Raw genomic sequence first — 144,179 nt, 5'->3', positions numbered from 1 at the left:
AAAGTCTTAATGAAGCCTGACTAAGCCGAGGGGAAACACACACACACATTAACTAAAACCAACCCCACACCAGCAGCAGCTCGTTACAGTGATTTACAGCTAATTACACTGATTAACAACAACACACACCACGGTACAGCCCAGAGTCCAGCCCATAATATAGCCCAGAGTACAGCCCTGAGTCCAGCCCCGAGCCCAGAACTCGGGCTTACTCAGGTACGGGGAACCCCTCTGCTGGGATGTCTGAAACGACATCCTGGAACACTCATTCTCTCTCTCTCTCTAGGTGTGTGAGAAGAGTGTGTGTGTGTGCTGAGTGTGTGTATATGTGTGTGAGTGTGTAATCCACGGAGGGCCCAAACTGCTGAATCTCCGCTAAGCTGGAGATGTTTGGTAGCTTCGGGAGCTGCTGGTGTCTTTGAACAGCTCTTCATATGCTAATGAGTTTGCTTTAATCAGGGCGTCTCGTTAAGACCTCGTTAAGGCCTCGTTAGGGCTCCCTGCAGGAGCTTATTAAGGTAAACCTGTTTTAGGACGGCCGCAGGATTACAGCTAATTAACAAACTCCAAATCAAGAGGAAAAGTGACCAGAACTAAAGATGAGGCGTGTCTGTCTGTGTCTCTTTGTGTGTGTGTGTGTGTGTGTGTGTGTGTGTGTGTGTGGAGTTGAGCTCCATCCTCTGGGACTGTGTGTTTGTTTTATGTCTGCCGCATTACAACAGCAGGACTGTCCCACTGTCACTTTATGAGTGTTTGTGTATTTTTAAATATAATCATTCACAAAAAAAAAAAAAAAAAAAAAAATATATATATATATATATATATATATATATATATATTTACAAAATTGGCATGCATGCATGCAGGCAGGAATGTAGATAATTGCAGGTGTTTTCTGACTGTGGGTTTCGCCATAAAAGAGAGCATAAAAGTGCTACTTCCGCTGCCCTTAAAAAGGTAACTTTTGGGTAAAACTTTTCTACAGTAAAAAAAATTGAATCTATATCTAAAATCCTGTATCATTCATGTGACACATCACCAGAATGATGATCAGCAACATCCTCGCTGTTAGCAGAAAGGACATTTTTGCAATGCATAAATTTTGACAGATTAAAATACATAAACTAGAAAGTGCATTTTCTAAAAGAAATGAAGGATGGTTGCGCAGCTAAAATGGCTCGTTACTAAGGTTTTGCTAAGTGGTTGCTAGATGGTGGTTGCTAAGGTGTTGCTATAGTGCCTGTGAGGGTTGCTATGCTTCTCAAATATTATTGTGTTCATCTGATATGAACTAAAATTGCTGATCTGAACAACCAGAGACAAATGTGCCTTTTTTTTCCTCGGAAACGGAAAACACAGAGTGTATCCTTCACAGCCTACAGTATCCCAAGATTCATTGCGTGCCGGCTTATTTCAGCAAAAAAAGGGCGGTGTCAGCAGAGGAGTCGGCTGTATTATGTAGTATACAGTGCCCTCCATAATTATTGGCACCCCTGGTTAAGATGTGTTCTTTAGCTTCTCATAAATTGAGTTTTGTTCAAAATAATATAGGACCACGATGGAAAAAAAAAGTAAAGTCCAACCTTTAACTCAAGTAAATTTTAAGGGGGAAATAAAATCCCTGACTAAGAAATAATTATTCTTCATAAAATCACCTGTTCCACAATTATTGGCACCCCTAACAATTCTTAGGAAATAAATTTAATAAAAGTATTTCTGTCACTTCTACAGTAGTTTACGAAGTTGATCAGAGTATGTAGGAACATTTAATTAGTAATTCACAACTTCCTGTTTCCCTGGGGTATAAATATGACGTGACACAGAGGCCATTTATCTTCAACATGGGAAAGACAAAGGAACATAGCATTCAAGTGAGGCAGATGTGTGTTGACCTTCACAAGTCAGGCAATGGCTACAAGAAAATCGCTATTCGCCTACACCTGTCCATATCTACTGTCAGAGGAATTATTAAGAAGTTTAAAACAACTGGAACAGTGGTAAACAAGCCTGGACGAGGACGTCCAGTTTATTTTGCCACCACGCACAGTGAGGAGGATGATAAGAGAAATAAAAAGTTCTCCAAAGCTCACTGTTACAGAATTGCAACAAATGGTAGCTTCTTGGGGTCACAAAGTCTCCAAAACAACCATCAGGCGCTATCTACATGCCAACAAGCTGTTTGGGAGGCATGCACGAAGAAACCATTTCTCACTCACAATCATAAACGCAAACGTTTGGAGTTTGCTAAGCGGTACTATGACTTCAACTGGGACCGTGTGCTTTGGTCAGATGATACAAAGATAGAGCTTTTTGGCAACAAATGCTCTAAGTGGGTCTGGCGTAACACAAGAGCTGAGTATGCAGAAAAGCACCTCATGCCCACTGTGAAATACGGCAGGGGATCAGTGATGCTGTGGGCCTGTTTCTCTTCTAAAGGCCCTGGGAACCTTGTTAGGGTGCATGGCATCATGAATGCTCTAAAATACCAGGACATTTTAAAACAAAATCTGGTGGCTTCTGCCCGAAAGCTGAAGATGGGTCGTCACTGGGTCTTTCAGCAAGATAATGACCCTAAACATGTGGCCAAATCTACACAGAAATGGTTCACCGCACACAGAATCAAGCTCCTCCCATGGCCATCTCAGTCCCCAGACCTCAACCCCATTGAAAACCTGTGGGGTGAGCTGAAGAGGAGAGTGCAGAGGAGAGGACCCAGGTCGTTGGATGATTTAGAGAGAATGTGCAAAGAGGAATGGTCAAAGATCCCTCTTTCTGTATTCTCCCATCTTGTGAAACATTACAGGAGAAGATTAGGTGCTGTTTTGTTGGCAAAAGGGGGTTGTACAAAGTATTAACATCAGGGGTGCTAATAATTGTGGCACACATGATTTGATGTTAAATAATTATTTCTTAATGTGGGATTTTTTTCCTACTGAATAAATTCACTTGAGTTAAAGGTTGTATTTTACTCTTTTTTTGCATCGTGGTCCTATATTATTTTGAACAAAACTCAATTTATGAGAAGCTAAAGAACACATCTTAACCAGGGGTGCCAATAATTATGGAGGGCACTGTATGTAGTATTATGTAGTTTATAAATATATAAATACTTAAATATTATGTATATATTATTTAGTTTATATATGTAGTATCATGTTTATGTTGTTATATGTTGTAGTTTATAGATCTTTACATAAACTAAATAATCTATATATATATATATATATATATATATATATATATATATATATATATATATATATATATACATATATATATATATATCACAGGACATGTATCACAGCAGTGCCAATATTACAGGCAATAGCACGAACCTCGAGTTTATTATTGCTTAATTCTACAGTGTTATTTTAGTGTGTTGTTTTGAGGCTTTGGAAAATTTACCCAACATATTTATTCCAACCACACTGTCAGGTTCGGTGGTGAGTGGTGTAGATTGCAAGTTTCCTGACAGCTTCGTGAGGGAAGGTTAATATAGGGCATGTTTGTCATTGGTTGCAATGGTTCCACATGTCCTTCCAGTTGACAACAATAAGCACTGGCTGTTATGTTTTCATTCACACTAGGAGTCCACACTTGGTTTTGTTATGAGCATATCCAAGAAACTTTTCCCCATCAGTTGGTTGGTATCTCCAAATGGAGTGTCAAACCCCAATAACTGTTCTGGACTGAGTGACGTTCACACTGAGGATGATCAGTGCCAAATTCCTGTTGCTTGCCATAATGGTGACAGTTCTCGATCTGCCTTCTGGGCTCGTCTCAACCGACGGGCAGGTTGTCAGAGATAGAAATAGTTGGGACATCTCTGAGGGAGTGTGCCTCAGGCTGAGCTGGAAGACTTCTGGATAAGGCATCAGGCACCATATTACCTCTCTTAGCGGTATCCAACAGTGAATTCTGACCACTGTAGCCTGGTTTCCTATCTGGTTAACCATGATGAAGATGGAGATGGTTACAAATCCAGCTGAGAGCTGAGTGGTGATTTTTTATGTCCTGGAAAAAATGCAAATACTCTACTTTTCTACCACATTCTTCTAGATTGGAACAGCATGCGACTGTGTCCTATGTCACCAGTTCCGTCTCTTCACCTTCATCTCAAACCTGGATTTGCTACCTGTGAAAAAGGCCAGGAATGTAGAGCTTCCCACTACAGCTGCTTTTCTCTATCACTACATCATAAAAGACTGTTCAAAACTAAAGGGCTCATTGTATATTTAAAGCAAAAACTGGAACTGAAACTGGTGCAACGCAAAGCCTCAGTTCATTACAATAAATTAAAATTTATTTACTTTAAAAGGTCAAAAGACAAAGTGGTCCTCGGATTAAGGCGCTGCCAATATGATCAGGAGATCACTGGTTTGAATCCAGGTCATGCAGCTTGCCATCAGCAGCTGGAGCCCCGAGAGTGCACAAGAACACAATGAGTCGCTCGTGTCACCCCGCATTTGTCACTTGTGGGCGTGTCAAAGCTCAACGCTCAACTTCTGACAAGAAAAAAGGCACAAAAAATTGTAGTGCCTCAATGGCTACAAAAAAAAAAAAAAAATGTATTAAATGTGTGTTTGTATTAACCCTTGTGTGGTGTTCGGGTCTGTGGGACCTGTGTTCATTTTTCATCAAATGATACTAAAAAAAATAATTTTTTCTAACTCAAACTCATTGGCATTGGCTCATTTTTTGTGAAAAACATATATCAAAACACATTTTCGATAAACACACACTGTACACCCCCCCCCCCCCCCCCTACACATTTATATTACATACAGTATGTTTGGCCAAGGGCTAATAAACATTGCTTCATTTGTAAATTCGAAACTAAACAAATTTTCTACTCATATCTTGAGTTAAATTCATTTTCTTTTACATTTTATTAAAAAACTAATAAAAAAAAGAGTAGCACTTTTTGAAAGAAATGTAACATAAGAAAGGTAAAGGGCAAATATTAACCATGTAAGCTGTTTATATTGCTTGCAATTTAGGTGAAGCGAGCATGTGTAAAGCATTTTAATGTAGAATTGCTTAATTTTGCTGATATAAATACAAGTAACAAAGTGAACGAGTAACAAAAGTATGAACACCACACAAGGGTTAAATATGTATTTGTTAACTAAATTAAGACCACTAAAATGGTTAAAAATAAGCTTTGTCGCTTGTCGCCTCTCGTGTGTTGCGGCGACAAATCACACCCTGCCATAGAAAATGAATGGTCATCTGTCGCTTTCCAGTGTGAACACAGGGTTAGAAGGCGATGTGGATCAGCACATCTGTGAGCTGATGTATCGGAATTAAGTTGCAGAGGTTTTCTCCGAGCGCACTGTGATGCTACTTGGCAATGGGGTCTTACTGAGGACCTGTCCTACCACTTTAGCCTATAGCCAGATACAGTTCTATTAATGTAAACTGCATTACGCAACACCTGCAAAGCAACTACGTAGCACCACCTTAGCAAGCAACCCAGTACCATAGTAACCCCTTAGAAACACTTTAACCACCAACATCTATACCAGAGCAACACCATAGCAACCACTTAGCAGCAATGTAGCCACCACCAAGCAACAAATAGCAACCAACCATTTTGTTTTCATCTCAAAAGCTTAGCAACCACCTACAGTAGATCCACCTTAGCAACAAACACCTATACCACAGCAATAATTTAGCAACCACCTTAGCAACCATGACCTGTATAACAGCATTGGTGCTGATGTGCCATCACATTCACAGTTTCTGCAGGAAACCGTCAATGTGTGTGTGTGTGTGTGTGTGTGTGTGTGTGTGTGTGTGTGTGTGTGTGTGTGTGTGTGTGTGTGTGATAACTGTATTTGGAAAAAAAAAGACAGAAATAAAGTCTGCTAATGTTTATTTTTACAATATGTACTTTTTATAGTGTGTGTGTGTGTGTGTGTGAGTAAGTGTGTGTGTGTGTGTGTTATAATCTCTCTGCTGAATGAAGTGTTTAATTTTGACTGATGTTCCTCCGCCGCTCTCTAATGTTATTAATTTAGAAGAGCTAATTAAACTCTCATCAGCATTATTTACTGCTACTGCACTAAGCCTGTGTGTGCGTTTGTGTGTGTGTGTGAGTGCGTGAGTGTGTGTGTGTGTGTGTGTATACGTGTGTGTGTGTGTGTGGGGGGGGGGTAGTCATTCATATTTCTATCACATACTGATGTATTTCTGTAATTTATGTATTCAGGCCTGATCAATAAACAATGCCATGAAGAGTTTATTATCAGTCTGAAGATCTTCAGCGTTTCACTTCCTCTGTGCAGATCACCTGATATCACCTCACAACATCCACCAAGCATAGTACAGACCTCAATCAGACCTACACTTACACTACATGTCAAAATGTTTGTAGACACCCCTTCTAATTCATTCATCCAGTTACATTAAAGGACCAATATGCTAAAATGCTAGTATGAATAAATGCCACGTGAGACGTTTTTTGTGAGAAAAAAAAGTGCTCAGGTGTTTCTATTTAGCCTTGTATTTGCTTTAGATCACTGAATTAGATGTCTCTGAAAATAAGACAGGTTTTGGCTCTTGCTAATTAATATTCATACATGCAAGTATGTCACCTCTGATTGGCTAACAGCTTTACGGCAGAGAAAGCCTATCTGGCTTCCTCCACAGTCAATTTTACAGCTCTAAAACCCAAAGGACAAAATGTTTTCAGATATACAGCTTTAGTTATAAAGATATAGTACTGAGTGCTGGGTAAAATTAACCCTTAACGTTTACTTAACGTCAGACTCGAGCGACCCCATGATGGAAAAAAATAATCAGCGCCACAAGCCAAGAGCCCAGACTGATCGCGTCGACGACTCAACTCGTATTTCAGATCAACTCGTATTTCTGAGGATTTTCTTTTACTAGCTACTGCAGACAGTGAAGGCTGGTAAACAGTTTTATATGCAGCATCATATACAACTCAAATAGACCTATAGTATGTCACAGAGAACAAGAAAACGTGGATTTCAGCGGAAACATGCTGAGTTAAAGAACTGGCAGCTCTTGTCAGCAGGGCTTCAGCCAGTACATTCCTAAAGTATTTGGCCTGTGAAGTGCAGTGATTGTACCTTTAAGTTGTATTTATTCCTGACTCACATGTACACATAAATGCACACACACACTTTTGGGTTGTCTAGTCCCTTGTAGAGAAGAAGTAATGTCAGAAGAATATCTGAAGACTTTCTGGAGGACTTTAACATGACCCCATCCACCCATTCCCCCATCACCTGGCCCAGTATTGAGCTGTGGAGCAGTAAAACTGTGTTCTCTGGAATGATGGTGCTCCATCCTCTACTCCAGTACTATCCAGGAGGGGATAAGTTGGGGAGTAGGGGATGAGGTGGGGTGGTGATCATCCAACATCCTGACCTACCTTCCTCCTCCTGCTGCTGCTGCTGAATGCAGTCCAATCCTTCAGGCAGTAGGGATTGTGTGTAAGCTGAGTGTGTGAGGTATTGTAAGGCTCATTTCTGTCAGCAGCTCAAAAGTCTTTGAATCTGAGGCCTATCAGCACCAGCTTCAGATACTCAGAGTAAATGATTTAACGCTTCTATAAGTCTCTCTGGATAAAGGCTCATTCGTGCTCAATGTAAAATATTGATGCAGATGGAGACAGATCTATCAGTCCGTACTCTGTGTTCATTTAATCCACACTGGTACATTTTTGTACCATTTACAGCCATTTATAGCCATTTATACTGTAGTTTAAGGTAATTTACATTAATTAATGTATAATCTTTACAGCTATTTACTGCCATTTATAGCCCTTTATAACCATTAACGGCATCGTTTGCAGCCATTAACAGCCATTAGCTTTTTTCATGTCGGCCACAATTTTCTGCAGGAGTGGAACAGCAAGTTCAGTATAGTATATTTGGGCATATTTAAGATTCAGAAAAATGTTAAAGAACCAAGGTTTCAAGAGAGATATATTAATAGTTAACAATAATTAACACACTAGCTAGCATCAGGCTAGCAGAATTAGCACCGCTGTTGATCGGGCTTGTTGAGTTGGACTAGCAGCATTAGCAACACACTGGCTAGCATCAGGCTAGAGGAATTAGCAGCGCTATTGATCGGGCTTGTTGAGTCGGACTAGCAGCATTAGCAACACACTAGCTAGCATCAGGCTAGCAGAATTAGCACCGCTGTTGATCAGGCTTGTTGAGTTGGACTAGCAGCATTAGCAACACACTAGCCAGCATCAGGCTAGAGGAATTAGCAGCGCTATTGATCCGGCTTGTTGAGTCGGGCTAGCAGCATTAGCAACACACTAGCCAGCATCAGGCTAGAGGAATTAGCAGCGCTATTGATCGGGCTTGTTGAGTCGGACTAGCAGCATTAGCAACACACTAGCCAGCATCAGGCTAGAGGAATTAGCAGCGCTATTGATCCGGCTTGTTGAGTCGGGCTAGCAGCATTAGTGACACACTAGTTTTTAGCACTATTTTTGGGCTGTGAATGTGCATTAAGCTCATATAACTAAGTCGAGACAGAGAATATGTAGTTTTAATATAAAGCTATGTGTAGGTCGGCGGGTGGGGTGGGGGGGAGGGGGTGTTGCCGAAGGGGAACCCACTTCTTTAAGTGCATGCCACTGCCAACATCCATACCAAAGCAAAGGACATAAAGAAGTATGTGGGCTGAGATTATTAAAGTGTTAAAAAAACAGGCATGTTTTTTAACACTTTTTCAGTATTACTACGCCTACAGTTGTTCTCTATTTTAGAAGAAAACAGCATAAGACACTACGACCAAATCCAAACCCACAAAACACACAGATTAGCTGCTACTGCACACTAACTGCATATTAACTACACCTCTCTCTCTTTCTCTCTCTTTCTCTCTCTTTCTCTGACCACACGTTTCTCTTTTGATGTCTTTTTGGTTCAGCGTAATTACTATCTTATCTACTTAATTACAAATCACAATAAACATCAACACACAGATACACACACACATCTACTGACCACCACACACACACACACAGTGCTGAGGGTAATTGTGTGTTATTATGGACATCTGGCTCTCCATGGTGGTTTGTCCATCTTTCAGAATCAGAATTTATGAGAGTCGGGTTGGTCTGGGTGTCTGGGATTTCTCTCCGCTCCACAGCTTCACAAAACCTGCTTTCACCTCATCATCTTCCCAAAGTCACGACCCTCTGAAACAGAGCTCGGTGTAAGTGTGTGTGTGTGTGTGTGTGTGTGTGTAAAAGCTGTCTTTTCCGCGGCACCTGAGGACACTCAGTAAGAACCGTCTTTACAGCTTTGTTCCACCACTAAGGGTCCAGAACGCTCCTCTGAAGGGGTATCCCATCATGCTCTTTGGACTGAGGCAGATGATTTGGGCTGAGGGGCAAACACAAAACTCACTGTCCTCAGAGCAGCAGAGCAGGAAGGGGTCAGAACACCAGCAGACTGGACCACTGAGGACAAATCCACTTTACAGAGCCAGTTTAGCTGAGTTGGGGTCAGAACGTAAAGGCGGAAAAAACAGTTTGCAACTTAGTAAAACAACACAGAGTTTTCAGGAACAGCATAATCCACTCTTTCACTTATTTTGAAGTGCTAAATGTATTGGTCATGAAGAACTGTAGAATTACTCGCTCTGGATTTCATGTATTGATAGGTGGCATCAAATATTAAAGGTCTCATTCCATCATTTTAAAACGCAATTTTTAAATGATGAATTCATTTAATTTTTGTTTGAAGTGAAAAAAACTATCCAAACCAATCTAACCATTTGTAAAAAAAAAAAAAGTGTTTGCCCCTCCATAAATTAACTGTGATTAATCACACTTTTTGGAAAGTGTTCAAATTCACGAATAACCACACCCAAACCTGATTACTGCCAGACCTGTAGAAGCAAGAAATCACTTAAATAGATCCTGTCTGACAACATGAAGCAGATAAAAGATCTCAAAAAGCAGCACATTATGCCCCGATTTGAAGAAATTCAAAAACAGATTTAGAAACAAATTCATTAATCATCTATCAGTCTTTGGTACTCCAGCAGAACACAGTAAGAGCTAATATTCACAAATAGAGAAAACATGGAACACTTAAATTTCTCCAAAGGGCATGGACAACTCATCCAGGAGGTCACAAAAGAACCCAAAAAACTTGCTCTATTTAAGTAACTGTTAAAATTCAATAATACGAAAGGCAAAAAACATTGCTGACCAAAAAAAATACAAAGGCCCATCTAACATTTGTTAAAAAAAACATCTTGATGATCCCCAGAACTCTGGGTAAATATTCTTTGTTCCAGATCTTTTTTGGAAGAAATAAACGCTATGTTCTCCAGATCAAAGATGAAATGGACCGTCCTCACTGACCATCAGCAATGACTCTATAAGACAGGGCCTGTTGTGGTACAGGGTTGTGTCTGTACACTACTGTGTTGGCATCATTAATTCAGAAAAGTACATGAGGTTTTAGAGCAAATATGCTGCCTTTAAGACCGCATCTTTTCCAGGGACATTCATGCATTTTTCAACGAAACCTCACATGGACTTGATGGAACAGTGAGGCAGACTGGATACATGTGTGATTACATCTCCACAGCAGGGTGGGACAAGCAAGCAGAACCTCAGATGCTTCCACAGAAATATCATTTAATCATTTAATCAAAAACTAGAAAACAACGCACAAACACAGAACTAAACTGCGATAATAGCTCATAAACTATTGGATCACAATTGCACCACTTTGGTCAGAGTGGGCATTTGGCCAACAGGGTGCTGGATAGATGATGAGGGGATATTACTCTAAACCATTGAGAATTAAGATTTGGCACAAAGCAAAGAGAAAACCAACCAAAGCAAACCAACAGTGACCAATATCAGTCAGACAGTCGAGCAGCCAGAAAGCAGGAGATTATCTCATGACCTAATACTGAAGGTCCTGATTGGGTAACTAATAGTGCTGATGAGAGTAAGTGATGATGGGGTGCTTGAAATGTAAACTTTCTAATGTAAACAGCTCTCAGAACCTCTCTTCTCAGACCCAATCTACATCCCATTAGCCCCCCTTATCAGCACCTACATCAGTAGCCCATCAGCACTACTATCAACACCCCATCACTACCCCTATACGGACCTCCATTTGCACTCCCACTGACAAACCCTATCAGCATCCCTTTCATCCAATCAGAAACCCTATCAGCATCCCTATCAGAAACCCTATCACCCAACCAGAACCCCTACCAGAATCACTATCAGAATCCCCATCAGCAGCCCTATCACCCAATCAGAACCTGTATCAGAATCCCCATCAGAAACCCTATCAGCATCCCTATTACTCAATCATACCCCTTTCAGAATCACCACTGGAAACCCTACAAGTATTCCTATCACCCAATCAGAACACCTATCAGCCTTCCCATCAGAATCCTCATCAGCACCCCTATCACCCAATCAGAACCCCTATCAGAATCACCACCTGAAACCCTATGAGCATCCCTATCACCCAATGAGAACCCTTATCAAAATCACCATCAGCACCCCATCAGAATCCCTATATGCATCCCTATTACACAATCAGAACCCCTATCAGAATCAGCATCACCATCAGAATCCCTATCAGCATCCCTACCATCCAATCACAACCCCTTTCAGAATCAAAACCCCATTAGAAACCCCATCTGAAACTCAATCAACCAGTCAGAACCCCTACCAGACCCCCTATTAAAATCCCCATCAAAAACATTATCTGCATCCCCATCATCATCATCTCTATCAGCATTCCTATCACCCAATCTGAACCCCTATCAGAACCCCCATCTCCCAATCAGAATCCATTTTAGCATCCCCATCAGAACCTCTACCAGCATCCCTATCATCCAATCAGAATCCCTAATAGCAATCTACACCCACTTACATCTGACCCAGAACCACAGCACTTCTCATCAATATCTCTATATCTGCTGTTCTGCTGTTAATAATACTATTCTAGACTTGATAGTAAAAGTTCTAGATCGTGTGTGATTGGAGCAATGGGGAATGACTAATTGCTGTGTATTATCATCAGTTTAACAATAACAGAACCGGTCCGTTCCTCGAGTACCTAAAGAGAACCTGACTGAAGATACACATCAGCAGCACCTCCATCACCATGAGTTCAGTAATGGATACAGAGTGTGTTGTGGTGTGTGTGTGTGTGTGTGTGTGTGTGACTGTGTGTGTCCATTACTGAACTCATCATGATGGAGGGCAGAGGTGTAACCTCTTAAAAGCTGTGAGAAAAGGATGGAAAGAGAAGGAGACAGTGTATGTGTGTTTGTGTGTGAGATGGACAGAACATGAGTGTGTGTGTGTGTGGTGTGTGTATGTGTGTGTAATGAGTTTGGCGTGTGTCCAGTCTCAGAGCTGTTGTATCCTGTTAAAACTCTCAGAGAGGGAGATTTTCAGGTGTGGGTGTGTGTGTGTGTGTGTGTGTGTATATGTGTGTGTGTATGTCTGTGTGCGTATGTGAGTGTGTATGTGTGTGTGTGAGGGGTCCGGGGGTCTAATCTCATCTCTGAATTACAGCAGCGCTCCTCTCATCCCATCTCCTCTCTCTTTTTTTTATTTTCACCCCACTTTCCTGAGACAATCACTCTCTCTCTCTCTCGCTCTCTCTCTCTCACCCACTCCACACCTGAGCTTTCACTCAGCCTTCACAGCACTGATTGCTTGCAGTTTTATCGCACAGACACACACAGACACACACACACACACACACACACTGCCATCCAAAAGTTGCAGGACTTTGCTTATTTTAAGGTTTTCTGAGTAATCTCAGATTTTCACATTTATTTATCTTTCCTGAACCAAGAAAAATATTCCTCAAATGGATTCACAGAATTTATTACAGCAATATTTCAGAGAAATGTACAATCAAATGCACAAACCCCACCTACATACACTCCCAAGCTCCCATAGATTCTCCACACCCTTAATATCTGATAACATACCTCTCACATCCTCCCCAATTTCCCTTATACCTAACCTTACATCCCCATACCCTTCAACCCCTCTACCCTGCTCTACCTCATTATACACTCCCTATACCTTTCTATAACCGCTGTACCCTGCTCTACCCCATTATCCACTCTATATAACCCTACCCCATACCCTTCTTCAACACCTGTACAATGTTCTTCCTCATTATCCACTCCATATAACCCTACCCCATACCTTTTTCTGCTGTACCCCATTATATACTCCCTATACCTTTCTATAACCCCCACACCCTGCTCTACTCAGTTATCCACCCTTTATAATTACACCCCATATATTTCTATAACCACCATACCATGCTCTACCCCATTATCCACTCCTTATAACCCCACCCCTACTTCTCTATAACCCCCATACCCTGATGTACCCCATTATCCACTCCATATAACCCCAGCCCATACCCTCCTACAACACCTGTGCCTTGCTGTACCCCATTATACACTCCCTATACCCTTCTATAACCCCATCCCTGCTATACCTCATTATCCACTCTCTATAACCCCACCCCATACTTTTTTAGAATCCCTGTACCATGCTGTACCACATTATGTATTCCCTATAACCACACCCTATACTCTTGTTCATCCCCTGCCCTCTGCTGTACCCCATTATCCACTCTGTATAACCCCACCCCGTACCTTTATATAACCCCCATACCCTGCTTTACCTCACTATCCACTCTGTATAACCCCACCCCATACCTCTCTATAACCCCTATCCCATGCTCTACCCCATTATCCCTCCATATACCCTTCTAAAACACTGCACCCTATACCCTGCTATAACCCCATACCCTGTTGTACTCCATTATACACTTCCTATAACCCCACCCCATACCCTTCTTTAACCCCTATAGCCTGCTCTACCTCATTATCCACTCCCTATAACCCCACCCCATACCGTTCTTCAACCCCTGTACTTTGCTCTACCTCATTATACGCTTTATACAACCCAACCTCATACGATTCTACAACCCTTGTACTTTGCTGTACCCCATTATACACTCCCTATACCTTTCTATAACCCCCATACCTTGCTATACCTCACTATCCAGTCCTTTTAACCACATCCATACCTTTTTATAAAACCCATACCCTGCTGTACCCCATTATCGACTCCCCATAACCCCACCCCATACCTTTCTATAACCCCCTATCCACTGCTGTACCCCACTATCCACTCCCTATAACCCCACCTTATACCTTTCTCTAACCCCCATACCCTGCTCTACCCCATGCACTCCCTATAACCCCACCCCATACCTTTCTATAACCCCCTATCCACTGCTGTACCCCACTATCCACTCCCTATAACCCCACCTAATACCTTTCTCTAACCCCCATACCCTGCTCTACCCCATTATGCACTCCCTATAACCCCACCCCATACCTTTCTATAACCCCCTATCCACTGCTGTACCCCACTATCCACTCCCTATAACCCCACCTAATACCTTTCTCTAACCCCCATACCCTGCTCTACCCCATTATGCACTCCCTATAACTCCACCCCATACTCTACCCATAACAACCTTACCTTAACAACCATATTCCCCTCAATACTCTCCTCAACCACCATACCCTGTTGAACCCCATTATACACATAACCCCATAACACTCCCAAACCTCAATATTCCACTCCATACCTCACCCTTTCCAGTACTCTGTAGAACCCATTATTGTTGGGAATAGAACATTTTAGTAAAGGACACAGCGGACACAGTCTCTCGGTTCCTAAACGCAGAGTGAACGTTCTGCAGCCGTCAGCACATGTTCTTATCTGTGTTCTGAGTCATTCAGCTATCACACCTGTCCATCAGCGATCTGCTGTGTGTGAGTGTTTGGGAAGCTGATTAGCAAAGCTTTAGTTTTAGAGGGAATCTCCTTGGGATTGGGGAGGTTCCGTGGCGGAGCTGAGCTTCATTCTCCATATGCGCAGAAATATGGAGCTGAACTTTAGAGCGTTACTGTGATTATAGATGAGGGATTGGATCCTGAAACACCCTCATCCCTCAGGTTCTGCTGCCTGAAACACTTTTACACTCGGCTGAACTCAGACCCTCGCTCTGCCTGTTTACCTTTACATTAAAATCCAATTTAATTTTGTTTATATTCATACATATAATAATAATATATTCAGTATAAATTAATCACTTCAACCCTCACACATTCATTTATCAATCAGAATCAGAGTGCAGTAAAGGGCGAGTGTGTCTCTGGGGTGTGTTTTAGGCCCAATTACATTTTAATTACATTTTCCAACAGGTACACAGAACTGCATTAATTACCATAATACTATTATATAGATAAAAAATATATATTTTTGATATTTCTGACTGTGTGTGTGTGTGTGTGTGTGTGTGCGTGCGTGTTTTCAGTTTGTCAGTCTGTCTGTCTGCATGCTGACACTCTAACCTCAACACTGCCTCAAAGCAACAACACACACTGGGGACCACCAGCCAACCTGCACTGCTGCAGGGCAGAGATGGAGTACAGCCTGGCCATCCCACCCCCACACACAGACAGACAGACACACACACAGACAGACAGACAGACACACAGAGGCAGACACACACACACACACACATGTTTAGAGAAAGGTCTAGCCCTCAGTCGGCTCAGCCTGTTTGGACATTTGCATGCGATACATCTGAGAGCGTAGAGTTTTCTGTAAAGTGTGTGTGTGGTGTGTGTGTGTGTGTGTGTGTGTGTGTGTGTGTGTTCAGTCCCTCCAGGCTGTAAATGAGCTTCACTCTTAATGAGAAAAATCTGCATTCACCAATCTCTCGTTTTATCAGAGAGAAAAAGAGAGAGAGAGAGAGAGGGAAGAAAAAACAGAGTGAGACAGAGAGGGTGAGAGAGAGACAAAAATAAAAGAGAGAGAGACTGGTGGATGTGCATTAATATGTATTTACCAGGATGGACAGAAGAGAGAAAGTTTCACTCTTTCTCTCACTCTCTTCACCATCTCTCTGACTCTTTTAAGTTATCTCTCTGTCTCTCTCTTTTTGACACTCTCTCCCTCTCTACTTCTTTCTCTCTTTCTCTATGTTGACACTCTCTGAATGACACCCAGCGTCGTCTTCAGTGTGTTCTTTTTACTTTACCTTCGCAACACCGTGCCAGCGAGAGAGAGAGATAGAGAAAGAGATAGAAAGAAAAAAAGGACAAAGAGGTAAACAGAGAGAGAGAGTGAGAGAAAGAGAGCAATCAGAGCAAACACTGTCTTTTTCTCCCCTTTCTGTCTCATTCTCTTTTTTGTCTCTCTCCCTCTCTCATTCTCTCTCTCTCTCTCTACCGTGTGTCTTACTTTCTTTTCTCTCTCTCTTTCTCTATCTCTCACTTCCTTTGCTTTCTTCCATTCTCTCTCACCCTCTCTGTATCGATCTTTTTTGTCTCTCTCTCCCTCTCTCATTCTCATTCCCATTCTCGTTTGCCTTACTTCCTTCTCTCTCTCTCTCTCTCTTTTTCTCTCGCTATTGTTTTCTCTCTCACCCTCTCTGTATCGATCTTTTTTGTCTCTCTCTCCCTCTCTCATTCTCATTCCCATTCTCGTTTGCCTTACTTCCTTCTCTCTCTCTCTCTTTTTCTCTCGCTATTGTTTTCTTTCTCTCCCTCTCTCGTTTTCTCTCACCTTCACCCTTTCTGTCTGGTTCTCTTTTTTTGTTTCTCTCTCCCTCTCTCATTCTCTTTCTACCATTTGCCTTACTTTCCTCTCTCTCTCTCTCTTTCTCTCTCTCTTCCTTGTTTTCTTTCTCTCGCTCTTATTCTCTCTCAACCTCTCTGTCTCAATTTCTTTTTTGTCTCTGTCCCTCTCCTGTTCTCTTTCTCTACTGTTTCTGTGTCTCTTGTTTCTCTCTCTCTCTCTCTCTCTCTCTTACCTCTCTCTCTCTCTCTCTCTCACCTTCTCTGTATCATTTTGTCTCTCTCCCTCATTCTCTTTCTCTCTCTACAGTTTCTTCTCTCTCTCTCTCTGGCATAAAGGGTAAAATAAAGAAGAAGACACTGAAGAAGAGCTGGAGTGTCATTCAGCTCTAATCCTCCCTCCTGTCAGACTGACACCACTACACACTGTTCAGGGTGGGGTGGGAGTGGTGCGGCACATATACATATAAAACAGAAAGTTCTTGAAGCTTGAACTAAAGGGAACTCAGGAGCAAGAAAAATCAATTCTTATAAAATGTTGCTTCAACTGACATTCATAGACAAAAATATATATTTCTGTCATATAGTCCCTCTAATCATACAGCGTTCCAATAATCATACAGCAGTCAAAATACCATTCAGTGTACCTCTAATCATAAAACAGTCAATTAATCATACAACCGTCCACTAATCATACAGCAATACAGCTATAGTGGTGTGACACATTTTGGGCACCCCTGATCATTTTTTTTAAATAATTTTCCTTTATAAATGATTGTTTGTTTAGATTAGCAATTTCAAGTAAAATGAAGTTTATAGGATTTACAAAAAGTGTGCAATAACTCTTTAAACTAAATTAGGCAGGTGCATAAATTTGAGCACCACAACAGAAAAATTACATCAATATTTAGTAGATCCTCCTTTTGCAGAATTAACAGCCTCTAAACTCTTATAATACAGCAGACCACTAATCGTACAACAGTCAACAAATCAAACAACAGTCCTTTAATCATACAGCAGTCCACTAATTATACAGTAGTAAGCTAATCACACATCATACAGTCTTCTAATCGTACAGCAGTTGAGTGATCATACAGCAGTCTGGTAATCGTACAGCAGTCAACTAATCATACAACAGTCAACTATTCTTACAGCAGTCCTCTAATCATACAGCAGTCCACTAATTATACAGTAGTAAGCTAATCATACAGCATGCAGGCTTCTAATCGTACAGCAGTTGAGTGATCATACAGCAGTCTGGTTATCGTACAGCATACAGTCTTCTAATCATACAGGAGTTTATTAATCATACAGCAGTCCTCTAAGCATATAACAGTTAGCTAATCATACAGCAGTCTGCTAATCATACAACAGTCAACTAATCATACAACAGTCAACTATTCTTACAGCAGTCCTCTAATCATACAGCAGTCCACTAATTATACAGTAGTAAGCTAATCATACAGCATGCAGGCTTCTAATCGTACAGCAGTTGAGTGATCATACAGCAGTCTGGTTATCGTACAGCATACAGTCTTCTAATCATACAGGAGTTTATTAATCATACAGCAGTCCTCTAAAAATATAACAGTTGGCTAATCATACAGCAGTCATCTAATCATATAACAGTTAGCTAATCATACAGCAGTCTGCTAATCATACAACAGTCAACTAATCATACAACAGTCAACTATTCTTACAGCAGTCCTCTAATCATACAGCAGTCCACTAATTATACAGTAGTAAGCTAATCATACAGCATGCAGGCTTCTAATCGTACAGCAGTTGAGTGATCATACAGCAGTCTGGTTATCGTACAGCATACAGTCTTCTAATCATACAGGAGTTTATTAATCATACAGCAGTCCTCTAAAAATATAACAGTTGGCTAATCATACAGCAGTCATCTAATCATATAACAGTTAGCTAATCATACAGCAGTCTGCTAATCATACAACTGTCAACTAATCAAACAACAGTCAACTATTCTTACAGCAGTCCTCTAATCATACAGCAGTCCACTAATTATACAGTAGTAAGCTAATCATACAGCATGCAGGCTTCTAATCGTACAGCAGTTGAGTGATCATACAGCAGTCTGGTTATCGTACAGCATACAGTCTTCTAATCATACAGGAGTTTATTAATCATACAGCAGTCCTCTAAAATATAACAGTTAGCTAATCATACAGCAGTCTGCTAATCATACAACTGTCAACTAATCAAACAACAGTCAACTATTCTTACAGCAGTCCTCTAATCATACAGCAGTCCACTAATTATACAGTAGTAAGCTAATCATACAGCAGTCTTCTAATCATACAGCAGTCTTCTAATCATACAGCAGTCCAAAGATCATACAGCAGTAAACTAATCATACAGCAGTCAGCTAATCTTACAGCTAGTCTGTTTCCGTAAATCCAATGGTTTTATTTTTTTTTTTACCTTCAAATGTTTCTTTCTGTTTGAGTGGAGTCTTTTGAAGCTGAGATAATATTTATTGCTGGAAGGTCTAATTTACTCTGGATAGTGATATTATTTTCCTTTTTTTTAATTCTTTTGAAATTTTTATTCAGGTTTATTGCACTCTATTAAGAAACTGCACTTTCAAGCTCAAGTCTGTAAGTCTGCTATGGAATATTTGCTAAAAATCACTCTAATTTTAATATATATATATTTTTTTATACATATATTTTTCAGTGTAATTTTAACAGATACTACAGATACTGCACCTGTTTAATGGGCCTCAATGAAACAGCTAAATTTAGTGTCTGAGGGAGGTCTTTCTTTACTTTTTCCACTGTGGTGTATTTTCTCGACTTACTGAATGTGTTTAGGACTGAAGGTTCAGGATTCTTACTCACACTGGGACACTGCACCAGCAGGCATACTAAACACTCATCCAGGTGAGAGTCGAGTGACAGAAGGTCATCCGGACGTTGACCACGCCTGCTGAAGATCTTCACCGACCTGCTTTATTTCCAAAAGCTTTCTGACAGGTCTGGTCCCTTTCCCACTCCCCCAAACACACAGGGAACTCCAGCTGACAGATCTTAATAAAACTGTAACGCTGCAGCTCAGAACCTTCAGAACCGTAGCGGAGGAGCACAGATTAAACCCAGTGATTAAAGCCAGGATCTTGGATTTAGTCAGAGACTCACTCTGGAAGAAGTTCAGCTGATGAGCGAACCTCATCACAGTCCATTTTCTGCTAAAAGTCGATCTGATCTGGTTTTTAATCAGAATCCGCTGTAAACCCTTTGAACACAGCCTTCAGACGTCTGACTTACTCTGCATTTATTGGAACATCCACCTGCATTACGCAGAAACGTACACGAGCGAAAGAGAGGGAATCCAGGTCAGGATAAAATATAATCATCCTGGAATCAGCTGGGGATGAAGAAGACGGAGTTGGTTGGCAGTTGGTCTGCTTTTAGAAAAGTCTGGAAAACAGTGAATGCTGTCCATAAACTACACGACTTTAAAAAGACTCTGAAAATACTTTTTTACAGACTGAAGACAAGACTCTAGGCACAGATTTTTTATGTACAGACTAAGATTTTGCAAAGACTGGGAATCCTGCAGGATTACTATTTGCAAGCTAGACTATTTCTGAGATTATTTTCAATCATGCTTTTAGTGGAGTTTACATACAATACATATTATATATTAAGTTACAAATAATGTGTATATCAATACTGTGATTTATATTCAGAGACTCACAACGTTTGTCCCCGTCATCAGTTTATTTTTCTGCCACACTGTTAGTTCTTAATATTTTTTAATAGAATACTTTTTGTGTTCAACTCTGCCTATAAGCTCTCCCCTCCCTTTTTCACAGTTTCAGATGCTGTACATTTTTCTTGGTTTTAAATAGAATTATTGCAAAAAAGAACATAATTCTTGAAATCATAAAATGTGTATTTCTAAAACTTGTTTGTATCAAAAACACTGCACAATAAGATAGTAAGCAGTGCAACATAAAATAACTTTAAAAATGATGACTTTAAAGTGTAACCTGTGTTTAAAAAACAAAAATCTATTTTGGAAAATTTAAGTGTAATGGGATAGAGTGCTGCAGAGTAGTAGGTCTCCTCTTGCATCCACAGTTAATCCTGTTGGATGTGGTTGGTCCTTCTTGGTGGTATGCTGACATTACCCTGGATACCGTGGCTCTTGATGCATCACAAAGACTTGCTGTCTTGGTCACAGATGCTCCAGCAAGACGTGCACCAACAATTTGTCCTCATTTGAAGAGGACACTCCTATTGGTTGTTGACATTGTTCACGTCTCTATCAGCATAAGTCTCAACACACATTACAGCTCAGTCTTCTCTGGTCCTCCACTGGCTTATTTATTTGTCTGAAATGTGCAGAACCTTCAACTTCCTCAAAGAGGAGTAAAAGCATCTTCTTTCACTGTCACCCCTAATCCATCCACACTGGACTTCAGTGATCTCTCAGAGCCTCCTACTGACATAAAAACACATGAACACAACCGCGTGAAAAGCTCCACAGACTCCACGGATTACAGAACGCTGGGGTGTAACAGAGGTGTCCCTCAGGGGAGAGCTTTGCTCCCAGCAGCATTTAAATGAGATCTCAGCAGTAATGCTGTAGAGTATTGATGAAATTAATAAAGCCAATAAACACAATCTGCCATTTAATTCAATTCAGCTTTAGCTGTACACTGATTTCTACAGCAGCTGCTGCCCCTAACCGATTCCTAGAAAGATGTAGGTGAAGCTCTCTAATGACGGATGGGGTTCGGTTGGGAATTTTTTGCTGTACAGTGATGCTGTTTTGTGGAAAATTATGGTGTTTGGTAAAGAGTGATAGTGTTTGTTGGAGAGTGGTTGTGTTTAGTGTAGAGTGATGGTGTTTAGTGTAGAATGATAGAGTTTGTTGAAAAGTGGTTGTGTTTGGTGTAGAATTATCGTGTTAGAGAATGGTTATGTGTGGTGGAGAGTGGTTTGTTTGAAAAAGAGTGATTATGGTTGGTGGAGAATGATTGTGTTTAGTGGAGAATGATTGTGTTTAGTGGAGAGTGGTTGTGTTTGGTTAAGAATTATTGTGTGTTAGAGAATGATTGTGTTTAGTGGAGAGTGGTTGTGTTTGGTTTAGAATTATTGTGTGTTAGAGAATGATTGTGTTTGAATGATGCTTAGTGGAGAGTGATAGAGTTTGGTGCAGAGTGGCGGTGTTTAGATAATAATTTTATGTTTGGTGTTCATCATGGTGTTTTCTGAGTTTGGAGTTGAGCCTCTGTATAGTGTTTAGTTATGAGGATGAGGGGGTGTGAGGGTGTGCGGTTTAGGGAATAAATTATTTCTCTTTAGCTTTTTTATTCATCAAACCCTCGATCATCTATTCCTCTGCCTCTGTTCTCCCCTCACATCTACACTTACTACCACAGGGGTTCTCCAACCAAGTGTGTGTGTGTGTGTGTGTGTGTGGCTCTGATCACAACAAATTTTTTAAAAACTAAAGAAGAGTGAAGTGTGAAAATGAGAACACACACACACACACACACACACACACGGAGAGTGCTGTCTTCTCTGCCGGAGGACGTGACGGTTCTGCTCGTGGTTTATGAGCTAACCTTGAGCTCCACTCGACAGCAGAGTGTCAGAAATTACCTTCAGCTTTAGAGCTTTAAGACTGCAGCACTGACACACACACACACACACACACACTTCTGCAGTCCTGTTTTTAGCAGCACAGTTTAAATGATGTGATAAAAGTCTCAGTAAACTCATTAATGTTGCTCAGACTGAGTCTGCAGGAGCTTCTCAGCAGAACTGAGTCCTATTGGTCAGTCTGGGTTTATGCTACAAGTTCCTGTTCCTGTTTGGTTTATTGTTTATTTGTTTGTTTGTGTAATAAATATTACTTGTGTGTGCGTCCGTGCAGCTCTGTTGTGATTTATAATGTCATGAATTGTAGTGGTTTGAAATGTTTTTTTTTATTCTACAATTTTTCTGTAAATTTAGGAAATGAAACAGAAACAGAATTAAGTTCTACTGTAAAACTCTCTCTCTCCTCTGCTTTTTCTGCCATTTCTATCAATTTGTTTTTTCTCCTTTCTCTCTCTCTCGAATCCTCTAAGGCCTCTGGAGGCTTAATCAGTGTCAGACAGGCCTTCACTGCATCCTCCGGCGTGGACATATTAGCTCACTCACACACACACACACACACACACACACACACACACACACACACACACACACCTTTTGTCTCATTGTTGGGGCGGCGAGTGGTCAAACTGCTGTTCCCAGAATAAGACTTTTCATTTTCAGCCGGAAATGGAGCGCTGTCACACATGCACACACACACACACACACAAGGAAAGAGAGACAGAAATATATATATATATATATATATATATATATATATAGAGAGAGAGAGAGAGAGAGAGAGAGAGAGAGAGAAATATAGAGAAAAAAAAATATATATATATACAGCTCTGGAAAAAAAAGAAGTTAAGATTAAAAAATTAAGAGGCCTCTTCAGTTTCTAAAATCAGCTTTTCTGATTTTGCTAGGTATAGGTTTATGTTTGAGTAAAATCAACATTGTTGTTTTGTTCTATAAACTACAGACAACATTTCTCCCAAATTCCAAATAAAAATATTGTCATTTAGAGCATTTATTTGCAGAAAATGAGAAATGACTGAAATAACTAAAAAGATGCAGAACTTTCAGACCTCAAATAATGCAAAGAAAACAAGTTCATATTCATAAAGTTTTAAGAGTTTAAACATCAATATTTTTAGTGGAATAATCTGGTTTTTAATCACAGTTTTCATGCATATTGGCATCATGTTCTCCTCCACCAGTCTTACACACTGCTTTTGGATAACTTTATGCTGCTTTACTCCTGGTGCAAAAATTCAAGCAGTTCAGTTTGGTTTGATGGCTTGTGATCATCCATCTTCCTCTTAATTATATTCCAGATTCTTTTTTTATTTGGTAAAATCAAAGAAACTCATCATTTTAAGTGGTCTCTTATTTTTTCCCAAAGATGTGTACACACACATTTGTTTCACCTAATGAATGAATTAATTAATGCATGAATTAATTAGTGGCAACACTGTAGTTTGCTATGGCCATGCCAATAAAGCTTCTTTGAATTACATTGAGAGAAAGAAAGGGGGAGAGAGAGAGAAAGAAAGGGAAGAGATGGAGGGACAGAGAGAGAGAGGGAGACACGGCTGTGTTAACCCCTTCTATTATGTTCATTTTTCAGGAACAGCAATATTGTTCCAGGGTCAATTTTACCCAGTTCATGTTTAATTATCCAATAGATGTCTGAAACCCCCCAAAAAATCTTAACAAGCTGTGTAAATATTTAATTAATAACTCAATTACCAATTATTCTCTCAATATTTAGTGCAATGGTGTTCCTTACCTCAAACACATAAGGGTTCAATTAGGATTATTCACTCTTTTTTTATATTCAAACTTTTTTAATGTTTTACTACTTTATTACTTTTGAAAGACCAACATATAAAACATAATAGTTTTACATAACATTAAAACATAACATTGCAATTTTGTTTGGAGTTGGAGGTACATTTTTTATACGCCCTAAAGCTGCATTTTCTATTATCTGGTCTAATTGAAATAGTGAAAAGTGGAAAGCTACTCAAAAGTATGGATTTTTCACAGCATCTGAAACTCTTACTCTGGGCAAGTTCCATCAATTATTTTTTATCCTATTCTTTCACGTTTGGAAAAACAACCAAATATCCATGGCTGACTGGGTGGCTACAAAAGGTATACACACACACACACACACACACACACACACACACACACACACACACACACACAGGACTCATCAGGAGTGGCACATAACGTCACACAACAACAGAATAAAGAGTACTGTTTCATTTTGTGTGCGTGTGTGTTGGTGCTCAGCAGAGAGAAAGTAGATTATAATCTGCACGGTTTGGGGGAGAGTGCTGTATCTTCATTCTTAAAATTGTGACTAATTATCTACTTTCTAAGATTTTTTTTTATCTTATCAGAGACACAATTCTGATAGGAAGATAAGAAGATAAATCTGTTGGAGGCACATTTTTGCATATTTTTAAAAATAAAAAAGATTCAAGATTCAAGATTCAAAGAGTTTATTGTCATATGTACAGTACAGAAACGGGTTTCAGTGTACAATGAAATTCTTTCTTTGCTCTTCGCCAAGAATGCCAAATAGAAGATAGAAAAAGTGCAAAAAGAAAATACAATAAGGTTATAAATATTAAACTAATTGTCAAAGACATAAAAAAATAAAAGTTACTTAAGCAAAGAAATGTATAAAAAAAGTGCAAGTGCGAAATAATGCAGTTATGGACATTAACTATATATATTAAAAAAAGATTAACAGTAAAGTGACGGCTGCAATGTAAACATGTTGAAGTAAACTGCAGGGTTATTCCTGAGTTGTGTTCAAGAGTCTGATCGCAGGGTTATACCTGAGGTGTGTTTAGAGTCTGAAGGCAGGGTCATTCCTTAGGTGTGTTCAAGAGTCTGATGGCCGTGGGGAAGAAACTGTTCTTTAACCTGGTGGTCTTGCATTTTACACTTCTGTACCTCCGGCCTGAGGGCAGAAGTGTGAACAGTCCATGCTGGGGATGGGTGGAGTCTTTGAGGATGGATGCAGCTCTCCTGTGGACTCTGTGGTGGTAGATGCTCTGCAGGGAGGGCAGTGGAGTCCTGATGATCTGATGATACCTCCTAAAGCTGCATTTTCTATTATCTGGTCTAATTTAAAAAGTGAAAACTAGAAAGCTACTCAAAAGTATGGATTTTTCAGTGCATCTGATCAGCCTACACTGGGTACAGGATACAGGATTACCAGCCTCAGAAACCACAAGTTAACAGCTCCACAGATAAGAGCATTTTGAGTACTTTGGTTTGTTTAAAACTTAGAAGTTACTACATGATACTTTATGTGTTCCTTCACAGTCTGGATGGCTCAGAAAATGATGCGGTCTTAGTACTCCTGCAGTGTACCTGTATATTTCAGTGAGAGCACACTCCTGCAGATCACACTGCTGCTCACTAACAGTAAAATATGCATGGGCTGCTTCTTCCCTCTAGTGGTGAAACCCACATAGTACACTGGGTGCAGCTTATTCACACAGTCCACTAAAGGGACAAAAATACTGGGATACATGGACAATTCCACCGAATGGGTGCAATTTGCTTGTTGTAACTCCTAATTAAACTTATTTTTTTATATATTTAACTATTCAAAACATGTACCAGTCAATCTCAGGCAGCTTTACTTAATTTTTCTAAGCAGAAGAATCAAGTCCACTAATTCCTTTGATTTTCCCTCAAGAAAGTTTTTTTAAAGAAATGTTTCACTGCATGTTCAAATAATTCATATTATATATATATATATATATATATATATATATATATATATATATATATATATATATATATATATATATTATGTATGTATATGTATACACCGTTACAAAAAGATCAAATATACAGAAAAACTAATGAAGGAACTTAATTTTTGTCTTCCCAAAATCTTCAGGAGAACCAGCTGATGTAGCTTCCTGTTGTAGATGTGACTTCCTGTTGTAGATGTGACTTGTAGAATGTTCCAGATGTTTCAGATAGGGTAATGTGTTACTGTAACAGGACTGAGTGAAACTCAGTGACACAACTAAAATGTGTATTTTAACTTAAATATTATGGATTTATTATGAAAAAATATTTTTTAAGCATAGATGGGATGTGGAGTCACACAATAAGGCATATATATATATATATATCTTGGAAGGATTTTAATAATTATATTTCATAGTAAAGTTTATAGTTAGAGAGTAAAGACAGCTAACAATTTTTTTTTTAGTGTTCTAGGTCATTTTTAGTAATGTTTCTAATTACATGTTTTACTTAGTTTTACTTTTACTTTACCAAGGCACTTTTGCGTAAGACAAATAAAATTATGATGATAATTAAATAATTGATGAAAACCAGTCACACTTTTAACAGATTGTTATTTTATTACTTAAATGAGCAGTTAGTCAGATAATGTAAGTGTCCAGCCTGTCCAATCAAATAATAAGGTTTTTCCTATTGAACAGTACATACATTATCTGCCTAACTGTAACTGTAACATATCGCTAATGATAAACATGTTTATATAGCGTACAAGAATTTAAAATATCTGTGACAATAACATCACATCATCAACTCTAAATCAAATACATGCAAATAAACATGACACACATAATGTATTACAGTCTGTTAGAATGAGAGTGTGAATCCTTTGAGCTTTACAGAGTATTACAAAGCATTATATAGCATTTTATTGCGCCCCTCATGCTTTATTTAGTGTATTACCATCTGTCAGAATGAGAGTGTGGATAATATGAACATTATAGAGCATTATAGAGCGCCCTCTATGCTTCCTTTAGTGTATTACAGTCTGTCAGAATGAGAGTGTGGAACATATGAACACTAACAAGCATAATAGAGCGCCCCCTATGCTCCCTGTAGTGTATTACAGTCTGTCAAATTGAGAGTGTGGATCATATAAACATTCTAAAGCATTATAGAGCACCCCATAGACTTCCTATAGTGTATTACTATAATACTATTACCACTGAGAGTGTAGATCATATGAAAAATATAGGGATTTTTAGTCATGCTATACTTCATATTTCATATTGTAGTTTGTCGCCCTGCATTGAGATTTGTGAAGCTAAAACTACAACCTGGTAGGGCAGGTCAGATCACATCAAGGTTATTAAACAGCTAACATTAGCTAAATTCAGGTAAGCTAAGATCTAACATGCCCACCCTCCTTAGTATTTGCCCCCCTGTTTAATTAAACATTCTGTCCGTTTTTCAGATGATCAAACTAATTTTATTATCAGACAAAGATAACCTGAGTAAATAAAAACTGTTTTAAAACGACAATTTCATTTATTAAGGGAAAAGAATATATCCAAATCAACCTGGCCATATGTGAAAAATAAATCAGGACAGAGACGTTTTCAGGAGAGAAATCTGTGTAGATTAAAACGTTTTTTTTTTTTTTTTGCATTTTACATTTCTTACACTTATTCTTTTATTTACATTTAAATATCCAATTTAAAAACTTAAAAACTGTGATAAATCTGTTTTTTTATTGATTGACATTACTATTTCAATTTACTGCTTTTTGTATTTACTCAGGTTATCTTGGGCTGATATAACATTTTGTTTGATAAAAAAAACTAAAGAAAACAAAAAAAAGGTTAAAAAAACAAAAGAAATCTTTAAGGGGCAAATACTTTTTACATGGCACTGTATATATATATATATACACCACAGATACACCACCCTTTTATAAACATTAAGCTGATAATGCACAATAATATGTAAAATAAAAAATAAAAATAAAATAAAAATTGGTGACTTTTTCCTATTACACCCACTGCATCATTTTGCATTAAGCTCTCCTCACTTCTCCCTCTATGTCTTCTTCTCCAAGAAGTTGGAGGGCACCCAGCCCCGCCGCGTGTGAAGAGAGTCGAGGGTGCGGCAGTACCACCAACCATTAGTGTTCTTCTCGAGAACCTCCAGCCTCGTTCCTGCTGGGAATCCCATGGACTCCGTGTTGCCGCTGTAATCGGCCACCGTGACGTACTCCTCTCTCAGGTTGTTGTGGATGAGATGGGGTTTGGGCTTCACCATGGACACAGGGATGGATCGTGCAGAACCGGACTGGTCACGACGGGTCATCTGTGGACCTGGAGACTCATTCTTCCAACGAGGGCCTGGGTTCTCGTTAGCAATCGTGTTTTTGTCCTTGGTAACACTGGCATAGTCAACTGCGACACTGGCATTGTCCTTACTGTTACTGTTTCCTTCCTGGAGTCTCACTGTGCCCCCTATGGTTCCTCTGTTATTAGAACCAGTCTGCTCGGCCTTCTCTCTGTCAGATTCTCCGTTCCGTACACCCGCAATGAGTGTGTGTGTAATGGGCTCCAGAAAATAGGTGGGGACCCAGCCCTCTTGTGCTCCCCAGCGGACAAACCACCAACCACTTTGCTGCTTCTCCAGCACCTCCACGATCACACCAGCTGGCAGGCTGAGCTCACCAGGAGCGCTGTGCTGGAACTGTGCAGTGCTGCGATAAAGCTGGAGGGGCGTGGCCTCAGTCTCAGTCCTGGTGTGAAGCCGAGGGGGCGTGACTTCGGCCTTGGCACTGACAGACAGCTGAGAGGCCATGACCTCACCCTCAGCACTGACTGATAAACAGGGGCGCGTGACCTCGGCCTCTGTGTTGACTGACAGCTTAAATGTATGGGAGTCACCTAGAGAGGAGGCGGAGTCAGACAGAGACAAACCTGACGCCCGTGAGGATCTCGATTGGTTCTGGTTCTGCTGGTTTGTCGGTTTGAGGCTCTGTCTGAGGGAGCTAAAGTCTGGGTTTGAGGGTTTGGGCCGGAGGATGGGCTTAGGTTTAGATCCTTCGTCCTGCTCTTCCTGGGAAAAGGACACTGAACTGAACTCGATTGTGGGGGCGTCATACTCAGGAGGATCCCACACCGGCCTCTGGCGCCCCCTGTTGGACGAATGTGAGATTCCAGAGGTGTTGCTGTCATAGATAAACTGCTCTTCCCTACCTGGTACCTCGGCTCCCAGCCAGTAGGGGGAGGAGTGTGGGGCTTTAGCGTCTGCAGGAAGGAACGCATGCTCAGGCTCCAAACCCACTGCTGGAACATCATACTCCGGCTCCTCATACACGCAGATCTTATCGAGGGTCATGACATCAGACTCCATGCAGGGCAGTGAGGTCTGCTTTTTAATGGGCGGGGCAGGGGGCGGGACTTTTGGCCGTGTGAGGGTGCTGGTCTTTCGGCTTAGGCTGGGTTTCTTTCGCTTGTCCATGTAGGAGCACGGAGCCCAGCCTTCTTTGTCCCCAATTTGTACATACCACCAACCTCCAGAGTTCTTCTTTATGACCTACACACATATACACACATACACAAACACACACAAACTCACAATCTGTGTGATAATTATTATATCAGTATACACAGAACAGCTCTTTTTATGGTTATTTTTGAGTGGTGGTCCTGCCCTGACAGTACAGATGTGATATGACAGCTGGGATTTACAGCTGTAGGTACAGGATAAATGATAACGGTCAAATGGTACAGATAGGGTGGTATAGGTAGAAAGGCACAGGTGGGATGTATGGGACAAATGGGATGTTTAGATGGGATTCACAGGTGGGATGTACAGGTAAGACGAAACAGTTGGAATGTACAGGTAAGATGGATTAGGTGGGATGTACAGGCAAGATGTATCAGGTGGGATGTACAGGTTGGATGTACAGGTGGGATGTATGGGACAAATTGGATGTTTAGATGGGATTTACAGGTGTGTTGATACAGGTAAGATGAAACAGGTGGGATGTAAAGGTAAGAGGCATAGGGTGGGATGTACAGGTGGGATGTACAGGTAAGATGAAACAGGTGGGATGTACAGGTAAGATGAAACAGGTGGGATGTACAGGTGGGATTTACAGGTAAGACGAAACAGTTGGGATGTACAGGTAAAAGGGATCAGGTGGGATGTACAGGTGGGATGTACAGGTAAGATGAAACAGGTGGGATGTACAGGTAAGATGAAACAGGTGGAATGTACAGGTGGGATTTACAGGTAAGACGAAACAGTTGAGATGTACAGGTAAGACGAAACAGTTGGGATGTACAGGAAAGACGAAACAGTTGGGATGTACAGGTAAGAGGGATCAGGTGGGATGTACAGGTGGGACGTAAATGTTGAATGTGCAGGTAGGGTTGGGCAGGTGGGATGTGCAGGTAAGATGGAACATGTGGGATGTACAGGTGGGATGTAAAGGTGAGATGGTACAGGTGCGTTACCTCAGCTTTCTCTCCTCCACCAAAGCTGATGCCGTCACTCAGACATGAATGGAATTCAGCGATGGTGTAATACTCCACATCAACACTAGGGGCATCAGGAGGTTGTGGCAGCTGAAACCCCTGAAAAAACACAAACAATGGTTACTTCAGCCTTACAGAGAGAGACTGTATTAAATCTGATTTAAATTAAACTGAACAATACTGAATTAAACAATATTAAGCTGAACTAGACAAACTAAACAAAACTGATTTAAACTAAACTGAACTAACCAGGCTGTTTTCTCTGCGGGGCAAAGGCTTGTCTCTGATAGATGACGAACCTGAAAAAGAAAGATTATAACCATCATCACTTTCTCATTTATCACATGACCATTATTATTATAACCATCAGCGTCATCTGTACCACTACCATTGCCATTATTACCCTTACCGTCACCACAAACACCATCACCTTCACATCACCATCATCACCATTATCACTATCATCATCGTCATTACCATCTCCACCATCACCATGGTTTTGAGGTATTATTATTATTATCACCATCACCATAAGCACCAACACCATCATATCAAAAATCATCATATCAAAAATCACCATCTACCATTGACACCATTATCACATCACCCTCATCATTACCATCATCTATATCATCCCATATCTATCATCACCACATCACTATATTTATTATCACCCTCAACACCATTAGCATCGTCACCATCATCATCACTATTACCACCATCACATCATCCTGTCATCATCATCTTCATTACATCCATCATAATCACTGTTACTACCACCACTATTATTGTTATAATCATTATCATTACCATCACCATAATCATCAACATTATCACCATCACTACCACCATCACCATTATCTCACCATTTTCCACGCTGTGGAATCTCTGTGGTGTAACTCGGGCGATGGCAGGGGTGTGTGTCTTCTGCACGGCGGAGCACACACTCATCTCTGGGACAGACACACACACAGTCGTGTCCGGAGCCTCAGAAGCTGTGGTGTGTGTGTGCTGTCCCGAGCTGGAGTCGGCGTCTCTGTCGGAGTGTGTGTGTGTGCTGGTGCGGTCCACTCCAGCGTTTAGGTCATCAGTGTGTGTGTCGATGACGGCATGTGTGTTATTGATGGTGTTGTGTGTGTCATTGATAGTGATGTGTGAGATGTCCACACTGGTGTACAGCTCTTCTGTGCTCTCAGCACTAAAGTGTGAGTCGCTGTTCGTGTCACACTCTGAGTATGAGTGTGTGTCGTCTGCAGAGTATGTGTCACTGGCTGGTCTCCGGTTCAGCAGGTTGCTGATCTCCATTAGGTTTCCGATGATCTCCACCGGACCGATGGCTGACTCTTCTCCGGTCTCCACTGAGGCGGTCTGGTTACCGGGGGCAACGTCTTCCTCCACCTTCCTCAGGTAGGAAGCTGGAGCCCAGCCCTCCCTCCCCTCAGACCTGAGAGACAAGAGCAGCAGATCAGAGCAGCAGAACCGAGCGAGAAACTACTTTGGAGAGACCCTCAACATTCAAATGAAACCACCAGGATCTGTACAGATCAGGAGAACAGTATTTACCGTATGAACCACCAGCCCTCCTGATTCTTCTGGATGACCTCCACAGTGACCCCGCGCTCAAACCCCAGCTCATCCCGACCCGAACTGCTGTAGGCCTGGACTGTCACATAGCGACCTGCACCTACGACCATACGAGAGAGTTAGAGGGTGTTGTTTTGAGTGTGTTTGTGTGTTAGTGTGGTTTTAGGTGTGTTTCTAAGTGTGTTTCTGGGTTGTGACTGTGTTTGTAAGTTGTTGTGGTTGTGGGTTGTTGTGGGTTTGTTTAGGATGTGGTTGTTGTTTGTGTGGTTTTGGGTGTGGTTATAAGTGCGTTTGTAGTTGTGGGTGTGTTTTAAGGTGTGGTTGTTGTTGGTGTGGATTTGGGTGTGCTTCTTAGTGTGTTTGTGAGTTGTTGTGATTATGAGTGCGGTTATGAGTGTGGCTGTGGGCATGTTTTTGGGTGTTTTTCCAAGTGTGATTGTGAGTTGTTGTTGATGTGGTTTTGGGTGTGTTTCTAAGTGTGTTTGTGGGCTGTTGTGGTTGTGTTTTAGTGTGTGGTTCTTGTTGGTGTGGTTTTGGTTGTGTTTCTAAGTGGGTGGGTGTGGTTTAGAGTGTGGTGGTTGTTGTTGTGGTTTTGAGTGTGTTTCTAAGTGTGTTAGTGGGTGTTGGGGTTGTGTTTTAGTGTGTGGTTCTTCTAAGTGTGGTTTTGGGTGTTTGTGGGTTGTTGTGCTTCTAAGTGTGGTTTTTGGTGTGTTTTGGGGTGTAGTTGTTGTTGGTGTGGTTTTGGGTGTGCTTCTAAGTGTGTTTTGGGGTGTGCTTGTGGGTTGTTGTGGTTGTGGGTGTAGCTGTGGTGTGTTTTAGGTGTGGTTGCTGTTGGTGTAGTTTTGGGTGTGCTTCTAAGTGTGTTTTGGGGTGTGGTTGTTGGGATTTTGGGTGTGTTTCTAAGTGTGTTTGTGGGTGTGTTTTAAGGGTGTGGTTGTTAGGATTTTGGGTGTGCTTCTAAGTGTGTTTGTGGGTGTGTTTTGGGGTGTGGTTGTTGGGATTTTGGGTGTGTTTCTAAGTGTATTTGTGGGTGTGTTTTAGGGTGTGGTTGTTGGGATTTTGGGTGTGTTTCTAAGTGTGTTTGTGGGTGTGTTTTAGGGTGTGGTTGTTGGGATTTTGGGTGTGTTTCTAAGTGTGTTTGTGGGTGTGTTTTAGGGTGTGGTTGTTGTTGGTGTGCTTCTAAGTGTGTTTGTGGGTGTGTTTTTTGGGGTGTGGTTGTTGGGATTTTGGGTGTGTTTCTAAGTGTGTTTGTGAGTTGTTGTGGGTGTGGTTCTATGTATGATTGTGAGTTAGTTTGTGGTGTTGGGGCATCACTAGTGATGGGGGATAAACAGCTGAGAAGAAGCTGAATGAGTGGGACAATTGGTAGTCCCAAGATAACTTGGTATAAAAAATGCTGATAACATAGTAATTACACAGCACTTCAATAGGTCATCCATTCTTGTGAGTTCAGTTCAGGTAAGTTCAGGTAGGTTCAGGAAAGTTTAGCTGTATTTAGCTTTGTGGTTTTGGATTATTTGCCAACAGAGCGCTCTAATCATGCCGTCCTGCAACTTAATAGTTCCTCATGGAACGTTTTAGACTTACTAGGTCAGAGAAGTCCAGCAGGAGAGCGGGGAGATCATGTGATCAGAGTTTTCTGCTGAGGAGGTGAAGAGATGCAAAACTCAACTGTTCCACACACTCAGCACAACGTTTTCTCTCTCTCTCTCTCTCTCTCTTTCTCTCCCTCTCTCTCTTTCTCTCTCCAGTTTATGTAAGTAGTAGAGGTGGTCTGGCGCAAGAGCTGGAAAAATCAGAGACTTCTGCCTAAAACATAAAAACAGTTTAACAGCCCAGCGCCTGAGTGCCTGCTGTGTGTGTGTGTGTGTGTGTGTGTGGGTGTGTGTGTGTATTCCATGGCTGAAATTGATCTGCTTGCACAGTTGTTTATTAAGCTGAATAGTAAAAAATAAACAGTTTATAAGATAACTGATCTCTGATCATCCTTACTGTTTCCTTTTTTTGTTCTGCGTTCTTTTTGTTCTGCAAGAGAGATGAGGTACGTAGCTGGAACCCAGCCTTGTTCTTCTGCCGTACTCACAAACCACCATCCTGCAGATCAGAGAAAACAACAAGCCCATTAAAGAAAAGTGGTGTACTCAATGGTGTTACAAAGCTGAAAGTGCAGGGTGTTACAGTGCTGGGTGAAGGCGGTTACAATACTTAGTAAAAGTTGATATATGCTTATAGAGGGGAAGTTACAGTGATGATAGTGCAGGGTGTTACAGAAAGGATATTGGGGGTTACAGTGTTGAGTGAAACGTGTTACAAAATTGAGTTAAGGTTATATAGTGCTAATAATGCAGGGTGTTACAGAGCTAAGTGATATTAGATGTTACAGTGCTGAATAAAAGGTTATATAATGCTGATATTGGAGGGTGTTGCAGAGCTGATATTGGGTGTTACAGTGCTGATTAAAGAGTTATATAGTGCTAATAGTGCAGGGTGTTACAGAGCTGACATTGGGTGTTACAGTGCTGAGTAAAGGGTTGTATAGTGCTGATCGTGGAGGGTGTTACAGAGCTGACATTGGGTGTTACAGTACTGAGTGATATTGAACGTTACAGTGCTGAGTAAAAAGTTATATAATGCTGATATTGGAGGGTGTTACAGAGCTGAGTGATACTGGATGTTACAGTGCTGAGTAAAAGGTTATATAATGCTGATATTGGAGGGGGTTATAGAGCTGATATTGGATGTTACAGTGCTGAGTAAAAGGTTATATAATGCTGATAGTGGACAGGGTTACAGAGCTGATATTGGATGTTACAGTGCTGAGTGATATATGATGTTACAGTGCTGAGTAAAAGGTTTTATAATGCTGATATTGAAGGGTGTTACAGAGCTGATATTGGATGTTACAGTGCTGAATAAAAGGTTATATCATTCTGATAATGGAGGGTGTTACAGAGCTGATATTGGGTGTTACAATGCTGAGTAAAAGGTTATATAATGCTAATACTGGAGGGGGTTATAGAGCTGATATTGGGTGTTACAGTGCTGATTGAGATGTGTTACAGTGCTGAGAGAAGGGTGATAAAAAGGTGAGTGATATTAATCATGTCAGCAAATAGCAAATTGAATTGAACTGAGAGAGAAAGCGATAGAGAGATCATGAAAGAGGGGAGAGAGGGAGGTGAACAGTTGGGGTTTATAATGACGCTCAGCATTCCTCTACTGATGGGTTTACCATTTGCTCAGCCATTACTCCTGCCTTCACCCCAGAAAACCCAATACCTACCCAGTTCTGCACCACTACTGTACTCTACTATACTAAACTCTACAGTACTCTTCTGCATACCGCTGTTCTATATTATACTTACCCATGTGTGGACAAAATTGTTGGTACTCCTCGTTTAATTAAAGAAAAACCCACAATGATCACAGAAATAACTTGAATCTGACAAAAGTAATAATAAATATATTTTTATGAAAATGAACAAATGAAAGTCAGCCATTGCTTTTTTTAACCATGCTTCAACAGAACTATTTTAAAAAATAAACTCATAAAACAGGCCTGAACAGAAATGATGGTACCATTTACTTAATATTTTGTTGTGGGTTTGAAGGGTGCCTTGTCCAGACGGCATGTTACAGCTCTTTCCAAAGATGCTCAATAGGATTCAGGTCAGGGCTCGTTGAAGTCTACTTCAGAATAGTTCATAGTTTTCCTCTTAGACATTCTTGGGTGTTTAAGCTGTGTTTTTTGGGTCATTGTCCTGTTGCAAGACCCGTAACCTGTGACTGCTGTTTGAGTTGTATGGGACTTTGGGGAGCTTCAGGGCGATGATCATTGATGTCATTAATGTTATGGTTGATTCCCTCCACTCTCCTCCCATCTATGTGTTTTTTTTTTCTCAAGCGCATTATTTTGTTTTTGTTAGGACATTACCTGTTAAGTACATTCAGTGAAGGTTAATGAGAGTCAGCAAAGATCAGTGGTGGCAAGTAAAAATCAGTGAGGGCCACTGAGTGCTACTGTGAGTTAGTGAGAGCCACTATGTGTCAATAAGGGCCACTGAGGTCTACTGAGCGTCAGTGAGGACCACTGTGGGCTACTGGGGGTCAGTAAGAGCCACACAGAACTACTGAGTGTCAATGAGGGGTACTGTCAGTGAGGGCCACTGAAGGCTATTGCCAGTGAGGACCATGGAAGAATAATGGAGAGCCACTAAGGGCTACTGAGGGTCATTTAAGATCATTAAGGGTCTTCTCTTGGTCAGTGAGAGCTACTGTGGGTCAGTGATGGCTATTGTGGGTCAGTGAGGGCTACTGAGGGTCATTGAGGGCCACTAAGGACCACAGAGGGTCAGTAAAGTCCTTTCAGGGGCTACTGTGTGTCAGTGAGGGCTACTATGTATCTGTGAAGGCCATTTAGGTCAGTGAGCTACAAAGGGGTACTTTCAGTGAGGGCCACTGAAGGCTGTTGTCATTGAGGGCAATAGAAGAATACTGGAAGTCAGTGAGGGCCACTGAAGGCAACGTAGGGTCATTTAAAATCATTAAGGGTCTACTGTGGGTATGTGAGGGTCACTGTAGATCACTGAGAGCCACTCAGGTCTACCAACTATCAGTAAGGGCCATTAAGAGCCACTAAGGGGCCAGTAAAGGCCAACTGAGGTCTACTGTGGTTCAGTGCCAGCCACTAAAGGACACTGAGGTTCAGAAAAGGCCATTAAGGCCTTCTGAGGGCCGGGGAGGGTCCTTTGGGGGCCACTAATGGCCGGTTATGGTCCAGGACTCACCTGTGTCGTTCTTCTCGATCACCTCAACCCTCTCTCCTGCTCGCAGGCTGATCTCTGTGTTCTCCTGCCGCTGATAATCTGCTGCCACCACAAACACACACAAACATTCGTCTCCGCTCATGGCGTCCCCGCACTCCACCCCTGAGGATGATGGGAAAAAACAGGCCGTGAACCAGCTGCCCCCCCGTCCACGACCCCCCACACCACGGCGTGCCATTTGTGGATGCTAGCAGAGTCGCAGCCAATCAGGGCACAGCGTGAGGTCAGTTCATCATCTTGATCTACAAAGGTCGCAATCCCAAAGGTATCTATCTGAAGATGCTCTCCTGTACGAGCTAAGAGGTCCAATCACAGCGCCTGCAGGTAAGATCCGTCCTGCCTGAAGCAGCACTAAGAGTTTAGATCCTTTAGGTCCAACCAGCAAACTCCTCCAAGAAACTGCAGGACCTTCTCTTCCACGTAAAGCGAGAGAAAGAGAGTAGGAATGAAAGAGGGGAGTAGAAGTCTGGAGAGAATGAGTGCAGAATGGAGAGAAAGAGGGGGTAGAGATAGAGAGAGTGTGTGAGAGAGTGATAGAGAGAGAGAGAAAGAGAGAGAGAGAGAGAGAGAGCAGTGCAGTGTTAGCAGAAACTCTCCTCTGGAAAATAAACGAAACAGCAAAAGTTAAGGGGGCTGGGCAGAGAAAGAGAGAGAGAGAGTATCTGCCAATCAAGCTTGACTCCACCCCTTTAACTAAACCTAAACAAAAACATATGTGCAGCATGAAAATGAACAAACATTCACATTCTCTCTCTCTCTCTCTCTTTCTCTGTCTCTCTCACACACACACACACACACACACACACACACGCCGCACACACACTGCAGATGGGCGAGTGTTTGGAAACTTTAATTCTCCATCTCAAATTTCTCCTCTTTCTCTCTCTCTCTTTCTTTCTTTTGCGCTCTATCCCTCTCTTTCTCTTTTTCTCTCCCTCTCTCTCATCACACTGAACCCATTTCCTTTCTGCCACGTCAGCGGCCCCCAAACGCAACCCCCCCCACCCCCCCACCCCCAAAACACACACACACACACACACACACACACACAGAGTTCTGCTATTCTTCTGAATTAAAGCCCAGACTGGGGTTTAACCCTTGAACTGCAGGTTATTAATCAGTTACAAATATTGACATTAATACTACTGATTGATCAGTTTCTTCACTGAAGATAATCATTAAAGAGGTTCTTCTCTTTACCTTTTTAATGTTTAATGTTCCACCTTTAAATCAGCTGCAGTTACATTCACACAGTATCATTCTTTAATTCTGAGGCTCCAGAATGTAAACATCCATATAAAACCAACACCACCCCAACCACAACCTCACCAGGTGGGGTAGTTGGGGCAAATCCAGTCCCTGACTGTATAAATCCACCCTAAGCAGCTGGATGAGCCCCCTCTGCAGTGTGGGGAGCTCTGATGGTTTGGCTGAACTCTCGCTGCAATGGGTTTAATGGGTTAATCCTGGTATGTGCAGATCTCTCCTGTGGCTTTTACAAGGAAACTTCTACTGCTGTAAAACCAGCATGTTTAACACACTCACACACACATGCACAGTAAAGTAGGCCAGTGTAGTATCTGAGGCAGCATTAAGCAGAGTTAGATAAAAGGTTCTACATTATTCAGAAAAAAAATATTTTAATGTAAGCATCCAAATGGTTCATTGAGGCTTAATGGTTCTCCATCATGCAGAACGAGATCAGATACACTTAATCTGATACTGCAGTAAAAACAAGCCCCACTTCTAGTCCAAAAAAAAAATAGTTGCACCAAGAGGGAAGTGTTGGAGTGCAGTGCTATTTGGAAGAAAGATAAAATTTAACAGGAACAATAAATGATATGGACAGTATTTATTGAACTAAACATATAGAAGTAGTGTCTCCAGAGACCTTTTTTAATCATGAGACCGGTCATTGTCCACTGTATGGATGAGATTTCTGGTAACATTTATAATTTTGCCCGTTAAAGGCAGTCGTCGTAATGGTCTTTTAGCCGTCTGCCCATGGTGCTGGCACTAATGCTGGCATGACTCATGGAGAGCATCACTGCTCACTAAATGTCTGCAATTACAGTGGTATGAAAAAGTTTGGGAACCCCCTGATAACTTTTCTTATGTTCCTTAATAAATCATTGGTTGTTCAGATCAGCAATTTCAGTTAAATACTGTATATCATATAGCAGATGAACACAGTGATATTTGAGATGTGAAATAAAGTTTATAGGATTTACAGAACATATGCACTAATTGATTAAACTAAATTAGGCAGAAATAACAGCCTCTAAACACTTATAGCTTCCAATATGAGTTTGGCTTTTCTGGTTGAAGTTATTTTGGATCATTCTTCTTTAAAAAAACTGAGCACGAACAGCCGGCTTTAAATCACACCACAGATTTACAATAATATTCAGGTCTGGGGACTGAGATGATCTGAGATGATCATTCCAGAACGTTATTCTTGTTCCTCTGCATGATTTAATACTTAGTAGATTTTGAGCAGAGTTTAGTGTTTATGGTCATTGTCTTGTTGAAGTATCCAGCCCCGGTGCTTTAACTTCAACTTTCTCACTGATTCTTCAAACACTGTTCTCAAGAATCCAGTACAAGATTCCAGTACCTGCACTGATCACACAGCCCCACAGCATGATGGAACCACCACCAAATTTTACTGTGTGGAGGAGTAAAGTGTTTATCTTGGAATGCTGTTTTCTTTTCCCTCCATGCATAAATAACCTCCCTCCAAATAACTAAATTTTATCAGTTTCATCAGTCCACAGAATCTTATTCCAAAGTGAAGCTGGTTTGTTCAAATGTGCTTTAGCTTTAGCATACCTCAAGCGACTCTGTTTGTGGCGTGTGCTCAGAAAAGGCTTTTTCTGCATTACTCTCCCATACAGCCTCTCCTTGTGTAAAGTGTGCTGAATAGTGAATAGTGAACGATGCACAGTGACTCCATCTGCAGTAAGATGATGATGATGATGGGTTGACTATGACTGTTCTCACCATCCTTCTCCTCTGCTTATCTAAGATTTTACTTGTTCTGCCGCTTCAGGTCTTATCTAGAACTGTGTCTGTGGTTCTTCCATTTCCTCACTCTGTTCCTCACAGTGGAAACTGCAGCTGAAATCTCTGAGAAAGCTTTTTCTATCCTTCCTCTAAACCATGATGTTGAACAATCTTTGTTTTTTGGTCATTTGAGAGTTTTGTGTTTTGAGGCTCTCATGTTACCGCTCTTCAGAGAAGATGCAAAGAGAAGAAAAAACTTGCAGTTGGCCACCTTAACTCATAATTGAATTCAGCTGTGTATGTAGGTCAAGGGTCAATGAGCTTACCAAACTAATTTTGTGTATCAGTATTTAGTGGCAAAGGTATTTAAATCAATAAAACGAGAAGGGTGCCCAAATGTATGCACGTCTAATTTAGTTTAAAACATCATTGCACACTTTCTGTAAATCCTATAAACTTAATTTCACTTATCTGCTATATGATATTTTTTTATATTTATATTTATTATATTTATGATATATATATTGCTGATCTGAACAACCAATAATTTCTAAAGGAAAATCATGAAAATTATCATGGATGCCCAAACTTTTTATACCACTGTTTGGCTGTTCTGGTCACTGTTCTGGTCACTCAGCACATGTGGTTTGCATGTTGTTCCAACTGCTCAGATTGCTTTTAAACCTTTCCCTTATTTAGTCAGACAGTAATAGCAATAACGCCTGTCCATGTCACATACAAGGCTAAATCTTAAATCTACCCATTTGTATAGTATTAAACTTGTTGTGTGAAGTGTGTGTGTGTGTGTGTGTATGTGTGTGTTACCTGGTGTGAGGAATGAGGAGTCCCTGTTAAAACGTGAACAAACACACACATACACACTGGTTACACAATAGCACATTGCCACCTAGGGGTACATAATAGATAATGCATTTGTGTCAGAATCTGTGTATTAGGTGGGTTCCAGGTGGGCATGTGCTTGTGCTTTCCAAATGGGCCCAATCATTGCAAACCAAGTTAATCTAACATGAATCCCATCTAGACCTCATATACAGTGTAGGACCCAAATGTGACCCTTGTTTAACCCCTCCTGTTCCCATTTCTGACCCTGGTGGGCATCCATATGTGGGGCAGCAAAAGCTTTCTGGCTCCAGTTAGGCTACCCTTACAGAGCCAATGGGTGTGTGTTATCTGGGTAGAGTATGTGTGTGTGTCTTACTCTTTTGGGGGGTTGAGATCTTCTGGTTTGGGCTCAAAAAACTTCAGCACCTCTTCACTCTGAGAGATACGAGGAGGCAATCTCACCAAAGCCTGAGAGAGAGAGAGAGAGAGAGAGAGAGAGAGAGAGAGAGAGAGAGAAAGAGAGAGAGAGAGAGAGAGATTGAGAGCATTCCTCCGTGTTGTACTGTTGGACAGCATTAGCGCTAACCATGGCTAGTCTTAGTGGAAATCTACAAATATAATCTTTCTGTAAATAAATAGAAGCACTTTACTCCCAAATAAACAATTTTCAGAAATCTGAAATCTGTGTAGATTAACATCCAGCGCTTTTTTAAGAATTACAGTTTTGTTTATTTAGATTTACAGGTCTTGCCACCTAGCTGTGAGACCTGCTGAATTAGAAGGAAAACATGGCGACACCCCTGTTCCTTACTAGTGTTGCTTAATGTGCATTATAATTCAGTTTGCCTTATTGTGTGGTGTGTGTGTGTGTGTTTTCTGTGTGTGTTTGTGTGTTACCTGGCAGTAATTATCCAGGTGTTTGAGTCGCCTCACTGCTACATCTCTGACCTGACTGCGGCCAAACACAACTTTACCTGAAACACAAACACACACACACACACACACACATAATCACACTTGCTGGATACAATAGATTAAATGTTTGTGTGTGTGTGTGTGTGTGTGTGTACCTGGTAATAAGGGTATGATTCTGTGTTTGGGGTCTCTCTCTCCCCCCTCCTCTGGAAACAAATCCAGTAGCTTCATCTGTATCACAACAAACACTGTAACACACATACACACCCACATGCAAATCCACACACATACAAACACACAAACACAAATACACACTGTGTACCTGTAGGTTGAAGAAGTGATTGTATCTCCTGTAGAGCAGCTGTGAGCTGGAATCTGAATACAGCACTGAGATGATAAACACCTGCACAGGTAAACAACCACATAAATACCTGCACAGGTAAACAACAACATAAATACCTGCACAGGTAAACAACAACATAAACACCTATACAAGTAAACAGGCACAATGTAAACACAATGTAAGCATGAGTTAACAATACCTATACATGTAAATACTACATAAATACCTTGACAGGTAAAGACAGCATAAACATTTACACAGGTAAATAACATAAACACCTACGCAGAGGCATGTTTTGTTAAAGCATCGTTGTAAACTATGAAGCTGCAGATATACACTGCATGAACAAAAAAGGTCACTACCTGGATTTAACTAAGCAAATAGGTAAGATAATTACTGCATGGGTCATTATGTTTCATCTGGCAACAAGTTATTTAAGTTATTTACACCTGCACAGGTAAATAGCAACATAAGCATTAACGCCTACACAGGTAAACAGCAACATAAGCATAAACACCTGCACATATAAACATCAACATAAGCATAACCACCTGCAAAGGTAAATAGCAACAGAAGCATAAACACCTGCACAGGTAAATAGCAACAGAAGCAAAAACACCTACACAGGTAAACATCAACATAAGCATAACCACCTGCACAGGTAAATAGCAACAGAAGCATAAAAACCTGCACAGGTAAACACCTGCACAAGTAAACAAAAACATATACACATGCACAGATAAACAACAACATAAACATCTAAATAATAACAACAACAACAACAACAAAAACACCCACATGCGCACACCCGTGCTCTCTCTGCCCCCTGCTGACAGCTCAGTGGTGCTGCAGGTCGGTGTGAGGCTGGGTTTGATCTGTGTTTAAACTCTTTTATATAATAAACACTGATAATGTTATTAATATTATTATTAAAACAGAAATGTTGTTTACTGATCAATACTGCAGTCAGAGAAGACGTCTGCAGATAATCTGCCCATAAAAGATCAGGAAGTTATTCAGTCTGAGGGGGGGTTTAGGGGTTCCCTCGTTCCTCGACTGGTCTACAAGCTGAGAATATGGAACAGTTACTCACGTAGTGTTTGGAAGGGTTTCTTCTTTTCTGAACGTCCACCACACTGACCGCCGCCACGCTCCGAGGCTGCATGCTGGCAGAGTGGGAAGGGCAGGTCAGGTGAGCACAGGCCTGGAGCTCAGCTGGGTCTGAAGGGTTCTCTCTGTGTTATGAGGAACAGCGCTGGACGCAGATCTCCTCGCTCTGGAGTGTGTGTGTGTGTGTGTGTGTGCTTTGTTTCCAGAGGCGGTGCTGCAGACTGGAAGAACTCCAGCTACAACAGCTGGACACCAGAAAGGGTGTGGATGGAGGAGTGTAGAGTGTCTGAACCTCTATTAGAAGTTCTGTTTCAGAAAGACAGAAACAGTAGATAATAAAAATGCTTCCTACATCTTTGTTCAGACTGTCTGGAGGTTTCTGCATGTTCTAGTGCTCATGATTATGGCTTCAGAAAATTTGAATCCTATATACAGTAAGACCAATTGGTACCCTTGGAAGTGTCCTGCTGGAAAATGAAATTCGCATCTACATGAAAGTTGTCAGCAGACAACTGTCCTCATTTCTCATGCTCAATCCTAACTCTCTAACTTCTACTGTCCTCATTTCTCACTCTCAATCCTCACTAACTTCTACACTCCTCACTCCCTCACATTCACTTCTCACTCTTTCACTCCTTCTTTAGTCCCTCGCTCACAGTCCTCACTTTCTGACTTCTGCACCCCTTCTCTCTCTCACTCCTCAGTCTCTTATTTCTCACTGCCTTACTCTCTCACTCTTCTGTCACTTCCTTACTGTTTACCGGTTCTCCTCACTCTCTTACTCTTTACCGTCTCATTCCCTCATGTGTCACATCTCACCCTTTCACTTCTTATTCCCTTAACCCATCACTCACCACTCCTTCACTTTATTACTCCCCCACCCTCATATTTCTCACTTTCTCACTCTTTACTTGCTCACTTTCTTACTCCTTACTTTCTCTCACTCCTTGGGTGTCACTCTTTACGCTCTGAATCCTCACTCATCTCTTACTTCCTCATTCAGTCACTTCTCACTCTCTTTCTCCTGACTTTCTCACTCCTTACTCTCTCTCACTCCTTGGGTGTCACTCTTTACCCTCTGAATCCTCACTCTTCTCTTACTTCCTCACTCAGTGATTTCTCACTCTCTTTCTCCTCGCTTTCTCACTCTTTACTCTTTCTCACTCCTTGGGTGCATTTTTCCCTACCTCCTCTTCTCTGTGACCTGGAAACAGTTTCTGTGACTCCATCTGGCCGCCTGTCTGAATACTGGAGGAAATGAAAGAAGATGCTTACTCCTTAAAATTTTCTTTGGATGTGGTTTTCATTGGACGATAAACAAGAGTATACAACACTGGAATTATTTCAGGATTCTGGATTGGTACTGTAAGCTTACCAACTAAACCTAGTAAATGAAAAAAACAATGTGTTTTTTTTAGCAAAAAGCTAAAAACATAGAACGAAAAAAACATGGCATTAATTAATGAACAGCTGTATTAATATATTATATGTGCTGGCTCTGTGCAGCAGCTGTGATTGGTTGAGCAGTGTTATATGGTGCTGAAAGTAAGTGTTGTGATTGGCTCAGTTTATTAGCAGTATTAGCAGTTTTATATCTGAAAAAGGTTAGTTGTCTCATTTCTACTCTATTTTATTCCTACTACTCCTTTCCTTCTCCATTCTTCCACCATCTACTGGGGGAGGAGAGCAGCAGCAGCAGAATAAGTTTCTGATCCACCCCTGAACTCCTCCCTTCTTAATGAATCGATGAGTAAATAACCCCGCCTGTTTTGGGGGTGTGTTGTGACGCACTTCCTGTTTACATGATTTAGTCCGCGTGGTGCTGCCTCACACAAGCACGCGCGAGTGACAGGAGAGAAGGAGAGCTGGAGCAGTGAGGACACAGAGAGAGAGGGTAAGATCAGTAATCTATATATCTGATTATTAATCATTATCTAATAAGAGGGTTTATACTGTATTACTGTACTTAATAGATTGTGTTTATGAGTGATATACGAGTGATTTTTGAGTAATAAAAAAGTATATTATCACATTTGTATTGTCAAAACACAATAGAACTGATTTTTTAAAACTGATTTAAAATATATTAATATATAAAAATAATATATAATATATTTTGTAAACAAAATAAATATTTGAATTATAAAAAACAATAATACAATTTTTTATACAGTTTATACAAGTTATACGTACAGCTATATATGTCTTTCTCTCTGTCTTTCCCCTTGTCTCTCTCTCTCTCTCTCTCTCTCTCTCTCTCTCTCTCTCTCTCTGTCTGTCTGTGTCTCTCTCGCTTTCTCTGTCTGTCTATCTTACTCTCTATCTATCAGTCTCGTTCTTTCTCACCACCTCTCTCTGTCTCTCTCTCTCTTTCTCTCTGTCCTTCTCACCCCCTCTGTTTGTCTCTCTCTCAGTTCAGTTTGCATGACAATGACAATATTACATTTGTATTGTCAAAGCATTTCAGACAAACAGACATAGATTATTGGGCACAACAACATATAAATATAAAAGTAAATTTATATATATATATATATATATATATATATATATATATATATATATATATATATATATATATAATTATATATATATATACTCACACAATCTGATGAAAAAGAAATAAATGTAATAAAAAAGCAAACAAATACTAAAAAAATACTAAATATGCATATGATTTTAAATAAATAAAAACTAGTATTTTATTAAATTATAAAAGTGTACAATAATGATATATAAACTGCAAGAAGATAACAATGAAAGGAGTGTGTGTGTGCACAGTGTGTGCGTGTATGTGTGTGGGGGGGGGGGTGGTTAGGGTTCACTCACTGTCTCTCTCTGTCCTTCTCACCCCCTGTATGTGTCTCTGTTTCTTGCTCTCTCTGTCTGTCTATCTCTCTCTCTCGCTCTCTATCTATCAGTCTCTTTCTTTCTCTCTCTTGTCTGTCAGTCTCTCTGTCTTTCTTACTCCACTCTTCTCTCTCTCTCTCTGTCTCTCTCTCTCTATCTCACTCTCTCTCTCTCCATCTGTCTCTCTCTGTCTCTATCTCTCTCTCGTTACAGCTCTGTATCAATGTTTCTCAACCCTGCCTGGTACAGAGGGATGGTGTGTGTGTGTCTGTGTGTGTCTGTGTGTGTTTTATCTGTCTATTAGGCTGACTGAGCATTCTTCACAATGTTTGATTGAGAAACACTGAACACACACACACACACACACACACGCTCAGTGAGGGAGTTCATAGGGCGTTTTTCTGTTCAGCTGGAAAAACATTCCTAGCAGTGACATCATCTCTCTGTTACACCACTCTGACCTATGTGTGAGTGTGTGTGTGTGTGTGTGTGTGTTCGTCCCTTTTGCCTGACTGCTTTGACCTCTCAGTGAGTGTTAACTGCAGACTCAGTGAGAACCATTCCACTGCTAATCAATAGCTGTTATTACTGATCAGTCAGTCTGATTAACTCAGAACTGCAGCCCCACTGATTTAATCTACAGCTGTTTAGTTCCACCCATTCAGCCTATAGCTCTGTGTGTGTGTGTGTGTGTGTGACTCAGAGTCAGTCTTTTTCTGATCCTGCCCATCCCATACCCAACCCATACCAGTCTCTGTCTTTTTCTCTCCCTCACACACAGACACACACTTATCAGACTTGTGTGCTAAACAGGTTTGAAGGAGAGCACGTTGTCCTCGTCTGGCTACAGTTATCTGTAGTCTGTTATCGTGAACAAACGTGCTGTTATGTTTTACTCTGTTGCATTCTTTAGCTCATGTTCTAGATAACAGCGAGTCACACAGTGTCAGAACCACATCATCAGGTCTGTTAGTGCGAGGATTTAGAGGTCATGATGTGGTATATTATAATATTTTTTGTATATTTTTTTTCTTCCTCTATTAATATGAATTAATTTTTTATTACACAGCCCAGTCAGAATAGTATAATTACCTGTCACGAAGTGACCCAGGCAGGGTGACGAGGAAAGCGGACACAAGTGCAGGTAAGGGCGATATATATAAATAGTTTATTAAATAAATAACAAAGAAACAAGGAAGCGAGGAACAAGTAAACATGTAACAAAGAAACACAAATAACCAATAACAAACGAGCGATGATAAACGTGAAAACAAGAAATAAACGAGAAACAAATGACTAAAGTTAAATACAGGGAACATGGAGCTAAACAAACAAGAAGTACTAAATATATATATATATATGAACAGGGAATAAATAAACTAAGAATAACCAAAAACCAGTAACCAAAATTAAACAGTGAAACAAAATAACATAAACCTAAACAAACTAGAGATACAAGAAAGAGACTAACAAGGCTAGGGACATACATACAAGGGAATAAACTAATAAACACAAAGCAGGGGTATTTACGAGGAACTAGGGAATAACTAAATAACTGAAAACAAACGAGAGGCACTACAGAACATAAACTAAACCAACTAGAGATAATAAAATAATAAACAGGGAATATATACAAGAGAAGGACTAGAAATAAACAAGAAGCTAAACTAGACAAGGTGAAACTAAACTAAGCAGGGCAAGGGAAACAAACTAGGAAATAACACGGAATAAGGGCTTTAGAAACACGGAATAAGGGCTTTAGAAACACAGAAACGCAGAGAGACAGACAACAGTGGAAGGTGCAAAGACCGACAGAGGACAAGTAACAGAGGAAGTCTATTTAAGGAAACAAGAAACACTCTAGAATTGGAAACACCTGGGGAAGGGGCGGAGCTACAAATGAGACACAGGTGGAAATCTACTAAGACGGGAGACACAGGGGAGCACAGGTCACGTGGGGAAGACACACAGAGACACGAGACAGGGCTAAGACATGACAGAAGCCTCCCCCTAAACGCGCAGCTCCCGAGGCGCGTAAAAACGAACCCCGGGGGCTGGCGGCGGGGAGAGGCCGGGGAAAACAAGAGACGAAACCGGGGACTGAAACGGAGACAGGACAGAGGACAGAGACTGGACGGGAGACTGAACGGGGAACTGAACAGGAGACGGAGACTGGACGGGGAACTGGACAGGAGACGGAGACTGGACGGGGAACGGAGACTGGACAGGGAACTGGACGGTGGACGGAGACAGAACAGGGGACGGAGGCTGGACAGGGAACCGGACGGTGGACGGAGACTGGACAGAAGACGGAGACAGAACAGGACACTGGACAGGGGACGGAGACTGGACAGGGAACTGGACGAAGGGTTGGACAGGTGAGGGGACCGAAGACTGGACACTAGACTGGACAGGGGACGGAGACTGGACGGGACCGGACATAGGAACAGGGACGAGAACATCAACAGGGACAGAAACGAACACTGTAACTGGGACGGGAACAGAGACAGAGACAGACACGGGTACAGGGACGTAAACAGAGACAGGGACCAAGACAGGGAGAGACATGGGGACCAGAAACACAGGTGGGTGCCCAGGACTGGCAAATGTCTGAGGGGAAGTCCAAGGAGCCAGCCTGGGCACAGTACTGGGGACAAAGTCAGGGGACCTCGGTGCCTGCCTGGGTACATGGGACCTGGGGCCAAACAAAGTTCTGGGAGCAGGAACCGGTGGGGTAGTGACTCTGGCAGCGGGAGCTGGTGCTGGCGGCGCGGCGACTATGGCAGCGGGAGCTGGTGCTGGCGGCGCGGCGACTCGGGCAGCTGGCTCTGGCACGGAGACTTGGGCAGCAGGCTCTGGCACGGAGACTTGGGCAGCTGGCTCTGGCACGGAGACTTGGGCAGCTGGCTCTGGCACGGAGACTTGGGCAGCTGGCTCTGGCACGGAGACTTGGGCAGCTGGCTCTGGCACGGAGACTAGAACTGCTGGAGCAGACACTGAGACTGGAACTGCTGGAGCAGACACTGAGACTGGAACAGCTGGAGCAGACACGAAGGCTTGAACAGCTGGAGCAGACTTGAAGGCTTGAACAGCTGGAGCAGACTTGAAGGCTTGAACAGCTGGAGCAGACTTGAAGGCTTGAACAGCTGGAGCAGACTTGAAGGCTTGAACAGCTGGAGCAGACTTGAAGGCTTGAACAGCTGGAGCAGACTTGAAGGCTTGAACAGCTGGAGCAGACTTGAAGGCTTGAACAGCTGGAGCAGACTTGGAGGCTTCAACAGCTGGAGCAGACTTGAAGGCTTGAACAGCTGGAGCAGACTTGGAGGCTTCAACAGCTTCAGCAGAGACGGAGGCTGGAGCAGCTTCTGCAGACACGGAGGCTTCAGCAGCTTCAGCAGACACGGAGACTGGAGCAGAGACTGAGGCTGGAGCAGCTTCTGCAGAGACGGAGGCTGGAGCAGCTTCTGCAGACACGGAGGCTTCAGCAGCTTCAGCAGACACGGAGACCGGAGCAGAGACTGAGGCTGGAGCAGCTTCTGCAGAGACGGAGGCTGGAGCAGCTTCTGCAGACACGGAGGCTTCAGCAGCTTCAGCAGAGACGGAGGCTGGAGCAGCTTCTGCAGACACGGAGGCTTCAGCAGCTTCAGCAGACACGGAGACTGGAGCAGAGACTGAGGCTGGAGTAGCTTCTGCAGAGACGGAGGCTGGAGCAGCTTCTGCAGACACGGAGGCTTCAGCAGCTTCAGCAGACACGGAGACTGGAGTCCGGGGGCGTGGCTCAGCAGCCGAAGACACCTCGGAGATGGGCGTGGCCGCCGAGAGAATTTCGGAGCTGGGTGTGTGCAGATCCAGCGGAGCAGCAGCAGGGCTTAAGACTGCGGGTGAAACGAAAACCCGGACTGGATCTGCAGCCTCGCCGGTAGAGTCCACAGCAAGCAGCGCGGGGCCGCCGGTAGAGACCGGCACGGGAAAAGTCTCCAAAACAGTCCCGGAGCACGGCTGGGTTGCCGCGGAGATAGTCCCAGAGAGAGGCTGGACTGCAGCGGCGAAATCCAGATCTGCAGCCGCCATGAAAACCAGCTCCTCAGCCTGAGGTGCTGGCGCTGCAGCTGTGGGGCTTGAGAGTGCGGTTGCCGCAAAATCCCGGACTGGATTTCTACTCTCTCCGGCTGAGTCAAGCGCGGGGAAAGTCTCTGCTCGCGGCTGGCTCGCTGGGTAGGAGGTCCTGTAGCGCGGCTCGGCTGCTACCGCGGAAATCACGGGGCACGGTTCGGCAGCTACCGCGAGGAACACGGGGCGAGGTTCGGCTGCTACCGCGGGGATCTCGGGGCGCGGTTTCACAGCCGTCACAGAAGTCACGAAGCGTGGCTTAGCCGCTGAAGAGGAGAGTGTCTTGGCCGCGGGAGGAGCTAGCTTTGGAGGCGCTGGGGAAGCTAACGCCTTAGCCACCGGGGAAGCTAGCTCTGGAACCGCCGGTGAGGAGCGCACCTTGGCTGCAGGGGATCGGACGGGAGTCGGCGTCTGGAGAACCGGTGCTGCTGTAGTTCTCCCCGGGGTGGATGCCGCTTCCTCCAGGAACCAGGGTGGACACATGTGTGCTGGAGGCAGAACAGCCCCTGGAGGCAGCGGCAGACGAGCTGGTGTAGGGAGAAAGTCCTCCTCCTCCTCAGAGCTGCTGGGAGCGCACCCGAGAAAGTCCCACGGGTCCCGCTCCTTTAGCCTCGGGTACACGGAGGCACCGAGGCTAACCGCACCAACCCTTAGCGCCCCCCCAAGAAAATCCTCCCCGAAAAAGGGGTCTTCTTCCGGCTGGCGGGACCCCTTAGAACGCCTACCCCGAGGCCTGCGGCGTCCTTGAGGCCTCGAGGTGTCCTGCGCCGGGGTCCCGCTAGGAGCACGGCGAATCGCCATTCTGGTGCCAGTCCACGCAGAACCTGCTGTGTCCATGTTGAGGTCGGTCTTTCTGTCACGAAGTGACCCAGGCAGGGTGACGAGGAAAGCGGACACAAGTGCAGGTAAGGGCGATATATATAAATAGTTTATTAAATAAATAACAAAGAAACAAGGAAGCGAGGAACAAGTAAACATGTAACAAAGAAACACAAATAACCAATAACAAACGAGCGATGATAAACGTGAAAACAAGAAATAAACGAGAAACAAATGACTAAAGTTAAATACAGGGAACATGGAGCTAAACAAACAAGAAGTACTAAATATATATATATATATGAACAGGGAATAAATAAACTAAGAATAACCAAAAACCAGTAACCAAAATTAAACAGTGAAACAAAATAACATAAACCTAAACAAACTAGAGATACAAGAAAGAGACTAACAAGGCTAGGGACATACATACAAGGGAATAAACTAATAAACACAAAGCAGGGGTATTTACGAGGAACTAGGGAATAACTAAATAACTGAAAACAAACGAGAGGCACTACAGAACATAAACTAAACCAACTAGAGATAATAAAATAATAAACAGGGAATATATACAAGAGAAGGACTAGAAATAAACAAGAAGCTAAACTAGACAAGGTGAAACTAAACTAAGCAGGGCAAGGGAAACAAACTAGGAAATAACACGGAATAAGGGCTTTAGAAACACGGAATAAGGGCTTTAGAAACACAGAAACGCAGAGAGACAGACAACAGTGGAAGGTGCAAAGACCGACAGAGGACAAGTAACAGAGGAAGTCTATTTAAGGAAACAAGAAACACTCTAGAATTGGAAACACCTGGGGAAGGGGCGGAGCTACAAATGAGACACAGGTGGAAATCTACTAAGACGGGAGACACAGGGGAGCACAGGTCACGTGGGGAAGACACACAGAGACACGAGACAGGGCTAAGACATGACATTACCTATTTGTTTTCACACTTATTATATACATATTTTCCTATTATAGATGTATTTTCATATTATCCAGCTGCATTTAGTAGTTCTATAATTACAGGCTATAAAGTCTTGTATCTGTTTCTTTACATACTTTATTAGTGGCATTTCCCGCTGTTCTACAATAGTGATAGAACCACCACAGAGCAGCTGTTGTTTGGATTGTGGGTCATTCTCAGCACTGCAGTGACTCTGATTAGCATGATGGTGGTGTATTAGTGTGGATTAAACACAGCAGTGCTGCTGTCTTTTTTAAATACTGTGTTTAATCTCCTAATATACACTGCCTGGCCAAAAAAAGTCTCTGCCTAAGTAGCTAAGTAAATGGTTTGGGGTTTGATGCTGCAGTTGGTCTGCAGGTTTAGGTTCAGCAACAGTATGTGCTGAAAGAATGAGGTCAGCTGACTACCTGAATATACTGAATATAGACCAGGTTATTCCATCAATGGATTTATTTCTTCCCTGATGGCACGGCCATATTCCAAGATAACAATGTCAGGATTCATGGGGTTGGAATTGTGAAAGGGTGGTTCAGGGAGCATGAGATCATCATTTTTACACATGGATTGAGAGAGAGTTCACCACAGAGTCCAGATCTTAACCTCATTGAGAATCTTTGGGATGTGCTGGATGGAGAAGAGAGACTTTGTGCAGTGGTCAGACTCTACCATCATCAATTCTGCTGCAAGATCTTGGTTAAAAATTTATGCAACACTGGATTGAAATAAATCTTGTGACGTTGCAGAAGCGTTTTGAAACAATACCACAGTGAATGCATGACACAATCAAGGCTAAAGGCCATCCAACGAAATATTAGAGTGTGTGACCTTTTTTTTGGCCGGGCAGTGTAACTGCTCCACTTTGTAGATGTAAGGTCAGAGATAGAAGCTCATCTGATGCAGCACAGTTTGAGTTTGAGTTTACCACAGTCTAGTTTTTCATCAGTACTCAAAGGATTCTTTCGGTAGGATTTTTGTGATTGGACTATTCTCAGTCTAGCAGTGATACTGAGGTGTTTACGAACACCCGCAGCACTACTGTACTGATGTTCTGATACATCAGCTCACAGATGCAGCCTTGTGCTGATCCACATCACTCTTTTGGAGTGATGTGGGGAAAAATAGCGCCATCTACCCACCCAAAAAGAGAGCAAAGCCAATTGTGCTCTCTCAGGGCTTTGGTAGCTGATGGCAAGCTACATGAACAGAATTCGAACCGGCAATCTCCTGATCATAGTGGCAGCACTTAGCCTAAAATGTGTGTATTAAGTATGTGAGAATTTAAGTATGATTAACTCCATCTCTCTGCAGGTATGGTGGGCGGAGCCAGTGCTGAGGGGTGGAGCTGTGAGCAGGTGTCGGTCTGGTTGAAGAAGGAGGGTTTTGGTGAATATGTGAACCTGCTGTGTGTGAAACACCGGCTGGACGGCGCCGGACTGCTGAGCCTGACCGAAAACGACCTGCGCTCGCCTCCGCTGCAGCTCCCCCTACTGGGCGACATCAAGCGGCTCACCCTCGCCCTACAGAGACTGCAGAGACAGCACACACACTCTCACACACACTCACACACAACCAATGGTGTGTGTCGGTCAAATGCACCTGGACCTGAGCGCCGGTTCTGTAACGGTGGAGTGACTGGAGATGGTAACGGGGTTGCCACAGCTCTGTCGGTTGTCGGGGAGGGTGGCTGCCATGGTTACTCGAACGGGAAGTGTAAGCGGCACTGCCGGTTTGAACCAGAATCCTGGAAAACGGCACTGATATTTGTTTATGTTTCGCTGGTGTTTGGAATGACCTCTTTCATCATGGTGCTGGTGCATGAGAAAGTGCCCGATATTCACACCTACCCCCCACTGCCCGACATATTCCTCGACAGGTCAGTGTATGATTCTGTCTCTTTAAGGTGAACCAAACTGTTTTTTCTCAGTTCAGAAAGGGATAGGGCGGAATATAGGCGGGGCTTATGCATAGAGGCGGGGCTTATTCATCTGGGTAAATCCTACAAGAGTAAAATGGACATGTGGGCAGGGCTTACGTATCTGGGTGAATTCTTTAAGAGTAAAGTGGACATGTAGGCGGAGCTTATGCATCTTGAGTGAATTATTTAAGAGTAATCTGGGTAAATTCTACCAAAGCAAAGTGAACATGAGGGCGGGACTTATTCATCTGGGTGAATCTTACAAGAGTAAAGTGGATGTGGAGGCGGGGCTTAAGCATCTAGGTAAATTCTACCAAAGCAAAGAGGATATGTGGGCAGGGCTTATGCATCTGGATGAGTCCTACAAGAGTAAAGTGGATGTGGAGGCGGGGCTTAAGCATCTAGGTAAATTCTACCAAAGCAAAGAGGATATGTGGGCAGGGCTTATGCATCTGGATGAGTCCTACAAGAGTAAAGTGGATGTGGAGGCGGGGCTTAAGCATCTAGCTAAATTCTACCAAAGCAAAGAGAACATGAGGGCGGGGCTTATGCATCTGGGTGAGTCCTACAAGAGTAATGTGGATGTGGAGGCGCGGCTTAAGCATCTAGGTAAATTCTACCAAAGCAAAGAGGACATGAGGGCGGGGCTTATGCATCTAGGTGAATCCTACAAGTGTAAAGTGGTAATGGAGGCGTGGCTTTTGCATCTGAGTGAATCTTTCAAGAGTAAACTGGACATGTAGGTGGGGCTTATGGAAAAAAAAGTTTAGAAAAAAAACAAGAAAACAGCACTGATCATCGATTAATTGATATTTAATAATATGTAAAGTGGACATGTGGGCAGGGCTTATGCATCTAAATGAAAACTACAAGAGTAGAGTATATATGGAGGCGGGGCTTATTCATCTGGGTAAATGCTACAAGAGTAAAATGGACATGTGGGAAGGGCTTATGCATCTGGTTGATTCCTACAAGAGTTAAGTGGATATGGAGGCGGGGCTTATGCATCTGGGTGAGTCCTACAAGAGTTAAGTGGATATGGAGACGGGGCTTCAGCCTCTTAATTAAGCATCTCAAATAAAGCAAAGGGCTTTAATTAATAATTATTTATATACTCCTTCCTCTTTGTATTCCAGTGTTCCCAGAATTCCCTGGGCCTTTGCCATGGCCGAGGCCTGTGCAGTCATCCTGGGCTGCATACTGCTGCTCACACTGTTGCTGCACAAACACAGGTACACACTCACACACACATGCAAAACACACACACAAACATGTTTGTGTAGCTCATCAGTACATTTGTGACTGTGTGTGTGTGTGCAGGTGTATACTGTTCCGGAGGCTGTGCAGTCTGATGGGGACGGTGTTTCTGCTGCGCTGTGTAACCATGTTTGTCACCTCACTGTCTGTCCCGGGACGTCATCTGCAGTGCTCTGGAAAGGTCAGACACACACACACACACACACACACAGAATTTGTGTGTAGGGTCATTTACACACAACCCAGAGAAAGAGAGAGAGAGAAGCTAGGTGAGGGAGTAAAGACCTTGGCCTTGGGCGTCTCCTCTCCTAACCCAGCACAGGCTTCATCCAAGGAGTTATATCTTTATGCAAATAAAATCTTAATTAATATAATCCAATGCTACTGGATAGAATCAAACAATTCTTAAGTGTCCTAAAGTCTCTGACAAAATGAACAAGAAGAAATGGGTGGATGGATAGGTCTTCAGGCCTTTTCACAACATTTGAGAATAAGAGTGTGTAGGTGTGGTTAAGTGTATGTGTATGTGTGTGTGTGTGTGTGTGTGTGTAGGTGTATGGTGATATCTGGGTGAAGCTCCGGCGGGCGGTGGAGATCTGGGCGGGGTTAGGAATGTCGCTAACGGGCGTTCACACCTGTGGAGACTACATGTTCAGTGGACACACCATCGTCCTCACCATGCTCAACTTCTTCATCACTGAGTGTGAGTCAGCACTAACACCACTACTACTGCACTACTACTATACTACTACTGTACTACTACCGCATCTACAACAATACTACTGCAATAATACTGTATTCATACTGTACTACTATTACTCATGCTACTACATCTATAACAATACTACTGCACTACTATTGTACTACTACTGTATTACTGATAATACTACTACAGGTACAACATAAATGCTGCACTACTACTGTACTGCTACTTTACTACTACTACTACTATGCTACAACATCATCAACAACAATAATATTGCACTATGACTAATACTTTACTACTACTACTACTATTACAAACACTACTACTACAGTACTACTGCACTAATACTGTATTACTACTGTACTACTATTGTACTACTACTACTATTACTCATGCTACTACATCTATAACAATACTACTGCACTACTACTGTACTACTACTGTATTACTGATAATACTACTACATGTACAACAAAAATACTGCACTACTACTGTACTACTACGTTACTACTACTACTACTACTATGCTACAACATCACCATTCAACAATAATATTGCACTATTACTAATACTGTACTGCTACTACTATTAGTGACACTACTACTACAGTACTACTGCACTACTGATAATACTGTTTCTGTTACAACTGCACTATTATTAATACCACTGCTACGATTACTTCTACTACACTACTGCTGCTACTACTATTACCATTACTACTACTAATACTGCTGCTACAACTACTTCTACTACACTACTGCTGCTACTACTATTACCATTACTACTACTAATACTGCTGCTACAACTACTTCTACTACACTACTGCTACTACTACTGCAAACATTAGTATTACTGTTACTGCTACTACTATTACCATTACTACTACTAATACCGCTACTACTACTATTGCTATTATTAATACTACTTATATTACTGTAACTACTACTACTACTATTACCAATACTTTTAAAACTACCATATTTTCAGCAGAGTGGCTTTACTGCTCCTTACTGCCTGACTGGTAAAATTCTCATATAAGCGCATCAGATAAGGTGCACCAGATTATAAGACACACTGGTGATTTTTGGTAAAAGTAAAGGATTTTAGTGCATTTGTTTTCCCTTAAAAGATCAGTTTTCTCTCTGCAGACACCCCCCGGAAGTGGCACCTGGTGCACACGCTGTCGTGGGTGCTGAACCTGTTTGGGATATTCTTCATCCTAGCGGCTCATGAGCATTACTCCATCGACGTCTTCATCGCCTTCTACATCACCACCCGCCTGTTCCTGTACTACCACACCCTGTCCAGCACCCCCGCCCTCCAGCACAGCCGGCGCGCCCGCATCTGGTTCCCCCTCTTCTCCTTCAGCGAGTGTAACGTCAATGGACCCGTCCCCAACCAATACGCCTGGCCCTTCCCCCGACCCAGACTCCTCAAATCACTCATCGGCTAGAGGGAGAGAGAGAGGGAGAGAGAGAGACACACAGAGACAGAAAGAGAGAGATTTTTACATTTAGAATTATGAAATTTGACCTCTCTAGACTCCACCCACTTCTGTACAGTTACTTTAAAGGACACTGTTAACAATCCCATTCAGCCCTAAAGAGAGACTGTAGCTCCTTTTTCTGAGTGTATATCACAATACCTACATTTAGAGTGTTGTTATTATTATATATTCTATTCACCCTAATGAGAGACTGTAGCTCCTCTTCCTCAGTGTATATTACAATACCTACATTTAGAGTGTTCTTAATATATTATGATATACATTAAGAAAGAGCTACAGTCTCTCATTAGAGTGAATATATATTAATAACACTCTAAATGTAGGTATTGTAATATACACTGTGGAGGAGCAGCAGGCTACAGTCCAATATACTAGCATTTGAAAAGCAGAAGAGCTAGTGCTTAGCCACTAATGCTGCTCCAGCAGTGCTAGCTGGGGTTAGCAGCAGGCTACAGGCCGATAATACTCACCTGTGAACGGTAAAAGAGTTAGCGCTTAATAACACTCTAAATGTAGATATTGTGATACACACTGAGGAGGAGGAGCTACAGTCTCTCATTAGAGTGAATATATATTAATAATTCTCTAAATGTAGGTATTGTGATATTATACACTGAGAATGAGCTACAGTCTCTCATTAGGGTGAATAGAATATATATTAATAACACAAAAATGTAGGTATTGTGATATTATACATTGAGCAGGAAGAGCTACAGCTGTCTCTAATTAGTGTGAATTGTATTAATAACACTCTAAATGTAGTTATTGTGATATACACTGAGGAGGAGGAGCTACAGTTTCTCATTAGAGTGGATATATATTAATAACACTCTAAATGTAGGTATTGTGATAATAAACACCAAGGAGGAGCTACATTCTCTCATTAGGGTGAATATATATTAATAACACTCTAAATGTAGGTATTGTGATATACACTGAGGAGGAGCTACAGTCTCTCATTAGGGTAAACATATATATTAATGATTTTTTAAAATATATGTACTGTGACAATGAGCTGTTAACAGTGTCTTATAAAGCTTGTTTAACTAAGCAACAGTTAGTACAGAAGGGGCGGAGTCTGAAGATGGTCACTGATTATGTTAAACACACAGAGAAGATCAAAGTTCAGGACTGATGTCCGGATTTAGTTTGTTTACAGTGTTTATCTGTTTTATCACTGTCCGTCTTCCTGCTATCGGCTCAGTGCGCTGAGAGGCGGGGCTATTTATTATTTTTAATATTGTTCTTATTATTGATTTCTCTATCAGTGGTGATCAGTTGTGGTTTACAGGGTATTCTGTATTCTGAAACTGAAACACCTGGTTTAAGACCACAATAATTCTGGTGGAAACAGGAGATTTGAGCAGCCGTGGTTTTAGGTTTTTTGGATACAATCCGGGTTAGCACCCGAACATCCCTTTCAGACAGCTTCCTCTTACAGCGTCCACAGTTAATCCTGTTGGATGTAGTTGGTCCTTCTTGGTGGTATGCTGACGTTACCCTGGATACCGTGGCTCTTGATACATCACAAAGGCTTGCTGTCTTGATCACAGATGCTCCAGCAAGACGTGCACCAACAATTTGTCCTCTTTTGAACTCTGGTATGTCACCCATAATGTTGTGTGCATTGCAATATTTTGAGCAGAACTGTGCTCTTACCCTGCTAATGAACCTTCACACTCTTACTGCTCTTACTGGTGCAATGTGCAATTAATGGAGATTAGCCACCAGGCTGCTCCAATTTAGCCATGAAACCTCCCTAAACACTAAAATGATGACAGGTGTTTCAGTTTCATTGTCCAACCCCTGTAGATCAAGGATATATAAATACAAACAATACAAAAAAACTATTGAGAGTATAGAAGGTAGTGCAGTAATACAAAAAATAATTAAGGTAAAAGCAGGTATCAGCATTTACAACTTTAATTAAAAAAACTCTATAGCTGCTGATTCTCTGCCGAACAGCTACACAAACATGTTTACACAAACAAAAAAAATCATTATATATATTTATTGCATTTTTTTTTTCTTAAATTAACCTAAATACTATTTTATTATGAAACTGGAAGCTGCTTGTTGACTCTATGAAGTATTTACAAGAAACAAAGAACCCAGACCGAAACAAAAAGGTGCTGAACTGTAACTGGTGCTGACTGTTAATGGTTTTTACTAAACTATTTAAACTGGAGTACATGTTCTAAAAACATGCTAATGCACAATGACAATAGCTAGTCGAAATAAGCTTCCATCCTCCTTCTATAGCTCCAGCGTACAACTAAGGAAGTAATGAATCTGACTTGCTACATTTGCGGTGAAGTAGGAAGTGACTGGGGTTAATTTGGTGGGATTTTTCCCCGCCAAAGTATTGAAGTCTTACCTACAAAAGTAGTGCTGTTTGTGTCAATAGTGCTGAATTATGTACTGGATCAGTATTTGGGGCGATGCTGTGTTACACAGTCTGTTAATCTGAAGGTGATTTTTACAGCATGAGTTTAAATAAATGTTTACAGGTTTGCACTAAACACTGTCTGTGTGTGTGTGTTACTTCAGAGAAGGAAAAAATCTTTTTAAGGACATGCAGGCAGGGTGTGAATTTTAATATATATTTTTCTTGAGTGTATAAACGGAAACTAGTACAGTGCAGGCACTTTAGTAACTTTAGTATCCATAACACCAGATATTGTGGCACATACCACACAGTAACCTTTATAATCATAAATAATAATCAACATTAATTTTCTGGTCTATTTTTATATATAATGGCCCACCAGATTATAAAATGCACTATGCAAAGCTAGTAAGGAAGAGGAGTTTTAACTAATGACTAACTACTAGTAAATGTTGCCCAACAGAGCTACACTGAAAAAGTTCTTCCGGTAACCTAGGCCAATATTAGCTAGCGGTTTGTCCTACGTAGCTTGTTTTAACATGGTAAACACGCAGGGTACACGCACTTAGTGTGGTTCTTGGCTAATGCTGCTCCAGCAGTGCTAGCCGGGATTTGCAGCAAGTTACAGTCTCATATACTCTCCTCTGAACAGTGAAAAAGCTAGCGCTTAGCGTGGTTAATGGCTAATACTGCTCCAGCAGTGCTAGCCAGGGTTAGCAGCAGGCTACAGTCCGATAATACTCACTTCTGAACAGCGAAAGAAACCTCCACTTAGCATGGTTAGTGGCTAATGCTAATGCTGCTCCAGCAGTGCTAGCCAGGGTTAGCAGCAGGCTACAGTCCGATAATACTCACTTCTGAACAGTGAAAGAAACCTCCACTTAGCGTCGTTAGTGGCTAATGCTTATGCTGCTCCAGCAATGCTAGCCAGGGGTAGCAGCAGGCTACAGTCTGATAATACTCACTTCTGAACAGTGAAAGAAACCTTAGCATGGTTAATGGCTAATGCTAATGCTGCTCCATGAGATGGACTTGAATCAACACTCTGGGGAGCTCTCAAGCGCACAGTTAATGCAACATTCATTATGATTTAAAATGAGAAAACACAGTCATTTGACCATGAATGGCTTCACCCAACCATTAACCATGAGTGAAAAAAAAGTTTTTTTGTTTTCATTCATATCCTTTGAAAAAAGGCCCAAAAAAAGCAAAAATTCTGCCGGGGTATGAAAACTTTTAAATCCAGCTTTACAAAACCTCAACATTACTCCCATCCTGCAGTTTGCAGCTCTCACCACATGAGAGCAGCACATAAATACTGTATACTCCTTCCAGCCCCAACGCTCCAGCTCAGCCAATAAGAGTAGAGGAGAGTAAAGGAGAACTGAACAGAAGAGGAGAGAGGAGAAGTGAGGAGAGAAGAGAAGGGAAGGGTGATGGAGAGAGTGAGAGCCGCAATCAGAGGAGTGAGCTTGACTGAAGATGACTGAAGAACACACTCTCAGGTGAGAACTTTACCTTCATCTGCCTTCACCTGTTCTTCTCTAGAGTCGCAGAACTGCAACAGAACCGGGTACTGAAGTTTTAAATCATCTGATCTAAATTTTACGCAAAATATTTGTTTATACTATAAGAATTCCATAGCGGGGCAAGCTGAAATTATCATAATGGTCCTGGTGGTCTTTCCTTTTTATTAGGGCTGCAACCAATGATTATTTTGGTAGTCGACTAATCTGATTATCTTTTTTTTTTTTTGATTAATCAATTCGATTGGTCAACGATTATTTCTCTAAAAATCTCTAAAAACAACAGAAAAACAGCTAAACATGAGATTTAAAAGGCATGAGATTTTAAATGTCCACATGTTGTTTAAATGTGGAGAGTACTGATATTTAGTGAATAAATTTGTAAGCTGTTGTGTTTGGGCACTTTTAGAGACACAGACCAAGTTTCTTCTGTTCCCAGCACTTTGTGTAATGTGGTACTGTAACAAATTAACGATTAGTCGACAGTGAAATTTGTAGTCGACAAATTTTTAAATAATCGACATTGCCGATTATATCGACTAATCGTCACAGTCCTACTTTTTATGGCCTAAATTTAAGTATTGATCTCACAAGTCCTGCTCTACGTAAATCTTCTCTGAGTCTGCTGGAATGGTTCCTCCTGTTCTGCTTGGTTCTGCTGGTTCTGTCTGTCTGGTTCTGGATGTGTTCCTTCATTGTGTCTTTATTCTTACATAGAGGAAGTAGGATATAATCATTACTGATAGAGATGAACTATTACTACATATTTTATCACTATAATTCATGTTTAAATGAGCTATTTACAGGATGTTTAGGCTACGAACATAGCACACTCTCAAGTGAGATCTTTACCTTCACCTGCTTTCACCTGTTCTTGTCTAGAGTCTCAGAACTGCAACAGAACCGGGTCAAGTTTTAAATCATCTGATATAAAATAATGTAAAAGATTTGTTTTAAGCTTTTTTTAGTCTTTACACTAATATAATATTAGAATTCCAAAGTGGAGCTAGCTAAAATTCTGAAATTAACATAATGGTCTCGGTGGTCTTTCCTCACAAATTCTTCTCTACGTAAAGTCAGCTCTGGTTCCTCTTGTTCTGATTGGTTCCGCTGGGTCTGTCTGTTCTAGATGTGTTCTTTTACTGTGTCTTTATTCTTAGTTCTGAGAGCCGTAGCTCGAGGCACAGAAGGACTGATGAGCACAGTGTGTGTGTGTGTGTGTTTATTTTCGTTTCTGCCTGCTTCTGTTTGCTATATTTGACTGAGCCATGCTGGGACGGGTGGGCGCTTAAACTCCTCCAAATCCAGGGAATCCCTCAGGACTACAGCTGTAAATGTCAAACACACACACGCATACACACACACACTTTCCAAAAAGGATTTTGTCCTGTTTGGTGAATTATCTAGAATGTGTGTAAATGTGTGTGTTGATGCCCAGCTGTGTTAATCCAGATGTTTAAAATAGATTAATACCATGAGCTGATCATCGATACATCACCAATACATAGAAAAATGGGAATCACCTGTGTCCTCTACTATAGATACATTACCATGGTTTCTAGAGATGGAAATATCATTCAGCTATGTATTGTATTGGCCAGTTTTCAGGGGAAAAATGTGCAATCAGCTGCAATCTTTCAAATGTAGTTGATTTTGACAGCCAACCAAATCCTATTCAGCAGTTATGGATTACAGTACATTCACACTGGAGCAACATGATGCCTCCCACTGTTTTCTATGGAAATCAGTTGAGATTTTTCCTACTTAATGCAGATGAGAAGCGAGTTTTCGCTGGGCGGTAGCCAATCAGCACTGCATAGAAAGGGCATGCAAACCTTGTGCTGAACTCATTGTGAGAAAAAGAAGCTTAGCACTGCCAATGCTAAGCTAACTCAGGCTGTCCTAAATATGTACATGATTTAAAAATGAAGCAAAGAGGAAGGAGGATAGAATCGTTACTATATCCACATTTTTCATCACTATAATTCATGTTTAAATGAGCTATATATATATATATATATATATATATATATATATATATATATATATATATATATATATATATATATATATATATATATATATACACATATATTCATACAGATGTTTCTCAAAAAAAATTGAATGTCATTAAAAAGTTACTTTATTTTAGTAATTCCTTATATAGATGTGTAACATACAAACTTGTGTATTTTTCAGGCTCTGCTGATGCTTTCTTCCAACTGAACTAATCGAGATGAATCTTTCTGGCAAGTCATTATGGGTGGGGAACTCCTCCCTCTCTCATCACCACAGCAACACCACACTGTTCCTGATGGACGGGCCGTGTGGGAGGTCGCTGAGTGTAACCCTCGCTCTGGTGCTTTGCTATGGGCTGGTGCTCCTCCTGGGGCTACTAGGCAACATCCTCCTCATCTGCATCATCCTGCGACATAGGGACCGCCCCAACGTCACCAGCATCTTCATCGCTAACCTGTCCATCTCAGACATCCTGATGTGTGTGTTCTGCCTGCCCTTCACTCTCAGCTCGGTTCTGATGGACCACTGGGTGTTTGGGGCGGTGCTGTGCCGGCTCACGCCTTTCATCCAGTGCATGTCCGTCACCGTGTCCGTGCTTTCCCTGGTGTTAATCGCTCTGGAGCGCCATCAGCTGGTCCTACATCCATCTGGATGGAAGCCAAGCCCTGCCCAGGCCTGCTACGCCCTTTTGGGGGTGTGGTTTGTTGCCACAGTCACCGCTCTGCCTTTTCTTATCTTCCAGCTGCTGAGCAGCGACCCCTACAGCGAGCTCCCAACTCCAGAGAACCAGCTGCAGGCCTGCCATGAAGCCTGGCCTTCCGTACAGGACAGACAGGCCTACAGCGCCGCCCTGCTGGTGTTCCAGTATTGCGGCCCGCTTCTGCTCATGCTGTACTGCTACCTGAGAATTTTCCTGCGCCTCAGACTCCGGCGCCGCCTGCTGGAGCGGCAGGGCAGCCGCGGCCGCGCCGAAGAACGAAGACAAGTCGCGAACAGCAAGCGGGTCAGCATCATGCTGGTCACCCTGGTGACGGCGTTCGGGTTGTGCTGGCTGCCGCTGAATGTGTTCAACACCGTGGCGGACTGGCACGAGGAGGTGCTGCCCATGTGCCAACATGACCTTCTGTTCTCACTCTGCCACCTGCTGGCCATGATCTCCACCTGCATCAACCCCATCGTCTATGGCTTCCTCAACACCAACTTCCGCAGCGAAGTGCACTCCACCCTGTTGCACTGCCGCTGCCGGCCAGAAGGGGACGATTACGAGAACTTCCCGCTCTCTGCCGTGAACACGGACATGTCCCGCGCATCACTTAAAACCAACTGCAGGAACCACTCCGGCTGAGAAGGTGGCAAAGCTATGAAGACCCCAGATCTCAGTGCTAGATTCTATTTGCCAAAAAAAGGTTCCAAAATTATGTTCCTTAAAGGAGAACTCCAGTGTAAAATTGACTTTGGGTGTAAAAAAACTTAATAAAAAGTACTAACCTTTGTTGAATAGCCTACCACTGCTCTTGTACAGCTTTCTGAGATCCAGTAATTTTGTGCCCACCACTTTGTACACTAGCCTTATAATAAAAAATTATAAACATAATAAATCGATTTTTACACCGTTATCCAGGCTGAGTAGCTTCACACTTCCTTGGTAGAATTCGGAGAGCCCTGACATTTAAAACAAGGCATTAATAACTTTTAAAAAAGTGCACAAGAAGCTCATTAAAAAACATTTACATCCAGTGCCGCTAGCTTTCAGCTCTGTGTGCCGCCATCATTGTACTGATAATGATAAACATATATACATAGACTCCGCAGGCTATGGGGAGTCTATGTATATATGTCCATGACATCATCAGTAGAAAGATGGCGGCGTCCGGAGATCGGATATAAACAGTGGTTTTTAATAAGTGGTTTTAATAAGTGGTTTTTTTAGGTTATTAATGCCTCATTTTAAATGTCAGGGCTCTCCGGATTCTACCAAGAAAGTGTGGAGCTAAATTTAATTTTTTTCTCAAATTATTTAAGTAAATTCAACAGTGTGTTTGTCCAGAGTAGAACAGCCAGTCTACTGTGGAAGACATTGTGTGGAATTAAGCCCCTGAATGCCTAGGATCTTTTTGGAGGCGACTCCCAGCTCCAGTAGAATGTTAGTATGGAAAAAACAGCAGGCAGAAGAGCCATTTACTCTGTTATCAGCCTGCCGTTATCACTGGCCACCGCAGCTCAGCAGCTTCCGTATATATCCACTGGCAGGGCCTGGAGTCTGGAGGCTGGAAATCACTCAGATACTGACAGGAGAACCATTTACTCTACATTTAGAACTTCTGATTATCGGCCTTCCCCCCCCCCACACGCTTATAAACACAGCAGAACTGGAGCTCAGGAACCAAGCATTAGTGTTTCTAAAGGATTTTTGGATAAATTACTTTAAAAGGTTCTGTTCTGGACGTTCTGGAACTGTGAAGGCAGTAATAAATATGAACATGTTTGTGGAATATGTTCAGATTAGCTGTAAGTTACACTGAGTAAGCATACAGATCACTTATCAAGAGGGAAGAAGGAGGATGATTTAGAAGATAATGATAATGATATATATACTAAGTGTATTTAGCTTTGATTTAGTATCTAGATCCATTATCTGAAATACTTCACAGAACTGGGGAAGTGGGCAGAAACAAAAGAATAAAGAGAATTTTTGGTTGCTTATTCCCACACTGTAAGCCTGGATAAGCTGAATTTACTTAAAAAAATTAAGGCAACCAGTTGCCTTGAATATGTTAACTTAATATGAACTTAATATGAAAACTTAAGTTAGCATAATTTAGAATATTAAGTTATTACAACTAACAGGGAAGTTGATTTAACTTTTTTATTTTTGTTATACTGTAAGACTGGATAAGTTGAGTTTACTTAACTTTTTTAACGCAGCTGATTTGCTCAAAATTTTGAGTTGAATTTACTAAAAAAAATTGAGGAAACCGGTTGCCTTAAAAAAGATAAGTAATGTGGTATGAAAACTTGAGTTAGCATAAATTAAAACATCAAGTTTTTTTTTTTGGGGTGGGGGGGCGGGGTAAACATATAATATAGTAGTCTAATCTTTTATATCTCCTGCTGAACTGCTCTGAGAGAGAAGGGAGGATGTTATTTAGAGAATGCTGATTTTTTTTAGCCATTTTACATCTTTATTTAGGCCTACAATTTAAAATACTTTAAAAATTAAAAGACTTAAAACTTGCAAAATAAATCAAATAAAACTAATAATTCTACAGCACATAACCACTCAGTTCGTAATTAACAAGAGCAAAGAGAATATATAACAATAGTTGGCCAGTTGTTTGAAACTCGCCTTTTGAAAAAAGCCAAATATCTGCAGCCCTCTAATAACCAATCTGTGTACATGACTTGACAAGACTTTCAAGCATAAACACAACAAAAGTAGAGGTGGTGACTGATTTTACATGTATTGGACAAGGCATGTGTTAGTCTTCACCCTGCTGGTGTGTTGGGGCATCACTAGTGATAGGAGGAGTCCTAATGAGTAGGTAGGGTGATTGGCCTTGTAAATTGGGGAGAAAATTGGATAAAAATGAGAAATAAACTTAAAAAAAGGGGGACATATAAAGCAAAACTCACTTTTTGCTTGCTTTTGTACTTTCAGTTGGGTCTCAGCTGCTTCTATAAACACTAAAAAAACATCCCTCTGTTTTCTGTAAATCAGCTGAACATGTTTGGTGTCAGGAATCATGTGCTTCTATGAGCCGTTTGGAGGATCCTTTATTGTGACGTCAGAATAAGGAACCTGCATAGGCCCCACCCAGTAGATCATTTGAAGCAGCACCAGGATTAGCAAACAGACTTTGTCTGAGGGTAGGATCTGTACCTACTGTCCACAGCAAGTCAGCAGATCAGCGGGACGTAAGGATTTACAAATTATGAGTTTCGTCTTTCTATCACAGTTAAGAATGAACTATTTAGCACAAGCACACATGGCAACAGCTTATTTTCATAAAAGTGACAATAAAAGCCCACAAACCACTTTTTTATGAGAGAGATTTTGTGAAAGAACTTCATGAGCATGTTTTGTATAGCCAATAGACCTATTTTAATTTGTAATAAAAGAGTTATAATAAGTCCCTTCAAAATAGGTAAAACAGAAATTGCATTTTATAGCCTCTGTGAAAAGGGCTTAAACTGGGGGCTGATTTTGCAGGTTTATTATATCAGTTCTGCGCTTGTTTAAAAATAGTAGTGAAGCAATGTGTGTGTGTGCGTGTGTGTTCTGGCATATCAGTGTGTGTTATGTTCCTCTGATATAGACAGAGAAATATTGAGACTGGGATTTATCACTTTAATAACAAACCTTAGTTCTGACACACAGCAGACCTGCCTACATTCTCCCACCACCAACACAACAATATCCCTTACCTAACCCACCAACATTCCACCAACCTCGTCTAAACTAAGTTTAAAGCGAGAAATCACGCACAAATCAGGACTTTTACCAGTTCCACCAGGTGCATTTATGATTGGTGTCATTTGATAACAGTTTTTGATAGTTTTAAGACTTCAAAATCTGTTGTTTTTTTTTTTTTTGCAAATCTCAATAGATATTTTCCTAGGTTTGATTTCCCATTACTCTAAAATGCTCCAGATTTCCTACATTTCCCATCTCATTTATTCAAATTCTTACAGTATTATTACTTAAAACATGCATGATTAATACCATGGAAAGTGTGTCTCAATTCTGCTCTAAATACAATTTTATTTATTTATTTATTTATTTATTTTTCAAATTTTACCATCACATATCTTAAATTACTACAGTGATATAATTTGGTGTTTTTTTAAGACATTAATGGTTTCATTTGATAACACCTCGATAGAATAGATACCTCATTGAGAATCTTTGGGATGAGCTGGATGGAGAAGTGCTGCTTTGTGCAGAGGTCAGACTCTACCATCATCAATGCTGCTGCAAGATCTTGGTGAAAAATTAATGAAACACTGGATTGAAATAAATCTTGCGACATTGCAGAAGCTTATTGAAACAATGCAACAGTAGTGAATGTGTGCCACAATCAAAGATAAAGGCGGTGAGTGTGTGACCTTTTTTTGGCAGGCAGTAATGTAGTTAAATGAGGATTTCTGTCAAGAGGGTAGATGTGCTGTGCTGTGGATAAACAGTGACATCTGGTGGACAGATGAATAATGGATCTGTAAGAGCGTGAAAACATGAAACTAAAAACATGTTAAGAAGTTGTTTGCAGAAAGATGTGTCCATAAATGTGTTTTTTTTTTTTACTTTAATGAAGGATAAATGTGTTCAATTATGAATAATCCAGCATTTAATAGGGCTTGGTTTTAATGTAATTACTGTACGTTTAAAGAGACAGAAATATTTTTATAGTGGGCGGATTTAAGAGTATAGTAAGTTATTAAAACAGTTAACACATTATTTTTTTAAATAATCTATTTATAGACTAGTTATATAAAATAGAAAAAAAAAAAAAAAAACTTTGTATACTGATGAAACCATATGTGGCTATTATTAAATTTGCATAATTTTGTTAAATGGAAAAGATCTTAATAAAAATTATTTGAAACTTCCCAGCCGTATAATCTACAATTTATTTACAACTGAAAACTGTGACATAAGTCAGAGTTTAGCCTATATTTTTTGTGAAAAATACAACATTCATCCGAATAATAAATAATAGAATAATATTGTCAAAGTCTGTGTTATGATAACAAGATTAACTAAATCTGAAATGTCTCTATTCAAGTTATCCATATTATGTCATTATAAGTAAAATATATATCAGGCGTATCAGTAATTTCAATTGACAACTTATTACGGATGTCAGACCCCATCTTAATTTTGATGCTTTTATATATAAGGTCATTTTATATATATGGGCATTAACAGGGTACACTGCTGTTACAATTTTATAGTGGGTTTCTTTAGCTTTTGGAGTAATAGGACATAATAAATAAAAACTAAACGCTTGTCTTCTCAAAGAGGCCTCTATATTATCCCTCGAATAGCATGAGTTAAAGAAAATACACCAAAAATACATTGTTTAAAAAACGTACTAACAAGCCTATTTTCACATGTTTTATCCAGCAGGTTAACATCACCAACCTTCAAGGAAAAAATAGAAAGGTTCAATAAAAAAGGATTAAATACTATTTTAAATCAGCTGGAGTAATGTAATAGGAACTGATTTACAAATTTTATCATACCCCTTACTGGAGACAACAATGTTATACTTTTCAGTAAATTCTTCAAATTATTAAAAAAAAATACCACCTGAACTGAATAGATCAAGAGAAAAGTTTTCCCACTTTTAAACCAATCAGCTTTACTATTAAATTGGCACACAGTTCCTTAAACAAATGAGAGCACAGGAAAGGGCGGAGTTCAATGCTTAACCCGCCTTCCTACACTCTAAAAAACAGAGGTACGATATGAGTACTTTTTTGTACTTAAAGGTACACTCTTCATAATTGTACCCTCAAAGGTACAATATTGGTCTTTACGGGGTCAGATTTGTTCCCTCTGAAGTACAAAGTCATTTCTAACAGCAATAAGTACAAATTTGTACCATTTAACCAGCAAAAGGGTACATTCAGTTTTCTGTATCACTGTACTAATGAACAATATATATTTAAATTGCACATTTTTTATTTGAAAGCCAGACAATTTTGTATCATCAAGTTTTTGAGCCATATTTAGTCGATGATAATGTTTATAATCTTTATGATCTTTACTGCCACAAAAACCATGGGTACAAAAAAGGACTTTCACTGAAAGGTACTTTTTTGTACCTCAATATAAGGTACAGCCCCAGCGACAAGCTTTGTACTCTTTTAAGTACAAATCTGTACTTACTTTTCTTAGAGTGTACAGGCTGTGGCCTTGGTCTCACACACAGAGCTCGTGATCTAAACAGGATCACTTCGCTTTGGCTTTTCAACACCAACAGTTCAACTACGGAGAAGCAGAACCCAAACCAGGAATTTAGGCGGTTTCATACGATGTAAGAACCTTTTCTTTCTCTGCTTTTTGATATAACTTAGTGTTTATATAATCCTACTTATTTAATAATGTTTTGTCTTTAATAAAGACAATGTTTATCTTGTTTAGAAGATTTATCGTGTGAAAAATAATGTACTCTGTATTATTACACCAAATACACTATATATTATCCAGCCATCACAAAAAACAATAATACTGATTTAAAATAGAGTATTCTAATTATAAACTAATAACATTAAATAAAACAATTTTAAACATTATGAAATCAATCGTGTAAAAAATAATCTGCTACTGACGTCAGAAACTTTGCACTATTACACCAAATACACTAACTATATATTATCCAGCTATCACAAAAAAAACAATAATACTGATTTAAAACAGATTATTCTAATTATAAACTAATTACATTAAATAAAACAATTTTAAACATTATGAAATAAATCGTATGAAAAATAATCTGCTACTGACATCAGCTTTTTTATAAACTCCTACAGATATTTGCAGTCTGAGAGTTTTATTAGTTTTAAACTTCTGTTTAAAATAAGATTTCTGAGCTTCTGAATGACTGCTATGTCTAAACAGTGACCATTTAAAGTTTAAAGCTCTCTAGTCTCCTCTTTGTTTACACCGTCAGCTGGCGAACACTTTCACTTTCTGCGTAACTGCGCAGTATCTTATGATACGATGGGTTCGACCTTGGGGGTTTGGGGGACACATTTGCTACTGTCAGTCAAAGTCCACCCTATCCCCTATACAACAAAAGCTATATTTACTACATATAAATAAAAAAATGTCTCACATATCAACATATTCACTACTAAATTATTAAAGACCTCACCACACTTTCGTTATCTACCAATCCCCTGTCACTTCACCTACCAACTAACTCTGTTCATTAACTCTTAACACATAACACAATATAACCTAGTAATTTACCATAACATGACTTTATACTAAAACTTTTTATTTATGCAGTATATATTGCAGTGTTTTGTTTTGTTTTGCTTCCTTCTTTATTCTCGACTGAGCTTCCTGTTCTGACGCAATGGTAGGAGGGTGTTGCATCACAGCTTCAGCACAATAACAGGAAACAGGAACACCGAGCCCTATAACAATCCTAACCCTATATTGTGTGATTAGATTTAATAATAAGCCACTGACCCCTGAGAGTGTAATTAACTTTATATCATATTAGAAAAAAAAAGAAATAAACATAAAGTCAGAGGTCAGTAAGAGTGTCTACTTCTAATTAGTCTACATACTATTAGAATAAACCTAAATAAACATAAAGTAGGTAGTAACTAAAAGTACATTCCTATAATTAACTCTATATAAGATTAGAATAAACACAAATAAACTTAAAGTTAGTGGTCACTGAGAGTATCCACTTGTAATTATATGTATATTTAACATAAAAAAATTAAGTAAACTTAAAGTCAAAAGTCAGTAAAAATGTATTTTTCTATTTAATTCTATATAACATTAGAATAGTCTCAAACAAAGCATGTGGTCAGTACAAATGCATTTGTAAAAAATAACTTTAACTTCTTTCTTTAAATTATTTGTGAAGTTATACATTAAAACAGCATGTTTGTGAAAGAGCTAATGCAGTTCATTTGTAAATTTGTAAAAACAAAGATAAGTTAAAACCCAGTCTGGATTTAAATAATCAAAAATCTGTTCTTTTCCACAGGCACATTGATCGTTATGTTGGCTGCATCAATATGCGTATTGTGTGTGGTCTTTGGTAAGAGTATTAATAATTTATAAGTCATTTATATGTTTGTCATATAAAGCTCTGGAAAAAAAACACTTAAATATGCTGCTTGAATTTTTGCACCAGGAGTAAAGTCATAAAGTTATCCAAAAGCAGTGTGTAAGACTGGTGGAGGAGAACATGATGCCAAGATGCATTAAAACTGTGATTAAAAACCACCAGGGTTATTCCACCAAATATTTATTTCAGAACTCTAACTTTATGAACTTGTTTTCTTTGCATTATTTGAGGTCTGAAAGCTCTGCATCTTTTTTGTTATTTCAGCCATTTCTCACTTTTAAATGCACTAAATGAGCAATTCATTTTTATTTGAAATTTGGGAGAAATGTTGCCCGTAGTTTATAGAATAAAACAACATTGTTAATTTTACTCAAACATAAACCTATAAAGTGGTCTCCTAATTTTTTTTCAGAGTTTTATATTTTGTGTATTGTTTCAGCAGTTATTTCAGCAGTATGTTACTAAATGTGCTAAAACTCGTAACTGAATATGCTACCAATCAGTAGTGTGAGTGCTGCTATGCTTCTATGGTTAATATGCTCTTAATAATAATGTTCTGTCACCCTGCCACTAGGGGTGCAGTCTGCTGCTGTGACCACTTTACCTGACGTTAACCTGGGGGACCCAATCACACTCCCCTGTAAAGACCATGACCATGAAGACACACCTGTGGAGCAGCTGGATGTTCAGTGGCGGCTTGGTGAACAGCTGGTCATTCGACTGTTCCAAGGCCAGGTCAACTACGGAATCAACTACAGGAACAGGACTGAACTTCCAGCAGAAGGATCTAGTCGTGGAGATTTCTCCCTGATCATCACACACACACAGCATGGAGACAGTGGAGTTTATCAGTGTGTGATCAGGAGAGAGAACCAGGAGGAACCTCTGGGAGAAGTTCAGCTCAGGGTGAAAGGTGAGAAAAGCTAGAAAGATGATCAAAAACGAGTTAAAGGTCTCATTTATTTTATTTTATTTTTTTCATTTTAAAATGTCTAGTTGTGGTCTCTAGTATAAATGAATGCCATATGAGCTGTTTTTGTGAAAGAAAAAAAAGTGCTCCGGTGATCCAGTATAAGGCTGCTTTAGTCCAGAGGAGTAGTGGGCGGGGAGAAAAGATAGGATTTCGGCTCTTGCTTATAAATATTCATACATGCAAACATATTGCCTCTGATAAGCTAAAAGCACTGCGATGCAGCGAGACAGTGCTTTTAGCTTATCAGAGGCAATATGTTTGCATGTATGAAACATTAAAAAAGACATTTTTACACTAATAACAGTCTTTGCAAAGTCATATATTATTTTACAACATGTAAGTTCAGCCACTGACCTAGTCTTAGACTCTCTGTAAAATGCTAAATCCACCGGAGATCCTATGTAAACCTAGTTACTTCCACACAAAGGTGGGGAGTTAAAGTCCAGAAAGTGAAAATCCACCCCATCCAGGCAGTTGAAGCAAAACCCTGGGGTGAGTTTTTACTTTGTTTACTTGTGTAAACAAAACTGTTTTAAACATACACCTACCTATCTCAATTGTACTTCGCTGATGGTGTTCTATAGACAAATTCTAACCATTTGTTCCTTAGCTCTGAATTACTAGGCAAAGCATATAACACTGATGTGTTATTTGCACAAATAACACAGGAACAAACAGCCAATCTGTTCATAGTGCTGTTAGTTTCTGTCTGTGGGAGGTCGCCTTAGATCTGTGGGCAGTCGCGAGCAGAGGTGGGCGAGCCCATGAATACTAATTCATGGGTTGACGTAGACACGGGTGCTTTTCCTGATCGATTGCAGACAATGGAGGTTAAGGAACTGTACCTACTGTAATTCACAAAAAAAAAAAAAAAAGTTGATTTTAGCAGAAGGACACCTTTAAAAATAATGCTTTCTGGGGAACTTAAACCAATAAATAAGACCACTTCAGAAAATGTTTGAAATGATAATGCATTCTAGGTAGGGAAGTTACTTTTATACAAAATACTATGTAAAAAAATATTTTTAGAACATGTTTACATCCTGTGTGTATCATTCTGTCTCCAGCCCCCCCTTCTCCCAGTGCTGTGTTCGTTAAGGTGGGTGAGGAGGTGGTTCTGCCCTGCTTTGGTCGTGTGGACTGGTTTAAATCAGAAGCTGAGCTCGTCCAGTGGTTCAGAGGAGATCAGCTGGTTCTGCAGTGGGAGAAGGGTTCTCTGTATGTAGATCATCTGTTTACAGACAGAGTGTCACTGTCTAAAGATAGAATCCTGAAAGATGACCTCTCTCTGGTTCTGAAGAACACCATCCACGAAGACCAGGGTCTTTATCTCTGCTCATTTGTGAAAGACCAAACCATCACACCTGCTGTACAGACTAATCTCACTGTGACAGGTAAATACAAACAGCTAACTACTGGTGCAGCACAGTTTTACACTTCAGTAATTCAGTCTGTTATTCTTGGGCTGTTTGAAGATTCAGTATTGAGAAAGGATGAGAAAAGAAGGTGAAATGTACATAGATTAGAGGAGGGACAGAGTGAGAGAGTGTGGGATTGGGTTGGACATAGCGAGGAAGAAAGAGGCACAGTATCGAACAGGAAAATAAGGAAAGTAAAATGAGGAATAGGGTTGCACAAAATGGGACAAGTTGGCATATATTTGAGTGGGACAGGAGAACTATTAGAGTGGAATTGAGTTGAGCAGCGTTGGATAAAATGCATTAGGGTGGGACGAAATGGGATAGAAGCAGAAGTAGAATGGTGAGGTCTATTAACCCTTTCAATCCTGAGTTATGTTCCAGTGATGGAAAAATATAAAAATACTGTTTTTTTTACCTGTGATGCAAACAAAATTAACTAATACGATAATATAAAAACCAGTTAAATCCAATTTATTAAAATATATTTAGAACACTGTCTCGCTTTAATGCCTGAGCTGCCGTTTTTTTTCCAGTGAAGTGGGCGGGGCTAAGCTACTGTTTCCTTGGCTTTTAAATTGTTTATTTGGTGCTTAATGCTCTATTCGCATGGAGAAAAAACTAGTCTCAATTAGTGTTATTTGCAACACAACATTAAAAAAGGAAATATATGATTGAAATTATTTGAAAAAGGGTTAAGACAGGTGGAGATAGAGTGGGACAGGTTGAATGAAGGGGGGCAGAAGGACACTGGAAGATGTTCATCACTACTTCTCTGTTTTTTAGACCACCAGACTCGTCTGGAGGTGGGGGCGGGTTCCTCAGTGCTCCTTCCCCTCCATACAGCATCTGCAGTGAAAGTGTGGTTCCTGCCTGATGGAGGGAACGGTACTGTAAGTGTGTGTGAGGTGGAGGAAGACCAGCTGAAGTGTGAAGTGTCTTATACAGGCCGAACGGTTCTACATGAAGCCTCCCTGAAGAAGCTGGAGATCCACTCCGTGGTGTATTCTGGAACCTTCTCAGTGATGGAGAGAGAAAGCCACCATACTGTTAATGTCCTGTTCTTACAGGTGTTGCCTGCAGGTACAAATTCCACTTCTCCTGTTGGGTTAAGCCAGTGTGACTTTCTCTCTTTTTCACTCATCTAACCCTGTTCCCTTCTGATCTTCAGGTGAACCTGTGGTAAATGCAGCAGCAGTGCTGATAATAACAGTAACTGTAGTAGTTTTAATGGGGATATCTGTGGCCACTTTTGTGATCAAACTGAAGAGGTACAGGCGGAGACGTAGCACATTGGAGCAGGCAGATGAAGCCCTTCACCAGAAGCCCACTGATACCACCAGCATTGAGATGCCAATCAGTAAAAATGAACAGTCTGTCGAGGGCATCATATAAACAACCAATAGTCTAGTGCCTATTTCTTTATACACTGCTCTGATTCTGTCTACTAAGCTACAGTTCCTGGAGTGGAGGAATGTAAATATTGTAGAATGATTAACTAGAATATTTCTTTTTTACTCTTTCATGTAGTCGTGTAGTTCCGGGTCATTGTTGGTTTTTGTGGATCTTTACTTTGTAAAGGAAAAATCTTTCTTTTTTTTTTTTTAAAAGTTACTGTAGATTAGATGTCACAAGTTTTTGATTCGTTTGACGCCCTTGCTGTAGAAATATAAACTTTTATTTCTGCTGTAAACTAAAGATAGTACTGTGCAATAATCAGCTTTTTTTAATACACCATAGCATTATTATTAGCATTCACCATAGCACAGTAATACACCATAGCATTATCATCAATGTGAGGGGAAGATATATTAAGTGGAGATACAGTATATGAAGCAATACTGAACCGTCTGTGCAGTGTTCCTGGTATCCAGCGGTCAGTACTCACAAAAAATATGTTCCAAGGAAGCACAATCAGTAAAACCAGCAACAGGGTCATGGCTAAACCACCCAAGGCTAAGTGATTTTTATCAAGGCTCTTCCCATCTCACAAGTTGAAGGACGTGGATTAAAGGATATGATATAATATTAATCTTTGTACCATATACCAATATTTTTTATTATTTAATATTATTATTTATTTGTATTAAATAAAGTGTGATTTTTTAAATTTTATTGATCATCATTGTTGTTTTTTTTACAGATAAAATGTATAATATATTACTGAACTCTGAACTGGTAAAATGGGGAAAACGGCTGTGCTGAATCCCTAAAAATCTCTTTCTCATAAAGTTATTACTCCACTACTTATGAATACACTGCTTAATGCCTGAGAAACTGTTTTATCATAGTTTGAGAAGATTTTTGGGTCTGAAACATGTCCTTAAAATTGAATATTTTTAAAGTAGTGGACAGGTACATGCAGGGCTTTGAAAAAGTAATTGTCCCCAAACACAGGGTATCGGTTCAGGTCCATTTAAACATATCCAGATATTTTATATTGTTTATATTAAAAACAGCAAGTACCTTTATGGATATTCAGAAGTGTAAGCACTTAAATAAATAATATCTGTAATATTCATGTAATGTTACGAGGCTGTTTGAAGCAAAAATAGCATTTTAGCTAGTTGTTATCACTGTTGCTAATAAATGATAATTAATCAAAAAATAGAGTTAAAATAATGTGTATAAACCAAATATTTCGAAATGTTATTGTTCATTTTGTACATAAATAATCTGTTATCACTTTTTATGCGATATGACTTATTAGACTCTCAAATAAGCTTTGTGCACGACATATATATTTTTATAAATTGACTTGGGTCTCTTAAATAATTATTTATTTAGAAAATGTGAAAAAGTATAAATGTTTTGGAATTTTCAGTAGGTTTGGTGTATCAGTAGGTTCCCGTCTGAGCTATGACACAATGTTCAGCTAAACTTCCTAACATGAGTTTTATTCACTTGCTTCAGTAATTTAGTTAAGCTATTTAATTTATTTATGTTCCTGTAAGGATAGACTCTTGCAAAGTTTTGTAAATGAAGGTCTGACAATGTCTTTTCACACATAAACTAAATTACACATGCAGCAAACAGCAGCTTTATTTACACATTTAGACTGTCAGAGAAGTGCATTTTCATTCATTTTTAACTTTGACACTTTAACTTTTTACCCATTTATTATAATTTTTACATACTATATTTTTCACACTATAAGGTGCTATGTGGCACTAGTAACTCGTAGCAGTAACAGGGGTGTCGCTATGGTTACCTTCTAAATTCAGCTAAGCTAAGTTAGCTTAAAACTAAGCTAAATTAAGTAAACAAAACTGTAATTCTTACATTTCAGATGAGTCAGACAAGTCAAACGAGCTCTGGGTGTTAATCTACACAGATTCCTCTACTAAAAACAGTTTTTTTGTCTGAGTAAAGCACTTTCATTTATTTACAGTAAGCTTACAGATTTCTACAAAAGCTGGAGCATTAGCATTAGCGGCTAACCGCTAGCGGTTAGCGGCTAATGCCCGCCGGCAGCGCTATACTGAGGAAGCCTCAGTGTTCAGGTAAGCCAGGGTGATATTAGCTAGCAGTTCGTCCCACTTAGCTTGTTTTAACACGGTAAACACACAGACTACAGTACTCACCTCTGAACAGTGAAAGAACTTGTGCTTAGCCCAGTTAGCAGCTAATGCTAATACTGCTGGAGAACTAAATTGAAAATCCTGAATGATGCTGTTCCTTAGTGGAGTGGCATTACTGTTTCTTACAACCTGAGTGGTAAAATTAATACATAAGGCGCACTGCGCCTTACAGTGCGCAAAATACGGTATATAATTCAGTTATACTTGCAGATATATTTTTAAAAAGCATACGTATATCTACACCTTGAATACAGAAACTTTTAAGCCTGCTATATTGTGTTTAATTAAAGACTCTCCATCTGTGTACCCAAGTGGGGAGGACTGTGGAACTTCCTGAACTGACTTCATATATTTGTTACTAAAAAATGTTTACTGTTTTAGGTTTTGTATAACTTAAATTATATTCCATATTAATTTAATGTGTGAACTTTTATTTTAAGTAAGTAAGTAAACAATAAGTAAACAAAAACACTATCAGACTACAAATAGAGAAACAGTCATAAAATATTTGAATAATGCAAATAGATAGGCAGTAAAACTGCATATATTACTAAAAAGCATATATACATATATATATATATATATATATATATATATATATATATGTATGCATTTTTGTAATATATGCAGTTTTACTGCCTATCTATTGCATAGTTTTAAGTACTTGTGTTTGTGTTATTTAAATACAGTTGATTATGTATATATATTAAAATAATTATTATTAAAATATTAAACAATAAATACTTATTTTAAGTTTAATTACAGAATACAAATAAAGAAAAAGTTATTAAATATTTGAATAATGCAAATAAATAGGCTGTAAAACACTGCATATACTGTTACATTAAAAACATATATACGTAATGAAATTCATTGTATTGAAATAACACAAACACAAATAGTACTTCTATCAATGAAAATAATCAAAAATAGTAAATAAAAACATTAAGTGTACATATTATAATAAAATATAAATATAAAAAATAGGCTTAAAATGGTGTTAAGTACACGTTACTGTGGGAATATTCTCTCCTAACATTGGGGGAACTTTGGGCCATCTAATATAATAACCTTATCCTGGAACTTTTAGAACATTGCCTGTTAACTGGGGAGTTGTATCACCATGGCAACCAAGCACCTCATTCTAATGATGATGTCATAGTGTTGTGTCACATATAAAGCACTGTACATTCTAAATCCTTACACTTCTTCACGCGTCACTGAGGAGAAAGCAGTCACAATTTAGCTACTTTAGCTACTTTATTGAGAGAAAAGAATCTCCTTGTACTGAAGAAGATGGAGGAGTTTAGATTAACAAGAGGAAAGAGCAAGAGAGAAGAAGAAGTGGAGATTTCACAGCAAACTTCTCGTGATCTTCTCAAAACCAAATCCCCAGAAAGAAAGAGACAGAAGCGCAAAACAAAGCAACTGCGGAAGAGAACGCCCAGACAGCAAAAAGCCAACAAGCCAGGTCAGATCGTTTGTCCAGACCACTGCATGCAATTAAATGGTCCTATATTTAAACTTCATATATATCGTATTTTTTGCACTATAAGGCACACAGTATCAATAAATCTCTATTTTCTGGTGTATTTTTATACACAAGTGCACCAGATAAAAAAAAAAACTAAAGGATTTTAAGTAATTATTAAAATGATAAATGTTCAAAGAAGCTTGATTCCACTGTGTCCTTCATAACTGATAATATTAATAAGGTTAACTCATTCTAAGTCATTGAAATATGGGTAATAATCATTTTTTAACATTATTTTCCACAGAGACCTTTGAATCTTTCTACACAGTTGGAGAGAAACTCGGCGAAGGAGGCTTTGGATCAGTTTTCGCAGGAACGCGCATTTCCGATGGCCTGCAGGTACCATAAAAACTTCATAACTTCATATTCTCACACACTTTCTTTTCAATCTGCATCATCTTTAATCCTTTTATTTTCTTTGTGTGTAGGTGGCCATTAAATTTGTCCCAAAACAGGAGGATGATCGATACATCCAAAGCGTAAGTGCATCTGAAACTAGATTTTACTTTAAATAACATGATAAAAATATCCTATTAGCAGTAATATATCATAGTCCTAAAGTCCTAAACTTGATATGTTCCTCTCTGCATTACTGTTTAACTAATCATGTATTCTATGTGTTTCTGCAGCCATATGATTCCCGGTCCATTCCACTAGAAGTGGAACTGCTGCAGAGGATGAGCGAGACATCTGTTGATAGTGTCATACAACTCATACAGTGGTTTGATGAGCCTAAGCGCTATATTTTGATCTTAGAGCACCCTCAACCTTGCAAAGATCTGCATAGCTTACAAAAAAAATATGTAGGCTCTTTTAGTGAACAGATGGCCAGAGATCTTATGTTGCAGGTAGTGCGGACAGCGATCGAGTGCCAGAAGCGAGGTATTATCCACAGAGACATCAAATTGGATAACATTTTGATCAACATGGAGACCTTAAAGATCAAACTGATCGATTTCGGCTGTGGAGACTTGATAAAAAGATTTGGATATGATTACTATGAAGGTAAGATGTAGTCTTGATCCTGCAGCAAACTACAAAATTCAAACATTACCATAAAAAAAGATCTTGAGAATAGCCTAGTGTCTCATTGTCACTTAAAATGCAGAAATGAAGTTCTGTGCTCAGCTCTGCTTGTTGTTCTTTCTCTTTTAATTTCTCAGGCACCTTTGAATACTGCCCTCCTGAGTACTTCTTAAAAGGGAGGTACTGCGCCATTCCTGCAACAGTGTGGTCTTTGGGTGTGCTGATGTTCGAGATGGTCTGTGGATTCCTACCATTTAAAGAGGAAGCCGATATCATTGGATATCATAGACGATGTGATCTGCACTTTAAAGACGGCCTGTCAGATGGTAAGATAAACGTGAGCATCCTGCGAAATGAGAGTAAAACAGACTCTGACTATTAGCTTTAACCTTAGCTTACGTCAAAAGTCTCTAGTTTGATATGAACATGCAAATAAGAATCTAAGTATAGGGAGTTAAATCTTAACAGCTGTCCTAAAGTGTAAAATTCACAACAATATACATTTTAATGGTAGCTTCTTTGTTTTTTTTTATGTTAAAATCATGAGAATAAAAGATGATTATGTCAAATATTTTTCTTCCATCCAATCCCATCACCTTGTTCAGAGTTCTGCGATCTGGTTAAATGGTGTCTGCACCCCAAACCAACTTCAAGGCCTACTTTACAGCAGATATTGGAGCACAGATGGTTCAAGTCCAGCTCCAGCTCCCCAGCCCAGGGACAGGTTAGTTAGTGAAGAAAGAAAATGATTGATTTCAAAGAGAAAAAGCAGTAAAGCCTAAATTTGTATAGAGAAGACTGAAGAAAAGCTAAGAGGATGATGCACTTACATCTTTCTGGAAGTGCTCTAGAGAAATTAAAGATACCTAATCTCCTGATTTGTAACCCTCATAAGTGCTTCTGTTTTTCAGACCACAGAGAAAGTTGGAGTTCAGGATCATCAGCACACAGGCCACCAATAGTTTAAGTGTAAAGAGATCGGTTTAAAATTCAATGGCCATCACTACAGTGGAACAAATGTGAAATGCAGTGCACACATGACATTCATTTTCCATAGGAACATGCACAAAATATGTTCCAAGATAAAAAGCAAAACCATGTTTGCATCGCTGTACTCCATAAAATTATACTCAAAGATTTTATTTCTTTTATTCAGAGAAATGGATAGAACTTAAACTGTACCGTAAGAGTTCCAGTTCGCAGATAGAGCTGAGCTCCAGTAGAGGTGTTGGTTTTGTAAATTAAATGCATGAACTGCAGATTTGCCGTTAAAATAAATTAAATATAGAGTTCATGTTTTATGCATTAGGATGTTATCTTAATTCTGATTTACTGAGGTGTTAATATTTAAAATACTGCAAAGGGCAGATCAGTAAAGTGGTGCCCTGATTTGATTTCACAGAATTTTGACACACAAGAGGTCAAGAGATGTAAACTTAATGTAACAGTGGTTTTGTTTTTTATTTTGGCTCATATTCTGCATGATAGTGTTTGAGGTATCCGGTGTCGACCAGAGGAGGATGGTTTCTTCTTTTGAGTCCTGGATCCTCTCAAGGTTTCTTCCTGCTGATCTGAGGGAGTTTTTCCTTGCCGCTGTCGCTTTTAGCTTGCTCAAAAGAGGCTCGGACCCGGAGATATTCTTTAAAACTGAATTTAAATGATACTATGGAAAAGAAATGCCATTTGTGCATTGCTGTGTTAAAATGGTTGGATGCAATACCCCAGGATTCTGCAGCAGAGAGCAGGAGTTGTTGTAGCAGTGGGTGAATCCAGTATAGATACAGGGTATGGACTGGACTTGATGTGTAATATCAGTTGTTAGGTTCAGGATTTTATCATCTTATTCTGTATTAGTTCATGTTTTGTTCCACTGTAGTGATTGCTTTTTAATTTGGCACTAATTATTTTATATGTGTTGTTTATAATAAACTTCACTTGTTATAAACATTATACATGTCTATCTTGTATTATATTCTTATAGCTTTTAATGTGTTCTGGCAGAAAGGGAAATTTAAATAATAATAATTATTATTATAATAATTGTTTCTATAATTAATTTTAGGAAGCACCTAAAAAAACCTGTGAGTGTGTAAGAGCCCCAGAACCATTTAAAGTCAACCACAGTCAGGTGCATAGACTCACATTGTTTGTGAACACAGGCAGTGGAATCAATTTCAGAATTATTTTAAATAATAAAAACCATAAACTAAATGAAAACATTTAATTTAATAAATATAAACATGCAATATGAAATGTATGAGTATGAATATAAAAGCATGTACATCAAAACTTATTTTACAGGCGATATTATTACAGGCAGTCAGATTTGATCGATTTATCTTAAACTTACAAACGTACAAAAACTTTAAACTTACATTTACAAAAACATATTTACAACAGTGATAAAATCTACATACAATGACATGTGAAATGCAAACAACAACAAAAAAACATTCAGTGCCTGACTTAACAAACTGGACAGCTTTTTATTCATTACTGATATTTCCATTGTTTTAAATTTTGTATATTAATTTAACATATGAATTAAGTGTGTATTGCGCTACTCCCACAGTCAGAGAAAATCACAGCATCCTAATCTAGAATAGAGTTCTTGTATACAGCTTTTGAATAGGTGCATTAGTATTTGTACTGTAACTGTTCGTACACCAATTCTGGACCAAAACGCTTCCATTGGAATTTACTGAAATGAGACTTGAAATGAAACTTGGCACATTCATAAAACATATTAGCTAATATTATTTGTGCGTAATGCTTTACGATACGATTTACAGTTGCCTGAAAAATTTTCTGCATAGCAATGACTGGCAGCATGTTCGGCTCTCCCACACAACAGCTGAGAAAACGCCCTGCCTCTTTTTCTCTTCATGCACCTTATTCATTCCTCGCCCATGTTGAAATGAAAGTGAGGCTGAGCGGGGTACGCTACTAAACTGGAAACTTCAAAGCAGCGAGGGAGCCGGTGTTGTGTCGAGTTGTGTGCTACCCTGTCAAACCGTGTATTTAACTGTACAAATACAACAGAACCACAAAATTAGTGCATTTACCCAGTAGATGTAGATTAGTATATTTGGATAGCATAAATCACTGTATCATGGCAGAGTTATGGCAAATAGAGGTCATTACAAACTGCTTTTGTATTTTTTTATGATAATAATAATAATTGTTGTATTTTTTATTATTATTTTTCATTTACATTTTTGTGCAATGACAGTAGGTCCGTGTTGTTTAATGCACATAAAAACATTTTTTATTATTTAAAAAATAAGAAATAATTAAATAGTGTACAGTTAGCGCATGCAAAGTGCCTTTAGGAAGAATGTATCGATAGGTAGCATAACTTGACAAAACACCGGTGTAAAAAAAGAGTACTAAAAGACTACAGTAACTGGATTGAGGGTTTGATTGAAAACTAGTGTGTTAGCTAGCTTGCTAACTAGTTAGTTACTTATTAACTTACTGACTGTAAAAATATACCCTGTAGCTCGTCTAACTACATTCCTCCTTACAGACTTCACTGAACTGAACATCTGTCCAGGCAATTAATGAATCCATTCATTGTGAAGTAAAGTATCTTTGGGGAAACTATTAAAGGTTTGACCTTTATAAGATTTCTTTTTGCATTTTGATGCGCAGCAGTGAGGCGGCATTGCTAGAACCAAGTGGTCCAGCGCTACTTTCGTAGCCCACAAACTCGTAAATAAAGCGTATTGCTTTCCAGTACTGTATGAGCAGGGAGGGGCTTTTTGACTAAACATTCTTTTTACAAAGGTTTTGCTCACCAGTTTTTGCATTCCTCTATTAATCCAAATGTTTTTGGTCTTCACCATTTAGCCAAATGTTTTAGCATACAATGCAGTATAAAAAAATGTTCATCAGTGCTGTTTACTGTAAAAAAAAAAAAAAAAAAAAGATTTCCACAGGAAAATTTCAAATCTAAACTAAAATCTGTGAAATACTTCTATGGCTTGTGTATCAAAATTTTAACGTTTGTACCACCAGCATCACACGCCTCTTTTTTAACACTGACCCAGAACAAACCTTTGTAATGCTAAGAACTTCGTAAACTTTCACTTAAAACATATTGTTAATTAAAGAGTGTTTCTCAAACTGATATGTAACTAAAGTACTATGTAAACTCGATTGCAAGTTAACCAATAACTCGACCCACTCTTTATTTTCAAAGTACTTCTGATTAGATTCTGATTGCAGTTCAGGACCTTAAACACCAAACTCTGTGATGTCAGCTTGCAAATATATATTGTGGCGTGAGGAGGCGGGGGAGTTGTGGGTCCGCCCCACGCCAGAGCGCAAAGCCATGCCTATCTCAGCTGGCCCGCATGAGGGCTGATTGAGCCGCCAGTTGAGACAGGCATATATACTCAGCCTCCGCCATCATTTGGGAGGACTTGGACTGGGGAGCTGAGGGCTGAGGCTGCACGGACCTTTAAAACGAAGCTGAAGTTAATTTCTACGGACTCTAGAGCACCATTGGGCGAGCTATGTTTGTTTAAGTTTATTCTGGGTGTGGTGGAGGGCATTTTCGAGCTAATAAAGGTATGATTTGAGTTCATTTACTCCCCGTGTCTGTGTTCTCTGTGTGCTTCCTCCTTCTGGGTCACAGTGGTCACGCCCCTAACCCCAGGGGCCTACCATTACATTACATTACATTACATTTGGCAGACGCTTTTGTCCAAAGCGACTTACAATAGTCAAGTACAATGTAAAACCGCCCCTTTTGGGCGGGGTCCAGTGACCTGGTTGGAAGGAAGCTGCGGAGCGGAGCACGGCACGGGGTGGTATTGGGCTCAAATCGTGCCTTTGTTTGGCCGCCCGAAGCCACACCTGAGTTTCGTCTTGCCTTTTTTTTTCTAAAAAAAAAAAAAAAAAGCCTCGCCGGAGGAAAAAGGGGAGGCCCGCCCCCGGCTACTCACCGCCTCTCTGGTGTGACGCTGGGGAATTCCCCTTCGACGCCCTACTGCGCGAGCCAGAGCCCGCCCCCAGCTTCTGGAGCAGCCGCTCCACCTGTCACGGCGCCACCGAGAGCCGCCGCTCTGAATGTCCCGGTGCCCCGAGCAGCCGCTCCACCTGTCACGCCGCCCCGAGCAGCCGCACATATATTCATATGTGTTTTTATGAGTACTTTACAATACCTGTACATGCCTTTGGTATTTGAAATTCAGAATGTGTATAATGTTTTGAGGAAGGGGTTAACAAAGACGGTCTTTAAACTCATTAAGTTTCGCTTTGCTAAGCTCTTTGGAAAACACACGCAGAACTGGCTCATTTTTTACTCTCGTCATGCATTAGTTCATCCATTATTCGCTAGGATTGCTTGCGTTTGAAAAATGCATTTTCTGATGGCTGTTTGGAAGGTGCAGCTGAATTACTGTGTTACTGCTGGTGGCATCAGAATGGTCCTGGTGATGACTTTTGCTACCTGCTCCACGACCTCTCAGCCGCTTCACCACCTGACTCAACCTCTTTTGTTGCAATGCGATCATCACAGTAGTCACAGCAATCCCCACGAACGCTGCTGTTATTATTATCACTGCTACAAAGTCTGCTTTCACCACATGTTTTCCTGAAGAGAAGAAAAACATAGTGTAAGATGTGCTTAGCGTGAGAGCTACACTAAAAAAAAAACCACTCAGGGTGAAGTGGAGTCTGTACCTGAAGATGGAAGTGGAGGTGTGCGGAACACCTGTAGGATGAGTACACTGACAGTGCGCTGACTGTCTCTCTCCATCACTGAGAATGTTCCAGAATCCAACAGCAACAGGTTCTTCAGCTCCAGGAAATCATTGTTTAGAACTGTGCGGTGTGTGTACTCTGCTTCACACTTCAGCTGACCTTCCTCCACCTCACACACCCGTACAGTATCGTTCCCTCCATCAGGCAGGAACCACACACTCACTGCAGACGTGCTGTGGAGGGGGAGGAGCACTGAGGTACCAAACTCAGCCCTGACCTGGGTCATATGATCTAAAAACAAACAATAAGTGAAAAAAAGGGTTACAAAAATATGTCTAAAAGCCTGTATATTAAAAGCAACATGAACATTTAGAGAGCTTGGCCATACTTTGTAAAGTTTATCTCCCACTTCTAAGATTTAAGTCCAATAGGTCTTTACCTGTCACAGTCAGATTAATTTTGGCAGCTTGTTTGATTTTTTGATCTTTCACGAACAAGCAAACATAAAGACCCTTGTCTTCTTGACGAGGATTCTTCAGAACCAGAGGAAGGTAATCTTGAACAATTCCTTCCTCACGAAGTGATGCTCTGTCAGCAAACTGGGGATTCACATAGAAAGAACCTTTTTCCCACTGCAGAACCTCTGTCTGATCTGAATCTTCTCTGTTCCACCTGACCAGCTCAGCGTCTGGACCCCACCAGTCTACACGACCGAAGCAGGGCAGAACCACATCCTCACCCACCTTAACAAACACAGCACTGGGATAACGGGGGGCTGGGGAAAGAATAATAGAAACAGGAATGTTACATATAATTTGCTATAGTGTATACAGCTGCGAACACCATTTCTCCTAAATTCCAAATAAAAATATTGTCATTTACAGCATTTATTTGCAGGAAATCAGAAATGGCTGAAATAACAAACCTTAAATAATGCAAAGAAAACAAGTTCATTTTCATAAATTTACAGGGGTTCAGAAATCAATATTTGGTGGAATAACCTGGTTTTTAATCACAGTTTTCATGCATCTTGCCATGTTCTCCTCCGCCAGTCTTACACACTGCTTTTGGATAACTTTATGCTGCTTTACTCCTGGTGCAAAAGGTCTAGCAGTTTAGTTTGGTTTGATGGTTTGTGATCATCCATCTTACTCTTGATTATATTCCAGAGGATTTCAATTTGGTAAAATCAAAGAAACTTAATTTTTTTTCAAAGCTGTATATACAAACATTTGTGTACATACTTCTAATGAGAGTTTTCAGTAATGTTTTAAACCACTTTCTGAAGTGAACTGGGTAAATAGCTCAAAAGAAGGCCACTTTATCCAATATTGCAGTCATATTAAACATATTAAACCTTTTCAGAATTAAACATTAAAACATTAACCTTAAAAAACATTAAAAAATTAAACATCTGATCAGCTGGTCTTTTTTCTGATAATTTTTTTCTGGTTAGATTTATTGCCTTTCTCACCTTCTACCCTGAGCTCAACTTCTCCCAGAGGTTCCTCCTGGTTCTTTCTCCTGATCACACACTGATAAACTCCACTGTCTCCATGCTGTGTGTGTGTGATGATCAGGGAGAAATCTCCACGACTAGATCCTTCTGCTGGAAGTTCAGTCCTGTTCCTGTAGTTGATTCCGTAGTTGACCTGGCCTCGGTACAGTCGACTGACCAGCTGTTCTCCCAGCCGCCACTGAACATCCAGCTGCTCCACAGGTCTGTCTTTAAGCTCATGGTCTTTACAGGGGAGTGTGACAGAGTCCCCAACCTTAACATCTTTAACTACAGATGCAGACAGCACTCCTAGTGGCAGGGTAGAGGTACACAATAACCACAGAAATGTTCAAAAGGAGATTTAAATTAATGGCATAGTGCTGAAATAGAATATAAATACAAAATAAACACATCAAACTCACCTAGGACTGAAGAAACATATGCTAGTTGCATCAGCATGGTGATACCTGTGGGAAAGAATGAATATTAATGAATAATTAAATTAAGTTAAACACCAGACTGGAAACCCTTTAACCACTAAGGCTGAAACCAGGAAGCTTTTACCAGCATGGCGTCTGAAGGTATGAATATATATATATATATATTCATAAGGTAATTTCTGACGAATGATTATAGAAGTACAATATGACTATCAATAATTCCATGCTGGTCCAAGATGGTCTTTGCTAGTCTAAGGGCGTTTTCACACCTGTAGTTGGTTTCTATGGTCTGGATCATTTTATGAGTTTTTATACTTGGAGCGTTTTCTCCCTCTGTAAATATAGTGAGAAGATTCTGTGTTCCAGCACATATATCTGTAAGCTGCTTTAACACAGAACCCTGAGACGCTGCGCTTTTAAACAGTGTTTTCAATGGGACATGCAGCACAGATGTACACATAGTAAACAGAGTTAGGCAGCTATCAGCAGTGAATGCAGCACAAACTGTGTGTGTAAACAGCATGAACCAGAGACAGCGTTGGGTATTGGATATTCAATACCAGGGGCATTGCCTAGGTATGTAAAGATCCGGGGCTTAGCCTCTATATATATTCTAATATATAAAGTTTTTTATTATTTTAGTTTATTAGCTGATCAGTTGGATCCAGAGGAAAACTTTCTGGCTATCCACTACACCAGACATCCTAAGTTGCAAAAATTAATGTAAATAATTCCTCGGACCTGGACTTGTATATATAGGAGGGGTTGACATATTTGGCTTCTTTCAATATACTTCAAATTATTTATGTATTTTTTAAATTCTGAATGTTGGTGTCACGCCAAATGATGAATCACACCACACAGATTGTGTGCAAACATCTGTTTTAACTGCATTTAGCAAACAAAAAAACTTGGTTTGGAAAGTGACTGAAATCATTTTCAGTTACAGCTGAATCACAAATTGTTGAAGAACAAGTAAATTCTACTCAACGTAGTGAAGACATTAACTAATCCACTGACTGTATTCATTTGATATAGCATTTTTTAATTTTAATCTGTCGAATGTTAGCAACAGGAATTCTAATAATCTTTAGTAAATCATTGAACTTTTTTAATATTTAATGAATCATTTATTTTTAAAATGCAAATGAGCAAAACATTGATCGATCAGAAAGCTGATGATGTATTGTTAAAAACAGTGTGCCACTAAACATTGTGACACGTTTAGCTTCTATGTAAAGAAAAAAACACGAGAACCATGTGTTTATAATATATGCCTTTCCTGATTTTGTGCTGAAGCTGGATGTTCAGCTGTGCTACAGTGAACTGACACTGGGTCAGATTAAACCTTTTCTTTTGTGTTCAGGAGTAACTGAGTCTGAGTAAGTGAATCTGCATGAATGAGTGAGTGTTGCTGTATAAATATTACATTTGTGAAGAATATACTAAAAAATGAAATATTTAAAACACTTAACTATTAGCTATAACATATGTATCTAATAGCATTATTTATGTATTTAAATGCAGTTCATATCATATAGTGAGACAAAATAGTCACATGGTGTGACAAGAAATTCATGTTCTTAGCATGAAAACCATGCTAACTACAATATGACAATATAGTTTTAAAAGTAATATTGACTGAAATTAATTTGGCCATTTTTGCTTAAAATGTGTCACACCATATGACAATATGTGCAAAATGGAACAGAAGCAGGAGGGCTAGACATACTTGATTTTCTGAAAGCATAAAGAGCAATAACTCACCCTGTAACTTTCAGTGTCTTTCTAAGATGTTGTTCTTCATCCTGAAAGAGGGAGGACACCCAAAGGTCTCCATACAATAGCCTGTTTAAAAAAAAGTAGTATGGCGAGTATGTTTTAGTTAAGGTCAAATCAAGTCAAGTCAAGTCATTATCAACCGCTTCATCCAGTAAGGGTCGCGGGGGGGTGCTGGAGCCTATCCCAGCAGGCATCGGGCGGAAGGCAGGATACACCCTGGACAGGCCGCCAATCCATCGCAGGGCAGACAGACACAGACAGACACACAGACACATTCACTCACACACTCACACCTAAGGGGCAATTTCAACCAAGTTCCAATTAGCCTGAACGTGCCGTCTTTGGCCTGTGGGAGGAAACCGGAGAACCCGGAGGAAACCCACGCAGACACGGGGAGAACGTGCAAACTCCACACAGAAAGACCCGGGTCGCCCCAGCTGGGAATCAAACCCAGGCCGTCTTGCTGTGAGGCGGAAGTGCTACCCACTGCGCCACCGTGCCGCCCGTTTTAGTTAAGGGTGGCTTCAAAATATTATGCCCAAATTTTTAGCCATACAGACTCACAAGTAGACATCTTGGTTATTAATATATGATATTAATTAATATATGAACAGAAAATATTCATTTGCTTGCTTTTATTCAAAATCTAACTTTGTGAAATATGATTGACACAGTCACGCCATGTGAGCTTTTTCTGGTTTGACAAAAAATTGTGAAAAAAGTAAATATTAATTCCATGAATGCTCTGTAAGTTCATATAAAACAGCACTTTCTGAACAATATCATTACAGTTTTTGACATATTCGTCTATAACTTACATATATTTTACACCCTGACCTAAAAAAGGCAACATCATGGCCAAGTGGTCCAGCGGTCTAAAGCGCTGCCACTATGAGCGGGAGGTCGCAGGTTCGAACCCCCGCTCATGCAGCTTTGCCATCAAGCTGCCGGTGCTCAGAGGGAGCAAAATTGGCCCTGCTCCCTCTAAGTGGGTAGACGGCGCTCTCTCCATCACACCTAGGGTCCAGCACAGGGTGTCTGTGAGCTGGGAATCGAGTCGCTGCGCTTTCCTCCGAGTGCGCTTGCTGCTCGCCAATGTTGCATCAGCAGCAGTTTGAAAAGAAGCGGTGGCTGACTTCACATGTATTGGAGGAAGCATGTGTTAGTCCTCACCCTCCTGGGGTGTTGGGGCATCACTAGTAATAGGGGGAGTCCTAATGAGGGTTGGGTAATTGGCTGTGTAAATTGGGGGAGAAAATGGGAAAAAAATAAAAATAAAATTATAAAAAAAGGCCATCATGTTAACCTATATATAGAGTCACATAACTCACCTCAACATGCCGTGGGCAATACTAAAATCACTATTACAAACTGTACAGCAGCCAAGACTTTCCTTTTTACTTTTGCCAGACATGGATTTACTTTAGAGTAGTCTGAGGTGAAATGAGTTTTGATGGAAGCCATGATGCTCCTTACTAAATGCATCACATCCAGGAAGGGAAAAAACACTGCTCGCCCACACTAACAACTGATTGACATCTTTGCAGAGAACAGGACAATCAGAACCCTCTCGGTTTTGCATGCGCTTAATGAATATGGATACAACGGAGGGGAGCACCTTTCTCTCGCTCTCCTCTGAGAAGGGGAAAGGATGTTTAACTTGCATGCCCGTTTGTGGCTTGTGCTAGATTCCCGGGAGATTTCATCTGACTGATATGCGCAGGTTCGAGCACTCTCTTTAGCACTCTCTATTATTGCTTAAATATTTCTTTCTGTGGGATACTGTGCAATCTCTTTATGCACTTTAACGTCATGCAGAAAATTAAATCTATTTCAACTAAATATATTATGTCCATAATTATTTTCTTATAATGTTAAATATTCTTTTAAGATTTAATGTAGATTAGATTTTTTTCCAGAACATTTTAGTTCCCTTATATACAGGAGTTGGACAATGAAACAGAAACACCTGTTATTTTAGTGTGGGAGGTTTCATGGCTAAATTGGAGCAGCCTGGTGGCCAATCTTCATTAATTGCACATTGCACCAGTAAGAGCAGAGTGTGAAGGTTCAATTAGCAGGGTAAGAGCACAGTTTTGCTCAAAACATTGCAATCCACACAACATTATGGGTGACATACCAGAGTTCAAAAGAGGACAAATTGTTGGTGCACGTCTTGTTGCCGCATCTGTGACAAAGACAGCAAGCCTTTGTGATGTATCAAGAGCTACGGTATCCAGGGTAATGTCAGCATACCACCAAGAAAGACGAACCACATCCAACAGGATTAACTGTGGATGCTGTAAGAGGAAGCTGTCTGAAAGGGATGTTCGGGTGCTAACCCAGATTGTATCCAAAAAACATAAAACCACGACTGATCAAAACACGCAGAATTCAATGTGCACCTCAACTCTCCTGTTTCCACCAGAACTGTCCGTCACCACAATAAATTATTGTGGTATAAAACCAGGTGTTTCAGTTTATTTGTCTAACCCCTGTATGTACCAGTGTTAAAAACACTGTGCTGTCGTGTGAACAGCAGTTAAAGCCTTAAAAGTGTCATGTCTCTTCTGGTTGTTTTGAACATTCTGTCATGTGCTGGATATATCCAGCCTGCTAAGAACACAACACTAAATATCTATAAAATATATCTAAAACATATTTCTGCAACGACGCAATAGAACGGATAACGCTACATTAATTATGCTATAACACAAACAATAAAGATGGCGCATAAGATTCTTGTGGCATTACACAAAATCAGGAAATACACAAACCTGGAATTATACTATCATTTTTTTCTGTGCGCTTTTCCACTTTTCCACTCATATAAATATTCCTGTTCGTGATTCATCATTTAAATACGTGTAAAAGCTGCTTATCTAAACAGTCTAAAATACTTTATAATACTTTATAAACCTTATAATACGAAACGTTTGTCACGCCCTTAAACAGAAAGCGAAAGCAACGTGGTGCCACATATCTGCTCTTTAACAACACAAACAGTGAGAGGAAAACAGTCATATAATAACGTTATTAGCACAATTATTCATATATTAATATTAATACATATATAAGAGTGCATTTAATACACAATTACTCTTCAATAACAGTATGACAACATCATACAATAATGCAAATGCTTTTTTTAAAAATATTATCTTAATAATAAAACCAAAAAAACTTTACAGCTGTACAGTGTGAATGATTATTTATCCACACAGCTCTTCAGAGGATCAGAAATGATCTAAAAACTAGAAGCTTCGTAGCTGTAAATGCTCTCAGGCCGCAGATCTGTATTTGTTACTGGAGTTTATTTATAAACCCCTGAACTCCCCCGCCTGACATCAGCAGATTTTAACTTCCTCGACCCAATAACTAATAAACAATGTTAACAGAAGTTAAAATTATTATATGCAGAAGGAGATAAAGTTCTTACGTCCTCTGTAAAGGTCCTTGTTTAAGTTCTGCTGCTCCGGTTTGTGTAGAGAAGTTTGTGTTGTGATAAAATATTTGTTTAAACTTCCTGGACAGAGATTCTCGAGAGGGGGTTGGATCTCTGCCTGACGGGAGACGGGCGGCAGTGGTGGGTCTTCGTGACGTCACCCGCCAGCCACTTTTTCATCGACCCGGCAGTGTCAGGCACGTACCCGGCAGTACTAAAAACTGTCAGGTAGCTTCCTGACAGTACGCCGGCAGTATTAAAAACTGTCAGGGAGCTTCCTGACAGTATGCCGGCAGTTTTAAAAACCGTCAGGGGGCTAGCTGACAGTAAGACCGGAGTCAAGCTATCCGCGCTTCGGAAATTCTCAGTCAAGTCATCCGCGCTTTAAATTTAGATGCGCGTATACGTGCGATTTTACGGTAAACAGCCGCGCAGGCGGAGAGCACGCTTAAAAAGCAGAGATTCTGTACAAACGGTGCTCCCTCTGAAGACAACAATAACACACGCGCACGCACACGCACACACACACACACACACACACACACACTTATAGAGACTTCAAATGTTCTTGCATAATACTTATTTTTTATTTTTTATATTCATTGTTTTTTTTTCAAGTTTAAAATTAATCTACTTATTCTTTTATTTTATTTAGTAAATAAATGTAACTTACAACAAGATTCTCTCCTCTATTCAAAGTGTATATAATAATAATAATAATAATAATAATAATAATAATAATAATAATAATAATAATAATATAAAAAATAGCCTTAGAAAACAGAGAAAAAGCTAAAAAAAATACTATTAATATAATAAATAAAAAATAGTATAATAAAAAAAGAATACTGTTGTTATCACTATGTGGATTTTTGTGGATAGTTAGTGTATAGTACATAAATGGGACGCTGCCTTAAATATTGTTAAACATCAGTGTATCCAGTAGGGGGCGGAACTGCATGCAGGGAAAAAGCCTATAATTTAACAAGACCTTTAAACAGCTCTGGGTCCAGTCCAGTTTCTTTGATACGCAACATAGGTCAAAGTTTAGTTGTTTTTATGTTACTTTATGTTTCTCAAGAAATCTATGTGCTTAAAGAATGCTAATGGATTTTAATAATTTAATAATTATATATATGGTAAAGTTTATAGTTAGAGAGTGGGGACAGGTAACAAATGCTATGTTCTAATCATTTTTATTCATGTTTTTAATTACATATCTTACTTTTGCAATTAGGTCAATGTACAAGACACTATGCTTAATAACAAAATGTATTTTACAATTTTTTTTGTGTGCACATTTATACATGTAATTTCCTGGGGACAGAAATGGCACAGATTTTGCGGAATATGCCTTAAAGTAGTTAGCTTAGCAACAGGGTAAAAACTGAAAAAGATATCATTAATTTAAATAATAAACTAATAAAAATGTTTAAACTACTATAACAATTTTAAACATTCAGTAGAAACAAAAACAACTGAAAACCTTTGTAGATTTTGTAAATAACAGTAACTTTGATAACAAAGATTCTCTCTTTTATACATAGTGTATGTTATAATAATAATAATTATTATTATGTAACAAAAATACTCTTAATGCTTTACAGAATAAATAACAAACTTCTTTGTTAAATAGCCACCAATGTACTTAGTTAAGTAGTCATAACAAAAAAAAAGTAGATTCAACTAGAACTAAAATGTCAGCAGCTAGCAAGCTAATATTACTTACTTGTAACTTCTTTTTTTTCTTTATGGCTTCTGTATTTGAGAGTCGTGCTGCGGTCGAGTCATCTCGATCGTTTAGTGTAAGACTGAAGGTTTTAGTCAGTAAAATCAACCATGTAAGGCAAATTATAACAGGTTGTAGCAAAAAAAAGGTGATAAAAGAAGCTTATAATCCGAGTTGAACACAAAATGCATTCTATTCAAAAATATTAAGAACTAACAGTGTGGCAGAAAAATAAACTGTTGATGGGAACAAAAGTTGTGAGTCTCTGATAATAAATCACTGTATTGATATACACATTATTTGTAAGTTAATATGTAATATGTATTGTTTAAAAACTCCACCGGAAGCATGATGGGAAATAATCTCAGAAAGCAGTCTTGTAATTAGTGATTTCCAGTCTTTGTAAAATCTTAGTCTGTGAGTAAAAAGTCTGTGACTAGTCTTTAGATGTAAGAGGGTGTCAGACTTAAAAATCTTTTCAGAGTCGTGTAGTGCATACACAGCATTAGGAGCAGGACAGGGAGAGGGATTGGTGGGGAACACAACATGATTTTCCTGCTCAGATACATGTGATGTGAACTCACCAGTCTGGTGAGTCTTAGTTATACAGGAGCAGATTTCTGATTGGCTGTTAAAAAGAGCAAGGATTTCTGATTGGTTGCTAAAAAGATAAGAGAAGTAAAACAAACATTTAATCTGTAATTTTTCACACTGTAAGAGAACAAACAGAAATGAGTCTGATAATGAATCTGATAACAACAGTCTGAGAGAGGAAAACAGCTTCAATCTGCACACAACTCTGCAGACCTAAACGTAAGACCATTCTACTTCTTTTTATACATAAAGATTATTAATCATAATTAATTGGTTAATTAATTAATTAATTTGATTGGTTAATATGATTGGAGTCTTACGGGCTCTGTGTTTAAACCTTTTTGCTCATTGTTTAGTTTGTAACTTGTTACAGGAAGATTAGAAACAACTGAAAGTTTGTGAATCCTTTGACATTTTCTGCATAAATATCTAAAACACAATCTAAAAGTAAATATTTGCAGCAATGACTGCAAATAACATTTCTAGTAACTGTTAATTAGTCCTGCACACCGACTTGAAGGAATTTCACCCCATTTGCCGAATAAAACAGCTTCAAATCTAGTAACAAACATTAATGTTTAATAAACATTAAACATGCAGGTAAAGTTATTTCGGCAGCCCAATCCTTGGCCTTGTCAGGTTCTCACTCACATTCAGCATCTGGCATTAGAGAGAGAGAGAGTGCTTGTGTTTGTGAGAATGTGTTTGTGTTTGTGACAGTAAATTAAACTACAATGCTGCTGCTGCTGCTTCATTAAGGTAACTAATAAACTGGACACTTTCACACACAATTGTTTTTTTTTAACCTGAATGTGTTTCAGGAAAGTGAAAGTACATAAAGAGTGGGGTGATCAAATGTCCTCTTTTAACAGGACAGGTCCAGCTTTCGGTCCCAACATTTGCTTAATTATTTACAGCAAAATACAAGCGCAGTATATGTATGTTTATGTGCAGCGACACACCTGGGTGTTTCAGACACCCTCCGCCAGGTCAGACCCCAGCTTGCATGTGCATACAGATTATGCACATTATGCAAATAAATAATGTCAGGAGTCGGATAGTCGGCTAGATGTCATTTTTGTATAACATACAAAGAATTTTTTTCTTTTGTCTTAGCATTTCATATTTAGTCAATAGTTACTCAAACTGTGGAGTAAACTCTACCCAAACAAAGTGAAAGCAATTTTTTGGTTTTAAATTAATTGAGTAGATTACATATTTAACTTCTTTACAGTCTATTAGTGGGTAGATTTTGCATGTGGTACATTTATGTGTTTTTAGCTCATGTGTAGTCTTACAACACCATGCTAAATGTTTAGGAAACTTTCTCAATCTAACCACCTGTTTCTGTCCTCAAATGTTACATATCACTAATATCTTATATTTCAAAATAATGTAATGTGTATATATACATTCTGTATGTTATTCTCTATTTATTATGTATTTATTACTGAGATGGTCAATGAATGTTTTTCACTCACCTTTACATCAATATTTATGTGTTACGACAACAAACCTTGTCATATTGACCACTTAATTCATGTTATCATTTTGTATTGGCTGCCCATATTTGCCCATATGCCCATATTTGGCATATTGGATTTTTGGAGGCAGAAATAAATGGGGTTTTCAAAAAATCGCCTCTATAATGTTAAATCATGTTAACATGGTTAAGTTTAGACCCAGTGTGCCAAATGTGAGCATAAAGAGGACTACAGAATGACACACAATTTTAGATGCCATTCTGTTTAGTTTATTAACAGCACAAATTAAAATTTTCTGTAACATCAACTTTATTATTGTTTATTTTTAACACAGACATGAATAATGTGACAGAAGTGTTAATGTCAGAATCCTCACTGCTGCCCAGCTGAGCAGAACTTCCCACAGACTCCACTGACTACTGACGGAACACTCTGATGTGTATTTCTCTTTCTCACAGTACGTTTAGCTTTGCTGTGATCTTTTGAAGACAAATAACATTTGTAAGTAGGTCCTTCTGTAAAGAATACAGGAAAGGCCCTGTTAGAGATGACTGATTAAACTGTAGCTCTATTTTGAGCTGTTAATGTTAGTGCCTTGTCCTGCACAGGAATTAATACATGTTTTTCCACTTTACAGTTTATCACTTATCAGGATGGATCCAGTTCTTATGCTTGCTGTGTTATTCAGAGTGTCAGGTAAGCTTCTAGAGAAAGTATACATACATTTGGGGTAAAACATGTATAATGTGTTTTTCAGTTTGGCCCTCATGCAAAAAAATGTACTTATAGGTTGAAATATGAGTTGTCCAAACAGTTACGCCCTAGGCAGGTCTGTTTGTAGAACAGAAAGTGATTCTTCTCTATAAAGTGCACAGGATAAAAGCTGAGTCACTGTGAAAACACAAAAGTGTGACAGATTCAGAATTAGAAATAAGACTGAAATGATTTCTATCTTTCTGTGCATGTTTGTGCTTTCACTATAAAAGTAATTTTTGTGTACATGTGTTTATTCAACTATTATTATGTGATCTGTTGCTGGATAGCTAAGTGGCTGGTGATTTTTTAAATATGTTGTAAATCACATTGTAATGGATGTCAATCAACCAGTTTTACCATAAACCCAAAAACTTCTTTCCTGTATGATCTCACATGAGTCTCTTTAATAAGGGTTCTGTATTTAACTGGCAACCCCCTTAAGGGTTTTATACAGACCTGATAACCTATACTTCTCCATTGTGTGCAAAATGATCAAACATTTTTGGTTTTGATTACATGTGCATACATTTCGCGAGACACATTTAACACCTGACGAGAAATATTGTGCACAGCAAAAGAGCTAGCAGAGCTGATTCAGTTAAACCTCAGCTGTTACACAGCTTAAAAGCCTCAGCATGTCTCAAAAATGCTCAGTGACCAAAGAAGGAATATAACAAGAGTGAATATTGGCAGTGAGTTTAAAAGTTAGAGACTTAGAGCTCGACAAGACGACAAGACTGACCCAGAGCTGCTATTTGTCTCCTGAACAGGTAAGCTAACTGGCTAGCTAATTCAGTCAGGTACTTTCGGTATATTCTGCGTGTTTATTCTGTGAAGATATGCCAGCAGCTCATTTAACAACGCCTGTTGTTGCAAATATGCGACTAACCGTTTGATTCAATCAACCTGCCAAGATAGCGCCTGCATTCCCCCAATGCCTGTTAGTGCATATTCGCCACGGACCTAGGAACCTTTGACAATTTACAATTCAAATGAATCTAGAATTCAAATTAATGAAATGTTTCCTGTAATATTTGTGTATATTGTGTTGGTGACAGTAATTGGTGTTATTTATTATTGAATGCCTGCTGTTGGGTGCATAAATAAAACATTGATTTTTCACTGTTATATTACGCTGTTATTGTTATCTTAGTATGGACCATTATGTCTGCTGTAGCAAATTTGCAACATACCAAATTTACCCCAAATAGACCAGATTGCCTGTTGTTGCAAATTTGCAACATACCAAAATTTCTATTTATTTTTGTGCAAAAGTGAAATTAATAATCTCAACAATATTTACTATCTACTTAAAGGTAAAACACACATGAAACATTTTTTCATATACAGCTACATTAATTCAGGCGTTAAGGGGTTACAAGTTTTTTATTCTTTATTTTGTTTATTGTTGAGGTAAAATTTTGTTTTGCATGGTGCAGCATATTTGTGTGTGTGTTTAATGAGCAGGAACATGAGATATATATACACATTACTGACTGCTGTGTAATGCTTGTCTACCCTGCCACTAGGAGTGCTGTCTGCATCTGTAGTTAAAGATGTTAAGGTTGGGGACTCTGTCACACTCCCCTGTAAACTCCCTGTGCTTAAAGACAGACCTGTGGAGCAGCTGGATGTTCAGTGGCGGCTGGGAGAACAGCTGGTCAGTCGACTGTACCGAGGCCAGGTCAACTACGGAATCAACTACAGAAACAGGACTGAACTTCCAGCAGAAGGATCTAGTCGTGGAGATTTCTCCCTGATCATCACACACACACAGCATGGAGACAGTGGAGTTTATCAGTGTGTGATCAGGAGAGAGAACCAGGAGGAACCTCTGGGAGAAGTTCAGCTCAGGGTGAAAGGTATGAACAGTCTGAGGAAAAAAAATCTGGGTTAGAAAACACACACATAATTATTACAATTAACATTAAGCATCAACCAGTAACATTATTCTCTGTTTTGTTCCATCTCTCTACTCCCCAGCCCCCCCTTCTCCCAGTGCTGTGTTCGTTAAGGTGAGTGAGGAGGTGGTTCTGCCCTGCTTTGGTCGTGTGGACTGGTTTAAATCAGAAGCTGAGCTCGTCCGGTGGTTCAGAGGAGATCAGCTGGTTCTGCAGTGGGAGAAGGGTTCTCTCTATGTAGATCCTCAGTTTACAGACAGAGCCTCGCTACTCAAAGAACGAATCCTGAAGGATGACCTCTCTCTGGTTTTGAAGAACACCATCCATGAAGACCGGGGTCTTTACATCTGCTACTTTGTGAACAACCAAGGAATTAGAGTTGGATCACAAGTTAATCTCACTGTGGCAGGTAATCATGCATATTTAAAATAAAGCAATAAACACCTTAGGCTGTTGGTTTTCTTTTTCTTTCTTTTTGTCACTTATTGAATACACATTGAGCTATGGTCACCAGTGTTGCCAACTCCTCAGTAAGGAAAGTAGCTATTGGCTGTCCTAAAAGTCGCTAGAAGTTGCTAAATGACGTCATCGCCTAATTTGCATAATACATGTTTTTGAAGCTGTAAAGGATTAGGATTGTGAGAGAGAAAAAAGTGTGTAAAAAAACATCCTAAATATGTTACAAATGTTACAAATGAACAACTTCTGTTGCTTTTTAAATAGGAGGTCACTTTTTTACAGTAACTTAATTTTTATGTGAATTACATAAATTAGTTTTTTGCCATGTTCTTAAATGTTATTATAAGAGCAGCAATTAGCCGGAACTGTTATTCTACATTTTTTTTGTTTGTTTTTTTTCCTTAGTTAGTTTGTTTTATTTAATTTTTTACGTTTTCTTAAGTTTTCTTTATTTTTAAACTTATCATAGACAAATTGTTCAATGGTTCAACAGATGTTTAGCTTTTTTATAAAGAGGCAGACACTGTGGAGGAGGTGAGTGACAGGCTGTGTGGTGAATGAGGTGAGTGAATGATTGAGACTGTGTGAGTTAAATTAAGGGATTTCTGTTCGTGTCACACTGAAGACACATTAATATTTATACTTCTGCTCTGTAAATACAGAGCGTGGTCAGTCAGCGGCGGCTGTGGGCATGCGCGATTCATTTGCATTGTGTTGGTGGAGCGGTGTGTGTGTGCTCTGACAGTCAAGGCCTAGGCATATTTCATGCCGAGACGACGGTCGCGTGGCTCTAGCGAACAATGTGACGTAATTGCGGAGAAAACGAACAGGTGTGGACGTCGCACAGGGGCTTCGTTCGCCGTGTCGTGCACATGGAAGCTGGGTGAACTCCACGGCCGAAGACACAACGCGACAAAGGCTGTGATTGGTCGTTAAAAAAGAGGCGTGCCAAGAAAACAAACATGGACGATTTTGAAGAAAGGCTGGCTGAGCAGGTACAGCGGTACCCTCACCTTTACGATTCACACGTTTTATAGTATTTCACACGTTGCCATACCGGAGCTTGTTTAGACAGAGCCCGATGGTTTTCCGGTAGTCATGAAACTAAGCGTTACTAACGTAACAGCACCACCTGCAGTTGTGGAGCATGCGAGACAGGCAAAGCGAAGCCGCAGAAAGTATGCCAGCTCGAAAGCTCGTGAAAGCGCGCTTGACTTCGTGCAATGCTCACGAAATTCGTTTCGCTGGAAGTATGCCGAGGCCTTCAGACTGCACTGTGAGTGGTGTAGGGCGGGGCTGACGGCAGCACCCGCTGCAGCGCGGAGGACATGAACTGAAGAGCGCGTGTTCATCTCAGAGTCGCCAAAAGTCTCCAATAACACCACAAAAACTCGCCAGATTTGTGGCTAGCTGCTTTTTTACAAAAAAAGTCGCTAGAGGGTCTGAAAAGTCGCTAAATATAGCGACAAAGTCGCTAAGTTGGCAACACTGATGGTCACACATTTAGAATCAGAAATGTACTTCTGCAGTGCTACTCAAGTCACATGTGAGTAAACTTTACACAGAGTATTCTGGTAAACAAACAAATGCTAAGTCAGATTTGTATAGCTCATATCTTTCAGCTGGAAAACAGCCCATTCAGTACCAAATACACCAGACAACAAGAAAATAGTTCCCAAATAAGACCAGGCACATATTTATAAGATTATTATTATGCATTATATACCATATGCTAAGATTAGTTTATTTTAATCATTTATTATCCAGTTCAATTTAATTCCTTTTTAAGTTCTTTGTGAACACTAGTTAGTTTCAAATGATCATTTTACTAAATCCGGTTGCACCACAAATGTTGTGTCTTACATAGTAAGAACTAATTCACGAGCAAAGTTGCTTATTGTTGCGTTTACATGGTAAAAACAAATGTATTACATGTCAATCAACATGTTGCCAAGGAAACGGGGTTGTCCAACAGCATGCCTTATTAGACAATATATAGGTGTCACATATTAGCATATTATTTATTATTATATATTATTTCATATATATTCTGTTTTCTTTCTCTTAGATCACCGGACTCGGGTGGAGGCAGGGATTGGCTCTTCAGTGCTCCTTCCCCTCCACAGCACATCTGCAGTGAGTGTGTGGTTCCTGCCTGATGGAGGAAAGTATACTGTACGGGTGTGTGAAGTGAAGGAAGATCAGCTGAAGTGTGAAGCAGCTTACACACACCGCACTGTTCTATACATACTCCATACAATACACAACAACTCCCTGAAGCTGGAGAACCTCTCTATTGGAGATTCTGGAACATTCTCAGTGATAGAGAGAAAAAGTCGGCGCACTGTCAGCGTTCTCTTCCTACAGGTGTTTACTACACCTGCACCTCCAACTGCAGGTACAGACTACACCTACACCTGTACTGTTTACTCAGCAACACTCAAACTCAGCTTATCTAACAATATTTTCTCTGTTTTTCAGGTATCAGTCAGGTATCAGAGAATATAATAGCGGTGATTCCAGTCATACTGTCATTTATAGTCTTGCATCTGGTGATTTTTTTGGCTAAACGAGTGAACAGGTGTATCCAGCAGAGACACCAACCTTCCACTGAGAACCAGAAAGTAGCATTTAATCAGAACCTCAGTAATATTGCTATCACTAAACTGTCTGTCACAGTGTAGGTATGACGGTAGGAGATCCCAAGAACCTGAGTCACCAGCCTGAATGGAATAGCATTATTATTATTATTATTATTATTATTATTATTATTATTATTATTATTAATATTATATGAAGTGAATTTTGGGCCAAATGTTTTACGTTTTATGTTTTATTACAAAAAAAAAATTCTATGAATCGAAAGGAAAAAGTGTATTTTGCAAATTCAAAAGAGAAAAAATATAGCAAATATATATGTTTAAATATAATTGGTTAATTTATTATTATTTGCAGTTATTTTTAAATTTATTAAAAAAATATATATTTTTTTGTGATTTTGTGAGTCTTTGCTTTCATTTTTGTGTTTTTGTGTATTTTGCTGCTGAAGACTTTTGCCTCTGGAATACCTTGTTTGCTTCTGCTTTCGTTTTTTAAGTTTTGGCACAGTTTTTACAGGTGGGCGGGGCTTAAAACAAGGCGTTCCCCTTGAACCTCCATAAAGGATCCTTAAACCCTCCGCTGAGACCTAGTAGACCTATCAATAGAGAAAAGTGTGCCAAAACTCAAAAGAAAAAAAAGCATGATTTCATTTTATCTTTTTTTGGGAGAAAAATAAACTACTGGTTTACAGTTTTTTATTGAGTATTTAGTACAGGGTAATGCTGCACATCTCATGCAGGAGTAGAGAGAGTGGAGGTCTCTCAGATAGGAGGGTCTCCCTCTACAAATTTCTATAAGAATGTCTAACCAAATGCTTGATATTTAAATGATAATCCAGAATAGTTTGAATGAATAATAAGCAACGAATTTAAGCTTTCCTTTAAGCTGTAAGATATTATAATATATAATAAAAACAAGATTTAGTCATGTGTTTTTATGAAGTAAAGTATGAAGTTTGTATTATGAATAGCAATTGCTATGTTAAAAGTCAACCAATAATAATTGATTGTTTTTGGGAAATTTACATATAAGGTTTGTTATATGTCAGGATATCTTCAGATAATAACACATTTTGTTAAATAAGCATGTGCTGTAACTGTAAATGTAAATCAAGTCCATTCATGTAATATGATATGATAATGTTTATAATAGTAATGAATCGTATTATCTGTGCATTTTGTTTTTTATCATGGTCATGTTGAACTTTAATTTGTGGTGTTTTAGACTTATTATTACAGTGGTGATTATTATATAGTTTTTTTTATTGGAGTTATGTATTTTCATGAAAACTTTTTTTAAAACTGATGGATTTTATTTTATTTTGAAATATTATAAACATCTGTAAACAATATTATATATTATATGTTGATTACACTAATTAGGGCAAGCAGAAGAAGTTTCAAACTATATTTCCTAGATCTTCAAACATTAAAAAGAATTAATTTGACCCAGAACATAACAGGAGGGTTCATATTATTCAAACTCCATACTGTGTATTCATTTTAATACCCAAGTACAGTAATAAAAACAGTTACTTGTTGTACTCCTGCACTGCTTTCAGTAGTGTATAATGTTAATACACTGCTGCCCTCTAGTGGAACATCAGAGTAGCTGTAGAAATAGTCAAGTCAAGTCAAGTATTGTCGAGCATATGTACAGGACATAAAGAGAATTGAAATTATGTTACTCTCCTTCCCAATTTTACAGCAAGTACAGATAATAGATATATAATACAAAAGAATGGGAGACACTATATGTACAATACAACAAGGACACAAATAGACACTAGTGGAATAGTAATGGGGTGATTAAGATGGGATGAAAGTACAAGTATAAACAGAACCCGTATAAAATAGTAATGCAAATATGGTATAATAGCTTAAGACTGGTAAAATGAATGAGTGCATAAAGTTCTTAAAGTTCACAGTTTATGGGGAGTTAAAGTAAGTAATGCAGTGGTACAGCAGTACTAAGGTTAAAAATCCACCACTGTACAGTTTAATAGAAATACTCACACTAACACTAGTGCACCAAACATACAGATAGACAGAGCTACAGACAGTCAGATGAAGCTACAGCCGTCCAAGAAGTTCATCATCATCCAGTAAAACACAGACAGTTTATGGCAGAGGTCATTAATAGGCGGACCGTGGTCCGTGTCCGGACCCAGACGTTGTCCAATGCGAACCCAAACTGATAAACTACAGGGAAAGATTTAATTCTGACAGATTTTTTTTAAAGCGGCGGAACTTTTCTTGTCTTTACGGTAAACGTGTTTTGCGGCGTAGTAAACTCACAGACCAATCACGTGTGGTGTAAGATCACCAAATGCTCTCCTAAGCCAATCAGATCTGTGCAGACCGCTGCCCTGGCTGGTGAATTGGGACACGGCTTTATAAAGAGATAGGGAGCACGAGAACTGACAGAAAAACGAGAACGGGCGGAAACTAAAGACATATATATATATATATATATACATATATATATATATATATATATATGTGGACATACAAATTATACAAAAAGGCATTTTATTATTATTATATATTTTTTAAATCATAGTTCAAACAACCTCACGGGTCAGATGTTCCAACTAAATACCCCTGGTTTATGGTATATTCCACCGAATCTGTGCCATTTCTGTCCCTGTATAAATGTGCAAATAAATTGACTTTAAAATACCTTTTATTATTAAACATAGTGTCTTTTACACTGACCTAATTAGGTCTGACTTTACAATTAAAATTTAAAACATTAATAAAACGACTTAGAAAATGAGTAGATTTTTTACTTACACTGAAAAAATAGCATTTGTTATCTGTCCCCACTCTCTAACTATAAACTTTACCAAGGAATATAATTATTAAAATCCTTCAGAGATGTGACTCCAAATCCCATCTATGATTTAAAAATCTATATTTTTTCATAATAAAGCCCTGGGTTTTTAATTCCCTGGGTTTAACTCAGTCCTGTTACCGTAACACATTACCCTATCTTAAACATCTGAAACATTTTACAACATCTACCACAGTAAAGGACATTAAGTGGTTTCTTCTGAAGGTCATGGGAATAAGAAATGAATTTTGTGCCAAAAGTTTTACAGAAAAAAAATTGCAATCAAATTTTTAAGAATCAAAAGAAAAAAGCGTATGTTTAAAATTCAAAAGAGAAAAAAGATATAGAAATATATATAATTATTATTCTTTGCAGTTATTTGAAAATTATTTGTTTTTGATATTTTAATAGTCTTTGCTTTCATTTTTATTATTTTTTATTTTGCTGCGTTTGCTTTTCTTGCCAGTACTGCAGGATTTTAATCCATTATGGCGAAATGGTTTTCTTGGTGACTGTGGTCCCAGCTACCTTGAGATCATCAGTGTAGTTTTAAGGCTGATCTCTCACCTTTCTCAAGATCAAGAATACCCCTCGAGGTGAGATTCTGCATGAAGCCCCAGACTGATGTCGATTAACAGTCTTTCTCACTAGGGGGGTGCCATATCGTCTTGTTCGCAATAATATCAGCAACATTTTTAAATATTGTAAATGATTTTATACCCTTACATATCGTGCCAAATCACCCACCCCTAATTATCACATCAGGGTAATACTTTTTTGCTGTTTTTAGCAAAAGAATAATTCAAACTGTTCTCATTTCCCATTATATATCTACTAGAGACAGATTATATCTGTCCAGTATCATTTATTTTACTTTTAAGCTGGATTTATGGAGATATTTGGAGTGCATTATTAGTATCATGACATTCTGGAGCATTTATTTCTGTTACAAATCTGATGAAATTGTTGTATTTGTTTATATCTTAGTAAGGGGTGTGCCATATCATATTATATCATATGTAATAATAATATTTAATTTTCACTTTGTTGCAGTACTGTTTTTTTATATATTTTTTTAATTTAGTGTTTTGTCATATTGACAAGAAAATCATTATTGAGATATTATTTTAGGGCCATATCACCCACCCCTACTTCTCACCCAAAGTCTAATTTATGGTTTTGTAGCTCATTCCAGCTTTGTGCAGGTCTATGATCTTGTCTGTGACATCCTTAGAAAGCTTTTTGGTCTTGCCCATGTTAAAGAGGTAAAAGTCTGACTGATTAATGATTGAGTCTGTGGACAGGAATTCAAGACAGGTAAGGAGTTGATTAGGAGCTTTTAACTGGTCTGTAGAAGCAGTTAGAAACTCTTAATGGTTGGTAGGGGATCAAATCCTTTTTTCTATTTTGTAAAATGCAAATAAATGTATATCATTTATTCAATGTGTGTGTGTTTTCTGGATTTAGTTTTTGATATTCTATCTCTCTCTGTTAAAATTAACTTTAAACAGACTATAACTTTAAAAGTATAGACTGTTCATGTCTTTTTTCAGTGGGCAAACCTACAAAATCAGCAAGGGATCAAATACTTATTTCCTTTTTTTTTTGTATGTTGAACCAATAGGAAGTAAGCCCCTCTCTCTGACCCCGCCCCCTCAGTGTGTGTGTATGTGCCCCTCTCAGTAAGACTTTTTCTCAGGGTGGGAGTGGACAGACTCTGGGCAGCAGAGAGGCAGCAGTGTGAGCTGCAGTGTGAGGGAGAGAGTGTGTGTGTGTACAGTATGCTGCTGCTGAAGTTTGTGTGTGCGGTTCTGACCCGGGCTCTGTTTCTGCTGCTGGCTCTGCTGGCTGTGTGGAGAGTGTGCTTGGTGAAGAATCACCACTGGTTCTGGCTACTGACCGTCCTCTTCACCCCCCTCCTGCTGGAGACCATCATCACCCTCAAACGTAGCAAAGGACAAGAGTACAAATGGTGAGAACCCCAGAAACACACACACACAACACACACACTTAGACTTTAGCACAGTGTTAACCCTTTAAACCTGTGTTCCTGCACAGTTTCTGAGGTTCTGAGAAAGTTCTTTATGTTCTTACTGAAAAACAAAGCTCTGGACTTGTGGTGTTAGAACATCAGACTGTGAGTGAACTTCAGAACCGGTTCTCTCGAGAAAAACATGTGTAACATTGTGTAAATATGAGACCAGTGGTGGACTAGATCTCCTTTCAGTGAAGAACCTTCATTCAGAGTGTAAAGTACCCTTTAAAAGGGTTCTTTTAGGGATGTTTAGTAAAGGCAATGATTACATTTACATTTCATTAACTGATTCTATATAGAACCATGCCAGTGGTCCTTCATCTGGTAAATGGGTAAACCTTTTGTAGATCCAAAAAAGCACAAAAAAGCTTTCCTTATCATTACAGTCAAACAAACCTCACCATGGATAGAACTACAACAACTAGATGAACTACAGTGATCTGCACATTGGTTGAAAACCTTTTATAGATGGTTCTTTGAAGCACCAGAAGTTAAAGAACCCTTTCTGCAAAGAGTTTTCTATATGCACACCCTCTCCAAGAGTTCTTTTAAAAAAAGGATGAGGTTCTACACATCATTTAACAAATAAAAAAACTTTTTTTTTTTGCCCTCCACCAGCCCCCTTCTTCAGAGGACCAATTTAACTTTATTGTTTATTAGTGTTTATACAAAGTTTTTTGGTACTGTGGGCATTGTGAGAAGAATATATAATATAAAAAAAATAATAATAATAATAGAAAAAAATAATAATAATAACAATATATATATATATATATATATATATATATATATATATATATATATATATATATATATATATATATATATATATAATAAAAAATAAGAAGTGGGGGATAGTGGAGAAAAGGGGAAAAAGAAAAAAAATACATAGAAAAATAAGAATTAATAATAATAGTAACAATAATAATAACTGAACAATTTGTAAACCACAAGAGAAAAAGGAGAGGGGAAGTGAAAAAAAAACTTTAGGAAATGGAAACCTCTTCTATATGATCGTTTTGGATTAAAAGTATATATAAAAAGTATATATATATATATATTTTTTTTTTATATTAAAGAGTTAACTTGATCTGTTGGTAACCTTTGTTAGAATAAACTGCAAGACAATTTACTCTAGTAACACATATGAATACACTGTAGGGTTAAAACAGTATTAAACACAGATGTCTGTTTGTGTGTGTGTGTGTGTTAACTCAGTTCAGGGTTAAATGGGGTTATTGTGTTCAAAAGTCCAGCCAGATTCCGGTGTTTTGGACGTTTTGTGGAGGTGGGGAGTTTTAAAGGTTTGGAGAGTCTGGATAGTGTGAGAGTTTGAGGAGTTTTATAGAGTTTAAAAAGTGTGGATAGTATAGTGAGTGTGTAGTTTTGTGTTAAATGGAGAGTTTTGTAGAGTTTGCATAGCTTGGACAGTTCGCAGAGTTTTGTGGAGATTGGAGAGTTCTGTGGAGTTTGAGGAGTTTGGAGAGTCTGGATAGTTGGTGGAGTTTAGTGGAGTTTGAGGAGTTTGGAGTCTTTCCATTGCATAGATTTCGAATACAGCATCAATCCACTGTTCAATCCACTGTTCACTGATTCTGCTCCATCCATTTTCTAGTGATAGTCTTTTTACTTGCTGCCAACATTTTGAGCAAGTACTTATCATTTTTTCCTACTAAATGCAGAACCTTTCTCATGAAAACATTCAGCCATAAAAATTCAAACTCAATTCCAAACAGACGCGCTATAGCATTTTCAACCTCCTGCCATAAGTACCACACTGTCTCCAGCATCATCCCTGCTGCTTTCATTTTGCCATCAGGGCTTTTCTTGTAAAAAAAAGTGTAAAAAAGGTAACCAAGCATTTCCAGTTAAATTCCCTTAATAATCAAGAATGTGATGTTAAAATTGTCCATCTACAAAAGATAACCCAGTCTTAATTGGATATGATGAGTTTGTATGACAGTTTAGTGATGTTTTGTAGAGATTAGTGAAATTTGAAGAGCGTGTGTATTTCTGTGAAGTTTGTAGAGTTTGTGTGGAGTTTGAGGAGCTTGTGTAGTTCTGTGGAGTTGGAGAGTTTTTGTAGTTCTGTGGAGTTTGTGTGGAGTTTGTAGAGTTTAGTGAAGTTTGTAGAGTTTGTGTGGAGTTTGTAGAGTTTAGTGAAGTTTGTAGAGTTTGTAGAGTTTAGTGAAGTTTGTAGAGTTTGTGTAGAGTTTGAGGAGTTTAGTGAAGTTTGTAGAGTTTAGTGAAGTTTGTAGAGTTTGTGTAGCGTTTGAGGAGTTTAGTGAAGTTTGTAGAGTTTAGTGAAGTTTGTAGAGTTTGAGGAGTTTAGTGAAGTTTGTAGAGTTTGTGTAGAGTTTGAGGAGCTTGTGGAGTTCTGTGGAGTTGGAGAGTTTTTGTAGTTCTGTGGAGTTTGTAGAGTTTAGTGAAGTTTGTAGAGTTTGTGTAGAGTTTGAGGAGTTTAGTGAAGTTTGTAGAGTTTAGTGAAGTTTGTAGAGTTTGTGTAGAGTTTGAGGAGTTTAGTGAAGTTTGTAGAGTTTAGTGAAGTTTGTAGAGTTTGTGTAGAGTTTGAGGAGTTTAGTGAAGTTTGTAGAGTTTGTGTAGAGTTTGAGGAGCTTGTGGAGTTCTGTGGAGTTGGAGAGTTTTTGTAGTTCTGTGGAGTTTGTAGAGTTTGTGTGGAGTTTGAGGAGTTTGTAGGGTTTGTATGGAGTTTGAGGGGCTTGAGTAGTTCTGTGGAGTTTGGAGAGTTTGTGTGGAGTTTGAGGAGCTTGTGTAGTTCTGTGGAGTTTGGAGAGTTTAGTGGGGTTTGAGTAGCTTGTGTAGTTCTGTGAAGTTTGAGGAGCTTGTGTAGTTCTTTGGAGTTTGAGGAGCTTTTGTAGTTCTGTGGAGTTTGAGGAGTTTGTGTAGTTCTGTGAGGTTTGGAGAGTTTGAAGTTTGTGTGTTTCTATTCTGGAATCACTTTCCAACCCCTCCCCATTCTCCACCCCCACATCCTGCTGCCATTGTTGGGGCTCAGAGTCTGTGTGTGTGTGGAGTGTGTTTGGGGGGGTGTATCAGCTCTGTTTTTGTGATTAGTGTCACTAAGTGTGTGTGTGTATGTTTCAGGTTTTCTCCAGCTATTCTATTCTTCCTCATCAGTATTATTCCCTCCATCTGGATTCTGGAGCTTCACCACCAGGAGAGCAAATCCAGCGACCCACAGGTTACAAACACACACACACACTCACACAAACGCAGACACACACGCACACACAATGTTCACAATAGTAAAAGCAGAAGGAAATCTGACTGGTCGAGTGGTGTTGTAGAAGTGGGATAGCCACTTCTTCTGCTTTACAACCACAAGCTACACCAACTTCACAATGCATACACCATCTATATACCACCTATACCATATACACCACCTATATAGTCTACACCATTTACCAGAGGTGGCAAAAGTACTGAAAAATTGTAATTAAGTAAAAGTACCTTTACTTTGCTAAAATTCTACTCAAGTAAAAGTAAAAGTACCCATCTAAAAATCTACTCTAGTAAAAGTTAAAAAAAAGTACTCAATTTAAAATGTACTTTGAGTGAAAGTTACATAGTTACTTTTATTTATTTGATGTAAAATTAAAAATCAAAATTAAATAATTATTAAATTAAATAATTTAGATCTTTCAGGCAGTATTTGTTCAGACCAGCCAATAAAACATTTTCAAGAACAAGTGGCACAGGTTTGTATGATCCATTTTTAGGTGACTATAAACCGTATTTTTATAGTTTTACAGTTCATTATTATTTTTTTAACTGCTATTTACATGTTTTTGTAACACGCAAGCAGATGTTCCTAATAAAAACTTAAGGAATTATCATTTAAAAACATGAAAACTTACAAAAAACTGTTGGTCAGCGCATGCACAGTGCCATAAAGAAGCACATATCGATGAGTAGCATAACTCAACAGAACACCGGTTCCCCCGAGCCATGCAAACAGACCCCAGGCTACACAGCTGATTCACACAGTGCTTCTCTCTCGCTAACCAATATAAACATTGCATGGAGAAGTTCAGCTGCGCTGCCATGGAGAACAAAACTCATTTTTTTCCCCCCAGCATTTGATTTTTTACTCAGTAAGTAAGGGGAAGTTTCCAATGTAGCAAAGTAAATTGCTTGTGTCAAAATGAATTTGAGTAAAAGTAAAATTACCTCATTTAAAAACTACTTTAAAAATGACAAATTACTCATAAAATCTACTCAATTACAGTAATGTGAGTAAATGTAATTAGTTACTTTCCACCTCTGCCATTTACACTATGCAAACCACCTACACCACCATTACCACCTATACAATCCACACCACCCATACCAGGTATATCTTAACCATCTCACATTCACCACCTATCAGAGGTGGAAAAAGTACAGAAAAATTGTAATTAAGTAAAAGTACCTTTACTTTGCTAAAATTCTACTCAAGTAAAAGTAAAAGTACCCATCTAAAAATCTACTCAAGTAAAAGTAAAAAAGTACTCAATTTAAAATGTACTTTGAGTAAAAGTTACATAGTTACTTTTAATTATTTGATGTAAAAAGGTACAACAAATAATAAATTAAATAGTTTTAATGAACTATTAATCCACATTATTCCACATTTTGTATTGCATGAGGACGTTATTGCCTCGTTATTCCATGTGTGAGCATCCATGCGCCAATTATTATTTTTTTTTAATTCAGACAATTGTGTTTTTCCCAGCATTTTATTTTTTACTCAGTAATGGGGAGTTTTCCAATGTAGTAAAGTAAATTACTTGTGTCGAAATGTACTTGAGTAAAAGTAAATTTATCCTATTTTAAAAAATTACTTTAAAAATGACTAATTACTCATAAAATCTACTTAATTACAATAACTTGAGTAAATGTAATTCATTACTTTCCACCTCTGCCACCTATACCGTCTACACCATCTATATTGTCTACACCACCTACACCTCACAGCCCTTTCACAGCATTCTGAAGATGTGGTTGTAGGTACGAGTGCTTCCTCTGTGTTGCAGTGTAAGAAGCTGGACTCATGGAACAGTGTGAAGAGCATGGTAGAGTCTTTCAACGCCACACATGGAAATGACACACTGAAGGTACTCTCACACCTCCATCCGTTACTTGTTAGCATAATTAGCATCGTAGCTCCAGTGCTAACTGGTGAGTTAGCAACATTTATTGTTTGTTAGCTACATTAACTCCAATTTAGCACCAAACATTTCTGAGTTTTTAGGCTAACAGTAGGGGAAAAGGGGTAGCTGGCACTTTAAACACACAGAGTGTTGGATAGAAGGAGATCTTGGCTTTGAACTGCGGTACTTTTTCATTTCGTTTTGAGCTGAAAAGCTTCTTTTCTCTGGAGATCTCTGAGGGGTTTTTGTCTTTCCTTTTACTGAGGAATCCTGATGGTGGGGGTTTGGTTTTATTGACTCACTGAGTTCTCTTGTCTCTTGCTGTTAGGTGATAGAATGGTGGTGAGTAGATGGATAGGGGCTCTCTGTTCTTCAAGTAAATAAACAAAAACAAGCTCAATTTCAAAGCTCTAAAGACTTCAGACAGTAATGTTACTAAGCAGGGCTGTCTGTGGAATACATAGACTGTATATAGCTGGACAGAGAGCATCGTCTCTCAAAAGTGAAGCCACCACAGGTCGGGCGCATTGACAGAAAAAACACTGATTAATTCCAGATTGCTGGGCTGTGGTAAAGAAGATGACAGATCCATTACTCATATGGGTTTAAACTGGAGCAAATGTGGTTTTGCTAGAGCCAACATATTCCACATATTGCTGAGATGTAAGTATCCCTCATGTCGCGACGACAGGGGTCGACAATTAAGTTTGGCCAGATATTGAAGTGAAAATGAAGTGTAATGGAATAAAGTGCTAAAGACTAGTAGGTCTCCAGCCCAGAGGGTTGTTGAACCCAATTGCAGAACATTTGATCTTAAAGCAGGTAAACCCAGCAATAAATAAATGAACACACTGCTTTTCGCACGGGATTGAACCCGTGTCGTCAGGGTCGTGGTCCAATACACTACTGCTGCCCCGGTTAGTGAATTGGGACACGACTCAGAAAAAAAATAGATAAAAAAGAAAAGGATACGGAGCCCAAGAATGGGCGGAAAAACGAGAACGAACGGAAACTAAAGTCACGCCGAGCGCAACAGAGAGACAGGGGAGGAATGTAAACCCTGCTCTACGCCACGGGGTAATTAACTGAGGTATGATTTTGAAGTGCTTACTACGATATGATATATAGCAGTGTGTATGTGTGTGTCTTTGTTACAGAGATTAGAGGACATCCTATCTATCGTCTGTCCGAATGACTGGATCCTCGCCCTTCATCAGTGCCTTCTGATTCTCCTCATCCTGGGGAAGTGGCTCCTTCCTCTGGGGGGCGGGTTGACCCGAGACGAGCTGTCTCAGCTGCTGCTGATTTTCGTTGGCACGGCTGCTGACATCCTGGAGTTCACCAGTGAGACGCTGTCTGATGTCAAGTGGGTATTTCCTCAATCGTTGGGGAACTGATTCCTGTCTGAGAACTTGGCTGCATCCCAAACCAAGCGTATCCCTAGTGTACACACACATGCATACACACTGCATACACACTTCATAAACTCTGCTTTCAGTGCAGTTGGACACATGGACTGACATGGCAACACCACGCCATTGGATTGGTCCTTTCCCAGCAACTAGAATCGGCTTCAAGATTAAATTCCAACAATTAGAACATAATGCTGTGCCAAGTTTTTAAATTCTGGACCTGGATTTTCCACCTAAGATGCCAGTCTTACAGTTTTGACATATTCCACACAATATGTCAAAACTGTAAGACTGGCATCAGAGGTGGAAAAATGAAGGATAGATTTATGTCCTTCACAACATTCTGGCAATTTATTGATTTTTCTTTTCGCAACAAACATCACAACAAAATCCAACCCAAAGTGTCTCGTCTGAAAATCGTCTGATTGTGTTTAGCTAGGATTGAAGTGTAACAGCCTTTGTGATTAGGGTGGGACAATGTATTGATATTGCGATATATTGTTTTGATCGTTTTGTGTTGTATCAGTACATAGCATAAAAGCTATATCTCTGTGTTGGGCAGTCTGACTGCCTGGTGGATGAAGCTGTTGCAAAGTCTAGTAGTGGAGACTCGGATGCTCCTGTATCTATTGCTGGATGGCATCAGAGCGAAGAGTCCGTGTGAGGGATGGGTGGGGTCGTCCACAATGCTGGTGGCTTTGCGGATGCAGCGTGTAGTGTAGTTATATAGATCTTTTCACAATAATCTTTTCACGTTTCATAGAAAGATACAAGAACCCAGACTTCCTTCTGTCTTCAAACACTCGGGTTCACAAGAATCTGGAACTTAGTCATTCTAGAGAATCAGAATCAGCACTTTCCACATCCTTGTGGTCAAATGCCATCTAACCCAGACAACCAATGCCTTTAGAGAACTTCCCCCTGGCTCTGAACCAGGCAGCTGACTTCTATGCTTATTCAAGTGGGTTTGAATAGGAATTTCACCAAACTGAGCTGTTTTCACATGCAGATTAGGTGACAGATATGCTGTTTTCCTGTTTAATCTGGATGTGTGAACATTAAACAACAATCGTGGGGGTAGAAGAGTGGTAGAGCTCAGCTTAAACCAACCTGCTGTGTAAAAAAAAAAAAAAAAAAAGTGCAAAATCACCCAAATTACACAATACTCTCTCTGTACAGGGCTCTAGACTCTAACTTCTTGCACTGGTTGCACCAGTGTGCCTAACTTTTTTTCTTTTTTTCTCTTGCACCCACATTTTCGACTGCATTGCCTTTAACACCACAGTTTTACAGTGGTGTTAACATTGACTTGCAAATAATTAAAAATGACTAAAAATCTGGTCAGAATAAAGTTCTTTATTTAAAGAACAATTCTAGAAGAAAGGTAATAAACAGAAAAAAATTGTCGGTGTTTAAAGTGCTTTACTGATCTTAAATATAATTTAAATATAATTATTTTGAAATAAATGAACATCAAATATCTCAATATCTAAAGGATTATGCTCCATGACCCATCATAAATTTGATATAGTTTGATGCACCTTTTATTCACGTAAATTAATTTTTTTTAGGAAAAAGTCACACATACTCGCAGTTACTCGAATACATCTTAAAGAGCAACTACACTCTAAAACTTTTTTACATTAATAGTTGAAATGTGTTGCACTGCAGTAAAAATCTATACCAGCCCTGCTTAAAACACTTAAAATTAGATGCAATTATTAAGATTATGTGTGTTCTGTACATTGACGTGTGTGTGTGTGTGTTACAGGGATAAAAGTCCTCAGCTGGTGTATATAATTCTGGCAGTGTGGACGTGGAGCATGCTGCAGTTTCCTCTTCACCTGTCAGGTGAGCTTTTTTATCTAAATACAAACAAGAGTGTACAGTTCTAGCAGAAAACGGGCCAAATAGTCTAAAAGCAGCAAGAGTGTACAGTTGTATTGCAGAAAATGGGCCAAAGAGTCTAAAAGCGGTGAGAGTGCTCAGTTGTAGCGCAGAAAACAGGCCAAAGAGTCTAAAAGCAGCAAGAGTGTACAGTTGTAGAACAGAAAACAGGCCAAAGAGTCTAAAAGTGGCGAGAGTTTACAGTTGTAGCGCAGAAAACAGACCAAAGAGTCTAAAAGCAGTGAGAGTGCTCAGTTGTAGTGCAGAAAACAAGCCAAAGAGTCTAAAAGCGGAGAGAGTGCTCTGTTGAAGCGCAGAAAAACGGGCCAAAGAGTCTAAAAGCGGCAAGAGTGCTCAGTTGTAGTGCAGAAAACGAGCCAAAGAGTCTAAAAGTGGTGAGAGTGTACAGTTGTAGCGCAGAAAACGGGCCAAAGAGTCTAAAAGTGGCAAGAGTGCTCAGTTGTAGCACAGAAAACAGGCCAAAGAGTCTGAAAGCTGCAAGAGTGAACAGTTGTAGCTCAGAAAACGAGCCAAAGAGTCTGAAAGCGGTGAGAGTGCTCGGTTGTAGCACAGAAAACGGGCCAAAGAGTCTAAAAGCGCAGAGAGTGCTCAGTTGTAGTGCAGAAAACGGGCCAAAGAGTCTGAAAGCGGCAAGAGTGTACAGCTGTAGTGCAGAAAACAGGCCAAAGAGTCTAAAAGTGGTGAGAGTGCTCAGTTGTAGAGCAGAAAACAGGCCAAAGAGTCTAAAAGCGGTGAGAGTGCTCAGTTGTAGCGCAGAAAACGGGCCAAAGAGTCTAAAAGCGGAGAGAGTGCTCAGTTGTAGCGCAGAAAACGGGCCAAAGAGTCTAAAAGCGGCAAGAGTTTACAGTTCTAGCTCAGAAAACGGGCCAAAGAGTCTGAAAGCGGCAAGAGTGTACAGTTCTAGCTCAGAAAATGGGCCAAAGAGTCTGAAAGCGGTGAGAGTGTACAATTGTAGCACAGAAAACGAAAATAATGCAGAAACAAAACAATACAGACCGCCGCTTTAAGGTTCCTTAGCTTTTGTGAGAAAAAGGCAACTCCAAGTGAATGAACAATGGACTGCAAATGCCGGAAAGTTTTTTTTTTTTAACTGAGTTTTAACAGGTTTATAGATGTTTGGACTGATCCAGTGTGATAGTCCTCAGTGGACACATTCATTCATAAGGGCTGTAGTAACACATCTGGACTGGTTTGACCCCTGTGTCTTTGTGTGTGTGTGTTTAGTGGTGACGTCCAGGCCGGACGAGTCAGTGGAGAAGGAGGAGGAGGAGAAGCAGACCGGCTGCTGCAGGTGTGTTCTGATAGAGAGACACAGCACAGACATTTGGAACATCGTTGAGAGCCTGTTCATCCAGGACGGGCCGTTTCTCGTTGTCCGCCTGATGGTCATGGCCTACTTCAAGGTGTTCCACCAGATGCTCCTGTTCTTCGCCATCAAGAACTTTCTGGTGGTCATTCTGAACCTCTACAGGCTGGTGGTCATCTGCCTGGATGCCAAGCCTTCAGCCAGACCCTCCTCTCCTACACTCTGATGAAGGGACACATGATGCAGATAGACATATATATAAAAAAAAAAACTATTGGCACCAGGCCTACTGAAAGGTGTGGGATTGAGCGATATAACAACCGACCCCTCAGCATTAAGTTCTGGAACGGTATTGGTTACTTTTGGAATGAGTTGGGGAGTTAGGGATAAGGAGGTAAGCTGGTGATCATTCAACATCGCGACTCACGAAACATTGAAGTCTAGTAGCTCCGTTATAAAATGAAAGAAGCTGCAACTTTGGCCTGGTTGATCAGCTACAAACTTCACAGAAGAAATTTAGGCCTTAGCTTACTAAGTTAAGTAAAGATAAGCTAAGTAAACTAAATTGTAATAAAAAAAAGACTTTCTTTTAAAGTCAAACGAGCGCTGGATGTTAATCTACACAGATTTCTCCCCTGAAAACTGTTTATTTGGGGAAGTAAAGCATTTTTGTTTATTTACAGTAAGCTTAGATTCCCAAATTTCTCCAGCACTAAGGCTGGAGCATTAGCATTAGCAGCTAACTGACTAATGCCGCCTGACAGCGCTACACTGAGGAACCCTAAGTGTTCCGGTAAGCCAGGGCGATATTAGCTAGCTGTTTGTCTCACGTATCTTGTTTTAACATGGTAAGCGTGCAGGCTACAGTCCGACAATATACTTGCAGTTAGCGGGTAATGCTAATGCTGCTCTAGCATCTGAAAAATCTCTATGAGCCCCTATAAACACTCCAAGCGTGAAAACAAAACATCCATCCAGTTCGATGCCAGGAATCATGTGATTCTATGAGCCATTTGGATGCTCCTCCATTATTGTGATGGCTGGCACCATTTTTTACTTATTTTTAGCCGGAGTTACGTAGACAGTTGGAATACCCAGATATATTGGAATTTGTACATTTTTCATAAACTTATTCAATTACTGAAAAAGCTTGTTTTAACTGGTTTTAACACTCCTGGTCACTTTATTCAAAGTGTACCCTGTATAAAGCTTGCTGGTGTTCAGAAAGAGACTTTGGATCATCTGCTGATCATCAGCTGCTTTACCAAATTTACCAAGACATTTTGCAAAAACGTAAGACCATCTGTCCCCCAGCTAAAGCTCAACAGAGGATGGATGATGCAACAGGATAACGACCCAAAACATTGAAGTAAATCAACAACTGAACGGCTTCAACAGAAGAAAATACGCCTTCTGGAACGTCCTGACCTCCTGAACCCAATTGAGAAGCTGTGGCATCATGACCTAAAGAGAGCGATTCACTCCAGATAAATATGCAAAGAATATTATAGCTGAACTGAAACAGTTTAGTGAAGAGGAAAGATCCAAAATTCCTCCTGACCGTTCTGCAGGTCTGATCTGCAACTACAGGAAATGTTTGGTTGAGGTTTTTGCTGCCAAAGGAGAGTCAACTAGTTACTAAATCCAAAGGTTCACATACTTTTTCCACCCTGTACTGTGAATATTAACATGTTGTATTTAATAAAACCATGGAAACATATCATTTTGTGTGGCAATAGTTTAAGCAGACTGTTAAGCAGTTTGTCTATTGTTGTGACTTAGATGAAGATCAGAACATATTTAATGACCAATTTATGCAGAAATCCAAGTTCAATCCCAGAAGGTTTACATATTTTTTCTTGCAATTTTATATAGTGGAGCTACAGGGGTTGGACAGTGAAATTGAAACACCTGTCATCATTTTAGTGTGGGAGGTTTCATGGCTAAATTGGAGCAGCCTGGTGGCCAATCTTCATTAATTGCACATTGCACCAGTAAGAGCAGTAAGAGTGTGAAGGTTCAATTAGCAGGGTAAGAGCACAGTTTTGCTCAAAATATTGCAATGCACACAGCATTATGGGTGAAATTGCAGAGTTCAAAAGAGGACAAGTTGTTGGTGCACGTCTTGCTGGAGCATCTGTTACCAAGACAGCAAGTCTTTGTGATGTATCAAGAGCCACGGTATCCAGGGTAATGTCAGCATACCACCAAGAAGGACCAACCACATCCAACAGGATTAACTGTGGACGCTGTAAGAGGAAGCTGTCTGAAAGGGATATTCGGGTGCTAACCCGGATTGTATCCAAAAAGCATAAAACCACGGCTGATCAAATCACGCAGAATTCAATGTGCACCTCAACTCTCCTATTTCCACCAGAACTGTCCGTCACCACAATAAATTATTGTGCTTTAAAACCAGGTTTTTTTTAGTTTCATTGTCCAACCCCTGTGTACAAGACAGGTGGCATTACAGGTCCATGTTTGAGGAGTCCAAGCACTAAAAACAAAAGGTTCAGTTCTGCCTGACAACATTCCAAAAGCAGAGACAGTCACGAGTGGCCAAATGATGTCATGCTTCCTGTGAAAACTGACAGATAAAATAATGTTGCATCATCTTTTTCCAGAAATTTGTTAATTAATTATTACTTATACAGATGTTCTAAATATTTTTTTCTACATTGGAATAAATAAATAACACAAATAAACAATGTATAATGTGTAAAGGCCTTTAAACTGCTGGTCATAGATCAGAAGAAGGTTATGGAACAGTGATGCAACAGTGATAGCTAAAGTAAACAGTAAATAGTAAAAGTGCTCGAAGCACTCTGGTTGCCATTGGTACTGTCTGTGTGTATGTGTTTGTCATGTCATGTCATGTGTTATTATTCCTGTCAGAACTGTGAACAAAACCACTAACCCACACACACACACAGAGAATATCTTAAAGGTTAACTCCCAAACATATGACCCAGTCTGATAAGAGGGTGTGTGTGTGTGTTTGTCTACAGATCAGCTGTTTCTGCCTTCAGTATGAAAATACTAAAGTAAACATATATTTGTTCTTAGCAGCAGTGTTGTTGTCCACTTTCTAAGTAAAGTTAAACTGCTTTTATCAAGAAGGTGGTGCGTGCGTGTGTGTGGTTTTCATGGCGGGGGTGCAGATTTCAGCACTACTATGGTGCCGAATTCAGCAACACTGCCAGGAAAAGCAGAGAGGCTGCATGACTATTTTTCATTCTTTCTTACAAGTCGGTGTTGCTTTGAACAGCATCTTGGGTATTTTCATAAAAAAAAAAAAAAAGCCAAGAAGACATAAGTGTGCACTCCCGAGAGGGGGTGCTTTTTCTGGAGGGGTGCTGAATTCGGCACAACACCGGTTCTCTCATTGATAACATTAAGGAGATACTGTACTCTATATTATGGAAGCCCATTTCCGCCACCTAAAAAATAAATAAATAAAATAATCCAGCACATTCTTTTTTATTATTAATAAGTAAATTGTAAATATTATTTTTTTGAGATACTAAGTCATTATTTTGAGATACTATCTTATTATTTTGAGATACTATGTCAATATTTTGAGATACTATCTGATTATTTTGAGATACTATCTGATTATTTTGAGATACTCTCTCCTTATTTTGAGATACTATCTCATTATGTCGAGATACTAGTAGAATGTATAGAGACAAAAACAAAGACGCAAAAAGGATACTATTATTGAGGACTACTTCAGGCCGCCTGGATTCACAAATCATGAAATATTGGTGCTTGTATGTTTTATATGTGTCACCCCTAGGGGTGTGCCATATTGTATCGTACGATACGATAATATCGTCAACATTTTTTAATATCGTGAACAATATTATACCCTGAAATATATTGTGCCATACCACCCACCCCTAATTATTACATTATGGTTCTACTTTTTTGCTGTTTTATAAACAAATTCTGGATCATTGACTTCTGTCACATATTTGATAAAATACTCAGTTAAAGTCTCAGTTAGGGGGTGTGCCATATCATAACATATGCATTAATACAATTGATTTTTTATTTTGTTTTAGTAGTGTATTCTTGAAATATTTTATTTTTTAAACTCAGTGTTTTGTCATATCGCCAGGAGTATCGTCATCGTGAAAATACCATGAAATATCGCGATGTTATTTTAGGGCCATATCGCCCACCCCTAGTCACCACTTTAATAATTAAGCCAATGTGATGTGGAACTAAATTACACACTGGCCGTTTCTCAATCTGCGTCTGTATTTGTGTTCTTGTGGACTCGGGAATCGTCATGTTAAATTCAGAAGATCACAGTTAGCCAAGTACACAACTAATACCCGGATGTGTTCTTGCTACTCCCTCATTATCGAGGATGCATGGAAGGTGAATTTAGTGGACTTCTTACAGCCCAATAACCCAGAATACACCTCTCAGCAGTATCAGCTTAATGCAGGAGGAGAAGTTACATAACTGTTAGCACCTGTACGTTTTCAAAACAGTACTGCTGTGTGCTAAAACTATGTTTAAAGTAATTGTTAGGCGAGAATGTAGGGGTTTAGACTTCAGATATGTGGTTTATTTGTTGAGAAAGCGGCTAGGTGAAAATGTGCTCCTCTGTTTTCGGAACGTGTTCCGCTCCTTTAAGAGGAAGACGTCATCAAGTACACAGCTGTTCTAATTACACAACAACCATCCCGCTTCCTCCCAGTCTCGGGAGTCCGCACTTGCGATCCGAACTTCCCAAGTCCAGACTTTTTTACTTGTGTATTGAAAAACGGCCACAGTTCACCCCCACAGTCACCGCTGTCTTACTCTCCCCTTTCTACTCTTCTCTCTTCACCCACTCAGCGCCAACTATTGGTTCTCTACCCACCACAGTATGGTAGCTTCATTGGAGGAAAATTTTCCCAAAAGCAAACACACCTGCTATCTCAAAATAATGACTTTGAGATATTATGTCAAAATAATGATTTAGTATCAAAATATTGAGATAGTATCTTAAAAAAATGACTTAGTATCTCAAAATATTGAGATAGTATCTCAAAATAATGAGAGAGTATCTCAAAATAATGACTTAGTATCTGAAAATATTGAGATAGTATCTCAAAATAATGACTTACTATCTCAAAATAATGATCTAGTATTTCAAAATATTGAGATAATAGTTTACTTAATAATAATAAAAAAAAAATTGCTGGATTATTTTTTTTTTTTTTTAAGTGGCGGGAATGGGCTTCCATACTTTCTCCACCTTTAAAATTATGTTTTGTTATTTAGTAAGTAGTGATCTTAATAAAACATTAATTTTTATTACTTAAGCCAAAGAATCTGTGGAAAAGGAAGTATATTTTAAGGAGAAGGATGGAGGTTGAGACCTTACAGCTACATCCTTTTTGCAGTGTGGGATTTGTGCGTATCAGGCAGTGTAGAAGAGAATCAGAGCTGTGTGGAAGAGAGCAGAGAGAAGAGCCTACTGTTCGGCTGTGTCGTAAACAGTGTAAAGTGGATACACAGAACACACAGGGAGTTCTGTGCCAAGAATGAGAGGAACAATACAGGACTGTGTTCAGTTAATGAATAAAACATTGACAACAAAATTCTCCAGAATAGACTCATTATAGACTGATTCAGACTAATTGAATGTGATTCCAAATTCCAGTACAGTTATCTACAGAACATCTACTGATCATTTTCAGTTTCGTTTGTTTAGCCTTGATGGATTTATTGGGGATTTTTCAATACTGAGTACACAAGTTTGGACTCCCCTACTTGGCCAGTGTGGAGTTCGGCTCGCGAGTGCATACTCCTGAGGATGGGAGGAAGTCGTATGGTTATTCCGTAATTGGATAAGGCTGCGTAGTTTATGACGTCACCCTCTCAGGGGCGCAGAAAGCATTGTTCCAAAAAAAAAAAAAAAAAAAAAAATAGGAGCACATTTTCATATAGCCGCTTACTTAAAACAGCACTAGGCAGGATTTCCATGATTTTTCCATGAAAATTACAGCTTGAAACTCACTGCAGCGCTGCATTGAGGTGTAATAGGAGGAATAGCGGTGCTCTCGTGTCTGTGCCGGAGCTCCTCTGAGCTCAAACCAGACTCTGTAAGTTTTCCGAGGCGGCCGCGACCAACGCTCGCGAGAACTGCGACCTGCTTTCCGACCTTTAGTTCTAACAGTTCTACAAGGACTACTGGTTCATTCTTTACAAACTAACATACAGACACTCTGGCCTATGCTGGAATGAGACCGAATATGTCTGTGAAAGCCAGAAAACGAGAAAGAGAAACTAATCCGCCTGAAACATTTATTACACTCTACAACTGTAGGGGGAGCCGACGAGCACAAAATCTCAATCCTACCTAGTGGAGCTTTAACAAATAAAGCACATATCTGAAGTCTAAACCATAACATTCTCGCTTAAAAATAACTTCAAACTTTATTTTATCATACAGCAGTGCTATTTCTAAAATGTATAACTTGGGGTTTTAGTTAAATTGGGTTTGGTTAAATCTTACTGGACCACGGTTCTGCCCCCTCCCCCACTGACCTGCACTCACACTACGTTTAAACAATCCGTTCCCAAACATGGTTACGTTATTAGTCACTGCTTAGTGGGCTTGCTGGTGTGGTGTTGGGAAAAAAAAAAAAATAAATAATATATATACATATATACGTATATATGTATATATATACGTATATATGTATATATATATATATATATATATATATATATATCTATATCCCCACAGAATTTGTTTTTTAAAACGTTATTCAGCTCTATTTAAAAAGGTGTGGTCCCTCCTCGGCTGGGTTACACCTAGCCGAGAAGGGACCAATGACTGTATGGGTGGGACCATAGACTGTGTGAGCTCTGTGGAGGCAGCCCTTAGGGGCAGAGTTATTCAAATGAGTAGGCTGTCCCTCCACAGTCTTTCTCCCTCCTCTGGTCTCTACTGCGCTCTACAGACTCGGGTTTCAGGATCGCCAACATGGCGGAAGATTTTGGCTTCATTTTCATTGAATGAATGGGAACGACGACACGGCGTCCATCTTTCTTACAGTCTCTGGTACAGACAATTACCCAAAACATACAGTGAAAGCAACACAAGAGTTTTTTTCATCAGATCTCAATCTGATCGAGCTGCATCTCCCTTGCTTAAGACAAATGTTATTTATGGTAAAGTTAATTTGTCCAATTACGTTTGAGCCCCTGAAATGAGGAGGCTTTGTAGAAAGAGTTGTAATTCTTAAAGGCTTCATAGGACATTTTTTATTCAACTCGCTGAATAAAACCTGAAAGTCTATTTCAGTCGCATCTCATTACTTTGATTAAGCAGAGGCCAAATGATGAAGACTGTTTAACTGTCTATAATATGCATTTTTAAATTCTATATAACTGTGCTAATATAACCTTAAAAGAAATGATAAAGTATAATTCCCTTAATGGCTTGGAGAGTTTTTCTAATATTTTTGGAGGGCGGGGCTAAATACCAGTCAATAAGTCAGTAGTTGGTCTACTCTATACCACTCTCTACAACACTGCAGACCACCACCCTACAGACATGAACAGAAATAATCTCTCTCTCCCTCACACTCTTACACACACTAAACAAAACCAGGAAACCTGTCAAGGCTGGGTGTATGGGGAAGAGGGGGTGAGGCGCCTCCTGTGCACTGTGAAAACAGACATTGACCGGTCTAATTAGCTGATACAGCAAAAACAGAGCACCATAAGTAATCCTGGTCTAATAAAAACTGAAAGGAAGCCAGGGAAACAGGAAAACCCACCACAACCCCCCTTCATACTTCCACTGCACTCCCACTCCTCTGAATGACTTCATACATATGGAAGCACTTTACCGAAACTCTAAAGGGAAATTCCACTGAACAGAGAGCATTCGAAGAGTTTGAAACGTTTCATAAAGGAAAGACTTTGCGGCTGTTGAGATATAGAGCATGTATTATATACCATATATTTTTGCACTACTAGGCACACTTAAATCCTTTAATTTTCCCAAAAATCATGAGTGCGCTTTATGTATGAATTTTACCAGTCAGGTATTAAGGAGCATTAAAGCCACTCCACTGAATTACAGCATTATACAGGAGTTTCAGTTTAGCACTAGCACTTTTGCCATTCAGAGGTGAGTATTATCAGCCTGTAGCCTGCTACTAACCTCTGATAGCACTGTTGGAGCAGCATTAGCATTAGTCGCTAACCGCGCTGAGCACTAGCTCTTTCGCTGTTCAGAGGTGAGTATTATCAGCATGTATCCTGCTGCTAACCCCTGATAGCACTGCAGAAGCAGCATTAGCATTAGCCGCTTATCACAGCGCTAGCTCTTTTGCTGTTCAGAGGTGAGTATGTAGGACTGGAGCCTGTGCATTTATCTTGTTAAACATGGGACGAACTGCTAGCTAATATCGCCCAGGCTTACCGGAACACGCAGGGTTCGTCAGTGTAGCTCTGTCGAGTGGCATTAGTCGTTAACCGCTAATGCTAATTCGGCAGCTTTAGTGGAAATCTGTAAATCTAAGCTTATTGTAAATAAACAGAAGGGCTTTACTCACCCAATTAAGCAGTTTTCAGGAGAGAAATGTAGAGTAGATTTAAATCCAGTGCTCGTTTTTTTTATTTTTTTATTTTTAAAGATTCAGTTTTTTCTACTTAACTTAGCTTAATAGTGGGTGGCGACACCTGCTGAATTTAGAAGAAAAATATGGCAACACCCCTGTTCCTATTACTGGCGTTGCATAAAATGCACCTTATAACCTTGTGCGCTTTATGTATGAAAACAGACAAAAAAAAAAAAAGTTTGATAGCGTGCCTTATAATCCGGTGCGCCTGAAGAAGCACAGTATAAACATTAGCCCACAGTTCTAACCAGAGTTTAAAACAACCCAAGACAAAGTGCCGAAGAGAAGACTCACAAATTTCGCTTTATAGCTGTAATCAAATCAGCCCTTATCCCGTTTCAACTCCAAAATATAGAATGTTTATTTACAGAGTCTTCTTAGGTTACATACAAAATATGAGTATAGGAAACACATACAAACAAACAAACAAACAAAAATAAACACAAACACAAGGAAGAGAAGGATCATTATTGCTGCATCAGCCGAGACTAGCCCCTGCATTAGTGCTGTTATCAACCAGAGCTTTCTCAGACACATCCAGAACAGCCCAAAATGGACCAAATATATCTATTTAGTAAATATATTATGTACAGTGACAGTGATATTAAAATCACAGTGGTGAAATATTGATGTGGCACAGTTAAAGGCTGCACTCCTTAAGTCAACTCTATAAAAGTATCCGTGTTTCAGAAGAGTCACTGTGATTGGTCACACAAACCAATCCTGTGATTGGTTAGATGCTTATTTGCATATTGTAGCCATATGCCATATAAGGATAATTTCACAGTAAAGATCAAACAGTACTCTGTGCCGCCATAGAATTATCATTACAGGTCCTACCACTCACTTTAAATTTCACTAACAGTGTGAAGTTAAGAGTTCCAGATTTGTCTGTTCCTGGGTGTAATGAAGCCTAGATCAGTCTGAATGCATGGAGTCAGGTGTGTGCTGGATTGAGGTGTCCTGTTTAGTCAGGTCTAAAGAGTGTGTGAGCGTTTAGCTCTTCAGGTTGTTGGCTGGCAGAGTGGTTTTATCCAAATCGTCAAAGTAGGGGTGGGTCATGGCCTGTCGTGCAGAAATTCTCTTCAGGGGGTCGTAAATCAGCATTTTCTAAATAAGAAACACACATAAAAGATTTAGCACATTTGATCTGATTAGTTTTGGTTTCACACTGTAGTATAGCAAGCCAGGAATCCTTCATGATAATAATTTTGTCATTGTAGGACCACTTTATTTCATTGATGTGACAGAATATTACACCATTTTAAAGATCAATGAATGTTGAAATATCCGAAATAAAGAAAACCGTTTTAAAACAAATTCAAACAATAAAAAAAATAACCTTCATAGCTATGAAAAATAGCTTACTAGGGACCTATGTTTCTGAAATGCAATGTGGAATCATGGAATTAAGGAGTAAAAGTGGAATTCTGACAGAAATACACAATTAGCAAGAGGACTAAGAAAGGGTGGGGTGGAGTGGAGGAGACCAGCAGTGACCAGAACTGTAGCCTGCACTACAAAAAATAAAAAAATAATAAATAAATAAATTTGCCAATAAATAAAATAGATTTTATAGGCTTTAGCTTACTTGCCAATATTAAGGCCAGTAAAATGACATCACATCTATTTACTGTACAAAAATGTGTAATTGTGACAACCCTAACAGGTGCACAAAAGAATCTGACATTTTCTTATGTGGGTCACACTATAGTTGAATAGATTGGACTGTATAAGGACATTAAATTGGCATTTGCCTTTCCAGATATTGTGCTGAATTATGCATCTCTGCCAAAATCTGACTTCTTTTAACTACAGTCCTGTGTGCAGCAGTTGAGGGTAAACAGGTTCCCCTCCGATTATTATTTTTTTCGGTTTATAAATAAGGGTGAATCTACAGCTACAGTAGAAATGGAAATTACACCCGTGTAATCTGGTGTGCGTTATGCAGCAGGCTGGGTACAACACCTGTTCTAATTTTGTTTATTAAACAATAGAAAAAGAACTATAGTATAGTTTCTATAGTAATGCTATTTACTATAGTTTTACAATATATATATATATATATATATATATATATATTACTTTTGTACTGTGGGCATATTTCAAGAAGTTTGTTGCAAAAATGAATACGCTTGTTGATTATTATTTAATTCACATGAATAACTAGATATCAAAGCATTCATTTTATATTTGTTGTGCAAAAGCTCCGCTTACCCCAAGCAGGTCGATGCCGTTCTTGTCCAGGTTCTTCACCATGCTGCTCAGATTGCCCGTCTTCCACTTCGGGAAAGTGTTCTTATAGTCTGGCAGAGACTCCACATCCGGCCACACATCGTTATTTGGGGTACCCAAAATCCTGCACACACAGAGACATACAGGGCTGTTAAACAGCATTCAACTGTACTGATGATAATTCAACTGTACTGGAAGAGAAATGCATTAAATACAAGAGTATGAAGCAACTTAGGGTTGCAACGCTGTGACATTTTCATTGCTTTTAAACTGTCTCAGACACTATCATGGGGTCACAACAAACGATCATGTTGTTTCACAACAACCAAAAAGCATTAACATAACACTGAATAAAATTAGGAATATGATGGATGACTAGTATGCATGCTGATAGTTGCAGACAGGTGGAGAGATGGTTCGATGGAGCAGATTAGCTGTGTTATGAACAACAGCAAGTTATGGGCAATGCTTATGTCTGAGCTCAGCCGAAATAAAGCTGGAATGTTCACAGAAGCATATACTAATAGCTGGAACAGAGAGGCTTGGAGCAGGTAAATGGTTGTCCCTCTTTAGAAAATATTGCTGTTTGCTATGACATGGACATTGTCTGCAAGTTATCATGATATACCTGCAGTACAAAGCCTTAAATCGTGAGAGAATACCTGCAAGTAAAAGATATTTTTGATATGTTTGTTAGGATTATGAACATATTCCTTTGTCAGAAAACACCACCAGTTGGGCGCACACTGACCCTGAACTGACTGATGAAAGATGAATAAGCGAGACTAAATACATTGGGGATTAACATGCATTTTTGCTGACCGGATCACGCTCTCTGACTACACATCCAAGATGCACTGTGACCGGAATTTGCCTGGATCACTTAAACCGCATTTAAATGTGGTCAGAGGCAGATATCGCAGTGTTAACAGAATGTCTTGTGATCAGATTCCCTCAGGCAAGCTTAAAAAACTTAAAAGTAAATAGTACTGTGGGTGTTAGCTTCTCTAGCTCATTCAGTTTGAGAGTATAGCAGCAGATGTGAGCCATATTACAGAGCAAGTTCCTTGAAGTGTAAATTGTCCTTTTCATTTTTTTAATAAAAAGTTTCAGGAACTGTTAATTAACAGTTTCACTCAAATATTTAGAGTAAGGAAAGAAAAACATAAATAATATGGATGTACCAATCTCATTTTCCCCCCAATCCGAGTGAGTAATTTGACTGAATTACTTAAGTATCAAATAGTTATATAAATGATCTCCATTTAAATATGCATCTTTTCTCAAGCAAACAAACAAAAATGCCTATAAAATCAAATACTAGACAAAAATACCTCACCACAATTATCAGAGTACACTGAGGCAACTCGGTTTACTAAAAATATATATTCAAAATATTAGTTTTTAAAATTATAGTTAAAAATATGTTTAAACTGTTTTAAACTACTGGCTAATTTTACTGTCCAGGGCCAGAAATAAGAGAAGTAGCCCGATTGTTTTTCTACCCTACTCAAACTGCCAAAAAGATATGCCACTCATTGCTATGTGTTCACACTGAAAATGTGTGTTAGATCCTAAGCGACCTTACTAGCACTTGTCTTCTGTATATCTCTATCTGCTTCTGATAAACATGTAGTGTTTATAGCACAGTCGTATGCAAAACAAAACGTTACATTTTTTTTTTTAATCAGTAATCTGGATCTGTTCCACCCGCTTACATAATCAGATTGGGAATATCCCTATTTAATAAATGTAGGCAAAGACGAATTAAACTGTTTTAGGGAAACATGTAAATGGGGTCAATGTTTATCCACAGGCATTTTAATTTCAGGGGTAAAAATGCCATGAAAATTGTACCTGAAAATCCTGAAGAGCTGGTCGATCTCAGAGTCTCCATGGAACAGAGGTTTCTTGGTGGCGAGCTCAGCAAAAATGGTACCGATACTCCAGACGTCTACAGGAGTGGAGTAACGAGACGCTCCTAATAACACCTCTGGAGCTCTGTACCACAGAGTCACCACCTGAAAACAAGCAAACACAAGCAGTGACTAGGCAAGTCAGAGATATACTTTACTGCTTGCTGGCCACTTTATCATAAACTAGTCTGCTCTCATTCCCAATCAGTAACACTGACATAAGTAAAAACCCAGGAATAGCAATAACAGGGCACAGAGCAGGCCTTTCTAATAAAGTGGCCAGTGAGGGGAAGCAATAGAGGGGTTATAATAGCATGTATACCAACTGTTCAATAAAGGAAGAATGTTCAGGCACATTAATACAAAGAGACATGCATTATAAAGCATCTCTCACATTAACATAATTGAGTGTAATGAGTCAGGCAATAAAATGAGTGAAGGTGCGGTTCAGTCGTCAAATGATTTTACTGGCAATGAAAAGACAAGCCAAGCAAGGCTCTAAATCAGATTCCGGATTAAACCAGAGTAATCTGCCAACACACTTTCAAGATCACAGCACTTATACGCTGTTTGTAAATCAAATCAAAGTTTAATGCCAGTACAAATGTATGTTTATAAACTAAGGTAAATTAGCAGACTAAAGAACTGGAGTTAAGAAAGACAAACAACGTTGGGGGCGTATTTACAAAGAGTAGGTTTGACCACACAAGTACCTACTCTTTTTGTTTTAATTTCTCTTGATTACAATTAAGGAACATCATAAGCGTCAACAGACATGACATGTTTATAGAAGCTACACAAACTGTTAATTTGGCTCTCTGTTCAAGTTACAAGGGAGTGCTAAATTAACATTTAGAAAGGTATTTTTCAGGCCTATTAAACATTTTAAACTATTAAAGCTAAAGCCCTAAAATCATCCACATTATTGAAAAAAGCAGCACATTTTCATCCAACAGTCTTTTGGGAGGACAGTTTATCCTTACTAGGTAAAAGTGATACAGTTTTATATTATCTGTATATGTTGTGTGTGTATGTCATCTCTGGTCTTACCATCTTCATTACTAAATTCTCTACTAAGTTAAAGTAGTGAAATAGATTTCGTGTGAGTTTGTGCGTTACCTCGTGTGTGTAGACTCTGACGGGCACTCCGAAAGCACGGGCCAGGCCGAAATCTGCCAGCTTTATCACGCCTTTATTATCGATCAGCAGGTTCTGGGGCTTCAGGTCACGGTGAAGAACCCGACGGCAGTGGCAGAACAGAATCCCCTCCAGAATCTGATACAAGTAACTCTACACACAGGAAGATACACACAGATTAATGAGGTCGACCTACTTAATACCGCTTCAATAGGGGCAACAGGCCTTCTGAACCTGTAACATATTTGATGCTATATTAAATGACTTGAAGAATTTTCTTACACAGCTACGTTGTGCCATCTGCTGGCCAATAAACAATACTACAGCGTCATCAGCAAATCAGTGAGAAGCTTTGCCCAAGCTATTACCAAAATACATTATCAGTAATACAGTTTTCCTTTTTTACTGTATCAGTTATACCCTTATTCCATTTAACTCCACAGCTTGCCATGAACCGATAGAAGCTCCAGCATGAGTGAACATACATTAGCAGTGGGTATGACAACACCACTGTTTGTTTGAAGATATTTTAGTCCTAAACACCAAAGCAAACAGCATGTGAAAATCTTTTAATTTTCCCAAAAATCATGCTTGTATTAATTCTACCAGTTAGGTTGTAGGAGCAGTTGTAATGTGCACTCCACTAAGGTGCTGCGTTATACAGGAGTTTCAGTTTGGACGAGAATAGAGCAGCATTAGCATTAACCGCTAACCATGCTAAGCGCTAGCTCTTTCGCCGTTCAGAGGTGAGTATTACTGGCCTGTAGCCTGCTGCTAACCCTGGCTAGCACTGCTGGGCAGCCCTGGCTTACCGGAACACTCATGGTTCCTCAGTTTTAGCTTTATTAAATTGGAAGGAAAGCATGGCAACACTCGTTTCTTCCTCACATAAGGCACCTTTTAATCCAGTGCTCCTTATAGTGCGAAAAATACGACAAAATCCTAGGTTATTATACTGTTAGCACTGCACTGCCCTGTCTGTTTAACAGTCTAATGTATTTATTGTAGTGCCCTAGTTACATGATTGTAGAATTTGTGGTAAAAAATTTTTTGTTTAACATCTCCCACCCCCCCCATCCCCATAGCCCATCACTAATACACTTTACACTTCAACATCTACAATTTGTGCAAATTTAAGTCTCACATTAAAATGAACGCAGTCTGAAGTTTCAATTAATTTAACTTTAATCTAAGAGCTTATAAACAAGAGTGGCTGTAGCTCACCTTAACAAGCATGGGGTCCATGTACTGTCCTGAGGGAATGGAGTCCAGATACTTCTTCAGATCCATAGACAGAAACTCAAACACCAAGTACAGCTTCGACTCCTGCATCAGCACATCCAGCAGCCTAGAGAGTAGAAAAACAGAGAGGGAATCATTCTTTCCTCTGCACACGAGATATTAATTTACTACACACTGCAGACAATTCTCAAGCGTAAGAGCTGTAAGGTCTCTATAACTCCAATGGGCAGTAACAAATGAACAATTATTTACTTGAGGAAGAAGGGAGAGGACAAAAAAAACTTAAAAATCACCAGTTTAAATATGTGTAAACCATGTGATCTACCAGATTTCCTTAAGCTTTAAATAGTGAATACTTAAATATAAATAAATTAATCACTGTTCGATTGGGAAAATTAAATAATAATTCAGTGTCAATCAAAACAATTAGCTGTATTAAATTTACACAATATTATGTGATTAATCATATGTCATTATCATATTTTTAAGCAGGTACTACGCTGTAAACTTGCTTTTCAAACTAGAATATTGTAAGACAAAATATAAACATGTTTGCAGGTCTATATTAGGGTACTATGACACAGTTATTGTCATGAACTTTTGCTTTTTGGAAAACACCGTGGATAATGCCACTAAATAAACCTGATTGTTGTAACTCCTGTTTAATTGGATATAGTGCAGCAAACCTTTACACAAATAAGTGTACAATTTATGCAAATAAATATATCAATATGTCACACTATATCAGATACTGTAAACAAGTCAATAAACTGCACTTGTTTAAATAAAAAAAAATTAAAGTGATATTTTATACATAATGTTTTATACTATAAGTAAAAGAATTGTATTTTTTAATGCAATCACAACAGTGGAGTGTAACACTTCTACCTAGAGGGATTAAATGGTTTAAACAAGAGTGAACTTTATTAACAAATTCCTAAATATAAAGGAATAATTAATAATCAGTACTGTTTGACAAAATTATACATATAGCAAAACAATATACTTTGATTATTTTTTTTTCATGTTCAGTTTTGAGCCAACAAAACACAAAAAAAAAAATTACCTAAATAAAAGTGTAGTATAAGCATATGAGAACACATCATAGATATACAAGTGTACACACCGTACGACGTTAGGGTGCTGAAGCTCTTTGAGCAGAGAGATTTCTCGGACGGCTGTGCTCGGGACCCCCTCCTCCTCGCTCTCCAGGCGGATCTTCTTCAGGGCCACCACCTGACCCGTGGACTTGTGACGACCTTTATACACAACTCCATATGTACCTAAGACAGGACAACACACACAGGACAATTCTTACCACCAATAAGACTAACGTACGTAATATAGCATTACTGCTGGTTACAATATGATCACACACTGAATACAGCTCTGGAAAAAGAGACCACTTCAGTTTCTGAACCAGTTTATCTGATTTTGCTATTTAAAAGTATATGTTTCAGTAAAATGAAAATTGTTTTAACATTTCTGCAAAATCCCCAAAAAAAATTAATTTAGAGCATTTATTTCCAGAAAATAGAAAAAAAAAAAGATGCAGAGCTTTCTGATCACAATTTTCATGCATCTTGGCACGTTCTCCTCCACTAGTCTTACACACTGCTTTTGGATAACTTTATGCCACTCCTGGAGCAGAAATTCAAGCAGTTTAGCTTGGTTTGATCATCAGTCTTCCTCTTGATTATATTCCAGAGGTTTTCAATTTGGTAGAATCTAAGAAACTAAGCATTTTTAAGCTGTCTCTTTTTCCAGAGCTGAATAATATAAATCAGAGTCAGGCTAGTTTCTGAAGATACTAATGCACAGTTATCACTCACCTTCTCCAATTTTCTCTATTTTCATGTAGTCTTCCATTTTTATCAGTTTTCTGTGGAGAGAAACACATTCAGTCTTTTAAAAATTTCTGCAGCTGTAGAATGTCATAAGGTTTGTAAAATTACAGTATAGACCAGTACAGTTTTTTTTTTTTTTAAAGACAACTGTATTTATGCACACAGACACACAAGACAATCAGATTCAGACGTACCGTGGCTTAAACTAAACGCAGTAAACAATTACATTTGCATTAAAAAGGATTTTATTGTTATTATTAAAAACATGAATAACTACACATATACTGACTGCATGATTTCAAACAAACATCCAATCTTGGTATTTATAAAAGCCATCAAAATGGGGTTTCATTTGCCTTTACACTGTAGTTTTCCTGCTTAAGTCCATTTGTGTTACAGTAGTTAACATTGCATTACAGAGCTTGGGCTACACATGTAATTAGCTAGTTACTTTATCCTGACATTTTATGTCAACATCTAAAAAAGGTGCATTTTATTCTATAAGATTTACCTGTATATATATATTTGTATCTATTATATATTCTGACTGCCTTTTGTTTTCTTGTTCAGGCTCAGTCGTGTTACAGTAGCTGCTGTTTCTGAACAGCCCTTCGGATAAAATGTTTATTATAACCACAATAGTTTAACTAAACAACAAAAACTTAACAGTTATTTTTTATTTTTTTGGCACACAGCCCAAACTGAGTCCCACTGTAGCTAATTACAGAACTTAACCTACACCATTTTAATGTCATATTAAGTACATAAAACCGTTTAACACACACTCATAAACCTACACACACACACCAGCCTGTGATAAACTGTCTTTCTAAGCTTGTTAACTAGTTAGTTATACATTTGATATTAATTATGTCAAAGAAGACTTCAGCAGAAATTAGGGCTTCATGGTTATACAGTCTCCTGTCACTGTCCTCCATAAGTCACCTAACCTAGGTTATCTAATTTAGATAAAAAGCTACACAAACTATTACTCGTTTTAATGATTTAGCTAATGTTTACTTAAAACAAAAAAACCAACTGTACTTACAGCAGATTTGACCGAGCTAAGCTAAGCTAACGCTAGGCAGACAGCTAGAGTTAAAGCTGAAGCGGATCTGACTACAGTTAGCACTGATGCTAACTCCTCCGCTTTTAACTGAACATTATTACGGACCAAATAAAACATTCGCAGAAAATAGCGCCCGAACACTCACCCGCGTCCTCTAAACACGCTGTCCGGCGGCAGAATAGTGTGTGAAAAAGAGTGAATGTGAGTGTGTGTAAAGGTGTGTGTATGTAAGAGTGAGGGTAAACTTGTCTGTTGGAGAATTCCTCCCGTTCAAACTGACCGCGCTGACGCAATTCAAAACGGACCAATCACAGCACACTGACAGATTTTAAACAGGCCAATCAGGTGGAGGAAGAGCTCCGGCGGGAGTGGTGTACTTTACAGCGCGACCGAAGGATATAATGTCACGAAATCCATACCTGAAAAAAAAAAAAAAAAAAAAAAAAAAAAAAAAAAAAAAAAATATATATATATATATATATATATATATATATATATATATATATATATATATATATATATATGTGTGTGTGTGTGTGTGTGTGTATATTGTAAAAATACACCAAAAAGGGTTGTGTAAATCATTAAAAAAGGAAAAAATGTTTATTAAAAAAAGAAGAAAATATATATTGTAAAATAAGCATATACAAAACATATATTAAACAAAAATAGGGAGGGGTGGTTGGAAAGAAGTCATTGGTTAAAAACTTAGCACTGGTCTGTAGCAATAAAAATAAACTGTAGTAAAGCAGTGCTGGAACATGTAACATGCAACATCTTTAGCTAAGCTTAACATACATTGGATTAGGTCTCAGTTGTTCAGGTAAAGTGAAACAATAAAGTCATTGCTAAGATAATTTTAAGATGACAAAATAATGAAAAAACAAATTTTTACGGGCCATACAGCACTGCTACTGGAAAGTTAAAAAAAGTGAACTGTTCTAAAACTGGTACATATATATGCATGACTCACACTAACAATATGACCCAATTAACACCCGACACCCGTTTTTTTTTTTTTTTTTTTTATCAGCACACTCTTAACTGGACATCCAGATATTTACCAATATGGGAAATATGTCTCAGTATGAGACTATAATATTGTGTGGCCTTGTAATTCCAGCACTAACATGGACACAGAATATGCCACAGATAACCAACTACATATAGGGTAAATAATAACTGTTATTTTTTTAATCTAACTATTCACTGTAAACATAGAACAAACATAGGGCACATTAAAACATAGGGGCAAACCTGCATTATGTATAGGCTTTCGCCAGCTATAAAACATTGACCCAGCCTCAGAGGACCACAAGACAGATTGCACTGGTCCCTTCCTTTAAGTGTATTAATTATGCATGTGTGTGTGTGTATCTAATGGATCATTAAGGGGTAGTGTTTGGACATTAGTGGTGCCTGAAATGTGCCCTCTAATCACTAATGTGGAGTTGTTTACAACATGAGGTATCGCCATACCTGTCAAGTCTCCCGTTTTGGCCGGGAAACTACCGTATTTTACTCCTCTTTCCCGCCGTCCTCCCGTATTAATATTTTCCCGTAAATTTCCCGTATTATATTAAAATTAAAAAAACTTTATTATTGAGGAGACAGGGCACTGACCGATCTGTGTCTCTTAACCAATCGTGGTGCCGGTTCAAGGAGAAAGTCTCGCCTTTCAGGAGAAACAGCCAATCAGCTTGCTGGTTTCGCGGAGCGCAGAGGTATATCAGATTCTGATAATCTAAATTTAGTGTGTAAGTGGTTCACATGTGGTTATTTTAGATTTCTTGTAAACCTGTCTTAAAATGTAAGGAATACTAAATCTTGGTTGGGCTGGTGGGACGACTTTAAGCGGACGGAGGAAAATATCCCTTATTTTTAAATATAAAACTTGACAGGTATGGGTATCGCGCGCCGCCACACGAGGCCACTGCAGCACGACTCATAAGTGTAGTGTAATTCTGTGGGCCACCAGTGGAGTCGCTGTTTCCTCTGTACAGCCTGTTTTCCAGACGGTCATGATCAGGCCATTATTGGGTAAAGGTAAACACACACACCAAAGGCGCTATGTTACAGGTACTGTTACTGTGACACTGTGTTATAGTAAAATTAGAAGACCCCTAACACAAAAGACAAACTGGCTGTCATTAAAAAATGTTCCTCCTAGCACAGCAGACTGTAGTGATATCACATTTTACTCCCATTAAAACAACTTTCTACTAATGTATTACACATTTTGCCTGTCAAAAACAATGATAGTCCTAGAAATATTATTTAAAAACAAATAAATAATCAGTGTTATTGTCATAAACCTCTGATAAAATGCTAAAATATTGCGGAAAAAGTGGACCATTTAACATTTCGCAGTTTTAACAAGACTTGTGTACAAGCCTGACTAAACCAAAACAATGCTTAAAATGTGAGGTTTACATTAGCATACTACTTTAGAAGACGAACATTACACATTACACACATTATGTACCCTTTTAAAAAAAGCAAGCAAAAATAAGTTTGGATAATGCTGGCTGCAAAACAGATGTGACCATGAAATACCTTAAAGGAGAAACCCACTGTAAAATTAACTTGTAGTGGTGTAATGGACATAATGGTGTTGTGAAACATGATAATGGCTATGAACGTTTGGCGAATAGCCCACCTCCATTCGTCCCCAGCATTCCAAAATACGGCGCCTATAGCTGATGCTCCCAATGCTAGTAATAGGGGCATAGTGTTGCCAATCAAATAAAGCGCTATATTTGCACCATTAAAGGGGCGCTAATCCACCTGAATTTAGATGGCAAGGTACTGTGAGTATAAACAGTCTTTTAAAATAAACTACCTGTGCACTTTCAAAGTGTGGAGCTACATTGAGCATGTTATTGGTTTTAAAATAGGGATTTCTTTTTATCACTAGCATTGTAAGCCTGTTGGGAGCATTAGCTAAAAGCACTGCATTTCAGAATGCTGGGGGCAAAAGGAGGAGGGCTGTTCAACAAAAGTTTGTACTAGTTATCATGTTTCACTACACCACAAATGATTTTTCCCTTAACCCTTGTGTGGGGTTCATATTTTTGTTACTCGTTTACTTTGTTACTTGTATTTAATTCAGCAAAATTAAGCAATTTTTACATTAAAATGCTTTACACATGCTTGCTTCACCTAAATTGCAAGCAATATAAACAGCTTACATGGTTAATATTTGCCCTTTACCTTTCTTATGTTACATTTCTTTTAAAAAAGTGCTACTCTTTTTTTTATTAGTTTTTTAATAAAATGTAAAAGAAAATGAATTTAACTCAAGATATGAGTAGAAAATTTGTTTAGTTTCAAATTTACAAATGAAGCAATGTTTATTAGCCCTTGGCCAAATATACTGTATGTAATATAAATGGTTGGGGAGGGGGGTGTACAGTGTGTGATTATCGAAAATGTGTTTTGATATATGTTTTTCACAAAAAATGAGCCAATGCGTTAGAAAAATGAGTTAGAAAAAATATATTTTAGTATCATTTGATGAAACATGAAAACAGGTCCCACAGACCCGAACACCACACAAGGGTTAAGTGTGGCACTTATCACAAATAAACCTTTATATAAATACCTTTATATTTTAGGTAAGTGACGGGCAGAGAATATGATCCTGATGCATAATAAGTTTCAGGCCAAGTGAAGCTGAAGAAACTTATTCTAGTTTTAGTCTGTTTCACCTCAGACAGTCCAGCAGGTACATTCTGACTACATTTAAATGGAAGAGGGGGGACTGGGGAATTTTTGGGTATTTGCTTTTTGGCTTTAGTTGACCTGCATACAGACACAATAGAGGCACTGGAGCGCAGCAGGATTTTATAATTGCAGAGAAATCATTCCCTTCATACAGGAACAAAAGCTTTCATTCAGACCCAGACCCAGAGGAACTGAGTTTAATTAAACACACCCTCACTCCAGCATCCCAAATACATTTATATGCAGATTTACTGTGCTCTAATTGGCTGAGGGGACCATCATGTACTGATGAATAAAGGAGCCTGTTAGATAAAAGCAACAATAACTTAAAATAAAAATGCTCTGGATTCATATGGATTGTAAATAATAATAAATTAATTAAAGCCAATAGATGAGTAATGTATGTCTTTATATATCATGGTTTACAACACAACACAAAAGTTAGATATGTTAGAGTTATCATGACTTTGATTGCAAACAGTATGAACCCAAGATATTTTATGTTTTATCTGCTCAACTTCAACTTTATGTGTTATTAAACATCCATTCCTGCATTTCAGGCCTCAACACTTTCCAAAAAGGCAATGCCAAAGCATTTCCCACTTTGTAATGTTACTGTTCCTTCTTACAACACTTTTTCTACTGAGTATACCAATAAATTAAGTCTACCCTGGATTTATACGGTCTGCCATCAAATACATGTGAGAAAGACATTACTTATTTGCTTTTTCTGATTTGTTGGTATTACAATGTGTAATAACACACACACACACACACACATTTAACTTCTAGGTCAGCTGAGACATATCATCAGGTGATGCACATGCATCTGTGTGTAAATGGTGGTACAATGTGCAATGTGTTCTGAAGGTGAAGGTGAAGGTGAGGTTTTTGGGGAGACAGAGAGAGATAGTGGATTGATGGGGAGGTGGGGAGTGGGGGGAATGGGGGGTTATATCTAGGGCAAATGGACCTGAGAGATTCTCTCACCCAGTTTTAGTAAAACAGATTCCCCCTCACCCAACCCACCCTCTAAACTCCACTTATAACATCTGTGTTCTGAGGTGGACCTAAACTGCTTAAGGCTGAAAAGATGGGACTAGGCTGCTGTAGGCTGAATGGGTGGAGCTAAACTGCTGTAGGTTGAGGTGGGGCTAAACTGCTGTAGGATGAATGGGTGGAGCTAAACTGCTGTAGGTTGAATGGGTGGAGCTAAACTGCTGTAGGCTGAATGGGTGGAGCTAAACCTCTGTAGGTTGAATGGGTGGGGCTAAACTGCTGTAGTCAAAGTCAAAGTCAAGTCAAAGTGGTTTTTATTGTCATTTCAGCTATATACAGAGTACACAGTGAAACGAAACAACGTTCCTCCAGGGACCATGGTGCACATAAACACAGTGTAGACAGAACAAAAAGTGCAACAGTACAAAAGTGCAGACAGACAATACAACACCATACAGACAAAGAATAATAAATAACAAGACAGTGTGCAAATTATGCAGTGTGCAAAAAGTGTGCAAAAAAGACCAGTGAGTTAGTAATTACCTCTATTACACAGTGTGCAATAGAGTCCAGTGAGGTAGTAGGGTTTTTAGTGCTTTCAATTTTCTGGGGTAAGTGGGGTAAGAGTGTGTGTGCATGTACAGAAAAACCATCAGTTCAGTCTCTGCAGTTGAGGAGTCTGATGGCTTGGGGTAGAAGCTGTTGCAGAATCTGGTCGTGCTGGACCGGATGCTGCGGTACCTCCTTCCCGAAGGCAGGAGGGAGAACAGTTTGTGTGAGGGATGGGTGGGGTCATTCACAATGCTGGTTGCTTTGCGGATGCTGCGGGTGGTGTAGATGTCCGTGATGGAGGGGAGAGAGACGCCAATGATCCTCTCAGCTGTCCTCACAATACGCTGTATTGTGTAGGCTGAATGGGTGGAGCTAAACCTCTGTAGGTTGAATGGGTGGAGCTAAACAGCTGTAGGCTGAATGGGTGGAGCTATACTGCTGTAGGTTGAATGGGTGGAGCTAAACTGCTGTAGGTTTAATAGGTGGGGCTAAACTGCTGTAGGCTGAATGGGTGGAGCTAAACTGCTGTACGATGAATGGGTGGGCCTAAACTACTACACCACCACAAATGTATTTTATTGGGATTTTAAGTGATAGACAAACACAAAGTTTGTCTCACATAATTGTGAAGCGGAATGAAAATGAATTGGAACACTTTTGCACATCTGAGGTACCTTATTAAATGCTATTGTAATGTGAATATAATTCTCAAGGGTGAGGTTACATTTATTACAGCTTTACTATTATATAACACCCGTCTCTATTGTTCTCTCTTTTTCTCTCTCTCTTTTTCTCCTTCTCTCTCTCTCTCTCTCTCTCTCTCTCTCTTTCTCTCTCTCTGTCTATCCATATTAGTATTCCTGTGCTGGCTCTGTTGCCATGGAGAAAGCATGTGCTTTTGTTGCGTTGCCATGGAGACAACATCCTCCTCTAACATCCCTGCAATCGTTCAGTCCTGTCTTCATACGAGCTGCGAGCCATGTTCATCGTTTTATTCCCTTCTCTCTCTCTCTCTCTCTCTCTCTCTCTCTCTCTCTCTCTCTCTCACTTTTTCTCTCTCTCTCTCCCACTCTTTTTTGTCTCTCTGTACAGCAGACATAAAGGCAGTTATATTATAACATTAACAACAACATATTTTTCATTTTAAGCCATAAGAGCTTGTCGTAGTTCTGAATATTGAACCATTATCAGTTGTATGAATTTAGCTTCTCATTTAATTGTGATCCTGGTGTAACATAAATGACACAATAACATTTTCATACCTTGTAATTTAATGTTTTGTTCTAAAAATCATGTCAGAACTACTTTTATGGAACATCAAAAATGCTCTGTTGAAAGGAGCTAGTTTTATCTTAAACATTAATCAAGCATACCTACATTCTGTAAATAAGGTCAGATGGATGAATACAGATTCACACACTGTCCTGTGATGCTTGCAGCATGTTCAGTATGTATATATGTATATATTATATATGTATATATATATATATATATATATATATATATATATGTATATATATATATATATATATATATATATATATATATATATATACATATATAATGTTGATGATTATGGCACTGGTTAGGTGTTATGGAAGCCCATGTTAGCCCAGCTTGTCTGCATTGATGGTTCTGGTTCTTCGCTAATATTGGACTTGATTTTTTACACTATCAGGCGCACCATGTTAAAAGGCAAACTATCAATAAACGTCTATTTTCTGGTCTATTTTCATACATATGCATGTGCAACACTAGTAAGGAACAGGGGTGTCAACATGTTTTCCTTCTAATTCAGCTGGACTCGCCACTGGGTGGTGGTGGTGGTGGTGTTGGAGTAGGCTAACTAAGATGAATAAAGCTCTGCTAATTAAACCAAATTGTAATATATATATATATATATATATATATATATATATATATATATATATATATATAATAAGTGGTCTCTTATTTTTTTTCCAAAGCTGTAAAAGCCCTTTATAGGTTTATAATTATAGACTGTAGTCCTGTTTCATTACATACTTTATTTTTCTCCTTTCACTCTATTCTTTAATGGTCAGGACCCCACAAGATAGACCACCACAGAGCAGCTATCCTTTGGGTGGTGGATCATTATCAGTACTGCAGTGACACTGTGACAGTGACATGATGGTGGTGTATAAGTGTGTGTTGCACTGGTATGAGTGGGTTGCACAGGGTTTGGCAGTTCTGGCAGTTCTTGGCATTGTCCTGCACCACTTCAGTGCAGTTTACTGCAATTCAACCCCAACAATAACACAGATAGATGCGCTATTCTCCCATTTTACATTTAGTGGAGCATCAATATGAATATATAAGATATTTTCATATCTTAATGTCATAATTATGTTTATCATGAAAGATTTAGTAGAGTGTATTTAAACTCTCTGGGGACTAAAGGCCTTGTGAGCAGGACAAGGATCTGGGTGGTCTGAGGGTGGACTTCAAGTGGCACACAGTCAGCGGGGTGCCGACCTTATCGAGCCAGTGGACCGATAAATGCTTCTTTCTGGGGTAGCGTTGGTGTGTGTGTGTGTGTGTGTGTGTGTGTAAGCTCACATTAATCAGACTGGCTGTGTCTAACTCTTGGTGTCAGTGTAGAGAAATGAGCTTCATTCACTCCAGTGCTGTGGTCAGCTCCTCACTGACCACTCTATTATCCAATACACTGTGTGTGTGTGTGTGTGTGTGTGTGATGAGCAGTACTCTCAGCAGTAGTTGTTCTACAGTGATCCTGGTGTAAGGGCATTATTAGGGCAGACACTGTCTCTCTCTGATTGGTTGTTGTTGGAGTGTGTGTGTGTGTGTGTGTGTGTGTTTCCTGTCTCAGCACTGCTGTGTGATCACAATGCTTTAGAAACAGCAGTTCCAATCAAAACACACACACACACACATACACAGACACTTCAGAGGTGAAGTTAAAGTAATTAACCAGTTTAAAACTATAATCATATATGACTTACTAATACTGGTAAGACAACACTTTCACTTTCACACTTTAAGATATACACTGTTATGGTGTTGATGCTGAGATGCATAGTTAGCCACACACAGAAATAACTTGAATCTGACAAAAGTA

The 144,179-nt window shown here is 39.3% G+C and overlaps 9 protein-coding genes across 9 annotated transcripts; 6 read left to right on the top strand and 3 right to left on the bottom strand.

The window, feature by feature from the left end:
* Positions 1-26,690: 26,690 nt before the first annotated feature.
* On the bottom strand, positions 26,691-44,154 carry sh3pxd2ab (SH3 and PX domains 2Ab). The gene is made up of 13 exons (XM_022685920.2): positions 43,221-44,154; positions 42,107-42,187; positions 41,940-42,015; positions 41,767-41,843; positions 41,246-41,337; positions 40,852-40,874; positions 36,982-37,122; positions 34,187-34,288; positions 32,174-32,294; positions 31,477-32,054; positions 30,860-30,909; positions 30,590-30,709; positions 26,691-29,663 (listed from the first exon to the last, which is right to left on the bottom strand). Exons 1-13 carry the CDS (start codon positions 43,290-43,292, stop codon positions 28,167-28,169), a joined length of 3,030 nt encoding a protein of 1,009 aa, XP_022541641.2. The 5' UTR covers positions 43,293-44,154; the 3' UTR covers positions 26,691-28,166.
* Positions 44,155-52,099: 7,945 nt separating this feature from the next.
* On the top strand, positions 52,100-59,901 carry samd8 (sterile alpha motif domain containing 8). The gene is made up of 5 exons (XM_049464097.1): positions 52,100-53,867; positions 55,046-55,141; positions 55,230-55,347; positions 55,719-55,869; positions 57,021-59,901. Exons 1-5 carry the CDS (start codon positions 53,305-53,307, stop codon positions 57,323-57,325), a joined length of 1,233 nt encoding a protein of 410 aa, XP_049320054.1. The 5' UTR covers positions 52,100-53,304; the 3' UTR covers positions 57,326-59,901.
* Positions 59,902-60,379: 478 nt separating this feature from the next.
* On the top strand, positions 60,380-64,818 carry npy4r (neuropeptide Y receptor Y4). Its single transcript, XM_007258951.3, has 2 exons — positions 60,380-61,273; positions 63,494-64,818. The coding sequence occupies exon 2, from the start codon at positions 63,531-63,533 to the stop codon at positions 64,656-64,658; it is 1,128 nt and encodes a 375-aa protein (XP_007259013.3). The 5' UTR covers positions 60,380-61,273; positions 63,494-63,530; the 3' UTR covers positions 64,659-64,818.
* A 5,406-nt stretch (positions 64,819-70,224) lies between these two features.
* On the top strand, positions 70,225-76,638 carry LOC125781046 (uncharacterized). The gene is made up of 6 exons (XM_049463950.1): positions 70,225-70,353; positions 72,049-72,102; positions 72,707-73,045; positions 74,173-74,499; positions 75,310-75,606; positions 75,695-76,638. Exons 2-6 carry the CDS (start codon positions 72,063-72,065, stop codon positions 75,916-75,918), a joined length of 1,227 nt encoding a protein of 408 aa, XP_049319907.1. The 5' UTR covers positions 70,225-70,353; positions 72,049-72,062; the 3' UTR covers positions 75,919-76,638.
* Positions 76,639-79,345: 2,707 nt separating this feature from the next.
* Positions 79,346-82,614, top strand: LOC103047127 (serine/threonine-protein kinase pim-2). Its single transcript, XM_022685924.2, has 7 exons — positions 79,346-79,575; positions 79,883-79,977; positions 80,067-80,117; positions 80,268-80,643; positions 80,802-80,990; positions 81,270-81,388; positions 81,576-82,614. Exons 1-7 carry the CDS (start codon positions 79,401-79,403, stop codon positions 81,624-81,626), a joined length of 1,056 nt encoding a protein of 351 aa, XP_022541645.2. The 5' UTR covers positions 79,346-79,400; the 3' UTR covers positions 81,627-82,614.
* Positions 82,615-84,471: 1,857 nt separating this feature from the next.
* Positions 84,472-93,836, bottom strand: LOC125781045 (neogenin-like). The gene is made up of 7 exons (XM_049463949.1): positions 93,536-93,836; positions 90,082-90,162; positions 88,297-88,341; positions 87,851-88,183; positions 86,816-87,151; positions 86,356-86,667; positions 84,472-86,266 (listed from the first exon to the last, which is right to left on the bottom strand). The coding sequence occupies exons 3-7, from the start codon at positions 88,331-88,333 to the stop codon at positions 86,001-86,003; spliced, it is 1,284 nt and encodes a 427-aa protein (XP_049319906.1). The 5' UTR covers positions 88,334-88,341; positions 90,082-90,162; positions 93,536-93,836; the 3' UTR covers positions 84,472-86,000.
* Positions 93,837-95,994: 2,158 nt separating this feature from the next.
* On the top strand, positions 95,995-100,474 carry LOC125781047 (matrix remodeling-associated protein 8-like). Its single transcript, XM_049463952.1, has 5 exons — positions 95,995-96,083; positions 97,683-97,805; positions 97,986-98,044; positions 99,634-99,966; positions 100,088-100,474. Exons 3-5 carry the CDS (start codon positions 98,002-98,004, stop codon positions 100,435-100,437), a joined length of 726 nt encoding a protein of 241 aa, XP_049319909.1. The 5' UTR covers positions 95,995-96,083; positions 97,683-97,805; positions 97,986-98,001; the 3' UTR covers positions 100,438-100,474.
* Positions 100,475-107,580: 7,106 nt separating this feature from the next.
* Positions 107,581-118,143, top strand: tmem26a (transmembrane protein 26a). Its single transcript, XM_022685918.2, has 6 exons — positions 107,581-107,872; positions 111,041-111,137; positions 112,972-113,052; positions 114,246-114,454; positions 116,272-116,351; positions 117,633-118,143. Exons 1-6 carry the CDS (start codon positions 107,682-107,684, stop codon positions 117,938-117,940), a joined length of 966 nt encoding a protein of 321 aa, XP_022541639.2. The 5' UTR covers positions 107,581-107,681; the 3' UTR covers positions 117,941-118,143.
* Positions 118,144-126,692: 8,549 nt separating this feature from the next.
* cdk1 (cyclin-dependent kinase 1) lies at positions 126,693-136,105 on the bottom strand. Its single transcript, XM_007258920.4, has 8 exons — positions 135,948-136,105; positions 134,719-134,768; positions 134,013-134,169; positions 132,869-132,992; positions 131,627-131,797; positions 130,449-130,612; positions 128,574-128,715; positions 126,693-127,466 (listed from the first exon to the last, which is right to left on the bottom strand). The coding sequence occupies exons 2-8, from the start codon at positions 134,753-134,755 to the stop codon at positions 127,353-127,355; spliced, it is 909 nt and encodes a 302-aa protein (XP_007258982.1). The 5' UTR covers positions 134,756-134,768; positions 135,948-136,105; the 3' UTR covers positions 126,693-127,352.
* Positions 136,106-144,179: the final 8,074 nt, after the last annotated feature.

The sequence above is a fragment of the Astyanax mexicanus genome, chromosome 14 (genome assembly GCF_023375975.1).
Source record: "Astyanax mexicanus isolate ESR-SI-001 chromosome 14, AstMex3_surface, whole genome shotgun sequence".
Classification (NCBI taxonomy): domain Eukaryota; kingdom Metazoa; phylum Chordata; class Actinopteri; order Characiformes; family Acestrorhamphidae; genus Astyanax; species Astyanax mexicanus.
Note: the sequence above shows the minus strand (reverse complement) of the source record. Positions and strands in the feature narration are given on the sequence as shown.

Excerpts from the sequence above, each read along its gene's own strand:
- sh3pxd2ab (XM_022685920.2), bottom strand. The coding sequence starts at position 43,292 with ATGCAGCCTCGGAGCGTGGCGGCGGTCAGTGTGGTGGACGTTCAGAAA. Across the intron at positions 41,338-41,766 it reads ACCTGGATAATTACTGCCAG|GCTTTGGTGAGATTGCCTCC; the intron begins GTAACACACAAA and ends TCTCTCTCTCAG. Across the intron at positions 40,875-41,245 it reads GATCTCAACCCCCCAAAAGA|GGACTCCTCATTCCTCACAC; the intron begins GTAAGACACACA and ends ACGTTTTAACAG.
- samd8 (XM_049464097.1), top strand. The coding sequence starts at position 53,305 with ATGGTGGGCGGAGCCAGTGCTGAGGGGTGGAGCTGTGAGCAGGTGTCG. Across the intron at positions 53,868-55,045 it reads CCCGACATATTCCTCGACAG|TGTTCCCAGAATTCCCTGGG; the intron begins GTCAGTGTATGA and ends TTTGTATTCCAG. Across the intron at positions 55,348-55,718 it reads ATCTGCAGTGCTCTGGAAAG|GTGTATGGTGATATCTGGGT; the intron begins GTCAGACACACA and ends GTGTGTGTGTAG.
- npy4r (XM_007258951.3), top strand. The coding sequence starts at position 63,531 with ATGAATCTTTCTGGCAAGTCATTATGGGTGGGGAACTCCTCCCTCTCT.
- LOC125781046 (XM_049463950.1), top strand. The coding sequence starts at position 72,063 with ATGTTGGCTGCATCAATATGCGTATTGTGTGTGGTCTTTG. Across the intron at positions 72,103-72,706 it reads CGTATTGTGTGTGGTCTTTG|GGGTGCAGTCTGCTGCTGTG; the intron begins GTAAGAGTATTA and ends CCCTGCCACTAG. Across the intron at positions 75,607-75,694 it reads CTTACAGGTGTTGCCTGCAG|GTGAACCTGTGGTAAATGCA; the intron begins GTACAAATTCCA and ends TCTGATCTTCAG.
- LOC103047127 (XM_022685924.2), top strand. The coding sequence starts at position 79,401 with ATGGAGGAGTTTAGATTAACAAGAGGAAAGAGCAAGAGAGAAGAAGAA. Across the intron at positions 79,978-80,066 it reads GCATTTCCGATGGCCTGCAG|GTGGCCATTAAATTTGTCCC; the intron begins GTACCATAAAAA and ends CTTTGTGTGTAG. Across the intron at positions 80,644-80,801 it reads TGGATATGATTACTATGAAG|GCACCTTTGAATACTGCCCT; the intron begins GTAAGATGTAGT and ends TTAATTTCTCAG.
- LOC125781045 (XM_049463949.1), bottom strand. The coding sequence starts at position 88,333 with ATGCTGATGCAACTAGCATATGTTTCTTCAGTCCTAG. Across the intron at positions 88,184-88,296 it reads ATATGTTTCTTCAGTCCTAG|GAGTGCTGTCTGCATCTGTA; the intron begins GTGAGTTTGATG and ends CCCTGCCACTAG. Across the intron at positions 86,668-86,815 it reads AATTAATCTGACTGTGACAG|ATCATATGACCCAGGTCAGG; the intron begins GTAAAGACCTAT and ends GTTTGTTTTTAG.
- LOC125781047 (XM_049463952.1), top strand. The coding sequence starts at position 98,002 with ATGGATCCAGTTCTTATGCTTGCTGTGTTATTCAGAGTGTCAG. Across the intron at positions 98,045-99,633 it reads TGTGTTATTCAGAGTGTCAG|GAGTGCTGTCTGCATCTGTA; the intron begins GTAAGCTTCTAG and ends CCCTGCCACTAG. Across the intron at positions 99,967-100,087 it reads AGTTCAGCTCAGGGTGAAAG|CCCCCCCTTCTCCCAGTGCT; the intron begins GTATGAACAGTC and ends TCTACTCCCCAG.
- tmem26a (XM_022685918.2), top strand. The coding sequence starts at position 107,682 with ATGCTGCTGCTGAAGTTTGTGTGTGCGGTTCTGACCCGGGCTCTGTTT. Across the intron at positions 111,138-112,971 it reads GCAAATCCAGCGACCCACAG|TGTAAGAAGCTGGACTCATG; the intron begins GTTACAAACACA and ends TCTGTGTTGCAG. Across the intron at positions 114,455-116,271 it reads GAGACGCTGTCTGATGTCAA|GGATAAAAGTCCTCAGCTGG; the intron begins GTGGGTATTTCC and ends TGTGTGTTACAG.
- cdk1 (XM_007258920.4), bottom strand. The coding sequence starts at position 134,755 with ATGGAAGACTACATGAAAATAGAGAAAATTGGAGAAG. Across the intron at positions 132,993-134,012 it reads CAGCACCCTAACGTCGTACG|GCTGCTGGATGTGCTGATGC; the intron begins GTGTGTACACTT and ends TCTACTCTCTAG. Across the intron at positions 130,613-131,626 it reads TCAGAGTCTACACACACGAG|GTGGTGACTCTGTGGTACAG; the intron begins GTAACGCACAAA and ends GCTTGTTTTCAG.